General features: G+C 38.5%; 7 protein-coding genes and 1 long non-coding RNA gene across 14 annotated transcripts; 5 read left to right on the forward strand and 3 right to left on the reverse strand.

Annotated features, from left to right (window-relative positions):
* Positions 1–5954: 5954 nt before the first annotated feature.
* Positions 5955–14508, reverse strand: sdhaf3 (succinate dehydrogenase complex assembly factor 3). Its single transcript, XM_042434590.1, has 2 exons — positions 14151–14508; positions 5955–6386 (listed from the first exon to the last, which is right to left on the reverse strand). The coding sequence occupies exons 1-2, from the start codon at positions 14325–14327 to the stop codon at positions 6192–6194; spliced, it is 372 nt and encodes a 123-aa protein (XP_042290524.1). The 5' UTR covers positions 14328–14508; the 3' UTR covers positions 5955–6191.
* Positions 14509–15088: 580 nt separating this feature from the next.
* On the forward strand, positions 15089–26289 carry LOC121912477 (glycoprotein-N-acetylgalactosamine 3-beta-galactosyltransferase 1-like). The gene is made up of 4 exons (XM_042434589.1): positions 15089–15174; positions 15384–15550; positions 20437–21098; positions 25818–26289. The coding sequence occupies exons 2-4, from the start codon at positions 15397–15399 to the stop codon at positions 25980–25982; spliced, it is 981 nt and encodes a 326-aa protein (XP_042290523.1). The 5' UTR covers positions 15089–15174; positions 15384–15396; the 3' UTR covers positions 25983–26289.
* On the forward strand, positions 15098–35711 carry LOC121912476 (glycoprotein-N-acetylgalactosamine 3-beta-galactosyltransferase 1-like). Of its 3 annotated transcripts, none has more exons than XM_042434587.1 (4): positions 15098–15174; positions 29113–29279; positions 30708–31372; positions 34740–35711. In XM_042434587.1, the coding sequence occupies exons 2-4, from the start codon at positions 29126–29128 to the stop codon at positions 34902–34904; spliced, it is 984 nt and encodes a 327-aa protein (XP_042290521.1). In that variant the 5' UTR covers positions 15098–15174; positions 29113–29125; the 3' UTR covers positions 34905–35711. The 3 variants fall into 3 exon arrangements, with proteins under 3 accessions (XP_042290521.1, XP_042290520.1, XP_042290522.1); XM_042434586.1 differs by lacking the exon at positions 15098–15174 and adding an exon at positions 28821–28929; XM_042434588.1 differs by lacking the exon at positions 15098–15174 and adding an exon at positions 28826–28934.
* col28a1a (collagen, type XXVIII, alpha 1a) lies at positions 35590–71971 on the reverse strand. Its single transcript, XM_042434585.1, has 35 exons — positions 71885–71971; positions 70356–70507; positions 68866–69431; positions 67610–67630; positions 67459–67518; positions 65672–65725; positions 65530–65574; positions 64395–64421; positions 64053–64097; positions 63909–63953; positions 56616–56669; positions 56464–56532; positions 56267–56335; positions 55587–55655; positions 55309–55377; positions 55140–55208; positions 54976–55044; positions 53688–53756; positions 53509–53580; positions 52875–52943; positions 52289–52360; positions 48549–48617; positions 48275–48343; positions 47927–47995; positions 47783–47851; positions 46539–46607; positions 46366–46434; positions 46137–46205; positions 45945–46025; positions 44522–44557; positions 44401–44437; positions 43533–44087; positions 41136–41284; positions 39582–39855; positions 35590–39044 (listed from the first exon to the last, which is right to left on the reverse strand). Exons 2-35 carry the CDS (start codon positions 70480–70482, stop codon positions 38872–38874), a joined length of 3528 nt encoding a protein of 1175 aa, XP_042290519.1. The 5' UTR covers positions 70483–70507; positions 71885–71971; the 3' UTR covers positions 35590–38871.
* LOC121912480 lies at positions 69342–71985 on the forward strand. The gene is made up of 3 exons (XR_006100070.1): positions 69342–69510; positions 70438–70542; positions 71899–71985. It is a non-coding gene; the product is annotated as an uncharacterized LOC121912480 (long non-coding RNA).
* Positions 71986–84879: 12894 nt separating this feature from the next.
* On the reverse strand, positions 84880–86845 carry rpa3 (replication protein A3). The gene is made up of 4 exons (XM_042435995.1): positions 86690–86845; positions 86509–86583; positions 85202–85313; positions 84880–85108 (listed from the first exon to the last, which is right to left on the reverse strand). Exons 1-4 carry the CDS (start codon positions 86786–86788, stop codon positions 85026–85028), a joined length of 369 nt encoding a protein of 122 aa, XP_042291929.1. The 5' UTR covers positions 86789–86845; the 3' UTR covers positions 84880–85025.
* A 173-nt stretch (positions 86846–87018) lies between these two features.
* On the forward strand, positions 87019–105097 carry umad1 (UBAP1-MVB12-associated (UMA) domain containing 1). Of its 2 annotated transcripts, none has more exons than XM_042435998.1 (4): positions 87019–87119; positions 87763–87851; positions 93820–93905; positions 102120–105097. In XM_042435998.1, the coding sequence occupies exons 2-4, from the start codon at positions 87770–87772 to the stop codon at positions 102396–102398; spliced, it is 447 nt and encodes a 148-aa protein (XP_042291932.1). In that variant the 5' UTR covers positions 87019–87119; positions 87763–87769; the 3' UTR covers positions 102399–105097. The 2 variants fall into 2 exon arrangements, with proteins under 2 accessions (XP_042291932.1, XP_042291931.1); XM_042435997.1 differs by lacking the exon at positions 87019–87119 and adding an exon at positions 87126–87379.
* A 1454-nt stretch (positions 105098–106551) lies between these two features.
* glcci1a (glucocorticoid induced 1a) lies at positions 106552–138852 on the forward strand. Of its 4 annotated transcripts, none has more exons than XM_042435601.1 (8): positions 106552–107311; positions 121895–122046; positions 126448–126537; positions 130912–131067; positions 131584–131736; positions 131890–132100; positions 134109–134229; positions 134326–138852. In XM_042435601.1, exons 1-8 carry the CDS (start codon positions 106957–106959, stop codon positions 134639–134641), a joined length of 1554 nt encoding a protein of 517 aa, XP_042291535.1. In that variant the 5' UTR covers positions 106552–106956; the 3' UTR covers positions 134642–138852. The 4 variants fall into 4 exon arrangements, with proteins under 4 accessions (XP_042291535.1, XP_042291537.1, XP_042291536.1 ...); XM_042435603.1 differs by having other exon boundaries at positions 131587–131736; XM_042435602.1 differs by having other exon boundaries at positions 130915–131067.
* Positions 138853–144179: the final 5327 nt, after the last annotated feature.

Genomic DNA, 144179 nt, shown 5'->3' on the forward strand with positions numbered 1-144179 from the left:
CCTGTTCCCTCCACTTCTCAGCACTACCACTGTTTGTTTACTGCACTCAACAAGACCTCTGCATTACCAGATTGATTCCAATTGATTAGCAGGTTAACACTTTAGGGATTATTTCTCCAAGCGAATTCTGCTCACATAATTCTGCAAATGAAGCTTTTGTTAGGCTATTGATTTTCCCTCTCATGATTCGCACACTGACTGTTTTATGGTGAAGAAGTAGTAAGGGTAATTGACCAGCCCCCAGTACAGAACCCTCGCTTGTCCCTGTGGAAACACACTTTTTCTTCTCGCCTGTCAGACAGATACTCGGCCAGGTGATATCCTGTGTCTGTGGTGTATATCGACCCGCTTTGTGTGTTATTCAATCCCATTTAAGAGCAGTGCCCGTTTAAGGTGTGTGTTTTGTCTCGTGGGAGGTGGATGATCTCTGGCTGTGACAGCTGTCACCTCATACACATCAAGTACAGATGAGACCAGTGGGCAAGTCAGGTGTTTAGTGAAGGGAAATTCCAGTTTCATAAAGCCTGAGTTTTATTTTTGTAGTTTTGATTATCATTCCTCAGTAATAAAAAATATACTAAGGGAATTTATATGATCTGAGAACCAAGCAGCAATTTTCCAGTCCAATGAGGGATTATTTCCAACATTTTTGGTCTGCAAAATAAAATGTTTAAGATAATCTGGATAACCTGTTGGTTTGTTACAACCTGACCAATCATCCAACCGTTTGTGTTTCTTGACCTGGTGTACTTTCCTGTAGCAATGTTTCCCTGTTCCCAGATTTATCCAAGTTGTACTAAACCAGAATTATCTTTTAAGATAAACTTGTGCATTTGCACATAGTGGTGGATGATATAAATAATACAAGCACTGATTACAATAGAAATATTTCGTTGATAAGAGCATTTTAAACTTAGACAAATTTCCAATGAGTTACATTTCTTGACAAATGTACTGTCAACAATGCTAAAAACTAATCCCAGGTCAAATTGGCTTCACAGCCCGGCACAGTTCCTGGGGGCTTGTTCCTCATCGAATTGACATCAGATTGTTCATGCATGCCTGCAAACAGCCATCCATTTTGTGGTCTTTGTTGCTAAGGTTGTTCCTTGGGTTGTTTACATTGTCCACTCTCATATTTTGGATCAGATTTCGGCTCAAAAATGTATGGATGTATATGGGAACCCTAACCCAATCAGAACAGAGTGGGCTCATTGGGTGGGGGGCCTTAAAGAGACAGGAGCTAAAACATGTTTCAGACGGTGGCTGAACTGAGTGGCTGCATAAAGGGCCAAGATATTCCAGTAAAGCCCCAGAATAAAAATATAGACCTATATAGACCCGAAAATGTGAAGAATATGATCAAACTATAGAAAAATAATCTGTATGTTAAGCATAACATTACATTTTGACCTTGTAAATAGTATTTCAAAGTCCACTTAGTAGCTTTTTCTGGACCTTTCAACCTCATCTCACAATCTTCATCAGCAGATATGTTTGCTCTCAACAAACATTGTGTTTAAGATTGGATGGAAGGTGGATGAAATCAGCACAGCAGCCTGTGTTTCTGACTGAGTGCCTTCCAACAGTCTTTCAACAAGCCCTCGTGAACTCCTCCCCCAGGTGAAACCCAGCCGCCATTATAAGAGCCACGCCATTACTCAAGTGGACTTTTAGGAAATTGATTCTTCATGGGCCAAGGGAAGCAGGTTAACAACAATGAACACTCAACCATGACTTTCACTATTCAACAAACAGAGTAGTTAACTTTATTCTACATATACACCAGGTGAACCCATGAAATGATACCCAGAATGCAGTGATTTTTTTTAAAATTCCTCTTCAAAATGCCCAATAGAAGATCAAGTAACAGAAGTGTAAGTAAACAATAGGTTTTAGAGGTTTTAAATTTAGGATAGAAACCCATTTTCTATTTTACTCCTCACTATTTTAATGATGATTGAGGTCAAGTGTTTTCATTTTTACCCCTGCACCCCTCACTCTATAAGTAGCCACTTGGTGACATATGCTGCTGTGTATTACTAAGCGCCCTGGGGAAGTGATGACGGTCATGTTAAACAATTACTGTAAGCACCGCCTTGCTTATTATCCCCTAAATCAATTGCAGCCTGGTCATATAACAGCTGATATTAATCACTGATTTAATTAAGAGATTGGACTGGACATACTCTGATTGTTAAAGGGGAATAACCCTTTTTCACAGCAGACATTTTAACTTGCCCTCGTAAGAAAAGCACAGGTATTACTAATAACATTAACAAAGGCTCTGTTCAAGTGTCCGTGACAGTGAGCCGGCATGAACAACACCAGGACCCTGAAACTGAAGCAGCTAAATGGAATTCAGCCATTTTTAATTTTATTATTTACACCTGTGCTTTTCCTACTGTGACATGTCAAACTGTCTGGTGTGAAAAAGGCCTATTACATATTGTACTGTGAAATGTACCAGAAATACTAATTAAAGTCGTTCCATTTGTATATCAGAGCACTGAGGCACTTTTTTGGAGTTTTGGTGAACTTCAAGTATTGATGCACTTTGGTGAGACACCCTTTAAACATACACATTTGTGTCTTATGGGTAAGCACCATTGCTAGTTCAAACTGTATGAAGTTGATATGGTCTTCCTCTAACAGTCCAAGTGTCGTGTGATGTCCCTCTGTGCTCACCCTAATGGACCAACAGCCAACGTCTTACTGCTTTCTATACAGTGTTTCTGGGAGACATAAGACACCTGCTGCCCCTTCAGGCCTTTTCAGACAGACAGTAGAATAAATAACATTGATGACTTCATCTGTCTGATGGTTTTTTGTTATTCAGACACAGGTTACCTAAATGTTCGATATGGCTTTATTCAGACATGAATGAACTGTCACGGAAAAAGTCTCACTATGTGCGATATTTGGTACTTGGTGAACAAGAGAGAGTAGTAACATTGCTAGAGAACAATGATGAGTTGAAAAGTGACAATAAACTGTATATAATATATATCACAGGTTACATCAGTGATTGATTGTAAAACACTCATTTTGCATCTGAAGTATATTTTTTATGATGTGTGTATGTGTGTATACAGTATACAGTACAGTATACAGTACTGTGCAAGTTTTAGGCACTTGTTTAGATTCTTATACATAATTCAATTCCATCAGGAAGGCATTCGATCTGTCCCAAATTTATTCTGCAGCATGACAATGACCCCAAAAATCAAGTCATTAAGAACTATCTTCAGGAACAAGAAGAACAGGGGGTCCTGCAACAGATGGTTTGGCCCCCACGGAACCCTGATCTCAGCATCATGGAGTCAGTCTGGGATTAACATGAAGAGACAGAAGCAACTGAGACCCTTACATCCACAGAAGAACTGTGGCAACTTCTCCAAGATGCAGGAACAACCGGCCTGTCAAGTACTTGAAAAACTGTGTGCAGGTGTACCAAGGAGAACTGCTACTGTTTTAAAGGCAATGCATGCTCAGACCAAATGCTGCCTTTGAATCCTACTCTCACTTAAACAAAGAGCAGATACTGAGCGGCCTAGCCATATATCTACACTGTATCTTCTTGGCTAACCTATACTGGCTGGCCCCACTGGCTTGATAGGCAGTATCTAAATGCCATGGCCCTCTTACTAATCTAGTTGTCATCCCTGCTTATCAAGCTCCACTAGTCCTACAAATAGCAATAGTTATCAACTTCAGTGGCTGGCCCCACTGGCTTTATAGGTAACTTCATCTAAATGCCATGGCCCACTTGGTTGTCCAGTCACCATAACTGTTTAACTAATTTGCAGCCCTTCTGGTATAAAAAACGTTTACATGTGTGAATCACGTCATTTGACTTGTCTTACCAAAAAAAAAAAAAGAAAGAAAAGAAAAACATGCTTCAATATAAAGTTGTGTAAGTTGTGTGTCAGTGTAAGAGTGCAGACAAGTCAAACTCTTACCTTACCCTTTCTTCTTACCTACAGCCATGGGACAGGCTGCTGAGTGTGACCCAGACAGGCCTGTTTTACAACCTGACAGAATGTGCTTTACCTCAACAGAAAGGATATGTTGGGTCCATTTACTATCCATTTTCTAAGGTTTTAGGGTAGATGGAAGCACATCATAAGTTGCTCCTTGCCCAACACTTTTCTACGGCTAAGTTTCTTCTTTTCTACACTAATTCACCCACTGACCCTGCGCTGCCTCAGAGACTGCTCCTGCACATCTAGCAGCCTCTTCTTGTTTCTGAATCTCCCCTACAATGAGTTTCCTCTTGTCAAATCCCATGTAGGTTGTGCTATGCTGACTCCAAAGCCCCCCACACACTAAAGGCCAATTCATGCTTTCCAAGTTCAATTGAAGGTCTGTGGACACAGACGTGTTCCACATGTATGTACTAGTAACAAGGGTTGCAGCGTGATAATTTTCCAGAGTTGTAAAATCCAGTCTGGGAATAATAAAAAACCACTGTTCAGTGTTTTTTTCTGATCAGCCTTTAAACTAAATAATCTGTTACACCAACAGGACTTGCTGGATAGTATTTCATTGTCTCATCGGCACTTTTAACAATACACCCACACCAACACAGCCCCTTGTATTATTTTACACAGGGCTGTTTTCAGTCTGGATGCAGCTGAAGAGTTCCTGTTGCTGAACAACAAGAAAGTATAAACAGAAAAGCGACAGCTTAATGAGAAGAGAAATACAGTACATACATACAGTATATGAGACAGGCATTTCTGTTTGCTTTTGTAGCATATGCATAGTTGGCACACTTGCAATGCATACAGTCTACACGTTCACAAATTTAGGGATGTGTGCAGACATCTGTGTGGACCGCCGTGGACATGGGCAGATGACGAAATTGACGTCACACAGAACCAACGCGGGCCCTCGCGGCCATGCAGACCATGGGTGTATTAAGAGAACTGGAGAGCATCGGAGGCCAAGTACTGCCAGAGCCTATAAAACTGCCTCCCTTGGGTTGAGCATGTTTACACTGTACTCCGTACTGCTATATCCCTAGTCTCTAACAGTGTCATCTCCATCCTTGGTTATAGAGAGCTCCGAAATCTGTTTTCCATACAGGACAGCAGTGTGGAGCTCCCAGCCACCTTTTATTTTATCCAATTCAGACTTATGTCATGTTGAAAGTGTTATGGAAAGGTTACTAGGTCCACTGGGTGCATGCTTGAAAGGGGAGAACATAACACAATGATTAAACTTGTCTTGAGCTTGTCAGTTTAAATTAAGACAAAAAAAACAAGATTGCAACAGAGAGGCATCCCACCTCTATGGCTGTAAGAGAGCATTATATAAGAGGTGGACAAAAAAAAAAGAGGCTAAATTTGGATTTTAGTAAAAGATCAATACCAGCTGTCAGGCCCGTAAAGAATTGTAGACAAAAGGTATTATCCAGAAATTTCAAAGGACAACAAAAACAATGTCTATCAGAACAGAATCTGAGGAGTCAGTGGGAGGTAGGGGTTCAAAGTGGCATTTATTTTGAACAGATGCAGGACGAAGACTCTTGGTAGTGGTCTATACATTTGTATGGTGCATGACTGATTACTATCTATTTCTGGAGAAATTACTGTGATGTCTGAGCTTTGTGGGAAGCAATCAGTGCGTCAACAATCATGACTTGACTTTTATAACAGCTCTAACACCCCCATCTCTCCCCCTCACACACAGTTCATGGCTTTTGTTTTTGTGTGGATTGAATTGTTTTATACTTCCCCATGGATAATGAGTTTCATCCGAACAATGGCGACATCACCACTGAGGCTGAAAGGGGCATTACTGATGTGAGCTCTTGGCGCATCTGCCGAGGAGACACATCTCGGTGCCTTCCGTTCACAAACATGAGCTCAAAATTGTATTCATGTGAAAAAAGTTGACAAGGGAAACTAATTAGTGCCATCTTAATGCACCTTGTGACTGCAGAAAAGCATGAGGAACCTCCTTTTATTGTCACATACAGTAAAATAGACAAGAACAGGAATACAGATATTACACAGCACTTTAATACAATCTCATATTCTTAAAAGCCTCTACTCTGACTTTGAGTACCACTCTTCATCTGAGGCACTCAGAGATAATATATTAGTGGTCTGAATTAATGATAGCACCTTCCGTTTTCCGTTGTCAGAGTATATTTCTGTTTTGTGCACAAGTGACCTACTGGCTCACTTGGAGTCCTCCTGGATATTAAACTGTCTGTTAGGTTTGGTGGATTCGAGCATGAGTTCGTAGAGTTGGCCGATCTGGTCGTTCTGGAAGTCGCCGAGTTTCCCATCTGACAGGTTGGCCCCGAACTTGAATGAGCTGGATTGGTCCCCCACTGATTCCAGTACCTGAGTCTGTAAGGTGTTCTTGTAGTTCTGCAGGGGGTGTGGGGGGAGGGCGGAACAGAAACAGACCACTTTAAACACAGACAGGAATAGCAGCAGCATTTAGCACCTTGTCTTCCAACCCATCTGCATTTTCGGACCCATTAAACACATCACACAGTGTGTAGAACATATGGTTCAAGATGGATATGCATTACAAGTCAATGATTATTAAACAAATGTCAGCCTTAAAACAATTCTCTAGTTCTACTAACTTTCTGCCTTAAGAACAGAGCCACAACTAATTATTTTCATTGGTGCTTAATCTGCCAATTGTTGTCTTGATTAATTGTTCAGTCTACAGAGTATCAGAAAATACTGAAAATGTCCATCGCAATTTCCTCAAGTTCAAAGTTTTCAAATGGCTTGTTTTCAGTCCAAAACCCCAAAATATGAAACTCAGAAATGTATTTATTTTATTACATTTCCTTCCCTTTCCTATTTTAATAACATTTTTCTTATTTCATCTAATCTATTGATTTCATGTCCACTGTAATTTTCTTATTGTTAAAATCTTACTATATTATCTTATTTTGATCCTGTGAAGCACTTTGGCTGTTTTAAAAAATCCTATGCAGATAAAGCTATTATTATTTTTATTATTATTTTCTGTAACACACACACATGCACACCTTATGTTAGAGAGTGACCACAGCCTATACACCAACAAAGAGCAGTTTGTTAGTCATTGTCGTAACCGCTTGCACATATTTAATTGGCCGATGCAGCACCTTGCTGAATGGTGTTGCACTGCGTTGAAGCAAATGTTGAACCAGATTTAACTCTTTCGCTGTACTACCCTAGGTTTTTTGCCAGAGACTTCTATGTTGTCACCTCCCCCTCTCAGCTCTCTCATTGAAATGAATCAGGGGGCTGTGTTTTTTTTCAGGCAGTGCTGATGTCTCTCTGGGTTTAAAGGGTATGTATTATGCTCATTTCCAGATCTATATTTCTTTATTTTTGGACTCTACTGCAGTAGCTATGCATGAATCACAGTTCAAAAAACTTGGCCTTTTATACAGCCTCTCAGTTCAGCCTCCATCTCTTAACAGGCAGTCTTAGCTCCTGTCTTTTTAAAGCCCCCTCCTGATGAGCCCACTCCGTTCAGATTGGCCAGCTTTCCGGAAGCCTGCTGAGGGGCAGAACGTATCAGAGTTGTGTTAAGTTGCCGCTGATGCAAACCCAATATTTCCTGTTTTACTGCTTCAAATGAAAAGCTTTTAAATGACTAAATAATGAGAGACTTTTATAATGAAGAATTCAAAGGAAATTAAACGTATTCTTTACCTAATTGGCAGAGCTTCATCAGTGGCACTAAAAACCAGTCAACACAGCAAAGTTTGGAGATATTTGGAGCTCTTTGTTCAGCAGTGAACTCGCATGTTGCGCATGGAGCAGATGACCATGTAAAGAAATCCGTCACAAGCCGATGTCAGCTTGGGCTGAAATTAGAAAAAAAACTGTCGGAAACCGAGCATTCAGAGCAGTCTGAAGCCGGTGCTTGTTGCTCCCAAGTAATAAATCTACATACGTTTACCTCATTATCTGACACTTTGGCTATGTTTAATATGAACATCCGACATTATAACATTATATATATGACTGAAAATAAGGAAAAGCATAATAAGTCCCCTTTAAGGTTATATTCTTCAATTTTTGCAGCATGGATATCACTGAGGGCAGATCTGTGCACATAGATCTACTTTTCTGACAAAATGAACTGCCTAATTAACCTCAACCCATGTCTGATGAGTCAAAGCTGTCAGTGCTGTACATGAGTCATCCTGAGCAGGTCCATGGCCACCTCCATGTGTTTCAGTTCTGAAAAGCCATCCATCAGCGGAACAAAGAGCACACAGTGAACGTCTCATGTTGCCCATTCAGAAAGCATCTTGGGTTTTTTGAACGGTCTCACTGTAAGCAATAACAAACCATTTATCTGAGAGGCTTTTTCCTGCACATAATGTAATTATGTTGAACATTTGCCAAAGGGAAATATCCCCCCTGAGGCAGGAGGGTTACAGCCTGAAGGAATACTCTAACATTTTTGGTCACACTTGTACTTTTCAATTTTCTATTCAAGGACTGATTGGAATAACCGAGGTGACTAAACGTGTGCATTCTTCTCTCACGGTTGTTGTCTCCGCGGATGTGCAACATTAACGTCAGTCTGTCATTAAGCCATGTTAAGGCCTCTGGAAAGATCTTTGACCATCACTTTGGTTTAATGCAAAGAAAATCTGATCCTAAAGTTGTTATTCTTCTCTTTGGTCTGCACTATATTTTTACTTTAAGGGGAATCCCACCAAGTTTACACACCTTGAGTCAGTTTACTAGTCACAAGGTATAATGTAAGTTGTGAAAGGTCCTCTGGCTCTGGAGGAGTTTTGTCAAGTCTGAGAGAATAACCCTGATGAAGCTGAGAGAACTATAAATGATAAACCAATGAATGGTTGAGGTTATGCATGCATGGAGATATTGCACAGCAGGACAGAGAACTAAAAAGTTGAAATAAAAATGACATAGGAAGAGAGTGTTGGGGAATTCTAAGGATATGGATGAAACCAAGTCACAATGACATAAGTATCCGCGCCAGTAGTCATGCTTAGTCTTAGCTGAAGTCATGAAGGTTTTAACTTCTAATAGCAGAGTGAGCCAATTTGTCCTAGAATATGAATAAGTAAACCGCAGGAATCAGTTTCTCCCTTTCTGTTGAGTTTTTTTCTTTTTTTAAAAACTTTTTCTATATCCAAATCGAGAATTTAAGAGGGTGTTGCATGTTTTACAACGAACTTGATGATTAACAGCAAAAGCTTACAGCCATTAGCTTAACTTAAACACTTTTGAAGACAGATTTGCTAAAATGTTGGTTTCTTATCCATATAAGTAAATGCATTCCCTCATCATTTCCTTTGTTCCTTACAAGAACTTCTCTCTACATCTCTTTGGGGAGAGCTTGTTTGGCCCCACAGAGCCGATTTATTAGGAGCAGGGAATTCCCATGGGTGCCTCTGAAATAACTGGATTACACACCAAACACTCAGTGCTTGTAATCTCATTCGGCATCTCGCTCCTCGTCTGTTCCTACTCCTCTGTATTTTTGTGCGGAAGCTGAGATGGAGCGGAAATTCAACTCCTCTTGAAAAAATGGAAGACATTCAAGAGAGAGTTAGAGTTGTTTGGGCTCCACTATACTCATTTTGTAACCAGAGGGTTTGTTCCTAACAGCTGTCAAATACAGCGCTTGGCGCAAATGCCTGTGCTACAGGAGGAATGGCCCTAATTTTTAAATTGGTGGGCCTATAAAATGTAAGAAAACACTTGCCTTCAAATGTCTTCTTTTATCCGACCAACAGTGCAAAACCTTAAGATATTCAGTTTACAATGATACAAATACAGAAAGAAGCAGCAAATCCTCACAATTTGAGAAGCTGCAACGAGAAAATGTTTGATATTTTTGCTTGTAAAGTTGCCATCATTCCTGTTGGTAAAAATAACATTGTACTTACTAAAATATATACCTATGAAAATAAGACCCAAGTTGTAATAAACCAGGAACATCCTTTTAGTTTGGTGTGTAAACAAAGCTACCACATACATTACACTAATGTTCTCGGAGCACGATGAATATTAATGAAACCAAAGCTATTAAATGCAGTAAACAACATCAGTCTTGGTGGATTCTTGTGCATTCTGGAAGATAATTCAGACAATGGTTTCCAAGTCACCTGAAATTTACTCGTTCTGCATAACAAACATCTACCAAAGATGGAAATACAAAATAGATAAACCTGATTTTTTTAGGTCAATGCTGATTTTTAAATTAGAGTATTAAAAATGGGATAATTAACACTGCTACATACATACATACATACATACATACAACAACATATTTCAAACTTGAGTTATATTGATATATCTGTGATAATAGGTCTTTTTCACAGCAGACATTTCGACTTATGATAGGAAAGGTGTTAATGACATGAAAGATGGCTGTTTCTATTCATGTGTTCCAGTAAGCCATGACAGTGTGACAGTGAGTCAGCATCCGCAATAATAGGACATTTATTTTATTTAAACCTGTGCTTTTCCTACTGTGATATATCAAATGTCTTGTTACGTCAATATCAGCCAATTCATCACCTTTACACAGGTGTGTGGAATTAAACTACGTATTTGGTTTGAGTTCATTGGATATCAAGACACTCTGAGGAAAGCATGTGTGCAAATGTGTGTTGGTATATTTTTGATTCAAATGCATTATCCCATATTTATTAACTGGCATCTACATTTTTTCTCTTTAAAATTAATTCTGTTAGAATTCTATGTCATCTGCCAACAGGTCCGTTGGGGCACCCAAAGCCCACATGTAAAAAGCAATTACATGACCAACAACAGGTAACAATGCTATGTGGTGGTGAGACAAAAAGCAAACCAACTGAGAGTCAAAGCTCAATCTGGGTCTATTTTTGATTAGAAACCGGCCATACAGCCTGGAGGAACACACAAGTAACTGTTCCAGCTTTAATACACTTTGGCTTTTATTTTAGCTAAAGCACATTTCACCCAATCTAGTAAGTGTATCTTTTAATTCTTAATTTTTGATCCCCAATAGCTGTTAAGTTTACTCGTCCATGTGAAAAAGTTGGGTTTGAAAGCTTGGTGATGTAGTGACTACTCACAGGGCTAGTTGCAGTTGTAGCTAGCTAGCTAGCGAGCTAACTACTTACTCTGCCTGGTTGGGCTTGTGCTAGTTAGTTACTCTCTACTGTTTTGTTTACTTCCCCCTGGAATTTTGTTCACCATTGCAAACCATTTCATTCAATAAAAAAAGGAGAGAAGGTTAAATAAAAGTGAATGGCTCTCTGTCCCCTCAAAGGTCAGCTATGTCATGGCAGCTTGCTACTGGTCAACAGCACAAATTCGCAGATCAACTTACACCAAAGTTGAGCTTGACATGCAAAATCAGTGCAGATTTACTTATTTTACTTTTTTTTTTTTTTTTTTTTTTTTAAATCCTGGACCCTTTTCTTTTTTGACTTCAGAATCAAAACTAGAAATGCTTTCTCTTGGCCTGGGACCAGAATCCATTAACACAAAACCTTTTAAAGCTCTGGCCATGAGGGTGTCTGTTTGCATTGGGCCAGCAGTGAAATTCAGGTCCCCATTCATTAAGTATGAGTGTTTTTTTTTTTTACACCTAAATTTAATCGACAACCTTGGCTTTTTGTTGTTTTGGTTTGGCCGATGAGCCAGCAATTAGACAGAGACCATATTGTCATCTCTCTGTACACAGACATGAATGTTTCCCAGTGGTTTTTGTCAAACTAAGTTTCCCTAGAAATTATTCCATTTGAAAGACAGCCAAGGCAGTGTGTAAATATGACAAAAGCCTCTCGTCCTTGTTTGGGACCAATTTAAATGGACTGTTGGTTCTAAAACAATGCATATTGATACAGTGAGGCTTAATGAAACCGACTACCTTCTCCCCACTGACTTAACAGCTACCGCAATGACAAAGAGTCCTCTCAGGATTCCAGCTGCAATCACCATCTACTTCATTAGAGAAATTACCTGCAGATGGGTGATTTACCATCCCCCAGCAGTCCATAATTGTGCTGGAAAACATTGGCTCGCCCCCATAGTGACATAAAAAAGACCTGGCAGGCTCACATGGTTAAGATTATATTGATAACTGGAGGATAAGTTGCAAATGTACTGATTTCCATCAGCACATGAATCTAGATAGGGCCTCTGAGCCTTCAGTAAATTTGAGATTTTACAGTCATTGTGTTCTAACTCAGATTACAGAAAGCTAACTTTAGGCCTGGGTAGGCTTGTCATGACAACTACTTTTATTGGTCAATATACTGTCCCAGAAATAATTGTGATAAACGATATTATTGTCATTTTAAGACCATTTTACAGTTGCAGTTAACATGGTAACACCAGTTCAAATAAAGTACTGTTACAATAAAGTTAAATAAAGTACTGTTATAATAAAGTCAAATAATAATAATAATGATAATAATAATAATAATAATAATAATAATAATAATAATAATAATAAAGTTAAAGTATTGTGATAATGAAATGAATCAAAGCAGACCCACTGGTGCTTTTATTCTTAAGCATCTGGCTCATTTCGGGCAGACATGTTGGTGTAATTGCTGCGAACAGCTTGAAAAAGATTTCAGTCAAATTTTATTTGTTTATATATATATATATATATATATATATATATATATATATATATATATATATATATATATATATACATATATATATACGTACATACATACATACATACACACACACACACACCGGTAGCCCCAGGGCCTACAGCGATGTATGTTAAAGCGCTCCTGATCATCATGAATTAGTAATTTTTAAACTAAGGCCAATTATAAATTAAAATTAAGGATTAATAGCTGCGCCAGAGCAGGAGAATCTGACAGAAACAGCAGGCGACTGGATTCTCTCCTCTTTTCAAAGTGATATTTTCTGACAGACACCTGACCAGTGCAGAGACTTCTGATGCATCAGACTGTCCTGGCAATCACTTCCCAATACGTACCTGGACAGGTGGGGCTTACAGTCACAGGTTGTATTTACAGTTTAATTCCAGAGTTCTCATTCACTCTTTCACTGAGGGTGAGAACACTGGTTCACTTTCCTTGTTACAAAAGGTTCACAGTGATTGTGCAGGTAAGAGTGATAACCACAACTCTGATTCCAGTACACAAGCACTTCCAACAGTCCTCTGCTGCTATCTGGCTGTTTACTGAAGCTACTCTGCCATCATGTGGTGATCAACTGACACTAACAATGCACAGATAACCAATGCTGCAGACTATGCAGTGTTTTACTGCATATTGAAGCCTGTATTTAAGACAACTTCACTAACAGCATAAAAAGATAATACATATGTTACATTTAACATAAATAGCAAGCCTTTCACACAGACAAAGCCCTACATTTACAACATGGCTTTAGGGCTAATTAAACTGATAACGAGACAATGCTCATCAGAATCTGATTACTGATCCCCTCTGTTTTACAGTTTTCTATCATTTAGGGAAATAAAGTGGTAAGAGTTTATTTTAATTTTCTAATAAATCTGCTGTGTAGAATCCTGGAAAGAACTGTGGAGTCTAGTACTAAAATTAGGGGATATTAGAGACAAGTAGCTCAGTTATTGGGCAGTATTCAGAAAAAATTCCTTGAGAGAACCTCCCAGAATTTAAATAAAACTAAAAATGTCACCAAACAGCTAATTCAACAAATAAAATATGAGGAGTCTGTAAAATCCTGACACCTACTGACAGCTCTCTTGCACAGGGGGACTGTCATGCTGAACTCGCTTATAAAATCTCCAGATTTAAAGCATCCTTCCTAATCTGCAAACGTGGAAAACTCGTAGGTCACGACTTGATACAATCAAAGGATTTATAAGAGTGTTGTGGTTCATTCGGGATATTTAAATCCATTAAAAAACTCTTCAGTAAAAAACTCTGCCGCCCACCACATTTGTAGAATGAGATTTAGATAACAAGGCTAACCAGAAATGACTTTAATGACACGGTACATTACATTGTAGGAAATGGTGTTTTGTGATAAATTCATTGCAAAACTGAAAGAAAGAGCGACTCCGTGTGAGGTCGTCAGTAGTAGCAGGTGTGTAACAACAAAGTGCATCCAACATTCATGTGAACTTTAAAATGAGAGTTATTTGGTTGTGTTATGTTATGTTACCTCCCACTCTGTCATGAAGTTCGTCACCTCTGCGGCTGATGCATTTTTATGTCTTCTGAACTCGTCTTTCACATACTGGTCACCGAGGGCTCTTAAGTCTATCGGCAGGAACCGGTGCAGGACCAGAATCCTCTTGTACAGTGAGCGGACTCTGGAGACATGGGCCGGGGCCGCCATTCTCTAAGTCCGTTTCTAACAGCAGACGTTTAAGTTAAACTGTCCTGTGATTTAAAAGACTCTGACACACATTATGGCAGCTAGAGTTATCGACAGAAACTAACATTCACAAGGGCAGTTATTTAACACATGTCCTTGTTTATGCCGGAAATGAATCATATCTTCTTCTGCCTCGGTTTTATTGGCGGTAAGCAAAGCAGCTTATAAGCGCATCACCGCCACCTGCAGGACTGGAGCAATAGACAAGAAAAAGCTGCAACTACGCAACTATACAGTACTCTCTGCTAAACTAGTAAATTAAGTAACTTTTTATTTTATAAAACATTTCATTGAGTTCTGTCAAATTTTTAGACAGGTGATGATGGTTTGCTTCCACTGGTTAAGACTGTATAAAAATAGGCCTTTATATTACACAAAGGTCAAAAGTCACAGATGCTGTTACCACACTTTTTGCATAATGGAACTGTGTATTTACTGTTGGCATAGTGGTTTAGTTTTGGCAACTTAACAACTTTCTCACTAGATTTGGTGACTTTAAAGACCCCCCCCCCCCCTAAATGTGCCGGTACCCACATGAATTGTATGTCTTTTCCCTGACTGACTAACCTGGAATTAGTAAACAACAAGTCATAGATTAAATCTTGATGATTATTGCCTTCATGGCATAGTGTGATGACGTCAGGTCGTAGTTAACGTAAATCTGGAGCGGGTCTAATTATTAGTGGAAACACCTGTGTGTGAGAGCAGGGACTGACTGTGTGAACCTGTGTGTGCGCTGCTTCTGTTGTCTTCTGGAGGAAAAACAGAAAGAAAATTGCAGCTTTGTGCTCATTCCTGTCGGAGTAGAGTAATTGGACATTTGCTTTTTTATTCACTGGTACAACAAAATCATAAACTTTCAGCAGTTTATGATTTTATTGTAATGTTATCAGTTTAACTTCATCTTAACTTCTGGAATCTGTCCAAATGACCATTTAAAGCTTTGTTCTCATACTTTAGAGCAGATTGCTGAAGTACACCCGTATTCAAATGTCTAATTACTCATGTACCTGACAGATTAATCAAGAGGATGCGGAATATTAAGTCTAATATAATCTTCACCACTGGGCTGATAATGGGATTCCTCTCCCTTCGCTGTATGCTGGACTCGAACCTTTCCACAGGACTTTTTTTTAGGGACGCCAGACATGGAGGCAAACGCGGTTTACAGCATGCACACCCAGGTAGGGCTATTTAATGTTTTATTCATTTTTCAAATAGGTAGAAGTTTGTAGAAAAATAGATGTTTTTTTTTAAAGTAGTAATTTGTGTCGGCGCTGCCCGTTAAAAAAGAATTTCCAAAAAAAGGAACATGAAAACAGCTACATAGTAAGCTTAAATGTTGTATAAATTTCACATGTTAAATTGTCAAAGCAAAATCTAGGCTACATATTGCGTTGATATAGCCTAGTTTAAATGGGCGTATTTCATTTGGAGATGTCACAAGTGGACATACTCGATGGATCTCTAGCTATTAGTTGCGGTGAAATATTGCCGGTGTTACAGTTTAACTGGTGTTGAATTAACTGGTGATATCCACGTGCGTGAGGCTGTGGTTGCTATGGCGATCTCAGGACGCTGGAGGAGAGGACTAGGAATGACAAGTAGGTGACTGTGTGGATGCCTGCTCAAAACATGGCAAACGTCAATAAATCGTTCTTGTTATATGTCGTGATTAATCTGATGTCAAGTGGATTTGAGGACCGTTTAATACAATGTAAAAGTGAAACATAACGTTACGTGTATCTCATAGTCGGCTGGAACGCAGTAGGGAACGAGCTGGAGGTAGTGTAAAATACACCCAGATTAATTTGTGATTAATCTGCCATCGATCATATTTTGTATGAAAAGCTACAGACATTTATTTCTCCTACCACGATGTTCTACAATATTCAGATCATTCATCCAAATTAGACATCACTGTCAACTTCCATTTTGCAAGCAGGAACCGCAATTGGATAAAACTTATTGCATAAGTTTAAAAAGCCTACAATCACTACCGATCAGGGGTGTATTCCAGAAAGCGAATTTTGTGGAAACTGAGTTTCTTAACCCTGAGATGAGGGAAACTCTGGTTTTTTAGTTCCAGAAAGAGAGGTAACTTAAACTCGGGGTCAGTTACCATGGTAACTGTGACAAAGATGTAAAAATCATAAAGATGTTTTTACATGTTAAAAGACATTTTTATCATAACTTAAATTGTTGAACAATTTCCAAGGAAAATATCTATTCATGCAGATGCAAACCATGAATACAGTTTAAAACACTTCTCTTTGCTATTCTCCACGTGTCTTTAGTAGGAGACAAAGAAGTGAGGGAAACGTGCACACAAGTAAATTGGCATGTACCCAGGGTCAGTGTTGATTTATAGCTAAATAGAGAAAAAAAAAATACATGTATGAATCATCATTTAGTGCCATCACTGACAGGTGTCAGAGTTGCAGGAGTCTAATTTTAGCATCTAAGATGTGACGCATTGCACTGGAGATTGTTAATAATAATAATAGGCCTACAGTAGTCTATATTGTGTATAATGAAGAATTGAGATAGGTTTGCAGAGAAATTGGTGTAGTTGAGATAAAATATGACTAGGCTTTAAAATGCACACCATACATAAAGTAGTTAAATATTATTGATATGTGAAAATAGCGCTTTCACAGCACTCGCGTGCAGAATATCTCTGCTCACGTGAGCCATATTGTAGCCTGCGTGGAGAAAACATGCAGGCTATGAGAGAAAACCATGCTTGAGCGTGCGCAGAATCCATAGGAGCGCGATTTATGACCTATACTGCTGTCAGCCACCAGGGAGCGATCGAGATGTTTGGCTTCACTTTTGGGGAGCCGTCATAACATTTATGTTTATATACAGTTAATGATGGAAACCTGTTCTCCTCCCCTTGAATACAGTAAGGAAGTGTTCTGTCTTTTGCTATAAACATTAAGGAGATTTAAAGTCTACTAGGTCCATAAATTTTAAGGCATATGATTTCATAAATGTGTTGGTTGGGCCATTATAATCAGTCTTATTGAGAATTCTTATGGCTTTTCCACACAGTATGTAATTTATGGAATTATGAATGAGCAGTGTAGAGTAAATGGTTAGTTGTGATTCAAGATATCCTTAGTTTTGTGCAGTATTGCAATTGATTTAGATTATATGATTAATGTGAGGTTTCCATCAGAGTTTATGGTCTTCAGAAAGAAAAGGTCCAGAATGCTGAGAAGTTCAAACAAGTGTGCTTAAGGTGCTCTTTGGTAGAGAACACAAAAGTTCAAAAATGAAGAAAGGTCCAAGGCACTCTTCTGGTAAAAAGTTTAAAAGCCTTTATTCAGATGGCTATTTCATGGTGAAATTCATAAAAACATGGACAATGCTTGTGCATGTTAAAATAGAGCTGGGTTACAACCCAGGTGTAGTGGAACAAACAGCCGTCTTCAGGGTGTGGCCACACAATTTCCTCTTTTGTAGATACAAGATAATTGCAAACAACTGAACAGAAAACCAGTGAACTCACAGGTGACAAATACAAAGTATGACCATTAGATGGTTCCACAAAATGTGTAGAAGGAAGAAAAGGATAATAAGAGAACATGAGAAGAAAATAAAAGAAAATCAATAACAATATATGCCCATCTACAGCAGCATAGGCACCAGACCACAGGTACCAAAACAACTACAAAAAAGACTGAAATCAGTCCCTTCATTTAGTTCTGGGAATTCTGTAGCTTGCCTCTTGGTATATATAAAAAGTTTCTCTCTGCAATAATAATTTTAGTCGATCACCACCCCAAAGTTCTTTTTGATGGTTTCTAGGCCTTCAACCATAAGACTGTCTGGATTAGTGTTATGTACATTATAAAAGTGCTTAGCCATAGGGTAATCCAAATTAGATAAATGTTTTTATGTCATACACTGTAAAAGTGTTAAAATCACTGAATTGCTTACATTCCTTTATATAAGTAAAACTGTTGCAAAAGCCACATTTGTAAGTAACCCTCAATGGTCAATGAAGCCAAGTTTTTTTATTATTGACAGGGAGATGGCTTGACACTAACGTGTACATAATGTAAAGTTTATGGTCTATTGTCACTCCCAAGAATTTGTTTTCATTCACTCTGTCATGATTAATCATAAGAGTTACTTCAGAATTGATTTTTCGATTTACAAACACAATGAATTTTGTTTTACTTAGATTCGATGACAATTAGTATCAAACCACTTCTGTTTCCAGGTCCCCTTCAACTGTATCCAAAAGTTGCTTCAAGTTTTTCTTTGAACACAATATATTTGCGTCATCATCAAATATAACAAAATGTAACAATTTTGACACCACATATGTATATAGAATACAGAGAGCTTTGGACCCAGCACTGAGCCTTGCGGTACCCCACAGGTGACCTTCATAAGTTCTGAATCAAAATTATTTACTTGAACATACTTATATTTGTTTTTAAGGTAGCTTCTTAACCAGGAGTATATTATCCCTCCTCTAATACCACATCTTTCTAGCTTCTTCATAAGTAAACCATAATCAATGGTATTAAAGGCTTTTTTGAGATCTACAAATACTCCCACTGTGTGTTCTTTGTCTATTGCAGTTGAAATTTTTTCTATTAGTTCCCTTAGTGCTAGTGAGGTACACTTTATCCTATTCTGTATAGTTGTGATAATGCAGGCAATGACTTGTATTTTTTTCAGAATGAATAAGCAGACACTGAAAGTTGGTATACTTTTTTTTAACACTACTTTTATAACTTTCAGGGCCAAAGAATTACATCATGAACATGAACCAAACAGTTTTACCAAAATAAACAATGTAAAAATAACTACAAGATCTAAGTTAAAAAAAGGCAAAATACTAGTGTTATCAAATTAATGTCAATGATGGAAGAAACAAAAGACAGAGCTCAGACAAACACATTCAAGTACATTGCTCTGTGTAATTTAGTGTAATGTAGATTTTGCATATAGTCAAGTCAGTTTTATTGATATATAGAGACATATCACAACAGAAGTAATCTCAGGGACCTTTTCATATAGAACTGGTCTATGTGGTTTGATTAGATATTCCTCGTAAGTGCTGTGGAGGCACCCGCAAAAATAAAATGCGTGCACGGCTGTTTAAATTGCATGTGTGGCTCCTCTACATCTGTGCATGTTGATCTCATTTGTACTCATGGATTTTGGCAGAGATATGCTGTCATACCAATTCATGTTTTTGTTCTGTTCTGTAATTGTGGAAAGCTTCCACAAACATGTATAAAAAACAAAGCAGTTAATGCTTTAAACAAACAGTTACAATTTTGAGGTGTGTCTGAGAGAGAAATATATGTTATGTACAAATTATTATATTAATTGATAGGTGTGTTTCTGTCCTGTGTTTCTGATTGTAATTTCCTGCCCAAATAGGCCATAATACTGAATTTATTTAGGATTTCTACATAAGATATTGCTTAATGTAGTATATAAGCCATTCAGAATACCAAAGACAGTTCTTGCATATTAAGTTAAGGCAAAATTGAAAAATCAAATCATTGTCTGCAATATAAATGCACAATTATGAGTATCTTCATGAATGAAAGCATGAAAGCTTGTTCTGTTAGAGCTATAATAATCAAAATTCTACCAGAATCTTTGTTTGGTTTTTTTTGTTTTGTTTTTTTGGTTCATTGTAGACAGACAGTTGTCTTATGCTCATTACTTTGAATGAAAAACAGTATTGGTGTATTGGTAGAAAAATACAAGGATTATAAAGACAACATAAGTGTCTTTCACCATAGGTTCCAATTACAGCACGTTTAAAACTGGGCCCAGATGAGAAGGCTGTCATATGGTTCCATCCCAGAATGGCAAGTCATTGACACACCTCATCTTGTGTTTCTATCTTTGATTCAGACACCCAAATACAATGGTAGACAGTACATATAGTGCTCTATACTAGAGCTAGTGTAGTGAATAGTTATTTCAGACACAGTATAGGGCTTTCCTGATGTCTTGGGTGTTGCAGATTTAGGTCTAAAATATCCATGCAACATATTGTGATATTTTATGTTTGTGACACCTTCAGGTGAGAACAGCACTGGAGCTAGTTCCTCTAAGACGATTCGGATCTTGTGTTGGATCATGACGGCGCCCATGAACATGGAATCCCGCACCAAGCACATCAAGGAAACATGGGCCAAGCGCTGCAACGTAGTGCTGTACATGAGCTCAGTCAAGACTGACTTCCCCACTGTGGAGTTAAATGTGAGTGAGGGGAGGGACAACCTTTACTGGAAGACCATCCGAGCCTTTCAGTACATCTACCAGCACCACCTGGATGAAGCAGACTGGTTCCTAAAGGCAGACGATGACACGTTTGTGGTCATAGAGAATCTTCGCTACATCTTGTCCAAATATGATACAGAGAAGCCTTTGTACCTGGGCAGAAGGTTTGCCCCTTTTATCAGTCAAGGCTACATGAGTGGAGGAGCAGGTTATGTTCTCAGTAAGGAAGCACTAAGAAGATTTATCAAAGGGTTTGACACCGGAGAATGCACCCACTTCTCTGACATTGAGGACATGGCTCTGGGGAAATGTATGGAGACAATGAAAGTGGAACCAGCAGACTCCAGAGATGTTAAAGGGAGACAAACATTTCACCCTTTCCCTCCAAACCGTTACCTAGCCAGACAGTTCCCAAGGCCACGACCTTGGTTTCTGCTTTATGAGCACTACACTCCAGCAGAGGTAAGAACACAATACACAAATTCTTACTGAGAATCTGGATTTAACCCATGCCCAAAGAAATTCCATGAAATAGGCCCAGTGTCTCATGATGTCGGTAAGAAGCCTAGTGTCCCTTGGAATTCTGTTCATTGTGGACATTTCCACAAATGATGATTTAGCCTACCTCCAGTGCCAATGTAGTTCATACTGTGTCTTTTATGTAGAGATGGAAAGTAAAGATGTGGAGTTCAGGGCAGTGTATGGATCTGTAGCTTGTCCAGCTTTTCTTGCTGGAGACTTGAATATGCATTCTGACCACCATAGACCTGGAACAAATGTTTGCCTTATTTTATTTAGCCATGCTAGCAAGATGGCTCTAATAGATGGACTAACAATTTTGTACAGACATTCATGTTCCCCAGAATATGAATCCCACTGACATTATAAATTCCATGATTATTCCTCTAGTGCCACCACAAGGTTGACATTTGTAATTTTTAGTGAAATGTCTCAACTATTGCATGGGTTGTTGTGAAATCTCGTACACACATTCATGTCCTCCACAGCTTGAACTGACATATTTTCCATGATCTCCTGACTTTTCATTTCGCACCATCCTCAGGTCAAAATGTTTATTTGTCCACTTGATTTATGACCAAATACCCTCAAAATGGACATTCCTGATGAAATGATCAAATATTTCACCAAAAATCAAAGATTAGAGAACAGGTTTGTGTATCAGAACTTTGTTTTTTCTTTCCTCTCCCATTAATCATCTCACGACCCCTCAGATTTATCTGGAGACCCTTTGGAGGCGCCTGACCCCTAGGTTGGGAACCACTGTACTAAACTAGCTAACTATATATGAAGTAGTATAAATATATGAACAGTTAAATGTTGCTTACACATTGATGCATCAGTATTTATAATCTAATGATGTCTTACAGTATATAATAATATATCTGTCAGAGGGATGAAAAAGGTAGTTCTACTTTAATACTTTAAGTACATTTTGCTGCTAAAACTTGTTCTTTTACTCAAGTAGATTTTTTCATGCAGGACTTTTACTTGTAACAGAGTATATTTACACTGCTGTATTGGGACTTTTTACTTAAGTAAAGGATCTGAATACTACTTCCACCACTGGTGAACATGATAGTCTTCACAAACCAGTTGAAAGACTTTGCCCTTTATGACAATTTATTACATGGGACATAATGTCAATATTTACAGAACAGCCAGTGTTCCAGTCTGGCTATAAAACAGGAACTCTAACATATAGCAGGTACTCGGTTTTAGTGTCCAGAAACATGAGGCAACATTGATATCCAAGCATTGAGAGTGGCACCCTAATGATGAGTGGTGATCATCCCTTTAATTTAAAAAGGGAGCTCACCAGCACAGTATTAATTTGTTTTACTCATGATGACAGTTCTGTCTTATTAGAGAAGAACACACAATTACTTATTAGTTAACATGTTAAAATGGCAACCTTACATCAAGCATATAAAGATATTTTAGTATTTGATTATTGTATTTTATATTGCTATTAGACAAGCTTACCAACACAGTCACTCAATGATAAAGCATACTCTATTAATAAAGGCATTTGTTGAAACTTCACAGGTAAAAAATCATTTATTTTTTATAGATTAGTAATAAGCACTAAATAAGGACAGAATTTTTGTTGCGAGGTTGTGGGAAAATCCATTTGGTTGGGTGTGTTAAGGACAAGTCTGGCAATATTTTATTTCACTTCAGTCAGCAGATCTCATGACAAGACCAACTATGAATTGATCCCACAGATGTGGCCAAAAATATTGGTACCCTTCCACCTTTTTAAAAAAAAAAAAAAAAAAAACTATCTCTGTATTAAGTTGAAACTGACAGAAGTATATGGTATTTATCATTCTTTATATCACATTAAATATAACTAAAACTTTGCTTTTGTAGCACAGTCTTTGGAGGCAATAACTGCAATCAAGCACTTTCTGTAACTCTGAATACGGTTTCTAAACTTCTCCATTGGTAGTTCGGTCCACTCCTCTTGAGCAAACTGCTCGAGTTCTCTCAGGTTTGATGGATGCCATCTCCCAACTGCAAGTTTCAGCTCTTTCCACAGGTGTTCAATGGGATTCAAATCAGGACTCATAGCAGGCCACTTCAGAACAGTCCAACGTTTTCTTCTCATCCACTCTTTGGTGCTTTTTGATGTATGTTTGGGGTCATTATCCTGCTGGAAGACCCAGGACCTGTGACTAAGACACAGCTTTCTGACACTGGGCTGTATGTTTCACTCCAAAATGCCTTGATAGTCTTCTGATTTCATTGTGCCCTGCACAGATTCAAGGCCCTTAGTTACTGAGGCAGCAAAGCAACCCAAGAGATCACTGAGCTTCCTCCATGTTTCACAGGCATGGTGTTCTTTTCTTTGAAGGCTTCATTTTTTTCTTCTGTAAATATAGGGTTGGTGCGATTTACCAAAAAGCTCTAATTTTGTTTCATCTGTCCAAAGCACATTCTCCCAGAAGGACTGTGGCTTGTCAACATGCATTTTGGCAAAGTCCTGTTTGGCTTTTTTGTGTCTCCCTCTTAGAAGTGGGGTCTTCCTGAGCTACAGATGGTGCGACTTGAAACTATTGTACCTTGAACTTGAAGATCCGCTTGGATCTGTATTGAAGTTTTCCTTGGTTCTTTCACAACCATTCGAGCAATCCCTCTGTTCAATCTCAGGTCAATTTTCCTCTTGTGACCACATCCAGAGATGTTGGCTACAGTTTCATGAGCCTTAAACTTCTTAATAATATTGGCAACAGTGGTCACAGGAACATCAAGCTCTTTGGAGATGGTCTTGTAACTAGGGGTGGACGATACCCGCAAAATTCGGTTTTGATCCGATACCAATTATGGGGCCAGAATCACTGATACTTATGATTATTAAAAGCGGTTTATGTACTTTCATGTAGGGGAGAACAGTGTGTCATGATTTATGAGGTAACTGCATCATCAATAGGCTAAATCTGAATACATGTCATGACAACTAAATGATTTGCCAAAGGTGAGCAATCATTGCCACCTGTGAGACCAATGTTTTATTCCCAACTGAAGCATGTGGTATAGTTTTTTCAATTCCATTAAAATAATTAATTTAGATAACAAGTTTCAATGGGCTGAATATATTATTTGAATGTCTAAATATAGTCTATATTTAACCAATCTGCTAAAGTAACAACTAATGATGACCAATTAGTTTGAAAATGTAACATTAACCAACGCTGAGGATCCGATTTGACTAAAGTATTAATTTCAGTACTATGTACTCTATACCTGGATATTCCTTGCTCTCTGAAAAGAGTCGGGGGTCTGTCTGAGTCATTTCCCTCCTCCTCCCTTCTTTTCTGTTGCAGCTTGAGTTCTCTTTCTCATGGTTTGTCATGTGTTTGTATTCATTGACAGCTGTCATATAGCTCCACACGATGCTCCTCTTACATTCAGCCATCACTGCATTCATGTGTCAGATTGGTGCCATTAGTCAGGGTGCGCACCGCGTAGCTTCATTGTTTGAGTGCACACATGATATGACAATGGCAGTGGAGAAGCAAAGAGAGCATACACTAAGATATGTTCACAACAACAGAACGTTGCACTGACAGTTCTACTCTTTAATGAAATGGGTGCAACAAAGAAGAGAGAAAGTGAAACATCGATCCTATTGACACTAGAATCGATCTTCAAAAACAAAATGTTTCTGTAGTATCGATATTTTGGGTTTGATCTGCTCACCCCTACTTGTAACCTTTATGTTGACCATTCTAATGTCTTCAGACCACTCTCTAGTTTTCCTACTGTTTTCCATGTTCAATGTGATACACATAGTGGCACAAAACCGCAGAAAGAGTAATTTTCTCCTTTTAAACTGGCTGCATGAGTGATTATAAGATTGAAAATACCTGTGATACTAATTAAACGGCAATCTGCTTCAAGTATCACTATACATAAATTATTTCTTACAACTTCTAAAGGGTACCAATAATTTTGTCCAGGCTATTTTAGAATGTCTTTGTAGAATGAATTCAGTTATTTTCACAACTTTTTGTTTTGTTCCACTGCAAACCAAGCATAGAGATGCATTGATAATAAAATATATTTTAATTTCAACACTGTCCAGGGCAGATGGTGCATTATTTTAATAAAATGCAAGGGTACCAATAATTTCAGCCACATCTGTACTTACAGGAACTGTTGTAGATGGATAACGAGATAAACACTACTTTGATCACAAGGAAATTCAAATGTCATTGTAGCACAATACAGACCAATTCAGACCATTGGTCAGTAATAAAAATAAACTACAGAATAAGATTAAAGACAAATGGTCAAATGGAAAAGCTATACCTATATAACCTCTAAAGGGAAGGCTGCAAGACTTGAATGTGAAAGTTTTGGAGGAAATGTAGAGTTTAATTCATGGTAACTTCACATCATGCGGGTTGAAAAAAGCAAAGTGAAGAGCCTGACACGACTCATGCTGTACTGATGGAATGAATGCTGTGGAAATGGACATCATGCTGAATTTATACAGACAACAAGCCAACATGGAGGACATGTTGAGTTTATAAACTGGGGAACAGGGGATTAGAAATAAAGGCCTGCCTCTAATAAAAGCCTCTGAGGTAAATAAAGGCCCTGGCCACTGTTTGAGAATTTGCAGTAATGTGTTTTTTCTTTCTCTTTCTCCAGGGTCCAGACTGCTGCTCAGATTTTGTTGTGTCCTTTCACTACATATATGCTGTCCAGCTGTATGCTTTGGAGTACCTGACGTACCATCTGCGGCCATATGGATACAAATATAGATTTGATCCAGATGAAAAAATAGCATTTAATACCACAACTAAATCTATGTAAAGTGTTTGTGTCTGCACTACAACCTCTGCATTAATTGGAGGAGAGGTCGAGGGTATCCACAGGTTTCAAAGCCAAGCTTAACTTATTTACAATATTATATTTAATCTTTATATAAAAATCTTTGATGTAAGGCTTTTCAGGGGTAAAGACCTGGCAACACCCTCCGCCTGTTCAGGTATTCTTGCCAAGGTCTGATTTCAACTGTGAAAACTGTGTTCATGTTGTTTGGGGGTGTGAGTGTTTACTAATCTGTCTCATTGTGTGTAATAAGAAAAGAAACAAATTTTAAGATGGTGCAGACCCTCAATCTGGTTTCCTTATTTTTGTAATTTATGAAGATGCTACAAACTTTTATGGGTAAAACTGGAGAAAACTCCAGTGTATTTATATGAAAGGGTATCTTTAAGCGATTTACAGAACAGGCTAACTGATCCAACTGGCAAACAACATTAAAAAAAATAACGCAAGTTGTGTTGTGAAGAACAGACTTTATAAATGAAATGAATTTTAGGAATAAAAAAATATATGATGATACCTGCTTCACCTGCAGACAAAGAGACGGTTTCTCATATACAGGTCTCCCAAAGTAAATGACGGTCACATATTCGTGCATACAGTCACAGTACATAAAGGACCAGTGTGTAGGATTTAGCGGCAGCTAGCTGTGAGGCTGCAGATAGCAACCAACTGATAACCCATCCCTCCCCCCCTTCAAGTGTACAGGATAACTCATGGTGGCCACGAAACTCATGAAAAACATGAAAGGCCCTCTGTAGAGCCAGTGTTTGGTTTGTTCATTCTGGGCTACTGTAGGAACATGGTGGTGCAACATGGTGGGCTCTATGTAGATATAAAGGGCTCATTCTAAGGTTAATGAAAACACAATGATTCTTATTTTCATGGGATTATACACTAATTAAAACATGAATATATTCAATTTCTAACAAGTTTGTTCCACTAGATGCCACTAAATTCTGGACTTTAACAGACAGTACAGTACATAGCACATTAAACACTAATTGTAGTATTCAGGTAAGCATGTGGAAAGCAGCATAAAGCAAACTATCACACTATTTTAACAACTATCATATATTTAGAATATCCTCTGACCTAGTTATTGTGTGAATGACAAATTGAAAAAAGGCTGAGTCACTTTTGATCCACATTTAAAATACCTTTGCAGTTTGGGGCGTCCTGGTAGAACACTGGAGTCAAACCCCTAAATCCTACCCACCCACCTGTTGCTGTTTGCCATCCCTGCTCTTTCTATTTGTAAACGTCTACTGCCACTTAGAAACTGTTTACGCCTGCCATTAACATGTGATCTGTATAAACTGTCTGGATAACGAACATGAACACCTGTTAATATGATCAGACTGGCAAGACCACATCGTAAAAATCACATTGCGATCAGATCTCATCCAGGTGTAATTGCAAGCTGTACAGTGGGACAGTATTCTTTGAAAATGCAAATTGAATGATCACTTAACTCCTGCTAGCTTAAAGGATGGGTTCAACGTTTTCCAAATCTGTCTTAAAACAACAGTCAAGTGTCCATATGAACAGTGAAAGCGGTTTTCTTCACTGTAATCATTCCTCTTGTTCACACTAGCTATTGAAAGGTCCCCTTCAAATGTGCTTTCAATGTACAGAGTGTGGGAGAAAACCTTCAGCTAACTAGATGTCTTCAGGTCCTCACCACACTGCTCAATTTCTCATAAAAGCAAACACATCATTCTCAATGAGTTTGATGTAGAAATAGGTTTACTGTAAATCAGCTTACATGTAAACCGAGGCAGTCCATGGAGCAACTGAAAAAGTATCATTAAAGCACATTCATTAACTTCTATCGCTCCAGTTGTGGAGTCAAACATTAACCCACTCCCATCACTGCCTATCTATACTTCATGCAAATATAATTGTTCCCAACCTTGATCACACCACCATCCTGTTCTCCCTTATTCCATTCCCACACTCTGTACTTCTCCGTTTCATCCACAAACTAATGATGTTATGCATTCCTCAGTGGCCAATATGTTTATGGGAGAAGACATCAAATACATGCCTGTGTCATCCAGTTCCAAATGTCAGTGTATTCTGAAGCACATCTAACATTTGTCCATTCAGTAAGACTGAAAGACTGGAATAGAAGAATAATGATTTTACAAATTATATAAAATTACGGATTCATTGCCAAAGTAAATGATTATACAACTTGATCAGTGCTATACTGATAATGTCTGAACAGGTAAAAATGTCCCCACAGGAGCCCCTAAGGGGACATGGGCAAAAAGAAAAAAAAACATCAAATTTCAGTTGCGCACAGTTTTTAAAGAGGGATCAATCATGTAGTCCTGAGTGATCTGGTGCTTGTTTTATGAAACTTTTACGGTATGTTTGAGTTTTGTGTTGTCATGTGTGTATACGCATTGTTGAGTCTTGTGTAGTTTAATATGTACTTTACTGTTGAGTTTTATGTAGCTTTTAAAATACAATAAAATAAAATACATAAGTGCATCATGAAGGGATGTTCCAATGGTCAGTATGAACAGGAGGAATGATTACAGCAAAAAAAAAAAAAAAAACAATTTCAATGTTCATTTGGGCTCCTGACTGTAGTTTTAAGACAGACTTCAAAATTGTGAATCTGTCCTTTAGGTCCAGGGATATCATTTTACACACTCCCCATGTATGTTTTAAGGAACACCTCTTCCCTCCCTAACACAAGGGTTTGTTCTTCGCTTTATGCATGGTTTGATGACGTCAAGTTGATGACGTAGTTATCCTAGCTCCGCCTAACGTAAACCTAGAGCTGTCTAATCAGTGTTAAACTGGAAACACCTGTGTGTCAGGGACTGACTGTGTAAACCTGTGTGCGCGCTGCCTCTGTCGCCTTCTGGAGGGTGAACAGAAAGAAAACTGCAGCTTTGGGCTCATTCATGTCGGAGTAAAGTAACTGGACATTAGCTTATTTATTCATTGTTCTTCAGCAGTTCATGGTTTTATTGTGACGTTGTCAGTTCAACTTCCTCTTAACTTCTGGAATCTGTCCAAATGATCATTGTTCTCATACTGTAGAGCGGATTGCTGAGGTACAGCCGTATTCAACTGTAATTACTCATGTACTCAGATTAATCAAGAGGATGCGGAATATTACTTCTAATGTAATCTTCACCACTGGGCTGATAATGGGATTCCTCTCCCTTCGCTGTATGCTGGACTCGAACCTTTCCACAGGACCTTCTTTGAGAGACGCCAGACATGGAGGCAAACGCGGTTTACAGCATGCACACCCAGGTAGGGCTATTTAATGTTTAATGTTTTATTCATTTTTCAAATTAGGTAGAAGTTTGTAGAAGAAGATGACGGCTTTTTTCTTAAGTATTAATTTGTGTCGGCGCTGCCCGTTAAAAAAGAATTTCCAAAAAAACGAACATTAAAACAGCTAGCCTACATAGTAAGTTTAAATGTTGTATAAATTTCACGTTAAATTGTCAAAGCAAAATCAAGGCTACATATTCCGTTTATATAGCCTAGTTTAAATGGGCATATTTCATTTGGAGATGTCAAATGTGGACGTACTATATATTTATTGGATCTCAATGAGTTGCCGTGAAATATTGCCGTTTCGCCCCCCGGTGAATATAAGTAGTCTTTGACTAAGAGTTTCAAACTGTCTTTAATCCACTCAGTGCTGATATGTTAATGGAGCAAACAAAGGAGGTGTGTGTGTATGTGTGAGAGTGATTTTCAGGTTGCATGAAACTAAAATGGAATTTAATGGTGGGCCAAAACCTTTTTTATCAGCTGACAAAACTTGACAGCTGCTGGTGTGCAGTCAAACAATAATGTGGGTATCTCTTTATAAACTTGCCAAACACTAAACAGAAGAGAAGCAAATTTACTTTCACAGAGGTCAATTCACCTAAGGCCACAGGGATGCATTAAAATATTTCCAAACACAATGAAGAGGAAAATCAAAGTAGAATAAAATAAAATAAAAGACAAAAGATACACAATTAGCTATCATACAGTTTCAGTGCAGTAATAAACAGTCCATATTTTAACAAGGAAGGTGCAGTAGAGATAATTATACCAACACCATGCCCCCCCTTCTTTTTTAGACAAGATGAACTAGCTGAACTAGCTCATGACTGTGCCAGATCAAATGTTTTATCATCAACAGTAAGGCTGCACCAGCCCTGATGTTCTACCTATTTGCTTACACCTCTATCAGAGGAGTCTGGGTGCAGTGTGACTGTAAACCAGATTGAAGATGGTCCAAAATGCCATTTACAAAGAACAAAGTAGTTAAGTTGAATAAGTCCATATAATAGACACATAGTTTACTCTATAGTGAGCAAAAAAATCTGAAATGTATGAATCATTTTGTGTCAACACTGACAGGTGTGAGAGTTGCATGACTGCAATTTCAGCATCTATGAAAAGTGACACATGGCCCTGGGATTGTTATGAGCAAGTATTGTACACACCTTTTTCATTTCATTATGGGAAATTCGTGAGGGTACTATATAGAGCATTAATTTACACTCAGGATTCAGACACTCAAATAAAATGGTGGCTAGTACATGTAGTGCACTGTACAGCGTGATTTCAGACACAGCATAGGGCTTTTCTGATGTGTTAGGTGTGGGTGTTGCAGATTAAGGTCTTTAAATATCCATTCAACAAATTTCTGATATTTTGTGTTTGTGACACCTCCAGGTGAGAACAACAGCTCCTCAGCTAATTCCTCTGCGACAGTTCGGATCTTGTGTTGGATCATGACGGGGCCCAAGAACTTGGAATCCCGCACCAAGCACATCAAGGAAACATGGGCCAAGCGCTGCAATGTAGTGCTGTATATGAGCTCAGTCAAGACTGACTTCCCCACTGTGGAGTTGAACGTGAGTGAGGGAAGGGAAAACCTTTACTGGAAGACCATCCGAGCCTTTCAGTACATCTACCAGCACCACTTGGATGAAGCAGACTGGTTCCTAAAGGCAGATGATGACACGTTTGTGGTCATAGAGAATCTTCGCTACATCTTGTCCAAATATGATACAGAGAAGCCTTTGTACCTGGGCAGAAGGTATACCCCTTTTATCAGTCAAGGCTACATGAGTGGAGGAGCAGGTTATGTTCTCAGTAAGGAAGCACTAAGAAGATTTATCAAAGGGTTTGACACCGGAGAATGCACCCACTTCTCTGACATTGAGGACATGGCTCTGGGGAAATGTATGGAGACAATGAAAGTGGAACCAGCAGACTCCAGAGATGTTAAAGGGAGACAAACATTTCATCCTTACCCTCCAGATTATTACTTGGTCAGACAGTTCCCAAGACCACGACCTTGGTTTCTGCTTTACGAGCACTACACTCCAGTAGAGGTAAGAACACAATACACAAATTCCTACTGAGAATCTGGATTTAACCCATGCCCAATCAAATTCCATGAAATAAACTCAGTGTCTCAAGATGTCAGTAAGAAGCCTAGTGTCCCTTGGAATTCTGTTCATCTTGGACATTTCCGCAAATGATGATTTAGCCTACCTCCAGTGCCAATGCAGGACATGCTGTGTCTTTTATGTAGAGGTGGAAAGTAAAGATGAGTTCATGGTGGTATATGGATCTGTAGCTTGTCCAGCTTTTCTTGCTGGAGGCTTGACTTTGCATTCTGACCATCATAGACCTGGAACAAATGTTTGCCTTATTTTGTATAGACATTCATGTTCCCCAGAATATGAATCCTACTGACATTGGTGATTCCATGATTTTTCCTCTAGTGCCACCACAATTGACATTTGTAATTTTTAGTGAAATGTGTCAACTATTGGATGGATTGCTGTGAAATCTGGTACACACATTCATGTCCTCCACAGCTTGAACTGACATCTTTTCTGTGATCTCCTGACTTTTCATTTAGCACCATCCTCAGGTCAAAATGTTAATTTGTCCAACTGATTTATAACGAAATACCTTCAAAACGGACATTCCCATCAGCCCCAGCTGTACTTTGTGTTTGGTGCTGATTAGTACATTTTGGCATGTTAAACTAGAATGATGTAACCTGATGCGCCAGATGGTTTGTTACACAGAACTATCTGAGATGTTATCCATATAAACTGTTTGGAAAAGGGCAGGCACTTTCAAAATATACTTGTCAGGTGAGTGGATGAACCATCTCTCTGTCACCGTCTATCACCGTCTTACGTTGTGAGGCAGCTGGATTCAAAACGCTAATTGGTTCGGACACAAGTGCATAACTTGAAGCCTGACAAGATGGATTCTCACGTGATCTTGTGATGATGTGATCTCGCAAATGCAGCTGCCTTGCAATGTAAAGAATGATATACATGATAAACATAATGCCTGCTTATCAGCATGGTAGCATTGTCATTGTGCGCATGCTGACTTTAGCATTTAACTCAAAGCACAGCTGTGCCTATGTACAGCTTTACAGAGGTGCTAGCATGGCTGTGAGTCCTTGAGCTTTTTTATTTTCCATATTCACAATATTTCCCTTACCTCAACCTGAATTCATAGTCCATGCACACTGGACATCAATAAACACTGGTACTGAATGGTATTTGGAGTTTTGCAGAGTTCCTGCTTTATGCCAGGAACCAATTAGAAATCCATTTTTTTACTTTCATTAATTCACACAATGACACTTGATCTAAAAGAAAACAAGACAATTGTCCTGGGGAACCTGTTAAAACCACCAAGAGCATGTAGTTCAGAGCAGGCTTAGAGGGCAAGTTGGCCAACTTTGGGGTAAAAATGTAGAAGATACTAGCTGTTGTTCAAACTGTTTTGTTGCCATCATGACTGAAGACCAAACCAACAAGGAGTTGATTGTTAATGGCAAAAGCAGTCACAATTCCTACTGGAGCCCAGTATGGCCAACAATACTGCACTCACATCAATTACTCATCTGATTTAGTATTGCAGTCCTATAACCTCGTCAGACTCACAATGTACAGTTTTAAAAAAGAATCAATTGATGCAGCAGAATCAGATCCCTTTTTATTCCACATATTACTCTTCCTTGTCAAAACCTGGCACCTCCATTACTCATAATGCATCTCGACTGCCAAAAGTCCAGTCAGAGACTTGCGTGTGTTATGCTAGTAGCGGCTAATGTAGCCTGGAGCTGCTAGCCTCAGGCAGAGATGAGGAACTTCTTTTCAGATTTGTTTTTTTTTTTTAATTTTAAACTTGCCTTCAGCCACAACGCTGACTCAAGTGACATCCCATCACACCAAAACACTTGGTGAATGTGATGTCTTCATAAACTAGTTGAAAGACTTTGCCCTCCAAGACAATTTATTACTCCTCCCAGAATCATCACCTTATCATGGTGGAGGGGTTTGAGTGTCCCTGTGACTGTGGGAGTTGTGTTGTTGGGGGCAATAGCCCCTGGTAGGGTCTCCCAAGGCAAATTGGTTCCAGGTGAGGGTGTAGACCAAGAATGACCTCAGTGAAGCAACATCTCAGGCGTGTGGGAACCTTGCCCGGAAGAGGGAGATTGGGGCACCCTCCTGGAGTCAGGCCTGGGGGGGAGCTTGCTGGCGAGCATGAAGTGGCCGGGCTTTAACCTATGGGGCCTGGTCTGGCACAGCCTGAAGAAGTAACATAGGTTCACAGTTTTTCAGGTCTGTCTTAAAACAACAGTCATATGAACACTTAGTTTTTTCCTGGCTGTAATAATTCCTCTGTTCAAACTGGCTTCAAATGTGCTTTCAGCACATGGTACTGTACAGCAGCAGCATTGTGTGTCCAAGGCAAATTTTCCTCTGGAACAAAATTTTATCTTAGGAAATGGGGACCAAAGTCCACAGTGTGTCATTTGAAATGCATTTAAAAGTTGATGTGAAGCTTACACAAGGCTTAATCTACTTGATTTGACTCATTTGGATGCTGAAGCTTCATATTAGCTTCAGATAAACTTTGAAATGCATTTTTATGCAGAAGGAGGACTGTAGATTTTGTCCCCCATCACTTACATTGTAAGGGCATTATGAAGGGATCTTCTAATGGTCAGTATAAACAGGAGGAATGATTGCAGCAAAAAAAACATGCTTCAGTGTTTGGGCTCCTGAGTGTTGTTTTAAGACTTGGAAAAATTGTGAACCCGTCCTTTAACCTCTATTACCATCAATTCTCACATGAAAGCGAGTATTCAAATCATGGCAGAACAAGTAATACCTGTGCTAATAAAGACCATGGGGGAAAAAAAAAAAACATTGATGGGGTAATGCAGTAACAAAGTAGAACTATTGTAGTCTACTACACATGGGATAGATTGGATGAATACTTCTTTGATCACAAGGAAATTCAACTGTCATTGCAGCACAATACAGACCAATTCAGACTATTGGTCAATATTAAAAATAAACTACAAAGTAAGATAAAAGACACATAAAGGAAAAGCTGCAAGTCTTTAATGTGAAAGTTTTGGAGGAAATGTAGAGTTTAATTCATGGTAACTTCACATCATTCGAGTGGAAAAAGGCAAAGTGAAGAGCCTGACACGACTCATGCTGTACTGACGGAATGAATGCTGTGGAAATGGACATCATGCTGAATTTATACAGACAACAAGTCAACATGGAGGACATGTTGAGTTTATAAACTGGGGAACAGGGGATTAGAAATAAAGGCCTGTCTCTAATAAAAGCCTCTGAGGTAAATAAAGGCCCTGACCACTGTTTGAGAATTTACAGTAATGTGTTTTTCTTTCTTTTTCTCCAGGGTCCAGGCTGCTGCTCAGATTTTGTTGTGTCCTTTCACTACATACATGCTGTCCAGCAGTATGCTTTGGAGTACCTGACGTACCATCTGCGGCCATATGGATACAAATACAGATTTAATCCAGATGAAAAAATAGCATTTAATACCACAACTAAATCTATGTAAAGCGTTTGTGTCTGCACTACAACCTCTGCACTAATTGGAGGAGAGGTCGAGGATATCCACAGGTTTCAAAGCCAAGCTTAATTTATTTAACTCTGATTTCATCTGTGAAAACTGTGTTCATGTTGTTTGGGGGTGTGAGTGTTTACTAATCTGTAATCTAATTTAATTTAATCTATAATTTATGAAGATGCTACAAACTTTTATGGGTAAAACTGGAGAAAACTCCAGTGTAAATGGCAAACATTTAAAAAAAATGAATGATTTTATAAATGAAATGGATTTTAGGAATAAAAAATTATATTATGATACCTGCTTCACAAAGTAAATGTCAACACTGTCAACATTTTTGTGCATACAGTTATAGTTCTTAAAGGACCAGTGTTTAAGATTTAGTGGTGGCTAGCTGTGAGGCTGCAGATTGCAAGTAACTGATGATTGCCAAATATAATTTTGCAAAATAGTTTGGGTGATGGAGATGTCTACATATTGAGATCCTATCACAATGTGAATAGAATTAAGATAACAAAAGTGCTAATTAATACAGTATAAATGGAAAAGCTCATGGAACAGATATTATTGGATCAACAGGACTGATAACCACCAGCTTTATGTACTCAAAAAGTCAAATGTCATATGTGTTGCGCGTGAGTTGCACTTTTGAAAACAGTTATTGAAATGGGCAATCTTTAAGAAATTATATTTTATTTATTGAAAAAAGTTTGTTGTTGAACTACAATGTTCTGAATTTACTATTCCTTCTGATGCTTTTACAGTGTTAAACAATAAAACAATATATTTTACAGTCAAGTGTGTCTCTTTTCATACAACATTCATCATATTGGAGGTTAATATGTTAGCATGAACTACAGTAAAATACAGTAAGGCTTGAGAAAGGAACATCAAAGCAACTACAACATAAAGTGAAAATACCATAAACAGGTTAAGATTACAGTCTGTTTAGTTGGACAATTCTCACAGAAAAACTGACCCACAAAAACCGTATACAACAATACACAACTTAATCCCAGATTTTAATAAACTAAAGTGAAATATAACAAGATTCATATATTGTCAGGGTCCATAGACTACATATTTAACAACAGTATATACAGTGCAGTAGACTATATTCACAGTGCAGGTGTAAGTGCCGCAATTCAGATTTTTTTTGTTATGTGAGATGTTTTTCAGTAAGAGTGTACAAGGATTATTCTTTGAGGACACAAATCTGATACTTCATATGGCAAAATACAGTATAACTGTTCTCAGATAATGAATGTCAATTCTAAAACTGACAGTCATGCTTTGTTTGACAGGCATGCATGCACTGTTTTCAGTTCCTCCAGCACCAGGCTGCGTGGAATAGATGGAATTTGCTGATAGTGATGTAGCTTGCATCCACTGAGATGTGAAACCTCTATGTCCATTGATGCATTCTTTAGTTTCTTTTTTAGTTGGCCTTTCTCTGTTTGCTTGCTGCTCTTGTTGTAATGTGTTATGTAATCCTGCTCAGAGAGTGACAAACTAAATAAACACTCAGAGTGAGCTGCACTTTCAGAGATTTAATCCGCTTTAAACCATCTCCTAATACAATGTAAATGTGAGAAGAAAAGGCTGCCCTCTCATTTTGTCGTTTCACACACTTCCTTGTATTTTACACATGTGCACTTGTTACTGAGTTTTATCAGCTCAGGGAACATTTTGCAGTTTGTGGGACAGTGGAAGAAGTAGAACAGGTTTTGCTAATCCGATAGGACTGAATGATGGTGTTGGCATCTATCAGGAAAATAAACAATGGAGGAAAACAGGTGATTATGAGAAGTGTAGTGACATGTAAGATACTGTGTAGCTGATTGTTCTGTCTTGTCTCATTTGCTTATTTGTAACTGTTACACACACATACTAGTCTCTTCCTGACTGACACAGCTTTGGATTTGTTTACAATGAGAGTATGAGGGCCACTGTTAGTAACATTAAGAGATTCTGACATTAGGAGAATGAAGATGTAATATTTATATAATAAGGTTATACGAGACAATTTTCATAATTTTAGAATAATGTTGTAGTAACCAGTCAGCTGGTTATATTAGGAGAAAGACGCTGATGAAGATGGAGCTGCCAGGTGAGAGGAAAAGAGGAAGGACAAATAGGAGGTTTATGGATATAGTGAGGGAGACATGCAGGTTGTTGGTGTGACAGAGGAAGACACAGAGGACAGGAAGAGATAGAGATAGATGATCTGCTGTGGCGACCCCTAACGGGAACAGCCGAAAGAAGAAGAAGAGGAAGAAGTCAACTGTGAGAGCAGTCTGTCAGTTTACATATCAAATTTAAAGATGTGGAGGTTTTACAGAGAATCACTTTCTTATCATATTTTACAACACTGAAAATATAAATTATGACTTTTCCTCAAAATATTATGATGTCTATCTTGTAAAATTATTAATTTATTCTCAAAATATTAATTATTTTTCTTGGAAAACTATAACTTCCAATTGTTTCTGTAATATTACAGCTTTATTTACTAAATAGCACAGCTTTTTGTTTAAATTACAGTTACGTTCTCAAAATGTTATAACTTGATTCTGGAATTTCTTTTGTTCACTGAAAACTATGACTTTATTTGTAGAATTACAACTTTATTCTTGTAATATTTTGGCATATTGTTTCAAAATTATGACATTTTTCTTGTAATATTATGAATCCTTAAAATTAATAAAAATTTAAACTTTTTTTCGCAATATTTTGACTTTTTTTCTCAAAACCTGAGATTTATTTTGCCCAACAGTGGCCCTAATACTTATATGCCTATAATTAAATGAAATTACATTTCAATTTGGTAAGCTCAGTGGTGACAAGGTCAGACGGTCTTCACAGGGAACATGTTTGTCTTTTGCAGTCCTGAGTTTTGTTACAGAAATGAGGAGCAAATATATTATTACCCCTGGAGTATTAATGCTGTCCAAGTGGAGCTTAAATTAGTACTTTTCCATGCTGTTTCACTTACTAAGAATATTTCCTACCTTTAGTGGTATCTAGCTATACAGATGGTTTTGGTTTAACCAGGTTTTGAGATATCTGTCTCTGAGATTTCTGTCTCCACCCAAATACAATAAAAGTGGGTGGAATTTCATTTGCACTGAAGAATTACATTAGTAAAATTACATTATGTTTTACTAATTACACTAGTAAAATCTCTTTAAAGAAACAGTGTCCCGGTTATGATGGAAATTCTGATAAAACACAGACAAAAGCTTTCATACATTTCATACATTCAACACTGTTTCTTGGGTAGAAAGTAGTTCCAATGTAAACCTCTGACAGTGAGGTGTTTATCAGAGTAACAGGGACACTGTTTCAAGAAAGCTGATTTTTTGAAAGTAATTTTTCAATGCTGTGAGCACCACAAACCAGTATCAGGTTGGAGGCAGATATCTCAGAGGCAGATATTACAAAAGCTGGACTGAAAACAATCTGCCTGACTGGGCACCACTATAGGTAAAATGATATTTTTTGTTATTTGGGTGAACCAACCCTTGCACTGGTAATCTTTAATGTCACTTCAGTTATGTTTGTGAATAAATTTATGTGGTTAAAAAATATGGAATAGATCTTTCAGAAGAAAATATCCATTCAATATGTAAAGCAAAGCCTTTGCTGTGTGAACAGAGTAACTCAACTTATTTCTGGTACAGATATTACTAGTTATCCCAAATGACAGCTGATTCGTGTGTGCAGCAGTTCAGAATTGTGCACCTGCAGTGTGAATGTAGCCTGTGAGACAATGAGGAGCTCTCCATCGTCGCCTTCACCCACAGTAGAGCAGTCCAGAGAGTGTGACCACAGCAGCAGCTGCTAGCTGGAGCTCTGGTCAAACAGTAAAGCCTGCGTCATCAGTCCACTCTGTTCCTCTGTGACGCTGATGGAGCATGTTAGCTTTGCACACGCCCTTTTTTCCAAACACAGTCTGTTACGTGTAGACGCAAGAATTCTTGCAACTGGCTTCAGTCTCAAAGTTGTTTGCATTTCCCTGGCAGCCTCCGTACCAGAACTGGGCACAGGCGTTGGCCTCAGGGTCGTAATACCACTTAACGACATACTGCCGACAGGGACCTGGGTCCAGAGGCAGACCACAGCCCTCATCTGAAAGGTCAAAATGGGTGCAAAATGGGTGAGTGAACTGCTCATAAACATTGCCTTCATTTCAATGGCTGTTTGAACATGTTGCAGGTCACTTATTCAAGTTCAAACAGGGGACATCTGAAAAATAACCTGGTTTTAACATGTCTTTTCACCGGGGTATCAAAACTGTTTTTTTTCTTCACAATGTAAATCATTACTACTGAAGTATTGTACTTTGATAAGCCACATTTTGGATTAGGTCTAACTATCATTAGGTCCCTTTCTGACCAGGGCCTGTATTTCAAGCATCTGAGAATCATTAATAGGAATTGTGCTGGGAAATATTTAACAAAGGGAAGCAGCAAGATTTCTAACTAGAGCAAACACAGGATGTGATAAAAAACGCTTTGCACAACCTGAGAAAATTCCTGTCATCTTTGTGGCTGTTGTACTCAGCAAACTCCAAGTGCTAAAGCACCTTGTGATGTAACTGATACGTATGTGTGTGGCTCTGGAACTTATCAGTGGATTTCATTTGTTGCAGTTCTACTTGTTTACCTGAAACAGGCGAGTCTGTCAGCAGTGGAGGAGGAGGGCTGGCTGGAGACTCTGTGCTCTCTGCCTCATATAGCCAGTCAGTTGGAGTCTGGGGACCCACCACAGAGGTCACCCCGGGTCCCTGCGTCCGTCTACCAGGAGAGGCAAACATGATGTCTGGAAGTTCATTCCAGGGCTCCACCAAGAGTTTCCTGTCAACCAGGTTCTCGTCCACCCGTCTTGACTCGGGGGGCTGTGGAGTCAGCGCTGTTTCTGCCTCCACTGGAAGTTCAAGCTAGGAAGCAGAGGAGCAGCTCAGATCAGATATACCCTTATAGTTCAGGCACACTAAAGAGCAGTTAACATAACACTTTTTAATGCAGTCTAATGCAGTCTTTTAAAAGGCAGTCAGTGGAGAAACAAAGTCCCCTAATTTCAATGAATTAATTTCAATTGTTAATGTTTTAAAAAGACAAAATGCACCATTTTCAATAATTATTCCATCTGAATACATTACATTTTAACCATTTACTTTACTTCGAGGCTGAGCTGAACACAAACACAGATACAGTCAGTGCATCCATTGCTAGCTAGCTTACAGCTAATGTAATACTTGCAGTACAACAGTGACCATTGTAAATGACTTTAGTGTAAAGTCAAGAGGTTGTGTTATGTAGCACAACATGCTAGAGAAGCTCTGTAAACAGAACTACATACCCACACATGTGCAGTGACATCTGCCTTACACAGAGCGCAGACTAAAAAAGTGATTGCAGTTATGGACTCAACTAAACAAACTAAATTGACCAAACTCTTCATAACGAAGGAACATGTCTAATGTTTAATGTAATACATCAGGAATAAGATATATCAGGCTTTGGATGCACACAATATGTGTTAGTAGGATGAGTTTGTTGTTGGTTTGGTTCTGCAAGTGAGATTTGTTGACAATGAGAAAAAATTGGAAAATTGCCAGTCTTATCCTTTAAGGTGTTTTCAGACAAAAAAGGCAAATTTTTGAGGAAGCATGATTGAAAGTCAATGGAAAGATGCAATTAGAGGCCGATTCTACCAGAGCAGCATGAATTAACACAAAGAAATGTCCACACAAGTTGGAAATGTTTCAACTTGAGCAAAAGAATCTCTGAGCTTTATGAATCTGCTTCATAAACCTACAGACATGAGAGGAAATGGGATGTTTCTGGTGAGGTCAGAGTTCAGTCAGAGGCTACGGAACAGAAACACATGGACTGTTGCTAGCTAGCTTATAGCTAATGCACATTTTGAATATTGGCTGTTGTGGGAGAATAAACACAAAAGATCCAGCAGTCAAGGAATGACACAAGGAAAAAAATTGCATTCTGTCTGAGCACACAGTAAGAACTGCTCCCAGAAATAGTGCTAGCAAATAATAGAAAATAATGAGTATTCATGTAATTGTGTATTTAAAACTTGAGGTCAACAGCTTTCTTAAAAACGAATTGAATGGTGTTTTGTACAGTAATATTCACCACCTGAAGACTGAGGTTAACAGTATTTTCATGTAGTTTTCACAAGAGATGAAAGCGGCCTTACTGGTATGTTTTCCTCCTCTGGTAACTCTTGGGTGCGGCTGTCTTCTGGAGTCTCTGGCTGGATTTCCACAGGTGGAAAGACAGAGTTTGGTAGAAACACCATTGTGTCATCCTGCTCACAAATCTGACCGAGTATCTTGCTTTCCAGAGCTGTGCCAAAACAAAGATATAATACAATTAGAAAAGTAAATACATTTGATAAATAATGAATGTAATCTCACAATAGTATTGTGTTGACTCATTTTTAAAGACTGCCAGTGACACATTTGTGACTTGTTGGGCCACATGCCATAACACTGTTGATACGTTTGTTACAGGCTAAGATACAACATATTTAAGATCTTGAGGCTGTTAGAAGCTAGTTCACTGAACACATTGCAGACAAATGGACATGTGCCTAACGCTGACTGAGAATTTTCATCTTAGAGTTAAAAGTTTATAGTACTGTAATAATAAAATTTATTTTTTAAAATGTTGGATTGTTCCTTTAAGATCTCGCTATAAATAACCAGTGTGACAGTGATCAGTTCTTTAAAGGAACAGTTCAACATTTTCAGAAGTTAGATGTGAAAATTGCTATCAACCACGTGTGAAATAGTTCAACATTTTAGGAAATACATGTGTGGTGATGGGGTGTGGTTTAGACTCAGCTGCAGGGGAGGGATGGGTAGGAGTGGCTCATGGGAGCAGTGCCAGCGTTAGTCTAATTGGCACAGGTATTACCTGTTGTCTGATTATTCTCTGTCCTTTTTATGCAGTAGCATGCTGGACCTGAGAGACACACAGACACACTGGAGCCAAAGAATGATGGGCACGCCAGCCCTCTGTTATAATTGTATATTGATTCTGTGCTGTTTGAGAAACTGGACTGTGTGCCCTCTAGAAACATCAGGCAAGTGAGTGTAGGAATTAAGAGCGAGAAATGTGTTTATGTTTTAAAAGGGTGTGTGTGGAGTAAATAGGATGACCTAAAGTGGACAGAACTGCGACTGCGACGTATATTTAGTTCCGAGAGTGAGCTGCGAAGATCGATATCACGTGTCTGGGCATGAAGCAAGAGCCATGAGACGATTTGCAAATATACTAAAAGCAGAGGGGAAACAGCTAATCTGGCTCTGTCAAAAGTAAAAAATGCACCAACACTAACACCTCCACCACCTAAAGCTCACCAATTAACACATTGTGTCTCATTTGTTTAATTGGTTTCATGGGGAGTTACAACAGTGTATCTATCTGCCCAGCACTTCAGTACAGCATCACTGGCTCTACTTTGGGTTGCAGATTTTGGTTGGTGAGCAAAGGTTTTAGTACATATCTGTGTACAGGAATGATGGTATCAAAGCTAGCAACCTCACTGTGACAACAAGACTCCAGAAAATCCCTTTGACGATTGTCCTTCACCAAAAATAGTTACACCATGTAACTTCCCATAAACTACAAATTAGTTTTACATTTCTGTATGGATTAAACAAACAAGGTGTTAATTTGTGAGCTTTAGAGGTGATGAAGAAGAAAAAAACACTACTTCTCGTAAGGTCATAAGAATCTGAATAGATCGGTACATACGTATACTTTCACCATCTCTGGTAAAACAATGGATTCAAAAACACAAACATCAGATGATGCCATTAATGAAAGAGTAAGGTGCAATAGTTTAGTAAGTTGCAATATATAAAGCATTACTTCTCAATGGATTTAAGTCAGTTCCAATGAATTCCAGTGGAGAAAATGGAATACAATTGCTCAGGATCAGTGATAACAACGCAGCCACCTGGAATCATAGGTTATTGATATTAGGACTCTTCTACATCATATGCATGTACTGCACATTTCTGAGCACTTCTCATTACAGAATGAGCATATAGTAGTAAGTTGTAGTTGACAAAATTTGCCCAGTGGTAATTAATTAATTACCATGTTGACTGAAATGATCACTGGGGGGAGATTTTGCAAAGAGGGAAGGGGGGCATTGTTAGATAAGGTGAAAGGGAGGATGGGAGGGTAATGGGCTTTTGAATGGGGGAGAAAGTGATATTTTATAATAACATCTGTTGTCAAAGTGCAAAACTTGTTCAGAAAAGTAACACTATTTGTTATTGGTTGCAAACGGGTACATGTATATGCATGTACTGTATGTCTGCACTTGCACAGTATGCGTATGTATGTTCCTATCTGTATTTTTCTAATTTTATGTAACTGTGACACATAAAATGTTTCTATATCTGTCTAGCTGTCTAAAAGAAAGAAATTAAAACAAGTGCAGTATTGATCTTCTTATCTAACTCTTGAAAAGGAAGTGAAGTGTATTTCCTAAAATGCTCCTTCAGTAAATATCTCATCATGCCAAAAGTCAACATTGTGGTCCTTCTGAGAGGCTGAGACAACATTGTTTGCTTACTGGAAAGTGTCCTGAAGTCTTCTATGAGGTAGACGTGCTCTTCATCAGGATCAGAAGCGATAACATTCATCTCAGCCTGGAACTCTGCATACAGAGGATCGGTCTTGTTCACAACTCCTATAACAAACATCTCAATCCCCTCTGCGTGGGCCTCATTGGCTGTTTCTTCAAACTGCATGACGTCACGGGGGTCAGCCTGTCCATCCGTTAACACCACAGCCACCTTCCTGACACCGGGCCGTGAGGCCTGGAACAGCTGGTTGGCTCGGTGGATGGCGCTGCCTGTGAAGGTGCCTTCGCCCAGGTAGGGCATCTTCCTGACAGCGGCCTTGATGTCGTCCTGGCTGGACTGCTGCATCAGGCTGACCACCACCATGTCCACATGGCTGTAGAGCACCACACCAATCCGGCTGGCTTCCCGGCTCACTGACACCCGGTCGATAATAGCGTTCACAAAGTCCTTCACCACTTCAAAGTTTTCTGGTCCCACACTCTCAGAGCTGTCTATCACAAACACCAGCTCCAGAGGGCTCTCTCTGCACTTCAGACCACAGCCTGTGCAACAAATGTAAAGATGAATTACAGTTGTAAAAAAGAGCTACAGGGGTGGATACAATACATTAACAATTGTCTTAACCAGTGTTGCTAACCCAACCGCTCAATCTGGCAATGCTGGCCTTGACTCAACTCTGTGTTGTGGTCTTGACTTTTTTTGTGGGACTACATTATATCATAATATTTTTTAAAATATTTCATCTATTTAATTTTCATTTATCAGAAACATTAGCTCCCAACTAAGCAACACAAAAAATAATACTAATGACTGAAGAGTAAACTGCTGTAAAATGTACTAAAACTTGTACTTTACCACAGATTTCTCTTATTATCCTGATGACCTCTTCTCTCTGCACATGGAAAAAAGAAGACAAATACATTATGTCTTACATTTTAATGTTAAGATATACAGCTGTGTCTGTCACTTTACTCACTGTCAGTCCTGCTTCCCCCTTTTCTCCAGGTCTCCCCTGTAAAATGAAATTCAGATTAGTTTAGTTTTAGGCTAATCTCCTTTGGACAAGTACATGGTTGTGTATGGGATGGTCTCACTGATTAGGCACCAATTGGTATCATTCATTACAAACTGTTTGATCAATTTTTGTGTAATTTGCCAATCAGAAAAACTGATCAGCAACAAAATATTAGGCTGTTAGTTTCTATGAGCTAGCAGAGCTAAAGGACACCTTCAGGGTTATTTCAAAGCAAAAACAGGCTTTTCAGAGCTTCATATATCCACTGTGTAAAGCAGCAGTTCTCAACCTGTGGTCTGGGGATCCCCAAGGGGTCCTTGAGGAGAGTCTAGGAAGTCCCCAGAAAAATGCTGAATATTTCAATTTCACAATTATTTCATTAACTACAAGTAAGCCCAGTGAGAGAATGTATGAGAATCACTATTCTATTCATAGGTTTCAAACTCTTCACTGTTAATTTGCCAATCTACACTATAGACATGGATTAACTAAATCTTATCACATGAGGATCCCTGAGACTTCATCTTATCAAATACATGTCCTTGACCTGATGTGTATCAATATGGGGTTTCTCAACACTAAAAAGGTTGACAACCACTGGTAAACCACCACATCAAAATCAGATTCAAGGTACCCATTTCATGCCACACAGCTTCTCAGAAGGTTATGCTGCAGCAGCGTTTTGATGTTTTGAGAAAATTGTCCATATTGGAATCTATTGTAATTACATGAACTAGCAGCCACCTTACTCTGTGAAGAACTACAAACTTTTTACAGCCAATTTGCAAGTTAACATTAGTAAATGCTATAAAAGATAGATTTTGGGTGGAGCTAACCCTAGGCATCAGTGTGCATTTGCTTTTAAGACACTTCAGTACATTTAGTCAATCCGGGTAAGGTGGAATTTCAGAATAATATGGGATTCTCAGTCATCATTACCACAAGAATGTTGACTTGAACATTGGAAACTGGTATTGATGTCTTCAATATCATATTCAAGTTTTATCATTATTGTCTTTTTAACACTACCACTAGGAATCATCAAAGTCAGAAATGTTCAAATTCTACACATAGTCTTCAAGAGCAGAACCTAATTGGTCATAAATGTTAGACCAGTCACTCCTAATGATGTTAAATTAATGATTGTATCTGCCTGAAATGACTAAGTGGCTGTATTTAATACATTTTTCACACCCAAAATGCTACTAGAACCTTTGTTATAGATTACACCACTATTTCCATTTTACATGAAGGAAGAGAAGGCAGAGAACTGTGACCATCACAGAATCCTAAAGGATGATAATGATAACAACAACAACAACAACAACAACAACAACAATAATAATAATAATAATAGCATTTTAAGTATTTCCAAGAGTGTTACCATTGGTCCAGTAGATCCAGGCTCTCCATAGTCTCCCTTGTCACCTCTCTTTCCCCGGTCTCCAGGAATCCCTCTATCACCCTGTGTGTGTGTGTGTGAAGGCAATCTTTATCACAATGAATATGGAGTACTGGTAATCAGAGGTAATATGTGACAGGTCATTGGCACATGCAGGAGGTGTATTGTTTGTACCTTCTCCCCTGGAAGGCCGTCCCCTGATGCCCCTCGGGGGCCTATTGGCCCCTGAAACCCGGGCTCTCCCTGGGAATAAAGATCGATGGATTGGTAAGACGGAGTGGGGTATCACCAGCATATACACCAGAAGTTGACTGATTTGACTGTGCGGGCTAATAATGGCTCAAGAGGGGAAAATGAGCATCTTTGTCACTTGTAATAAAAATTCTTTACTCTAAATTATTACCTTTGGCCCCTGGATGCCCTCTCCTGGAGGCCCAGGCATACCTGGTGGACCGGGCTGCCCTGCAGAGCCCTGGGAATACAATAGATTACATCACTTGTCAAGTTCTAAGGCTAATTTCATTTTGATAAGTCAAGTGAGATTGTTCAGGTTTCTTCATACAAACACACACTGACCTTTGGTCCATAAAGTCCGATTCCAGGAGGACCTGATGGCCCCGGGACCCCTGGTAATCCTCTGTCACCCTGATACACAAAACAGACAGAGTAAAATTGAGCTAGAATTGCTTAATAAATTACTTAATGTACACCTTATGCAGCCCATCCATTTTTTCAGCTGTTCCATTTCCAATTTGTCTCAATGTGTAGTCAGTTCACATAGCCTGCTATAAATGTGCCTGACACTGCCACATATACTGCAGGTAAACAAAACAACAATTTATGGTTTTATCTCCAAGTAGCTTACTCTGTGTTGTTTGAACAATTCAAGAGCACTGATGGCTAACTTACCAGTGCCACTGTTCAGCAATGCATGCAGTTTATTGAGTTGTTAACATTATTTGCTTCATCAAAACTCCCTCTGAAATGACATGTTAATCTGTGCTCAGCTGTGTTTGGGGAAGTGTATTAAGCCCAAAAGATCTGTGTTGACTATTTTTAGTTTTTTATATTCAAATTCTGACTGAACTATGCTTCTTTTTGGTCACAATATTTCACTCACATAACTAAGACTCCAAAAGAATTGAAAAATGAATAAAACAAGACAGCTGATACTTGACTTTTGCTTTGTTGGTCTGGAAGCTGATTTCTAAACATATATTTTCAAGAGACAACTTTGCAGGGGCACCCTTGTTCCTGAGAAACATATGGAGGATCACATACACATTTAGACATTCTACTGTAACTTGGTTATACTCTCATTTTCTCCAAATTTGTAATGTCTTGTTCTCCATACATTACAGTCAACATTTATATACCTAATTACAAACTACAGAAGCAGATTAATCAGCAATCAGGAACCAAACAGTGCACTGTTGCTGAATCCAAAAATGAACTGATTCATATTGAAGAATTTATCCAATGAGGTCTCAGCTCAGGCTTTCAACCTCAGCCTGCCATCAGCCACATGGCAACAGAACCTTTTAAGCTCCTGTGCTGAATATTTCTTACTGTATTGGTTTTGTAGTTGACTAAACACAGTCTTATATTCTGACCTCTTTGTTCGATGATCTGATCTGTTTTCAGCACATCTGCTTATTGTTTAAACTGATGATTTAAGCAGCAGTAGGAGTGTCCTGCTCATTCACTCATCTTCCATCAGACACGCCCCTACAGTAACTATGCAAAAATGACCTGTTATATCAGGTAACTAGGCCCTTTCCCTCACTTCATGAATTCATGATGTAAGATTTGTGTATTACCTTAGGTCCAGGTTGACCTTTCCCTTCAGGCCCCATCTCTCCTTGCACTCCTGGTAAGCCAGGTAGCCCCTAAACATCAAGCAAAATATGTTTATTATTTTCTTTCTTTCTTTTTTCTGTCTTTCTGTGACAGTTCCCTCTCACCTGTGGTCCTGGGAAGCCATCTCCCTTTATCCCTGGTGGCCCAACAGGTCCAGTATTTCCTTTGTTACCCTGAAGGGGGATCAGCAGAACAGTCAGAACACTGACAAGGACAAACACAATAAGACAAGGCTGTAAGGTTGTAACTACAATAAACTATTAGGAAAAGTCATTTTCAGGTATTTTAATTGTAACATACACAGTGTACAGCATGTCAACATACAGTATGTCAAATGTTACAATTAACAAGTCACAGACATGGAGAAAATATATGACATCAGCTTGTACAACACAATGCACCTAATACTTGAAGCAGGTGTGACATGCTGGCATCTTATCTGTTTATGTTACCTTTGGTCCAATGATTCCAACTCCAGGTTCACCAACAGGTCCAGCTGGTCCTGCAGGCCCAGGATCTCCCTATTGTTTGGAGACAACAGACTCACTGTCAGTCATATCTGACTGACACTATTTAATTAGAACAAAATAATTGATGAGTAATCAATGAGTAATCATTTTAATACATCATTTCAGTTTGTCTTCCAAACAAGTCAAACCGGACAGATTGCATACAAATGTATGTGTGTGTGTGAATGTTGTGAACTGCTTTATTGGATGTCATCACCTTTGGTCCTGGTAAGCCACGGCCAGCACTTCCAGGTAGGCCCACCATTCCTGGGCTGCCAGGCTCTCCCTGAACAAGGGGTCAGTAAAATGTCAGACATTAAAGGACTCACAATTTTTCAAGTTTTCCATGTAATAATCATTCCTTCTGTTCATACTGACCATTAGAAGATCCCTTCATAATGCACTTACAATGTAAGTGATGGGGGACAAAATCCACAGTCCTCCTTCTGCGCAAAAATGTATTTAAAAGTTTATCTGAAGCTAATATGAAGCTTCAGCGTCCAAATGAGTTTCATACATTTTGATTTCTTAAAAAAAGTTAGTGAGTGAAAGCCTCTGAAACACTATGAATTCCACACCCTGCTTTATGCCCTTAAAGAGCAGAATTACCCATTAAGTTGTCTTCCATATTATTAATGTTGATAAAACATACATATGTCTTAAATGTCAGATCTCCTATCATATTGTCACAGTTCAGTTGAAAGACTCTTCCCACAGATGCCCACCTGACCTCCCCTGGAATGACCTCACCCGATGATGATATCAGCAGAACTTATTTAGTGAAGTAACCTAGACCACGTGTGCCAGCTTTTGCTCAGTAGCATCAAGTAGGCTAGAGATGTCACAGGCCTAGAGACCATTGGTTTGTTAGAATGAACATCAATACATGTATCAGCACCTAACACTCATATTACGTAAACAACTTCAGTTCTTTATTAGCTTTAAGATTTTACACTCTTTTAATTGGGAATAATTCCTTAATGGTGGTATGATTTTATTATACTAATAGTGGATCAAATGACTATATGTGATGTGAAAGGGGTCGCTTGTAGTAAGCAATTCCTCTCAGCTCTATGGAGCTAACTCATTGTTAACCCGCTACTTTACTGTTTTGGTTCAGTCTCAATGCTCTCATCAACCTGGTTTCCAGCAGCAGCAGGCAGCTGTTTTCACTGAAGCAGCTAGAGAACCAGATATTTTTCTCAGGAGCTGGTGGAGACCAAACCAGAGCCGAAAGGAGATTGAATACTGGCCAGAAAGACGACTCCAAATAAATGCTAATGTTGTTCTGTTTCTGCTGGCTGTGTGAAAAGACAACTGTTTGTTAGCCATAACAACTTAAGAAGGTGATAATATGTCAGATGTGTTTTCAGCTTGTTCTGGTGCCACCAAGTGGCAAAACAACTGTACACTGCATACAGGAAATGTACAACTTCTTGGATGCAGCTGGAAATTATGTTAATGGAAATGGAGTTTGCAGGTGGTAAAACAATAACAATGAGCTAAAATAGGCCAGAAAGCTAAAAAAAAAAAAAAAAAAGGAGCTTTAAAGCTGCACTAATCAATATTTTTTGTATTAACAATGGAATGGTATGTAAAATGTGAAAAGGTATGACGGCATATCTTTGCCAAAATCCGCGAGCAAAAATGAGATCCATATTATTTTTGTAAGTGCTTTCACAGCAGAATATCTCCGCTCGCGCAAGCAATATTGTGGTCTGCGAGAAGAAAACCATGCTTTGGGTGTGCACAGAATCCAAAGGAGCACATGACTGTTATCCCCGAGCCCACAACTACTATCATCACTCGCCTGCTCGCTAAACTTTCACCTGCTCTTGTGAGTGGTTTTTCTTTTTGGCAGTAAGTGGGTGGACCCAGTCACCATTGTATCCCTAAATATAATTGGTTGAGTGAGTCCACCATCTTGGACAGATATGTATGGCATCACCCATGGATGTATAGTGAGAACTAGATACAGGAACAGCACCAGGCTTTGAAGCCAATTTGCCATAGTGGCCAAACCATGTAATTACAACATCACGTGATGTTATTGGGCCCAAAAAGACTTTTTCCCTGAGATAACTTCTGTTGTGATTTGGTGCTATATAAATAAAACAGACTTGACTTTAATGTATGCAAACTCTTACACAGGGCGATGTACTTGAATGTGTTTTTCTGAGCTCTGTCTTTTGTTTCTTCCATCTTTGACATTAATTTGATAAAACACTGGTAATTTATTTTTTAACTTATATCCTGTAGTTATTTTTACATTGTTTATTTTGGTAAAAATTTCAGTGTAGGCAAAGATATTGAACACACTGAGATAAAACAGAAATAATATCTCAGGAAGCACAGGCTTACCTCATGGAACTTTTCATCTGTTTTTAGCATCCTAATTATATTGTATGACATTGTCACAGCATATGAGTTAATCATAAACATGTTTGGTTCATGTTCAAATTCTTTGGCAAAAGTAATCTACTTGAATGTGTTTTTCTGAGCTGTGTGTTTTGTTTCTTCCATCTTTGACATTAATTTGATAAAACATTGGGACTTTTTTCTCTTTACTTAGATCCTATAGTTGTTTTTATATTGTTTATTTTGGTAAAACTGTTTGGTTTATGTTCAAGATGTAATTCTTTGGCCCTGAAAGTTTTCATTCTTAAAAAATATAAGCTATTGCCTACATTACCACAACTATACAGAACAGCCGATAAACTCATTTTCCTAGCAGTTTGTAGCTTTGTCATTTTGTGGTGGTGTTACAAAGGATACTGACCACACCTCTATAACTGTTGTAATGACCTTTGTTCAACCATTGTGTTATCTCTCCCTGTTTATGGCCTATGAACCCAGTTTAAAGGCAAGTTTATGTATGTGTGTGTACTCTGTCTCACACACAGACACACGCACACACACACACACACACACACACGTACACTAACACACAGGTCTAAAACTCAAATCGGTCCTTTGTGTCTGTGTATGTGTGACTGTCAAACCTGTCAATAGGTTCATAGGCCACACACAGGGAGAGATGACACAATGGTTGAGCAAAGGTCATTACAACAGGTATAAAGGCATAGTCAGTATCATTTGAACAACATATTGAACCAAACATGTTTATGAGTGACTCATATGTTGTGACAATGTCATACAATATAATTAGGATGCTAAAAACAGATGAAAAGTTCCATGAGGTAAGCCTGTGCTTGTTGAGATAATATTTTATCTAATGTTTTATCTCAGTGTATTCAATATCTTTGTATACACTGACATTTTACCAAAATAAACAATATAAAAATAACTCCTCGCAGGCTACAATATTGTTCGCATGAGCGGAGATGTTCTGCACATGAGTGCTGTGAAAGCGCTCGCAAAAATAATATACATGCACGGCTGTTTGAGTTGCATGGGCGTCTCCTCTGCATCCGTGTGTGTGGATCTCATTTGTGCTTGCGGATTTTGGCAGAGATATGCTGTGATAAAAAGGGGTCAATGTAGGTACAAACCATCAGAGAATTATCACCAATTCTGCTTTTCACCTCAGGTCTATAGAGCATTTTAGCCTCTTTTAGCTCAGTGTTTTGGTTTTACAGCCCTGTTTTGGTTGACTCTCGCCGCTCTCATCTGCCTTGTTTCTTCCTCTTTCTTCTTGTATGTTCTTCATAGAAAACTGTGGACTTTAAAAGATGGATGGAAAAGATGTTTTCAACTGTTGTGTTATACCCTTCAATGTCAAACTCAAATTCTATTCAAACTATATAAAACAATATATAATATCTATGAAAATTAACCATCCAACAATAAAATATGACCTGATCTTAATCCTCTGTGTTGCTGTGAGAGCCATCTGAACCTGACCTTTGCTTAACACCTCCAGTGCTATATTCCCCACATAAAGCGAGCAGACATATGACCTTGACAGTACTTCTGGGTAACCTGTATTTAACAGACCTTAGCTCCAGCAGGTCCAACTGGGCCTGGAGACCCTGAAAGTCCCCTCGGCCCACGGTCGCCTCTATCTCCCTGTGGAAAAACATATACACATGATGTGATACATCTCAGCACTTCTGGTACTGCAAGACTAGGAAAGCACAGTATGTTGAATAAATGACGTCAATTGACACCTCTGCTGTGAAAGGTAAATACAACTCAATACAATAATTCAGTTAGCCCACTTTGCATGTAGAAGACTAAATCAATGAAACCACTGTCAATACAGGTATGTAAATATGTACAGTACCAGTCAAAGATATGAACACAAGGAAATAGGAAGTTGTGTCCAAACTTTTGACTGGTACTGTAGCTCCCTAATCCACTTCAAATACTAAGTAACTATTTACACACAGGATGTTGTTATTATACCCTGCATGTTCAGGGAAATCACATACAAGGCCGATTAACACAAAGCAACATTTGTTTATGTTGCTTCGTGTTAATCGGCTTCGTGTTGTTGTACATTGCATGATCGGGATATCCTCGAAGAGACTGTGAATATAAAACTGTAGCAGCAGCAGCACTACGGGTGATTAAAAATTACCTTTTCTCCAGGGATGCCTTTCCCTGGTGCTCCGCCTGGGCCTCGTTGACCTGGCAACCCCATCTCTCCCTAGATTAAACAACAGCTGAAAGTGTGTCAACAGCATTAAACAAACCAACATCTTCCAGTGAATCAAGCTTGTTTGTGACAATTTTCAGTGTCCTGAATAAAGTTCACTTCAGGTTAAATGTAATTCATAAACAGATAAACTGTGAGCTGATAAAGCAAGGAAAATGAAGGTTTATTTATATAATATATCATAGAGCTAGAGGAATCTTAGCCTAAATTTGGATCGTGTGCAGAGCAGAAAGCAACATCTAGATGGCAACTCAAGAAGGATTTTCCATCTGAGTGTGTGGTTACTCTTTACATTTACTGTGAATTTTCTGCTTTGCCTCCTTAATATGATGTCCCTCCTGTTGAAACAAGATGTTGAGGTGGAACATCATGCAAAAGGAATTATTTTGTATTCCTTTCTGTTATTGTGTAGTGAAGTCATAATAACCCATTTAAAAACAAGAAAGTACTTCACAGTTTAAGCAGGGTGCATGCTTAATATTTCAGTTTCACTTAAACCAGAATGAACATTTTAATTTCACAAAAAGTGACAATTGACTTCCAGGCACTGACTTACCTTAGGCCCAACAGCTCCATCCTCACCGGGAATTCCAGGTATCCCAGAAGCCCCATCAGGCCCTGGCTCACCCTGGAAATCCATTGATATATAAGCTCAAGATGTCTATTGTGACCCATTTGGAGTCATTGTCCATTCTGGTGAACATGCTTTAATCAAGAGGAGTTTGGTTGAGTTACCTTGGGCCCTGGCTCACCTACACCCCTCTCTCCCTGGGGTCCAGGCTCCCCGGGGAAACCCTGGTCACCCTGGGAAGCAACACAAATCATTAACTAACGACCGAAAAATGCAAAAAATGTTTATCAATTGTCCGTAGTTGGTGTCAGGTCGAGCTGCCCCCCTCATGTATGTTAATGGAGTGGTGACAATATAAGGAACACAATTCAATATAAGGCACTCCAGTACACCACCACCACCCACTACCACCTCAATAATAAACATAAAGTAGAATTATCCCCTCTCTGACAATGTCAACAAAAACTGAAAATATATAAGCTTCATAAAAGTAGAACTTATAGCAGAGCTGTTGTATTGGATTGCATTAGACTGCACAGGTGTTCCTAATGAAGTGGCTGGTGAGTGTATACACATTTGCTAGATGGATAAATTACCACTACTATTACAGCAGTCACTGATGGCACAAAATTATCAAAATTATAAGTATCTGAAATCTCAATTCACTGCTCACTATGGAGAAAACTTTTTAGTGTTTATTATATGTAGTAGGGAGTGTTAAATGAATCAATGAGGGCCTGAGCCTCCTCTATGGTCCATCCCCAGTACCTGTGAAGGCCAAGATTATTATTTCAATATTTTTAAAGCAAGTCTATGTAACTTTTGCTGAACAGCAGCCACTGTTGCCACAATTACAGGATAATGGCAAAGGGGGATTTTGAGCCTATATGATGTGTGCCCCCTCAAAAATGCAACTACACATCAGTGCTATGACTACTACAGAGACACCACATGGAGACCAAAAGAACAAGAACTGGTTTTCTCCTACGCGTCTCTTATGCCAGTCCATAGTGAGCACAACATGACAATGATTTATTTATTTCAATGTTAAAATGTCATGTAACAGTAGCTTGAGTATAGAAAAGTCATAAAGACAGCAAACTGACTAATCCCAATTATATCTTAAGTTTGCTAACCATAGCTAACACTAACCACCACAAGCTACTGGTCATACCAGATCTAGTAAGGCTGCAAGAGCAAAACATCTGAGAGTACTGAAGTGAACAAGAGTGTGTTTTATTGTTTCTTAATAAGACTTTTAATATGTGAGAGAAAGCATGTTATTTCTTGTTTTAAATGTTACATAATCGCATTTTGATGTATTATAAGTTGTCCGTATATTTCTTATGAATGTCAGATAAAGGTTACAGATTAATTAATACCTGTTTAAATTGTCACTCATTCCTATGAAAAGCCAGACAGTCAACTTTCTGCTGACACTCTGCTACCAACCTTTGGTCCAACTATACCCAGTCCAGTAGGTCCTCTGGGACCAGGAGGCCCAGATGGTCCTTGATCTCCCTAAAGCCAGAGAGGAAAACCAGAATTTAAAATGTGGTTACAAAAATAAAGGATATTTAGAAGAAGCAAATTCCTAACATTTTCATTAGCCTTGCCTTTTCTCCTTGGATGCCTGCCCCTGGAAAGCCCACCAAACCTGGCAGCCCGGGGGCTCCTGTGTTTCCCTGAGGGTCAGATAGGTGAGGGGCCAGAGAGGTCATTCTTTACAGCATCACAGGTTTTCACTGTCTGAATGTCGCAGGCACGTTTAACTCCTAACCATACCTTATCACCTTTGTACCCGATTCCTGGAGGTCCACGGCTGCCCTTGGGACCCTCATACCCCCTGTCGCCCTGGAAGAAACGCACTAGGAGTGAGGACAGAAAGCCAAACCATACAACCACAATCCTTATGATATTATCACTCTTTACTAAAAATCCAGTAATAATGAGTCACAGGTCACCAGCAGTTGCACCGGTGTATTTGTCTTTCTTCTTCTATTATTAGTACATTTAAAAAAAGATATGCTAATTATGGTGAACAATCTTGCCCTGGAACTTACCTTGGGCCCTGGGAGACCCTCACCTGGAAACCCTGGAGATCCTTGCATCCCTGGTGGCCCTGCTGGTCCCTAACATCAACACAGAAATAGTCAATGTGAAATACTGAGTTAACAGATATTACATTAGTCATCACTGTACTAAGAGTTTACTAATATGACTTTAATAAGGTGAATTGTTGAAACGCTCTATTGTTTAGTGCACACACAAATGCACTTCTCTATTCTGCAGTTTTATTGTGTGACATCGATTGAAGGGTCAAGTCATCCAAATTTATTTTAAAAAACATATTTTATCTTACCTGTTGTGGTATTAAGCCACATAGATTGCCACCCCAGTACAATGCAACAGAAGTGCATTTAAAAAATGCAGTACGTTTGTCTTTCAAAAAAACCAACAATATCCCATTTACACAGTTTGTGGGTCATCTGAACACTGTTTCTGATGACAGCAGTTTCGTTTTTCAATTTTTTTTTTATGCCTTTAACACCTCAAATTATTTTTTTCATTCACAATCGTACTGAATGGGTGACAAAACTGTCAGAGATGCAGATCTCAGCAGATCAAACTGAAACTATATCCATGACTCAATATCACTTTGGGCTAGTGACAAAATGTGTAATGTGATTCAAATGCCATGATTATATGTCAGTAGCTGTAGTTTCACATTTTGTGAACTCACCGGCGTCCCTGGTTCACCCAGACCCATTGACCCCGGCGGACCTGGTCTTCCTTGGTTCCCCTTGTCACCCTGAAAAATATAGTTTACAGATCACAGATAAACTGACGAACACACAGGACATACACTGGCCTCCAACAAATAGATATGCAGGAAAATGTCCCTTATTTTATCAAATACCAAACTAAATCTAAATTTACTTTGGGACCAGGGAACCCAACACCGTTATCTCCCGGAGGTCCTGGTGCACCCCTCGGTCCTCGGTCACCCTTTTGGGGGAAGTAAAAAGGAACTTACTTAACTTGTGAACATTTGCATGATGTATTTGAGACTTGATTGACAATGTTCTTACTTTAGATCCTGGTGGCCCCTCTGGACCCTGGTCTCCAGCTCCTCCTCTGGCTCCCTGAGACAGGTACAGAACAGGGACAAGCCAGCTATCCATTAAATTGCATGAATGACGCAAAAATTAATTAATTAAAAGACAAAGCTGTGTCAGTTTTAAACATTAATAAATGGTAGATATCCTTGGTGTCTTTAGGGCCCAAGATACATATATCATAAGCTATGTGTATGCATATCTTAATATCTTATTTACTCATCTTATTTGTCTTTATCTGAGAGTTAAAACAAAGGTAATGCAAGGCTTGTGCTGTTTCTTTTGTTGTGATGGAATGGAATGGAATTGTTTTTGATTGGAATGGTCAGATCCCCATATCCTACCATTTTTGTCAATTGTCTCCTCTGATACACAATGGTTTACTAGTCATTACCAGAGGGATCCCTCACTGGCTTCCCACTCTGACTAACACAACAGGAGGGATGGAAGCCGGTTCCCTGTGAAGGAAAATTTCCTACTGGACCACCCAAGTGCACATGGTCACATTTTCAGGATTTAATGGTTGGGGTTAAACCGACAATCCAACATTCACAACCACTTCTTGCAGTGATTGTCCAGGTGTGCAGAGGTGAGAAAGTAAGCAAGGTTTGAACTTCTCTCTCTAGCTGTCTTTGTTCATTCAACACACAAATATTTCTGTCACTTTTCAGACTTCAATTGAAACTTCACTTTAGACACTACCAATTTCTTTAACTGGTAAAATGAATGCAATTCAAATTATTTTCTGGCCCCAAATTATATACTTATTTTAAAATATTCCTCTGTAAAGCATTTTCCTAAATGATTTAAATCTATAATAATGCCAATTATAGGGAATTACAAAACCCATAAAATAGGAAGAAAACATGTTTACAAATCAAAGCTAACAGCGGTCTGTCCCTCCCAAACTTTATGCTTTATTACTGGGTCTTATCCATTCAGACATATTTATTTTGGTTAGACACTACTCTTCCACCACCTGACTGGCTAATAATGGAAAAAGAAGAGCGTCACGCGTACTGAAGACTTTACTTTGTATTTGGAAGCAAATTAAATCCCATTTCAATCTTAAAAATAAAAAATATTTTAATAAATAGCTTAAGCCCTTCCTATAGCCAATAACTATAATTTCATTCCACCTACAATTGATGAGACATTTAATACACAAAACAAGGCTGGTATACACAATGTGGAAGACATATACATATACACGGACCATACCTTTCCACTTTTGCACAATTTCAGAGAGCTATAGATTAAAAAGTGACGATGGGCTTAGTGTCTCCATTCCCCGTGGGAGGAAGGACATAACCAGACACTGTTTAATTCAATTCAAAATGCAACACAGACTCCATCATCTTAAAGTAAAACTACACGAAATCTATCATTGCATAAATCTCCCATATGTGGTAGATGCCAGTTCACTGAAGCAATAAGCCATAGTTTTTTATTAGTTTTAAAATGTAACCCTTTAGTCTAGCATTTTTTGGGGTGGGGGTATGGGGTTATTGCTGAATTGTCCCCACCAATATTTTTACCAATCTCAAACAATCTTGCCATTTTAACTCCACATAGTGTTAACAGTAAGATCTATCTGAAGTTGCCAGGTTTTTGTGATTTCTGTAAAAACGTAGGTTATTATGTTACAGAGTGAAAAAATGGGATATGGGGACCCTCAACTTGATGATCTGGCAACCCTCAACTTCAAACTGTCATTGTTGACTTGCTGCAGACTGGCATTAGTAGTAGAGTTGGTGATGAACAGTGGTGAATCCGTAGCGGTTAGTATCTATTTATAGTTACGTTTCAAATGTCACAGAATTGAAACCATTTTCATCGGACAAAACTAACATCATATTTAAATTTCAGGTGTTAGGTGTTTTTAGCTAATTTGTGATCATTGCTCAGATATGTCATTTAGTTAAACAACTTTATACTGCTGGTGAAAATTCCTCCCAAAAGCAAATTAAGACATCAGGTCCTTTTTAAAGAAGAACCACAGTGTCAGAAACAGCAGAGCTTGGTTAATAAAAATGTTCTGTTATCAATCCAAACATTCATCTTTGAAATAAGTGGGAGAAATATTTACTATTTAATGCCATCTTTCCCTTTTTCCACGAGTGGATCATTAAAACATTATTTATAAGCTAATTTAGTCACAGCTCGTCCAACTGATATTTTGGTGAATTTCAGACCATCATTTCATCCTGAAAATCCTGTCAGCAGCAGCCTGAGCAGCACAGAGACACACAGAGTGAGTGAGCTCAGATGTCACAGGTTGCTTTTCATTATGCTAACGTGTCTCCTCGCTTCCCTCACTTGCGTCTCTTCCTCGTGTCTCAGCTCCTCTCAGTTAGAATGAGAGAGAGATACAAGGAAGAGAATTCATCAGATTCGACGTCCTCACTCACTCCAGCGTCATTTTGAGGAGACGACAACTACGTACGATGCACATCACCTCAACTGTCAAATATGTAGAAGTCAGCTCTCAATACGTAGAACTTATTAAGTAACAGTTTAAACTTAAAATTCATTCATACAATTAATTAACACTTTACACTGTTACTTAATATTTTCTACATATTGATAGTTGTACGGAAAACACCTGATAATTGCTTTAATGTTTTATCATTTGATTATAGATCTATAGCAGCGTCTGTCTATCACAGAATAAGGCACAAATAGACAATTTAAACCCAATAAATACTGAAAGAACAGAACCAACGTAAAGGAGCAATAAAAACAGCTGCAGCCTTCAGAATGTGTTTAAATAAAATTTTGCTTATTTAGTTTGTGACAGTCTGACGTTCTTTTCAGGCTCAGGATGATTTTATAGGAGACACGCAGCTGAAGGAGCTGAGATGTACTGAAACATAAAAGAAAGGAGAAGCCTTTTGGCTCATGTAGAAAAATAATCAAGCCACAAGAGTGTTTTTTGTGATTGAATCATGATTCAGTAATTTTTATTTTATGAAAAAATTTGATCAGCTGCTGTTGGTGTTTTCATTCCTGTTCCACAGGCAGTTTTCCTGATCTGCTTTATTACAACAACAGCCTGCCTGTTTACTGTCCCGTCAGATCAGCTGACCAATCGGTAAACTAAGCTTAAACTTACTTCCAAAATGGTAATCTAAAAAGCAAATGCATTTCAATATCCTCATAATATAAAGCTGTGGTAGCAAACTAGTGTAAACTAATAAGTACATTTTAAAACTTTCATGTTGGATGTAGCACCTTGTAATTTCCTTTCGAAGATTTTGGGCTTTAATTACAGCGCCTCCATCTGGCCAACTGGGCTCATATTTCTTGGGAAGAACATGCACATCATTTTTAGTTATTGGGATAAGTTTTGCCCCTGTTATCTTTAAAGTAATTACCTCTAATCTAAAACCAAAACGACTATCCTTGGCTCATCTAAATGAACTGTGAACCTCCTCAGTTTTTTTTTTTTTTTGTTATTTCAATTACATTTTCTTACATACTAATTGCAAAATCGATACCAGAGTAACACACGCTTTGTAACTATTAAACTGAGCAATTACTGATTCATTGTTTTCTTTATATGTACCAAACTGCTCAATAACAATATGTTTGAACAAGCTGAAGCTCGGGCTGAGCATGTTTTCATTTAACTGTCGACCATACATGACAGACATCTTTGACATGTGGAACATTGGAGTGCAAGCGTGTGTGTATGCATGCATGTGTGTGTGTGTGTGTGTGTGTGTGTGTGTGGCACTGGCTGGTGAGCTGTGACTGCCCCCTGCTGGAATCTAAGAGGGGTGTGACCATAGTGTCATCACTGTCTGCTCCACATGAAACTCACAAGACACAAAATTCTATGCTTAGCTGTCAAGAATCCACACAAATTCAACTTTATATCATGAAAAAGCTGCCAAAAAATAAAGCAGTGCATTAATCATTTATGTAACTAACATCAAATTCCAAAGTCATCAAGTGAAATGACTGTCAAGATGACTGTTAGATCATTGACAGTCAATTATCTAAAACACAATTTCATAAAATTTTTACAATTCAATTTATAACATATTATCATACAATTCATTTGATATTTTAATTAATACAACTTTAAATACAACATATAAAATACTTTTGTTTAAGCTTATTTGTGAGTTTGAGTTATGTCAATATTTTGTATGTGTGTTTTCCTTTTTAGTGCTTACTTTTTGGCCACGTTATATCCATTACCACCTTAGAAGACATTTTTCATCTTCTTCTCACCATTTTTCTGATCTGTTTGACCTTTGTGAGACAGCCTTGAGTTGTAAAAGTTTAGAGTAAGTTAGGAAAGGAACAGGATGTGTAGTCTTATTTATTTAAAACTGAGTTGTTTTTTTTTCTTAATCACTTCAATTAATCTTGTGTATTTTACCACCATGCAGTGATTGGCTAATGGTCAATAGTATTTAATGCTTCATCTACTCAGTCATTCAGCTTGTACTGCTTATAGCTTGCTTGCATGCTTTTTTATTGAACTAATTAAGTATTCATTCCTGTAGTTGAGGTAGGACTATTGGTGTAACAGTAAATAAACAGGTTAATGTATAAAATGGTTTACATTACATTCATGTCCAGGTTTTCTTTGAGAGATGTAGAATGATCAAAATCAAAATAAATCAAACAAATGTTATTGTCTTACCAGCTATATAGAACCCAAATTAACTATCTCAAGATAAAGTGTACTTGCATCCAGTTGTATTAGCAGAGAGCTGTGGTTTGCATCTTGTGGTCAGGGTGTGTGTGAGGGTATGTCTCTTCAAACCTGCCCATTCTATTCGAAAATTGGGCCTGTATTTATCAAACTGCTAAAAGTGAAAATTTGGACTTAAGTTATAGAGAAAGTAAAAATGCTTCACTTTAGCATAAAAAGTCATTTATCATGTTTCTTTTGACTTAAAATGCTTTTAAATTTATGAGAACTCAGACGGTCTCTAAAGTTGATTAATAGTAGCCTGATGGTGGCAGAAGAGAAACAGAAGAGGGCGTGTACCCCCTGAGACATATTTTGAAATTACTGTTCAATATTACATTGGTCATGATGGATAATATGTAATCTGAGGCAAAATGTATAATTCTGAATTGGGTCATCTTAGCCTATTTGCAGCTGCTGCTTTCTTGTCAGCTGTTATCTCCAAATGCAAATCTGATAGAACGTTATACCACATTTTATCAGAGGTGCAGAGGTTAATTTGTCCTTATGCCTGATTGACTGTTCCTCTCTAAGTTTAGAAATGATTAATCACAGGATCACTTGAGAGTCACACTTTAATGAATATGATCCCTCTACTGCTTTTCATGGACAGGCCGGAACCAGATTGGGCTTTTGTACTGCAGCTCCAGGCAACAGCATGCTTCAGAAAATGGTCAGAAGGAATGTAAAATATGTGATTTGTAGTTAATGGGAGATAGAGATATAAATGACAGGGAAATAGTTTTAGGATACTAATATTTTGATGGTGAATACTTTGATATGACAGGTGTATGAATAAACGTTTGACAGTGTGTGTATACATTTCATGGGAACTGGAGACAGATCAGAAGGACGTGAAATCTAATCACACTCTGACGGTGGCTGCTGTTGTTCTACCGATGCTGAAGGGGGCAACAAGCATTTAAGGAGAGAGGGAATGGATAACATGTGCCCAAATGCTAATCCTCTGGGACAAGGTCTGCTCAAAGACTACAACCAAACATTGCAAGCTTGAATTCCCCGCTTTAGAAAGGCTACATTAGGAGGGGGATAAGACCTAATCCGCAGCTCACATTCCACAAGTGCAGAGCAGGAGATGGACTCAGAGTGTGTGGCTCTCAGCACAGCACTGATTGTTTCAGCACGGATGTGGATGGACACAGGAATCTTTCAATTTGACCACACACCCATTCAGGTATGAAGGCTCATACAGACATATCTTCGGTTATTGAATGGAAGAATTTGTTTCATAGATGTAGTGCAGATGGTGACAGTGAAGGTTGTCAGCTGAAAAATGCCACGCATCTACTGTTAAAATAGATCACATGAAATTCTTGTCCACTACTTTAAGAGATTATAAAACATGATTCATAGTTCACGCTCACAGTTCAACATAGTTAATACCCTTATTACTTAATACTCAAACAGAATGTAAAAATGCCAATATCTGGTCTCGTAAAAAGTTACTTGCTGGAACTATTTCTTTACTAACAACAGTTGATCCATTTGCCCAGCACTTCTGTGCAGTAGCTCTGGCTATAGCGTTGGTTGCCAGATACAGTCAGTGAATTCAGGTTTGGTTTTAGTCTCCGTACAGGCATGATGGAGCCAAACGTGACGAACTCAGCATGACCAGATTTTGGGAAGCTGTGCACTCCACCCAGCTGCTGTTCAGCAAGAAATTAGTTCCATCATGTAACTTTCCCCAAAATCACAATTTGATTTTATCTTCCTTCATTTCTGTTTGTGTGCAGATTTAAAAAATGAGATATGTGTTAATTAGTGAGCTTAAGACGTGTTGGTTGGTGTTATTTTGAAGTCTGCACAGAGTCAGGCTGGCTGTTTCCCCCTGCCTCCAGTCTAGACTAACCATGTCCTGACTCCAGCTCTGTACTTAACACACATGACATGAGATTAGATGTATCAGTATTTTCATGTGTTCTTACCAAAATGATGAAGTATTTCATCAATTACTTACTAGTTCATTTGTTACGTTTGTTTATACCTTTAGTTAGCTGTATTTATTATTTAGTTAGAGCATTGTCAAATGAAATGAAGAGTAACAAAAAACTTTGGTTACAGTTAAGCTCTGAGTTATAACTGCATTCCAACTGCTTATGTAGGCTTTCTTTCCATTGTTATGTCTCATTGTCTTCCATGTAAATGTTAGTTTAGCCACGTTACTGCAGTACCAGAATTATGACAGTTGTCTAAGATGAATTATAGAGATTTACAGTTTGTCAATGATAAACAATTTTAATCTGAGTTAAAGTTCCAATTCCAACATATTCTGTATGTTGCAAGATTTGTATAACATAATTCATGTTGATGAGATTGGATACCAAGATTACACCAGAAATGTGTCCTATGTGTCCCATGTAAGGGGATAAATAAAAACATAGACGCTTTCAGTTGTACTGTGAACATAGCCTAAACCACCATCAACTGAGGCTCTTTTTATAACGGAATATAAATGTACTGCCCAGCCATTCATATATGCACTATGTGCAAAGACAATTGGCTCAAGATATAAAAAGATGAGTTAAAAACTTCACCTGCTCTCCTCTGGGGCCTCTGGGGCCAGAAGGTCCATCTGTACCCTTAGGAAAGAAAATACAGTATCACTGATAATACACCATGTGGCCACAGCAAACAGTCTATAGAGCAATTTAAAAAATAAACACATTCATAAAACCTACCTGTTCTCCCTTTTTACCAGGTGGACCACATTCACCACCTTCTCCCTAGAAATACAAGCAGTGAGGACACAGGTAAGTTAGGCTTCAATCATACATCACTTTAATTGCTGTCTGACATGTAGGCTTTATTGCACTGAAATTAGGACTAACTAGCTACATTTGTATTCACAAGGTTGTATAGAATATGTCCTAATCACAGAGATCATTAAAATGTACAAAAATAGAGAAGAGATGCTTTATTTTATATGCTGAAGAATTTGCATATTTATTATATTTACATGGGTTTGGCAGTCATCATACATAAAAATTATAATTAAAAAGAATGATAGTAAAAATGCATACCTTTTCTCCTTTACTGCCAGGTCGACCCTATGAAAAGGGAATGGTTCAATATTTTAATAATATTTAAATATTTAATATTTTCCCAAACTTAAGTCAGACAGCTGACTGTCCACCAACACTTCATGCCTCAATCAACAAATATCAACACCAGACTTCTTAATACACGTAATGCACATGGCTGCACAAGAGATTTCAAAGTGTGATATATTGATAACTGTTTCATATTCTAGAAAATGTGTCATATTCATCAAAATTTCTACAGATGACTTCATTTTGTAAACAATAACAATGCTGAATGTTCCAAACCTTGTCAACATCTAGTTTGTAGCCATTGCTTTTAAAACTGACAAGCTAGCAGAGAAACAGCTGTTATAGCTAACCTTGTAGTCTGGAAATATGTTGAGATACTTTGGACAGTCACATTACAGTTTTATCTGAATGTGAAAAAGTAGTATAAAGTCTTTTGTGTCTCCAGAGGTAGCTGTGTGAAATCTGATAAATTGCTTCAAGTGAGTGAGTCAAGAGTCAGTGTTGGTTGGGGTTGAAGACTACAAGTTTGAAAATGAAAAAAATCTGAAAGAAGTGAGGTAACCAGACCTCTGTAGCCTGCTCTTCATCTCTGCTGATGGCTTGCATCTCCTGGCTATATTAGCCACTACTAGCATAACACACCTGAATCTCAGTTCATTTGCAATGTGGTAAATTGCTTTGACAAGGAAGAAAAATGTGTGGAATAACCTGACTCCAGCTCTGAATTTAACACAGAGATATGAGATTGATACTGATGTTTCATATCAAAAAATTATTTTTTCAAATGTGAAACAGACATGACCTGAAACCTGAAAAGGGTATATAATCATCCAGAATAACTAAAAAACAAGACCTGAAAGTTACTTTTGTCTGGTGAATTGGCCAGTATGACCACTTCCTACTATACTCCACTATTTACTCCTTTTAATGGCAGAACGTTTTGATGAAAGGGTCAATATAATACAGCTGAAGCTGCTTTCAGTATGCCATAGATAAATTCACATGGTAGCTTGAAAATTATAATTGCCGGGGGGTCATGGAAGTTTTGGGACCTGTAAAAGGGTTCGGGGAGAGAAATGGATGAGAGAAAATATTTGATTATTACCTCAAGGCCCTCCATTCCTGGACGTCCATTAATGCCTGGTTCCCCCTACAGTGACCGAGCCCAGACAAAACAGCACATCAAAAGACACTTCATGGATTCTTTCTGTTACCAGAGGTGGATTACAGAGACAATAGAGACTTACACGAGATCCTTTTGGACCTGGAGCTCCATCAGTCCCTGGCTCGCCTGGCTTCCCCTAGATGAAAGTAAAGGGAGAGATTGTGCAGAATGAGAATATTTGGGCCCCTTTTTAGTTTTGACTGTTTGTGTGTATAGTGAAAGGTGAGGTAGGGCATTTTCAGTGCGACCTGTCTGTAACCCCTGTACAACACAAACCTCCACCTCAGTGCAGCAGTTTCTCAGATCATCGCAGCCTGTCTGTTTGTTCATGTTTAATCTTCCATCCTTGACCTTTGCTTCTTTTCAGTGGCCTCTCTTCAGTACTGCTGCCAGTGAAAACAGCCCCTTCAGCTGGCCCTCTCGCCACCTGATACACTTGCATTGTGGGAAACATTTCCTGCTCTTTCACATCTTTTCCCTGTAGTGTTTTGGATGCAGGCCAGATGCACCTGCTGGTGGAGGCCAGCGGCCCGGGTGCTGAGGCTGGGAGAATGCCTGGCTAACCAGGGATAACAAAGCACTGTGTGGGGCTTACTGGGCTCTGTGTGGCTGAGGAAGTGCCTCTTAACCTGAAGCCAGCAGACACTAGCACAACTGGGCAGTATAGAAATATTGTTACTTTTTCCATAAAAGGCAGAGGAAAGTGCCATCATTACCCAAAAGTCTGCAGGATTTCAGGCCAAAATAGTACAGTAGCTTATTCTCACTACTTTGGTGAGAAGGTGTAGAAAAGTTGACTTTCTATGGGTGAATGTAGCGGCTAGTCAGCTATTAGCATGGTCTACGGATGGCAATATTGGTCTGGCTGCCTTTCTAACACTTTGGTCCAAAGCAAGATATCCAACAACTGATAGCAAAATCTGCAATGAAATCTAATACACATCTATATCCACATAGTTTATGATTGAAAGCTCTGAAAAAAAACAAAAACTTTGTCAAAGGTAATCAGATTTACCTTTTTATATATCAGTGATGTGATTCACTTTTTTATGTTGGCTCACTGCTGATTTTGTTTGACCAGTTTAATTACAGTAGGACCAATTAAACATACTAGGCTGTTGGCTGATTGGTTGGCCAAACAACTGGTTACATCTAATTGCTTATAGTAGCTATTGTCAGTTTATAGACATTTCTTGAAAATTGTCATTTGAGTAAATTAAGGTCTGCAAGAGATTCATAATGTTGATATATTTGGTATAATTGTTCATACTTAGATGATAGCTACTGTTTCTGCTGACCCTTGGAACTTGCTTCTAACACCATCATTGGATCAAAATGTCTTGATTACACACAATAAATCTCATAATCTGATAGGAAGATCTCCATGAAACTTTCTGGTCATATTCATAATTCAAGCCAGACAGGACCCCGTTGTTCTCTCTCTAGCACAAACCTCAAGAAAAACTTACTTATACATTGCATGGTGTGATGAGAAATTCCAGCCTCCCGTGGCCAGTAGAGGGGCTTCAGACTTAAGTCTTGTTAACCAGTAAAATGATGAGCACGAAATGTTTGGTTTGCTCATCATTCACTGTAAACAGACCATCTTGACCCAATGATACAATTTAAGTCAGTCATAGAAACACAATACATATACATACATATTTAATAGTAATGTGCATTATGGGAGTGGTGAGTGAAGTATGACTTGAATATGACTTTTGAATTGAGTAACATGTGGTCATTTCACAGTATATTTATATTTTTGGAAAATTGATTCTAACACAGAGTGTTAGATGTGTGTGTGATATCAGCAGAGAGACCGAAATAACAGAAAAGGATGATTCAAATGAACAATATATTACTCACTGGGCTTCCAGGGTGACCCCTCTCCCCCCTCTCACACATGCAGGTCTTTGGCTGTGGGCACTAAGTAAAGGCAAAATATGAACCAAAGTCAACAAAACAACAGATAAATAATCACAGGGATAATATTTTCAATCAATCTCATAATACTTACCCCAGTTAGAACAATTGTATGCTAAAGGGAAGAGAGAACAAAGGAAGAATTATCCATCAATTACCTCGATCAAGTTTTAAAACTTAAGAAGAATTCAATGTTTATATTCAGTGATTCATATTTTAAGATAATCTGTGGAGTTTTCACTGTAAACAAATAGTTTAAATAGGTCTTTTTCACAGCAGACAGTTTGATTTGTCATAATAGTGTTGTTAATAACATTAACGATGGCTCTGTTATATTCAGGTGTTCCAGTAAGTCATGACAGTGTGACAATGAGTCATTATGCACAATACCAGGGCCCTGAAACTGAAGCAGCTAAATGGAATTCAGCCATCATTCATTTTGTCACTTGTGTTTCTGCTTTTCCTTCTGTGACATGTCAAAATGTCCTGTGCAAAAAAGGCCTGTTACATTCATAACAAGTATTGCATCAAAGCACAATGAGGTTATCCTTAAAGAAGTAGGTATACATTTTAAGAAATACACTTACTCGCTTTCTGGCAGACAGTTCCATGAGTTCAATACCACTTTTACTGTCTGTCTGGCCACAACCAGCAGCCAGTTAGCCTAGCTTAGCACAAAGAATGGAAACAGGAGGAAATAGCTAGCCTGGCTCTGTCCAACGGAAACAAAAATCCAACTAAAGCTCACTAATCAACAAATTATATCTTGTTGTTGAATCCATTAAAAACACCTCATCGTGTCGTTTTTACACTACAGTTTAGGCTAACCAAGCTAACCAGCTGCTGGCTGTCTACTTATAATGAATGGACAAATGTGAGAGTGGATTCAATCTTCTCATCTAACTCTTGTGTATTTTCCAAAATGTTCCTTTAAGGCCCAAAAAACATGTATTTCCTAACTCAAAGAATATTAGCAATTTCTCTTTCTATGTTTACACTGTTTACTTTTGCTTTTTTTTGCTGCACCATCCTTCATTTTTTATTGGAACTCTTTGTGGTGTCGCTACCTGCTGCTCCAATATACCAACCTCACACTTACCAGTCGAGTATCCACACTCTCAGTATACGACATGTCCATATTATCATATATTTTAATTGTTTTCAGGAAGTATTTTCATTTCATCTGTTTAACCTGCTTATTCTACAATCTTTCTGATCATCTTTTTCTTAATTAATGTGGGTATTTTTGTGGCTGCAGCAGCATTATTTTCACACAGAATCAGTGAAACTTTAGTCCAAAGTCAACCCAATGAGCAGACTATTACACTGGTGCAACCTACAATCACTGACCAGTTCATTGTAGAGTTTGTCGTCCAGCTGGCTGTCTGTGAGGCTGAAGACGTGTTGCTGTGGGGGGGCACTGGCAATGGAGCGCAGCTTTGCACCCATGGGACCTTCCCTGGGTAGGCCTGACAGTCTTATAGTGAACACCTTGATGTTGTGCTGTTTAGCCTCAGCAGCGGCTGTCACAGTGCTGGGGCTGCGAGGGTGGTCCGTTCCATCCATCATCAACAGCGCCACCCTCAGGCTGCTGGAGGACGTCTCACGGCTGAACACCTGGGTGGCATTGGTGATGGCGTAGGCAGAGTAGGTGCCGTGGCCGATGAAGGTCATTGAGGCCACCCGGCTCTGGAAGACGTCTAGGTCCTGCCAGTCTCTGAAGTTGTGCTCTACAGATACGGTGCTACTGTACTGCAGAGCGGCCAGGCGGAGCCGCAGGCGCCAGCCGGCCGAGTGGAGCTGCATGAGCTTGGTACTGAAGCGCAGGACGAACGCCTTCTGTTGTTCAAACAGCAGAGCTTTGGCATTCTCTGAACTGTCCACTATGAACATGATCTCCACCGGGCAGATGAGAACTAGGCAGGAAGCAAAACACAGCAGGCATACCAACAGCAACCATTTAGAAGGAAGTCAAACAGTTGGCTCAGTGGCACAGTAGGTTGTATGTAAGATATCTGCATGGTTTTTGCCTCACCAAAGCCGGGATGGTAATGTCAGTTGGTCCATCCAACCAGAGCAAGATGTACATGTACATATTGTACTACTGACCAGTGTACATACTACGTTCTATGTACATACTACTGACCAGATAGCCACAAAATGTGAATGATTCCTAATGATTTTGGTAAACCTCTGACCTTTCATCCAACTCTACCATCAGGTGAAAATACTCTTTGATAAACATTTCCATCAAGGTATCTTGAAAACTAATGAATGGAGTTACATAACATTGGCTGTAAATATTGGTGGTGCCCAGAGGATTAACCCTAATGTTGAACCCAATGACTATACCTCTAGAGCCATTGCAAGAACAAATTTTCAAGTTGTATGCAAGAAATATCTAAATCTGATTGGCAGATTGACATGAAATTTAATGAACAAATTCATGCTGCCTGAAGGGTAAACATGAGGCAGAGCTATAGACTTCAAATCTTGGTAACAGCTTTACTGCATAGCCTCATTTTCATTTCACTTCATGACCAGTTTACAACCGAATTAACAAGAAAGACTGGCAAAACAACCTTCATATGAATACTGAACATTAAAAATTATAAAACATTTTTTGTAAATCAAATAGGCAGGATAGTACATTTATAGGGACATGAACCCCCAACTGATCTTAACACTTAAAACACAAGGCTTTCAGTTTAGATATGATGTTAGACTTTATCAAGTAGAGATTATGATGCTTTCTTCAGACTTTATCAATGATGCATGGAGAGCTGTGAAGCTGTGCAGGTGGATGTACAACACAAGCCCTGTGAAAGATAAGCTCTTACCTTTTGCCTCATTAACAGTGACCTGGTTATCATCTCTCTGTCCTTTCTTCCTTCTTCTTTGGCATGTGGTTGGACTTGACAGAGCCAGAATGAGGATCAAAACCTTCAGGAGCCACTGCACAGACATTGTTCAATCCAGCTGCTCAGCCTGTCTAAAGAAGAGAGGAAGAATATAGCAGCATTATGGGTAAAACATTCTTCCATGTGACTTCATCATGAACAGCATCTGTTGTTTGATACCTGACACACAGCAGCATTTAAATCCACACTCAGTCGAGTAACAGAGGCTTGCAAGGATTTGTATTAACACAAGAGGGAGACAGACTGCAACGACAGCTTAGACATGCAACAGCTGCATTCCATCAGCATGCAGTGCATGATGATGGTAATATAATGTTCAGTGTGCAGGCACAGAGGTAACACAAGTCTGTCCTCACTTTTATAATCACAACTGTGGATTGAGTGTTGGGAGATATGATGATATAAACTGTCTAGACTGTCTAGTCCTTTTAGTATCTCTGGTTGAGTTGGACCATTGTTGGCAATACTGCAAATCAGTGAGCAGGAACACTTTGTAGCAATAATGAATTTTTACATGATTTTGGTATAATGATGATGATTTGTCTGGTTTTTCATTTGCTGGATTAGCCTAAAACACATTCCTGTCTGGTTGTTTTATCCATTAACAATTTATCAATTGATTTCCTAGACAATGCATTATATCACAATATATATGACATTACATATACAGTAATAGAAGATTTTAACGCCTATTATCCAATTACTACCACTACTACTATTATTACTGCTGCTACTACTATTAGTACCAACTACTCCTGTTACTACCAATATGCTACCACTTTACTTTATGTCCCACAATTTAGCATTTATAAGCAGTATATGAACATTTAATAAATGGTCTATAAATCACTATAATATAGTTATATGCAGATATAAGGGCATTGGAAGTGTTTATTAATGTACTGCATTTGTCAACAATTTCTATTATATTATTACAATAGTGTTTTACTATATTATCATTCATTATCTGTTTATACAGCAACCTCCACTTATGAGTTATAGTTGTTGACTAATACATTAATAAACACTTACTTCTGCTTACAGCCACATTATAGTGTGTTATAAACCATGTATTAACTGATTATATATTGCTTACAAATGCTAAACATGGGGACTTACTTCCACTAAGGCGCTATTACCACAACACCACTACACTACTAGCAGTAATACTTTTGTTTTGAATTAAACCTATGTACTTAAAGGGCAATACACATAAAGCAGTTGCTGTTGCTACAATAACTACCACTCACTACTATTTTTATACACTGTAATAATAATAATAATAGTGTTACGAGACTGATCTTGCAAGCTGAATATTATCTTTATTAATTAGTTTGATAACTTTTTGGGTATTTCAACTACAGTATTTGAATTATTTGGAGGTTAATAAAAACATATACTAATATACTAATTGTCCTTCTTCAGAGTAAATATGAGTGAGCACTGACCTGTGTTGATGTAGTAAGAGAGTTCCAGGTTAATCCATCAGTGAGAAGAACAGGCGCTGCTGTGCAGGCAGAGAGAAGCAGCTGTGATGGTCAGAGCACACCGGTGACAAGTCAGCTCCATTACAACAAAAAGAACTTCCTGCCACTGCCTTCAGAATAAAACTCAAGAAAGCAACTTGTCATTTCTTCGCAGGCGGTGTATTTTACAGTTAGAGTTATACTCCATATGTAACATAACGATCTCATTACGTAACTAGGAGTATATTTCGAGACAGTATTTGTAGCTCTGTAGGCTAAGGGCCCCACAATTTTTCACGACTGACAGATTTTATGCTTTTATTTTGGAAGCAAATTGTTTCCTGGAATCACAACTGCGGTCAAAACACTTATTACTGCTGCTAATTGACAGGAGAGGGAAAACTACTGATTTTCTGCATGTATGCTTTCATGAATATTACATTCAAAGAAATGGACAGACAATCTATTAACTCTGTATAGATTAATCGTTTTCCTCCTTTTCCATTAAGAATATCTTTAATTTACTAGAAGTTTATACCGATTGCTATAATTTTTTTACATTTACAAAATTAAGACGTATTAGACGTAAAAGTGGGTATAGTGAGTGTAAGTGGGTTTACTCTTCCTGTTACCATGATTATGGGCAGAGAGACATAGTCAAAATGCAGTGGTGTAAGATGTACCAATGTACCAATACAAGAATATTACATTACTTTACAAGTTAAAGTTCTCTATTCAAATGTACAGATGTATTAATGTAGTATTAATATATAATAATAGAAATGTTAATAGCAAACTGTACAAAAAGTATAAAAAGTAGTAGCACTCATGCAGAATACAGATGAATGTGTCCACAGCATTTTGATGTTGTAGCTGCTAGTCGAAGGTAGAATTTATTCAAATTAAGCTACTTAATTTAATCTACAACAATACATCATACTCATATTTTATAAGATGATCATAAAGTATGTTCTGGATGAAAAATGTTATTTGAAAAAATAACTGATAAATATAGATCTAGTACAGTAAAAAGTACAATATTTCTTCTTGAAATGTGGTGAAGTAGAAGTAAAGCAGCATAAAAAAGCACAAGTACATCAAAATTGTATTTAAATGTGCATCAATTGTTTTTAACCACTTGGTGGCAGCAAAATGAGCCAAAAACCCAACACTGACATATTATCATATTTTAAAGTTGTTATGGCCAAAATGCTAGCAAATAGTTGTGTATTTACACATCCAGCAGACATGGAGCAACATTAACATTCATTTGGAGTCGTGTTTCTGGGCACCTGATTAATATCAGTGAGTCCAATAGTCACTTATACCTTACTTTTTTTTTTACCACCTTTTAGCTCTGTTTTTGTCCCCACCAACTTCTCTTTAGCTGCTAAATGCTCTGCTATGTTCAGCAGCTAGTTGCTAACTGTGTCTGTTTGTCTTTTGGTGTTCGGCAGGTAGTGTACAGTGGCTTATAAGAGCTACAAAACAAACTCTCTGCTGCTGGAAACCAGGTTGATGATTGTGGATAAACTGAACCAAAACAGAAAAGTTGCGGATTGTAAAACCAGACCTGAGGGAAACTAGAGTTAGTGATTATTCTCTATGGGTTCAACACTTTTTAGTTAGTAGAAATAAAAAAAAATATCGACTTGAGCAGCTTTAATTACTTGAGTAGGTTTTTGTCCACTGTTTTCAAAATAATATTTGCTTTATTAACCGTATTTTAACCTTGCTACAGTGCAACTTGGAAAAATGACAGAAAGTAGCCTATTACTGCAGAATGCTTTTCACCTCATACTGTAACACTGGGCGTATTGGTGTTGACCCATCATAAATGAATGCAAATATCTTCCAATGGGAAGAAGAAATGCAAGAAAAGTGTGAGTGAGTGTTCATGAACCACTGTGTCTAATACAAAACAAGACACATAAAACATGACTTATAGAAGGAAGATAGGCCATTGTCTGGGGTTAGACTGAAACATGGTTCACACAAGGTGGGAGAGAGAAAAAGGAACATTAAAGACGTTTTAAACCTAATCTTTACAGAGTCCTATGCAGAGTGGCAACCTGAGAATGTTGAGCGGGTATGAGAGACTGTACCTGGAGGATGTCTGTATGAGAAACTTCTATTAGCCGCTCCCATAATTCATACAGACAGGCTCAGATAAGGCCTCATCTCCAATTCCTTGCATAAATCATTGATATGTCTGAGACCTGCCACTTCTCCCTCTGCAAAATGTTACCAATCATTCAATAAATATTACCTGAAACCTTGGAGAAGACATTCCTTTAAAGAAGCTCTCCTTATATAACATACTAATGTGCCTGTGCTTTGAAAAAGATGTGCACTGTATTTGTGCAATTACGGCTGGTAATATATAAGGTGGATTCAAAACTTTCACAATAAAATCCACATGTTTTGGGTAAGAGATAAAAAATAAATCTGAAAGTAAAGAATGCATTTAGGCTCTTTTTTTGGTGAATTTCCTTCACACTGCACTCAAAAGATGATGATACAGCTACTGTATAGAGGGCTTCCTCTGCAAAAAAAAAAAAAGAAATATAATCACACTTAAAGCAGGTGACATGTAAAGACTTTTACTATCACATGTCTTCTTTACCACATGTTTCTTTGAAATGCACACATCGCAGCCCTATGTACTGTGCTGAAAAAATATTTTACTTGAAGAAGTAATACTTAAATTTTGGCCACTTGGGGGCAGTGGAATGAGCTGTAAAAACAATTTTGACTTACTATTGTCTTTTAAAGTTGTTATGGCAAATGTATTAGCATACAAGCAACATTAGCATGCATTTAGAGTCATGTTTGTGTCCACCTGATAAATATATGTCCAATACTCACTCTCCTTTTTGCTCTGGTTTGGTCTCCACCAACTTCTGAGAGAAATATCTTTGGTTGCTAAATCCTCCGCTATGTTCACCAGCTAGTTGCTGTCATTCTCTGTCTGCTGTTTGGTGCTGGGCATGTAGTGTGCAGTGGCTTTTTCATTGAAATGAGCTGCCGCATAGCGCTACAGAGTTGGTGATCATTCGTCACTATGACAACAACTTTCACATTACACTTATTGCATTACAGTAAAGCCTAAATGCTTCAATGATTTCATACCACTTACTGGTTTGTTCTGGAGCTTTCAACAGTATCACATTTTCATCAACAGATGAAGTTTTTTCAGTTGTTATGGAACTGTAGATGTTCAAACTTTTCATTGATGTTGGCTTAAAAGACATTTGATACTGTCAAGAGAAAGAGTCCAGAACGAGGTGGTAAACGAACCTCAGAGTGCAGATTTTTTTTTGTCAGCTCCTGTTTCCAAGGTCAAGTTTTTTGTCATACTTTGCAGTACACCACACCACATTCCTCTCACCACAGTTTTGGACTCCAGAAAGGCTCGGACTGGCCCTGAATGCACCACTGTGACAAATAAAAATGAATCCTGGTCATGCCTTTTTTCACTAATATACTTTAAACAAAATCTTCAGCATGTAGATATTACACAAGTATAACAATGTTTTAAAAAGCTTGCTAAATGTGTGCAACATGTAAAGCCCATATCATGCATATGCAGTGGCAGAAGACGGGATGCGTGCAGGAGAAAGCCTGCAGTCCTGGCTGCCTGATACTGCTGGCTGTATGGGAAGAGACCGGTGGTAATGCTGGCTGTGGCACTGTCTGCAGACAGCTCTGTGTTAAGACAACACAGCCGGGCAGCAACAACACCAATACCAGACTGGGAGTTTAGAGGGCGCTTCCTGCCGTAGTTCAACATATTATGATAAGACCAACGGGCTTTTTACAGCACACAGCTGCATGGCCAGACGCTCTCTGAACACAAGCATGGCCATGTGGAAATCTGTCATAGTCTCACAGCTCTGACATGTGCATGAATTATCCAGAAAAATTGAATAAATGAGGGAGTTCAAATAACATATGTAAGTGGACGCTGAGATTAAGGATGCGCAGAGAGCCCAGTATTTGTATTTGTATTTGTTGAGGCAGCAAAAGTCTTTGTATTTGAATAAAAGTGGGAATAGATGTAAAAAATCCTGTTTTTGTTTTTATTACACTTCTAATTTTAGGATATTAAAGTGTTAAATTAAGTGTACATCAATAACCTATTTAGTGAAGGAGGGTTCCCACACTGGGTCTCAAACTCAGGTCTCCCAGACCATGGACAACTGCACTGACTTCTTAGTTAAAGCTCCGCTGTGCTACACACACAGTCCTGCAGCTATTTATACATTCATAACACAGAGACAGACAGCACGGCAGATCAGAGGACAGAGATGGAGACAGCGATGTAACCGACCTGCAAGCTGTTATTTGACATGTTTTTTTTTCTTCCCGAAATCAAAGACTTCAAATATTTGTACAAAATAAATATTTGTAAAAACCCACTATTTATGCTTTTCCAAATACTGTATCTGGATATGGGTCCACTCTTAGCTGAGATTATTTTGTCCTTTTAAAAAAATATTCTGATATTTTGCACACCAGGTATATATGCACATAAATTTCACACAGTAACAAACACCAAATCTGATAAAATGGTACACTTGTTTTAGACACAAAATTCATTTGGTCAAATGCTTATTTCTTACATCACATCAGAACACAACTCCAAAAGTTTTTTCCATCAATGAACTCATGTCTTTTCTGTGAGAGAAGCAAAGGAAACACAAAGATTTCAGACAGACATTAGCGCTGTGTCAAAAAATGCAAAGTCATCCAGCAGCAAAGTTGATCCGGCCTCAACTTTTGCCTCAGTTCAATGCAACATCATCCAGCCTGCTGGAGCCAATCCACTACATGCAAACACACATTCCTGGGAGATGACTGTGTAATTGGAATGGCTGTACTGTTTACCAAGAAATCTGTAGTCTGATATGAGTTAAAGTTCATTGGGCATTACTCAAATTGCACTTTCTGTATCACATTTAATTACAGCTGTGAGGATGAGTTGATCGATATAAAATTAAGCTGCAACTTTTTTGATAATTCAAGCTAAAATGTTAACCATGCTCTGGTTGCAGCATCTCAAATGTGATGATTTACTGTGTTTCTTTGTCATTTATGACAGTAAATTGAATATCTATAGTTTTAGGTTGTTAGTCAAAACAAAACAAGCAGATTGAAGGCATCACAGTGGGCTCTGCGAAACTGTGAACGCAATTTCTTCACTGTTTTTTAACATTTCATTGAGTAAACGATTAATCGAGAAAATGATCAGCAGATTAATCAATAATAGAAGAATCAATTGTTGTAGCTACCAATTTTTTTTTCACTCATTTACCCATGGGAGGATATTGACGGTAAAAACTGTGCATTCAGTTAAAATATTGTTCCCATACAGTGCATGTTTAGCCTAGCTTAGCACAACGATTGCAAGCACAGGAGAAAATGCTAGTTTAGCTCTGCTAGTTACATTGGATTATAACATTGCAGCATAATCCACACTTCCAATATCCTCCTTAATGCTTCCATATAAGAATACATTGCTTCCTGACTAATGTCTGAGGATTATCTGTTGTTTTCTCCTATATTTATCCTACTGAACAAACATTACAGTACATTCCTAATTACTGTGATGTGGATGGCATTAGCAAGTGACTGATGTCAAGAAAGACAAACCAAACATAAGACAAACATAAGCACTTTGCAGGGAGAGAATCCATCATACTACCTGTTAGCAGAAACCTTTGTGTCATCATTAAATACTTAGTGATTGACTGACTCCTGTGTTGGTCACTGAAATGCCAAATCTCTCTACAACCCAATTCTGGAGTTTAGTTGATTCAGCAGAAAGTAGTTCAGGTAAAGTGTTAACAGTGAGGTTGGTGGATTATTCAATGTAAATGCAACATTGTCCCTGATAAGATCACAGTTGTTGAGTTTGTGATTTTTCAATTATTTAAGCACAAACAAAATTCCATTCACCTCCACTGTACCGGGGTAAAGCCAGAAATCTCAGCACATAAAACTTCTACTTGCATGGCAGTCATTTAGGTGAATTAATCCTCCAAGTGTATAAAAGTGAATCTTTTGGAAGTATTTCTATTTGTTGAGTAGATGAACAGTTCTCCACTCAACACAAGCCAACTCCAAATTCTGTTGTCTGAAATGAAACATTTACATGGAACTTTTGCTGAGCGTCTGTGTGCGTGAGCCAAATGCTAAACTCTAACAACCAATGCAAGAAGTTTTGTGACTTTGAGAGTGATTTTAGTCTCCCTGTTCAATCAGTATAGATTTCAAACTATTTGTTCAAGCAACTGTGCCTGAGGCACAAATTCAAACATACTGGTTGACCTGAACTAAAGGTTACACTTTTAAAAAAGAAGCATTGTATAAACATGACTTTAAAGTACCAAATACTGCTATATCTGTTGCAGTACCATGCTGTAGAGGCAGTCATAGAGCCTGTGAATACTTATATGAGCCACTCACAGGTATGAAGTTGTCTTGAACTTGCCATGCTCAGATCATTTGTTGAAGCTCCCTGTGGCACTTCTGACTTTGGCAGGTCTGACAGCTTCATATGGTCGGTCCAAAAGCCCCACTCAGGGGCCCTGATAGGCATGTGATAGATATGCAGAGGTTGTTTTAGACATGTTGGCTCACATTGCGTCATGAGGAGCTGCTGCATTCAAGGGCAACTTCAGTGTAAAGAAAAAAAAAATCAGTGTCCACCTTGGTATGTGGAATATGAACTAATGACCTCTGGACGTGAGCTTTACAAGACCCACAGCTCAGTCTTGCAGTTATTGTGGTCATTTCAAGGTTAACAAGCAGGACAGAATGGCATCATAAACAACTCGCCTTCCAACAGAAGAAAAAAGTCTCTGGAGGACTAACCATAAGGGGGGAATTTACATTATTATGACTGATGATGACATACACTATGTGACAAAGGCAAACAGAAACAGGCTTGGTCTGATATATGAGTCTAGTGATGAATTGGCTAGATTTAGATAATAGATAGTAGATAATTGCTTTTTAAGATAAACAGGATTTAACGGGTCAGTATGGACCCACCAACAGAGAGGACCATTTTATTTGACAGTTTCAGAGGTGTCAGTCTGTAAAACCTGCAATGAAACCTGCCTCATTCTGCCTATGGAGCTATTCACTCAAAGAATTTCACCTAATAGATTTTTAGAGCACCATTAAAGGCAGAATCAAAGGCTTCTTCAAAAAAATGGAGGGAGAAGCTTCCATTCTTGGACATTTTAATTTAAAGGTGTTAAAAATAAACGTAAAGCTGCACCAATCAGTGTTTTTATAGTATCAGTGGATTAAATGATCATGTGTAATACTAAAGATGTTGCTAAATGTTTTGGTTTTTACTGCCACTTACTCTGCTCTAATCACCCCACTTTTGGCAAAAAAAACCCAATGATAAACCCTCTGTACACTACCTGCCCAGCACCAAACAGCTGACAGGGTTAGCAACAAAGCTGGTGGATATAGTGGAGCATTTAGCAGCTAAAGAGACAGATATTTTTTCTCAGGAATTGGGAAAAAAAGAATAAATGAATGAATGAATGCAGCTTCAAAATATCAGCTTTTGACTCTATTCAAAAATATTGGTATTAGTTTTTGAATAATACACATCAGAAATCCTCCTTTCAGTCTGAAACAAAATTTTCATTGTGAATTAATCAGCTGAATAAAAAAAGTATTAATAGATTAATTGTTTAGGCTATAAAATGTCAGAAAATAGTGAAAAATTCCCATCAGTTTCCAGAGCCCAAGGTGATGTCTTCAAATTGTAGCCTGTATTCAAGAGCTTTAAAAAAAATCAACAACATAACAGGTGTTATTCATTTTTTCTTAATATGAATAACATAAATATTTTTGATGATGATCCTTGGTTATTAAAGAATTGTGGTCAAGATGTGTACTGAGTTAGACACCATACATTTTGTCTGAGCAACAATCCAAAAACCAAAGATAATTAATTTACAATTACATAAAATGCAAAAAAGCAATCAATCCTCATATTTGAGAGGTGGAACCCAAAAAGAAGTTTGGCTTTTTGTCTTGATAAATGACTTAAGTGAAGAATCAAATTATTATCTAATTGTTTTCACTTAACACTAGCTTGTTTTAAAGGTTAAACTATGAATAAGCCTTCATCTAAATCTAAAATGTCATCACAAGCTTTCAGGTTTTTTGAAAAGTAAAGCAAAAGAAAATGAATGAATGAATGAATGAATGTGTGTGCAGGACTTGACAGGGATAAGCAGAGAAAATGAAGACGTTTCCATGACAAACTGTGTGAGATGGATGTGATAGTGTTGGTGGATGGTAGCAGATGGAGCAGATGCTGCAACATTAAGAGCACTGTCTCGACTTGCCGGAACACGGCAGCTGCCTTCCTCCAGGCTACTCCTCTCCCACCCATCAACAGACTGATTATGGCAGGGATATACTTAGCTCTTTACAGCAGTTGACACCATCACCCTGCCTCTTTGGTAATGATATACACATCCATACATTGGTTTGCCATAAAGAAATATTTTACAGTGATCATTTCCTCCTTGATCACATGTTATGTCTCTATTTGGAAGTGGTTGGCATTTATCATTCTGTTAAAGGAAGAGACTTACAATTAAAATCCTGTCAGCATCTACTTAGCCCCAGGGCATTGGAAAAAATGGATCATGTTACATATACATGGATTACAAGATCTAAAGATATGGATCAAATAATTCTGGTCCTAGTATTATCTGCCCAATAACCTGTAAAGGCAGCAAAAACTGTGTTTTTTCAGTTATTTAGTTAATTACTGAAATTAATTCCCCCGAAAGAAAACTCAGAAACTGACCTTTAAATTTCAGAGTCAAATAAATGAATAAAGAACTAGTATTTACAAATGTAATAATAAACCTAACAGAAAACATTTTACGTGGGGCAAGTAACAAAATATTTCAATCTAAACAAATCCACCATTCTGATGTCAGTAGTAGAAAGTAACTAACTGTATTTACTTGTAATGTAAAATGTAATGTAATTGTAATGTAAAAAAAAAAGTAAAGTAAAGAAAATATAAAACAGATTACACAGGAGAATACAAATGACACTGTGCTTGCAGTGCAGGACGAGATGGGAATAAATATTCCCTAATTTGATTTAATTAAAAGGTAGCAGAAAACAAACATTTTCAGCCTTCATTTAGAAAAGACTAAGAGTTGCAGCAGATCTGCAGTTTTCTGGGAGTTTGTGGAGATATGTGGAGCATAAAAACTGAACGCTGCTTCTTCGTGTTTAGTTTTGACTCTGGGGACAGAAAGCAGACCTGTCCCAGACCACCTGAGAGGTCTGGATAGTTCAACACGTAGCAGCAGATCAGAAACATATTTTGCCTTTTTATAAAATGTATATAAATGTATATAACTGTATAATTATGGTAAGATATTTAGCTGTTTCTCACAATCTGAGCTAGTGGGAGCATGTAGATGTTGAACGTAAGAGGCCCGAGAATGGAGCCTGGGGGCACTCCTCATGTCATTTTGTACACTCAGATGTGTCATATACTGATCGACACACGGTAGTCTATTATTCAAATAGGATTCCAACAAGTTTAACACTGTGTCAATCTGACAGCACTTTTTCAACTTGACTACACTTCTAACACAAATATTGTACTATGTCCTCCACTACATTTGTCTGACAACAGTAGTTACTCTGCTTTCTGTTATACTGTATGTAATTGTACTTTACCAATGCCATGATGGAAGAAGTACTCAGATCAGTTACTTAAGTAAAAGTAGCAATACCACGATGTAAAATAATCCATTACAAGTAAACGTCCTGCATTTATAATTCTACTAAAGTAAAAGTGCAGAGGTATTATCAGCTAAATTTACTTAAAAGTAGTAAGTAAGTTAAGTTTAACAAAGTAAATAGTTAATACTGATGAATCATTGTGTAAATAGCATACTGTTGTAGCTGGTTGAGGTTGAGGTAGTTTGAACTATTTTGATCACCAGATAAATCTGAGGGGTCATGAGATGAAATTTCAGGTGTTGGAAAGAAGAAAACAACACAGTATCGCTACATAAATTTTGATTTAATTTCAGACTTTTCTCTAATCTTTGCTTTCTTGTGAAATATTGGAGTGTTTCACTTTGGTTATTTATTTGAAATCATCTAAGAAGTTTAGAGGGGAAATGTCTCTTTGGTGGAACTGCTAACAAATCATTGGCATCTGAAATGTGACAAGGAGCCACAACCACATGCTGATATTTTTTTGTAAGGAGTTACAAGCCAAAAAGTTTGGGGAGCACTGCTTTAAAAAGTGTAATCTAGAAACTTATCATGTGTTCTTTCATGTAAATTTTGAATTGTTGAAAAGTAACTGAAGCTGTCAAATAAATGTGGTGGAGTAAAATGTACGGTATTTCCTTCTGATTTGTAGTGGAGTATCAAGAAGGATAAAATGGAAATATTCTAGTAAAGTACATGTACACTTAAGTACAGTGCTTGAGTAAATGTGCTTAGTTACTTCCCCCCGCAGTACAAATGACACTTAAAGTACATATTGCTGATAATACTTCTGTAATTGTACTTCAGTTAAATTGTGAATGCAAGACTTCCAAGATTTGTAACTGAGTATTTTTATGGATTTGCTATTTCTAGTAAATAATTCTTCCACCACTTTGTTCTTACTACAGTGGAAATGTAAATGTAAGTGGAAATTATTCTACGATTTCAAATTACTATCTAATGCAGTGGTTTTTGGCTTGTAGACCATCAAAGCAATGCCCTTATTGAGATAAATATCCAGTCTTTCACAATAAAGAACAGAAAAGATAAGAGAAAAGTCATTTTAAAAAATGTAATTTGTGTAGCAGATACATTATTTTCTCATCTTTTTTTTTTTTTTTTTGGAATCTCATGACACCTCAGATTTATTTTGTGCCCCCTTGTGGGTTCCTGACCCATGAACCACTGCTCTAATGGATTTACATTATGAAGGGCACAGTAGATGATAGTATAGTTGACAAATATTTGTTGCATTATGGGAAATGTAGGAGCCAGGTGTTTGCTTGCCACATACAAGGGACTAAAAGTCAGGATAGCTCTTACTTTGCCAAAAAAAAAAGTGTGTCCATTTTTTCTCTCTTTTAAAAAAAAATATTATTATAAATTTTAATAATAATTTTGGGGCCATTTTACAACTTCATTTAATAGCAACAGTGGTAAGATGATAAAAAAATGGAGAATGATGTACAACAAAGGTCCCAGTCAGACATCAGCCAGCGTTGTTAACTCACTGGTGTGTCTTTTTAATGGCTGATTTTAAAGACCTCCAGAGGCTGCAGGTCCAGTTTGTTTAGATCATTTAAAACCAGCAGAGTGTGCTATAACCAAAGTGATGATGCTGTGATGCTGAGATCCTGCAGCTCATTCAGCTGGGCAGAGCATCATTAGTGAGGAGCTGCACACTGGGAAAACATAGATACTCTTTACAATAAAACATGCTCTCTAATGGTACAAATGACACATGTCTACCTGAAGACATGTGATCTGTTGGGTTGTCAGTAGATATTAACTATATCTGTAGAGACACAGTGCCAGGTCCGTTTATACTGTTATGTATTGATCAAAGAGAATTCTACAGTTTTTTCATTAAAATTAAAAATAAAAACTTGCATTAGTTTACTGTATTCAATATTAATACTTTTAGATTCACATTTAGAAAATGTAAGACTGTTTCAAGCTGTATGTTGTTAGTAGTATTGGTGCTTGCAATGACAACAGCTTTCCAGAGCAAATATTTGCAACAAACTGAGCAGCATTAGGACTTTTCATCTTAACTCTTATTACTATTTTTTATGTTGTGTGCTCTATGTTATTAATACTTTAGCATTTTAAGTTTCACTATGAATGAAAAGTGCAGTACAAATTATATGTATTATTTTATTATTGCTTCCCTAAAAACTGTGTAGTTTCTACTTTATATATATAACTGTGATCTTGTGTTTTTTTTTGAGATTGGACACCATCAGGTTGTGGGTTGATGCTCAATATGGAAACTAAGGTTTATTGAGTATGAATGATCCATGTAGGTTTTCTGGCTCAAGCGTGGCTTGTCGAGTCATACTGCCCCCTGCTGCCCATTATGCTTCATGTTCCATTAATGTCTGCTGCTTGTATGTTTTAGAATTGTCCAGCTTTCCACACTAATATAAACCATTCAGCTGTGGTACCTCTTAACACATGTGCATATGTATTCAGCATGGAGTGTTTTTCATTATGTACTGCTAATATAAAGCACACTATGCATATTTGGCAACATTACCAATATCTTTGCACACTATGTGCGTATGACTCATCACACAGAACCTCAACTGTAAACTTATGACCTGCAGTCCGTGTACACAATGAATAATGTCTAATTCTGATTAAAAAGACTCATAATATTTAACAGACAGCTAATGTTTACTAGCTACTGTATGACACAGCTAGTAAAATTACACCTGGAATTATCAATATTTACCACATTATAGTACTGAACAATGTAAACATGTAATTACATCATTAGTCAATATAACATAAAAGCCCATTATATCTGATGAATGGAGTAATATTTAATTAATGTAAAGCTGAGGGAGACAAAATAACTAACTTACAATATAATGAAGGTTTGACCTAATTCAACACTAATTGAGATGTTTAAGATTCACAAATGTAGCATTTATTAATCAAAATACTATGAGTAATTTGTAGTAAAGTTAATTCCTCACAAACTTTTTTGCAACTCAAAGCTGCACTTGAAGAGATGCAGTTAAAAGCCCTGATAAAGCTTGTAAATGAACCTTTATATTGAGATTATTTTGTCACAGACACTGAATTCAAGGTCAACAATGACCCTTAATGCTCAACTGAAAAGGCTGTTTTGAGTGAAAAGTGTTTTAGTTACAAAGAAAAATAAAGAAAAGAAATCATTTTATTAATTAATTTTATTGCCAAAACCTTCTTGATATTACAGATTTACTTTGTACAAAACTTTTACTCACAACAAAAACTGGGCACAGGAAGAAAAAAAAAAACCCACAATGGACTGAAAACGTCTTTACACAGTGAGCACTCATCCACTTGCAGCCACTTCAAAAGGGTAATACTGGGGGAAATCATGGATGACCTTCAGGGCTTCGTTATACAGCTCTAAATCTGTGGGACACATGGACACAACATACTGTGAGTCACCGTCGATCAGTGTTGCTGTATGGCAACCACATTATCTGTTAATACAAGAGGACCTACCAAAAGGAATGCCCTTGTCCTCTCGCAGCATGTTGTATGTGGTGGCCATTATTGCTCCTTTGTTGGACACCATACCAATGATCTCCACAATGCCGCTCAGCTCTTCCTCAAGCTGGAGGAAAAAAAAACCTCATTTTACCATCATTACCTGCTTGTTTGGTCTGTTAATACCTCTCTTCCAACAACAAAGAGAACACAGGTCTGGCTAATAGTGAAGTAGTAGCACTACCTTTTCCAATGATACAGATAATAAATTAATATTATTGATACAAGACCCTGTTTCCTGATTATTTGGACTAAGGCTGCAACTAACAATTATTTTCACTATCTATTAATCTGTCAATTATTTTCCTGATTTATCAATTAGTTGTTTGGTCCATTAAATGTCAGAAAGTGGTGAAAAATGTTCAACATTTCCCAAAGACCAAGCTGATGTCCTCAAATGTCTAATTTTGTCCCAACCAACAGTCCACAACCCAAAGATATTCAGTTTACTACCATAGAAGACTAAAGAAACTAAAGAAGCTGGAATCTGAGAATTTGGACTTTTTTCTTTAAAAAATGACTCCAGAGCACATTTTTCCCTACAGCATATATGAATCTGAATTTTAAAAACCACACCAGTGGGAAGTGGTATATGGCAGTGGAGGAGGACTGATATACTGTTTTCATGTTCCCTTTTCTCTGTCACAAAGCAGGGACATGCCACTAGTCAAAGTGGTGTGCCACTAAGAATCGCTGTATGACATTAAAACAAGAGAAGCATCACCGGTATGCCAGTGAAAAGTGGCATCTGCCAGTGAAATGAAAGTGATAGGCCGTTTATAAGTCTCACACAGCATCGGCATATTATAATACGCAGTGGCATATGTCAATAAGAGTCGGTATGCCACTGAGAAGTGGCACAAGACAGTGGAGCAAAAGCGCCACCAGCTGACAGAACGACAGCAGTAACTTGTACGATAAAGTATAGGTTATGTGGTTATGGTTGGTATTTTAAGTGGAACATTGTAACTGTTTAAGTCATTTATACCCCTTTCCCAGTAAAGGAGGTGAGGAGTTGCAATGTCACAAGTACCAAAGGTTCAAAACATTTTCAAACCCATATTACATTAATCCTAACAGGACAGTCCACAAGCTGTTCTACACCAAGCCTGCCCAGTCTGTAAACGCGCCGTTTTCACTGAATTGTAATTAAACATCACTGAAAAACTAGCGAAAGACAAACTGCTCTATTTCAGTTGAGTTGTTATTTAAGTTGCAGACTCAAGAAGCGTCAGGTCTGGACTGTCTCAATATGTACTCACAGGTTCATTAAGTTCAACCGTTGCTGTCTTTCCTTCTCCATCTGTGACGGTGAAGGTTTTCCCAGTTGGGTGTACCTGACATGACAGAAAAGAAACACTGCATGTTAATGGCATTCACTTCACGCAAGTTTACCACGTCTCCAACTGCTAAAGCAAACATTTAAATTCAAACCACACGGACCTTTTCAACACGCCCAACGAAGCACACCGGTCTGCTAATGTGCTGCGACAGCAGGGAGCAGTTTATTCTTGGTTTCGGGACATCCAGTATGCCTGACATCTTCGCGGTTTGCTGTAATGGCGTTACTGAACTCAGAACAAAGCAGTACAGCGCGGGAAATATTTAGTTGTATACTTTTGTTTTACACGGCAGCCCACGCGGGCGGAGTGTCTAAATTTACGTGCAAACCCGGCTGGTTTGCAATAACGGTAAATCCCGTGATTGCAATCGAACACCCCCAACCTTTTCAACGACATATCCGCTGTGCTCTAGTATTTTCTTCCCCGTAAACACCAGCGAACAGTTCCGCTACATGTTGCAGAAAGCATCATCTGCAGCAGAACTGTTGGGGGTAGTTAATAGTTTCTACACGAACACGGACGATATTGAGGTTAGTGACGTCAATATCTGATCATAACATAATAACACGGATGATATTGCACGGGGACAGTAATGACGGAAGATTAATTAGGTTATATCCTTTGTCTCACAATAGCGTAACGTTACAGGAACTAGAAACTAACACATTGGCGGAGTCATACTTATCTGAAACTAACGTCATGAAACAATATTAACCCAAACTAAACGCTTTTGGAGCCATTAAGTGAGTTTATGGCCGCATTCTGAACTTCACGACAAGACACAACGACAGTAAGAGTCATTTTCACTTTGCAGAGACAAAAACTTCTGACTTTGAAGCCATGAGTCAAGTTTTCTTTAAAATTTGGTTGTAGCCATCTTCCTACTATACTTTTATATCTGACATTATGTTTTATAAAGTCATAATAATTCTCATTCCCAGCTAACGACATGTAGCAGCTGAAGGACATGCAACTGCCTGTTCTGAGAATAAAGCTATTAATAAAGTCATATTTCAGCTAGAGAAGTAATTCTTTCTTCAAATAATTTTACTTTGAGTCTAATTAAGCTTTTTGTACAACTGTAATGGCACTTTAACCTGAATACTGAGATACTTTGGTATCTGATAGATTGTAATAACTGTCAGTCTAACTTTATTTATTTTGTTGACACAGGATAATCATGTTCAGTTTCCTCGGACTCCGTAAAGACTCAAAGAAGTCAACAGCTGAGAAGGAAGCTGATGGAGGCTTTGTTATCGTTGGTGAGAAACATAACCTCATATTAAAATGAAAGTGACATATTTGCATTTGTATGTTTAATTCTTGGAACACCCTGTTAGCTAGTAGAGTCCTGTAGCTGAGGAACCAACTATTTACAAGGATAGAAACTGAATATCAGGCCAAACTCCATATAAACATCTGGTAAGTTATTATTGCCTTTTTCACAGCAAAGACGAGTCATATTTCATGTGCTACAGTCAGTCAGGTAGTCAATAGAATATGACTGATAATGACCCACTGTTCAATTTAGCACACATATAAAGTACTGAGTTGAAATTAGTAAATAAGTAGAATGCACGACAGTGGTGGAAGAGAGTGATGTGAACCTTTTTTTTTATTGAAATGAGGTGTAGGGTGTTTTTTTAGTGTTTATTAAAGCAAAGCTTTAAAGGTCAGAAATGGTCTATAGACATAATATTTTCTATTTACCATTGTCTATAAATAGGGCATTGTTAAACTGACAGAATTTTGAATGGAGTTTGGTGTGAAGTTCCCTTCATTCTTGCTCATATAGCATGAATGAGGAACTGCTCACTAACATGGCAAAGTTACTGCAAAGAATAGTAATGATGATTTTCAAAGCTAATTTATTTCATTATTATTAATCTTTATACTGAAGGAAAGTGAGTGGTGATCAGATTAATGAAATATTTAATAAAAATGTCCATTGAATAAAAAATCAATAGCCATTCTTATTGGTGTGTTGTGTAACACAGATGAGGCTGGATTTACTACTGCTTGTCTTGTGATCGCCCATCACTTAGCGACAGAATTTGACTTAGATTTCACAACATCCTGAGTGTGTGACTTTGTTTCATAATACTGTGAATCCACATTTTTTGTGCGTTTCATATTTCTGTGATGTCTAAATCAACTAACTGATAATGCATCTTTAAACAAGGGCAGAGACAGGAAACATTTAACATAAAAACCCCCTGTAAGAAATTTGAATGGCAAATATATGCTGTGGAACACCGAAAAGAAATGTACATGGGGAGTTTTATTTCATGTTTGCCCATTAGTTCCTATCATTTGACATCACTTCAGGTCTCATGTTTCAGAAAGGTGCAGTATTATTTTGTATTTCCTTGTGTCTTTAACTTGAAGAGCTGGTGGAGCAGACACAGATGGTCAGGAGCTGCGTGTTTTTTTTTTTGGCAGAGGAGAGCAAGTGTCAGAGCCAGACTTTCTTTTTCAGACTGAGGCAACCAACTGAGCTCCCAGACGTTCACTGTAAACTCCCTGCTTACCATTTAGTCATGTTCTCTCATCAAAGATGGCTGTATAATAAGCACTGCGCTTGGTGAATGGTTCATATAAACCCAAAAATGTCAGTGATGACAAGGCATTCCAAATATGACCCAGTCCCCATCAGTTTTAAATAATTAAAACTGATGATCTTAACATTAACCTGTTGTATTGTTGAGTTATCAAGGAAATGTTACAGATATTGTTAAAAGAAAACCTGAACACAGTGACAGTGAGGAAAATACTTCCAGACAGCTCCTCTGGTCCACCTACCGGAATGATAACATTAAAATGAAATCAAAACAAGGATAATACAGCTTCTTTGCTCCCGAGTCCCAACTGGCAGAAAAAAACATGGTGCAGGCACGAAAAATATTCCGATTGCAATACATTAGTTTGAAAGTCGCACCGAGTGTCACGAAAAAATGGAAGATTTGCGTCCATGTGCACAAATCTATAGATTAAATTTCGTGATTATTTCACGACCTGCTGTAAGACTGGGTTGGCTTATCTGAGGTGTCAGAGGACAAAAAAATGATAAGGGTTTATTTTTCCTGAAATATAAAGTTTCCTTTTCCCTCACGTAGCCACTCACTGGTAGATTTCCACCTAATAGAACAAAGGTCCAAAGCTGAGCTGATGGTCCAGAGGTTAGAGGCCACGCTCGCAAAAGCTCTGTCCACTTTGGATTTGAGTATAGTTTGACAGATAAATAGAGGCTGATGACTGCAGAATCATGAAGGATATAGTTTTAAAAGTTTCACAATATATAGGCTAAAATCAAATTTAAAACAAGCCGGGAGCCAATTTAAAGAAGCTAAAAGCAGAACAATGTGATCTGGCAGTTTGTTGTTTGTCTGTCAGCAGAGTGAACAAGCTGGAGTTCATTAAGTTAGGACTGCAACTAATGATTATTTCATTATTTTATTTTCAGTAATCAATTAATCACTTGGTCTATAAAAAGTCAGAAAATAGTGAAAAAATGTTATAATTTCCCAGAGTCAAAGGTGATGTCTTGTTTTGTCCAACCAACAGTCCAAAACTCAAAGATGTTCAATGTAATATTTGTATGACAAAGAACAGCCTTAAATTATCACATTAGAGAAGCTGAAAACAATTTTGGGTATTTTTGCTGAAAAGATTGCTAAACAATTAATTGATTATCAAAATAATTGCCAATTAATTTTTTGCTGATAGACTTATCGATTAATCGACTAACTGTTGCAGTTCTAAATTAATTAAAGACTGAGATTAACCAACCTGGAAGTTACAAAGGTAAAACATCTCAAACCTCAAGGATTCAAAAGCAACCCAGCTGTCAGAGCTAATATGGGTGTTTTAATTTTGGTGAAATTAATATTTAGTTTTGAGTATTCATGCTTCACTGATTCCAGGTAATAACACAATAATGATGGTCTTTTCCAATACTTGGTAAAATGATGCCCCTGTCTTCAGTTTGAGTGTTTCTGGGTGTGAGGAGGAGTCAAAATTAAAATCTACAAAACTCAATGTAAGAGAGAAGGGTCCCATCTCATGTTACTGTTTTCTGGTCACATAAAGAACAAATCCTAAGCAATTATAATAATATTCACCGTACCAGCTGGCTAAGCTTGGATGCAATCATTTGGACTATTTGTTGCCAAATTGCCATGGCACCAGAAACCCTTTGTTTTCCAAAAAAGAACATTTCAAACTTGTTTCCTGGTTTGCATCATATTAGTTACAGTAATTCTATTTGATCTTTTCATTGGGTTTTAAGACTTTAAGTTGTTAAGACTTACTATTTAGGCCTCCATTGTGGACTTAAACCAACACTAGTGTTGTAGAAACTCTTAATGGAGTCGAATATACATGAAAAATTACCACAGTCGGCCAGACAGTGGCGCTGTAGTAGTCTCAGCTATCCTTTAAAATTCAAACTGCATGAGGAAAGTTTTGTGTTGGCCGTGATTGGATTTGAAATACAACAACAACAAGATTAAAGTGTTGAGTTTTTGCTTTTTTTTCTTAACATCCACATGAGCCTTTTTATTCATAAACCCAAAGTTAAAATAGATGAGTCTTTCACTGTTAACCGAATATAGATATAAACATCCCTGATCACCCTTACAGCTGGAAGACAGCACCTTAACCTCACAGTCATTGTTTCATGTTGTAAACATGGCAGACAAACGATGAGAAGTGATGATTGTAGATGATGATCTACACACACAAAGAGGGCCTCATGTGGTCCCTGAGGAAAGCACTTCCTCTTCCATTGGGAAGCTGCTGTGGAGACACATGTAGCTGAGATCAGAGACGATGACATCAGCATGCATGATTTCATTCTGTGGACAAAGTGAGTCTGGCCCTGGAGAGGAAGAGAAGGATAACAGCATTACCTTCTCACTTTCTCCTCCCATCACCGCCTCCACTTACTCAGTGTTTCAGCCACTTGACAATGGAGATCTAATTAATTGGCTCAGTGACAGCTGCCAGGCCCCAAGCAGAACCTTAAAATAGGTAAGGACATGGACTAAGAACAAATGACAGTCCCGAAGATTTTATTTCTATGCTCTGACACATCTGTAGCATATATTCATTACATTGGTATTAACACTCTATTGATCAGTAGCTTCAATGTGACTAGCAGTATCTCTTAATTGTAGTGGAAGAAAGAAGAATGGTGGCAATATACAACCGCTTATATACATAGACTTATTCAGAGGCGTAAACTTCAGCTTTGAATACTTAATACAGAGAAACTGTGTATGCTCATTCCCAGCTGTCCTAATGCTTTCTAATCTATTAATGTGATCAGAAAAGCATTTGTACAGCACAGATCATCCCAACTCCCTGACATGGTTTGTGTCAGGGAGTTTATTTGTACAGCACATTTCAACAAGGCAGTTCATAGTGCTTTACATAAAATATAAAAGGCATCAAGACAAGAAACACAATACATTATGAAAAGACACATTTAAATACAATTAAAAAGAGTTACAATAACGATAAGATAAAACGGGAGAATAGAGTGCAAGATATGAATCAGAAGCCTCAAATTTAATTTAATAAAAGGCAGCAACAAACAGCACAACATTTTAAACAAATACATAATGAGTTGTAGAAGATACATTGTTACATCGAGGCAGTGAAGTGTTTCTACCACTTCTGAATGGTCACATTCATAAGCAGGTTGATAAAGCTGCCAATATACTTCTTCAGAGCTGCTCGTGGGATGGTCCAATAGCTTCAGAAGCCTCCTACCCCCACATCTCTCCCAACGTCAGATTAGAGGGGTTGTGTAAGGTCATTTCTGTACATTTCTAGTGCTGCAACTAACAATTATTTTCATTATCTTATTATTAATCTGTTGGTTATTTTCTCAATGAATCGATTAATTGTTTGTTCTATAAAATGGTGAAAAATATAGATCACTGTTTCTCAAAGCCCAAGATGACGTCCTCAGATGTTTTGTTTTGTCCCGACTTACAATCCACAACTCAAAGATATTCAGTTTACTGTCATAGAGGACTGAAGAAACCAGGAAATATTCACATTTGAGAAGCTGGAATCTGAAGAATTTGGACTTTTTTTCCCTTAAATAATTGGTCCCAACAATTAATGGATTATCAAAATAGTTGGTGGTTAATTTAATAGTTGATAACTAATTTATTAATTGACTAGATGTTGTAAGTGCAACAGTAAGATTGCCTTCCAAGATGAGGCTGTCCTGAAAATGATGTTTAAACAATATCACGTCGAGACGTGATGAATCGTACAAACGGGGATAAACACGCACACTGTCAGACTCTCTCCTCGTATTTATGGTGTTATTTTTGGCTGTGCACATGGAAAGTTGTGAGAAGATGCAAGAAAAATTCAGACACTGCGTACTTTTACACCTCCTCACACCTGGCCAGTCATGGCAAAAAGTGATCATAAGTGACAGATGTCTGTTTTGGAAAGTTAAAAAAATTTGTCAGATGCACCTCTCCTCTGATTCTACAGTTGGAAAGGTGGTTTCAGATGCTGTTGAATAATCAGGCAAGCCCTGAGTTTGAAGCCTTAAAAGTCAAGAGGATAAAAAAGACAAGTGTCAGGAAGAAGCTGGAATTAGACATTAGATCTGCTGCTTCTCTCATCTCTTTGGTATAGACTGGCCTTGAACTCTGAAAACACTGTAGAGTCATCCTAGAGTTGCAACTAAGGTTTATTTTCATCATAGATTCCTCTGTTGATTATTTTCACATGAACCGATTAATTATTTGTTCAAAAAAAGCTCAGAAAATAATGCAAACTACCTTTCACAGTTTCCCAGAGAGTCACCTCTTCAAGGCAGCAAATCCTCATTTATGTGAAGCTGGATAGACTTAGTGTTTGACAAATAGGTGTAGATCACACTATTGTTTCTGCATGTTGTAGCTGTTACATCTTTCCCAAGCTTACTACAATGTTATTGATTTCTGGCAGCTTACAGACAGCGGCTGGTTTCCATGCATCTCAACACAGCAGGAAAAACAACCTGCAGAGACTTGAGGCTGTGAATATGCAAATATTTGGTTTACAAGATGCAAAAACATTTTTATTGTGTACAGTTCAATTTAGCTTACATGAAGAATGTGTAATAACTTGTTATTCATATTAAGATCATTTAAAACAGTCTTTCTCCTTTAATATTTTTTACTAATAAGCTACTAAACTCTGTCATTTTCTATGCAGGAGAAACTGTTGAGGAGCAGAGACGGAAGATGCAGTCCATGAACATCGCACAGCGTTCAACAAACGTCATTGTGCAACCGTCAAAGGTGAGCTCGTTGCACTTGAGATGAATTTCAGTTCATAATGTGAAGTTTATCTTGTGGAATTTGTAAATTGCAGCGTGGAACTGGATAATCAAAGCATCAACGGGGAAAGAACATGTTTTCATAACAGGAAGTTGCCTGGATGCCATGTTTTCCTTCATATTTCTGAGTGTTCCAGCTCTGAGAGCATCCCAGCTGGCCTTGTCCTGCATGGTTCATACACAACAATCAACACTGCTGTGATGTTGACAGGTGCTGGGGGCCCGGGCTGAACCAGTGTGCCAAAATGTGCCGCTGCCATTCACACACTCGGGACAGAAGAGCACCGCTGGCCTTCTGATCATTATTATTATTATTATTTGCTTCATGAGCCTTGATACTTAAGTGTTTATTACTTAGTTCCCATATAAGGAAGTTTTTGTGGACAGTGGTGTGTGTGTGCGTGTGTGCGCGTGTGTGTGTGTGTGTGTGTGTGTTCGGTCCATATGTCATCCTGGAGCGACCACATGTCACACAGTTAGAGAAAGGCTCAGTCGTCCACTTCAGATCACATGATGCAAGAAGAAAACCTCACTCCAAAGCTTACATGTGGACCACACACACAGGCACACACACATGTACGACAGTGCTATTCCTGGTGTCTATGGTGGTAACTAATAGTGTGGGGTTGGTGAGGGGGGGGATATAGATATAGATTTAACCCCATTTCTATAACCTACTAACCTAGTATTAGTCTTTTAATTCATTTAACCATTCTATAAAATGTCACAAAATGGTGAAGAATGCTTGAAATTTTCTAAAGCCCCAAGTGACATCTTCAAATGGTTTGTTTTCTGCAACCAGCAGTCCCAATAATAATAATAACCCAAATATTAAACTGAATATATACTAATACATAAAGGCTGGAACATGCTTCTCATGCATGGGAGTGGATCACAGAGGTGTGTATGGATTATAGGTTTAACATTTCAATCTGCCTCCTGACAGGAGTTTGATCAACCAATGAGCTTGCTTGAAACACAAGAGCCCACTTCACAACAGAAATTTGCGAACACTGCTTACATGCAGATCGCAAATTTGCAGATACATTTATGAGTATCGCAGTCCCCTTGCATGCTAATGCACGGCTTGCAAGGATGGAGTTTCTTTTGATTAGTTTAATTTGTCAAAATCAACTCAAGTAGAAATCATCTCATGTTGCAAGTTGCAGCTTGCTTGTTGCAGCCTTGGTGAAACAGGCCTCAGGTCTGCACATTATGTTGTTAATATTTGGAAGGTGTGTGCGTTGGCTCTTGTGCCAGCCTCTGTGACCTACTGTTAACCATCACAAACACTTTTCTTTGTGTAGGTCTGCATATTGAAGCATAATGTCAGTATAAGACAAAAAAAGGAGCAAATCCTCACCGTTGAGAAGCTGGAACCAGGTACACTGGGTAGCACCCAGCTGCTCTGAATCACCAACCTGTCTCTGTATTCATAGAGGATTCATAAAGGGTTTCAGACACAGTTCAGTGACACAACAAGAACTTTGTTTGAGGAATACTGACACTTTTAGTGCTCAAGCCTGACTTCTGTTCTGCCTGCCTTTACCTGTGTTTCTGACCATCTAACCACCTTGATCCTTTGAATGTGCTCTGATCTGACTAAGACTTGCTTTTACTCCACATGTTCTCCTGAGTTTGCTTTTGTTTCTGTGAGAGATTGTTGTAGCTGCCCTGTGCAGTCAGCAGAAATGTGCTGCTGCATGCACATGCTAGTAGAGTACTTGCTAGTAAAAACTTGACTAGTACTGCAAACTTAAGGGTTGCAACTTGACTTTTACTCAACTGTCTAGCAAAGTGCGCTATTTTATTTAAGTCAAGTCAATTTATTTATAGAGCACATCTAAAAATAACCAATGTTGACCAAAGTGCTTTGCAGAGAGATTAAAATTATGGGGTAATTTGACTGATAGTTACAATCAAAGAAAAACACAAGCTCAAAAATAACAGCACAAATCAGATAAAATTACAACATAAACAGCATTGCACAAACAACAGATAAATACAAACAAATGAAAGCCAGAGTGTGGTCAGGCATGACTTCATGAAGATAATTAAGAGGCCTAAGAGAAGAGATGGGTCTTTAGACGGGTTTTAAGGATATCAGTGGAGGGGGAAGATCTAATTGTCAGTGCAAAGTATTGCACAATTTAGGGCCAACAACTGAGCTTGATCACCTTTAGTTTTTAAGTATACATTTCACTAGTTGATTTTATGCCAGGATGTGATTGTCTTTGCAGTGTCCTTACTTCCACCACAGAAATCTTTCCTAGGTGTAGGATCTTTGTTTTGCGCTTTGCCTTGCAGAAAGTCTGTGTTGGAGAGCATAAAAGAAAACTGGACCTGAGACCTGGTTGTTCCACCCTCCCTGTCCCAGTGTCCCAAAGGAAACCTCTGCCTCTTAATTGCAGAGGAATAACCATTTCCTGTAACAACATCTTTTCTGCATTTAGTCTTACATTTGCCTTTAATTCTCAAGCAAAACATGCAATGTTACATTTCGTGAAATGCAAGTTTAAACCTCATCCACAGCTCATCAAGCAACATCCGTCTCAATAAAAAGCATCACGTAGGAGAAAAGTTATGTTTTCCCGCTAGCCAAAGAGCTTAACCAAGGTTGTTCAAACTAGTGCCATGCCCATTCAAAACATGCCTGTTTGGAGCGGGCAGATTGCTTGGTCTCTGGTATTGCTGCTGGAATGCATAGAAAAATGAATACACTGGATGTAAGGAGGTGAATGAGTATATACACCAACAACATGAAAGAAACTGACATTCTATTATACATAGTTGTTATAAATAAAGTACTCTAATAGCAAATAAATGTTAATTTTTCATTTCAAGTAAAATAAGGGCTGCATTTAAAATAAAACACATAACAGTTTTTGAAAAAGTGTGCATCTTAAAATAAAGTGGATCGATCATATTGGGCTCTTAGATCGTTTAATTCTGTGCCCACAGCTCGGATTTGAGTGGGTATGTTTGCTCAAAAGATTTGTGCTTTGTCTCGTAGTGGCGCTTCACAATGGCCATGGTCTCGGAACATATGACTCATACTGGTTTTGAACTGCCTGTGGGAAGAATGAACATGTAAGAGTCTGTCCATGCTCATTAAAAGCTCTGTTTTCACTGTCTATTTTTCTCCTTTTAGAGCACGCCATGTGAAATTACTTTTCTCTGACTTGCTTATTTCTCTGACTACAGTCTCTTGTTTCGTCTCTTCCCTGTGTGGGTGTATCTCACTCACAGGCTCGAGTCGCAATGCTTATCGGAATGCACAGATTTGATTGGCTGTGTAGCATCATGTGAGATGATTCACAACACATGCAATTGGTCTGTGAGTTTATTCAGCCACTAAACTAAAGGCTAGAAAATCTGCGCCGGTTAAAATAACAACACTCAAAATTTCATAAAATTTCAAAATTTTATATTTCTCAATAATTTGACACAACAATTTGTACTTCCTTGGCTCCTCAGCAATACACTCGCCAAGTGTGAAGCCGATTGGATGAACAGTTGTGGAGAAAATTGAAGGACATACATACATACATATATACATGAACAGACAGACAGACAAAGACACCTTCCATTTTAGTTACATTTAGCTCTACTTCTGGAGGTTTTCTTGCATACACACCTTCCTATTCAAGCATTGCATTACCTTAAAGTCACTGCTGCTGTGTGCTTCAAGGCATGTTGCGTGTCTGTGTTCAGCTTATGGTTAACCGTTGTGGAAGCACAGCCGTCAAGTAGAATAGTGGGGACTATGCCTTCGCAACTTCCTTCCTTAGGATGTTACAGAAGTGCAAGGCTTGTGTCTGCACTCTTAAGATACACCAATTTTGATTTTAATATCAGTACTAACTTAACTTCAGATACTACTCAAGCACATTGCTACAGCAAATAAGAAGACACACTAAGCAGTGTCATAGAATAACCTTTGTATTTAAACAAAGATAATATTATGAATAAATTAGAGCTTAATAAATGTCCACGGTGAGAACAACAGAATAAATGTGTCTTTTATGTTTGATATCAAAATCAACAAGAATGTATTTGCGTGATCACAGTAACTTGGACAACTTTGATTATGGTCGGTTGTCTAATTCTGTCCGCTCTGGAAATGAAACCATATTCTGTGTTTGACTTAAGTTTGTCAGCCACATTTTTGTGTCCAAGGAACTGCACTAATCTCAGGAAAACACTTACACAAAAATGTTCGGTGTACCATATGTGCTTGTTTGTGCGTTATGTGTCCAACAAAGTGCACACAAAGTGTTGGATCATCTATCAGCGTCCAAAATCTCCTTTCAGATGGTGATATCGGGAATGCTGCATGAAACCATTTTTATAACTTTCCAAAACATGTTAAACAGTCAAGACCACTCCATGCAGTGAGGTTGTAACTTCATACTCACACTGTCTTTATTTTGGTTTTCCAAAAACTACTTCCATAACTTTTTATTTGTACAACAGAACGCAACACCATGACTGTTTTTGTGGAGAGACTGTCTGAGAGTGTGCTTCATTATCCCCGTTGATACAGCTTGTCACATTGAGACTCCAAAGACACGCAAAAAAGATATAGAACTGTTGGAGAGAGATTGAAGAAGCAGCGGGGTGAACTAGTATAAAAACGTTTTTCCTTTAGACATGGCCAGATGTGTTGTAAGACCCAGTTTGTTTGAAGCAATGTGAATCCTTTAACGTACTTTGTGTATATGCAGCCCCATTACAACAGGAAGTGGTGCCGCAAAATTCATTAATGCATCACCTCTGTGACCATGTTGGCCGCACAGTGGCTATGATTCAACACGTTCTCATTATTAAATTACCACATAGGTTGGTTATACCTGCACTCCAGAACGAACCATAGGAGCGTAATATGCCACTTTCCAAAACTATTACAAATCACTGCTAACAAAATAATGACAACACTGTGGTTAAGGTCTGGTTAGGTTTAGGCACAAAAATCACTTGGTTAACTTTAGGGAAAGATCATGGTTTGGGTTAAAATGATCACTTTAAACGTGGTTCATACTTCCATAAAGTTATGCAACCTTCATTGTCATGGTAACACCATGACAATTGTTATCGTTTTTAAAAAACTGTCCCAACTAGCAGTTGGGAACATGACACTCACGGTTGGAAATGGGAAGCGAACAGTTGTCTCGTACAGCTAAGTTCACTTTTTGCTATCTACTGTAATTATCTAGCCATCCACCCAACGTCCCTCCAATTAATAAGGCAAATTGTCAAATTATTTTGACGTCATCTGAACTGCGTCACTTCCCCGGGTCATAATTACTACGGCTGCTAGATAGCATAAACGTAACTAGAGGTCATTTTTGCCGGCTGAATTTTAGAACCATACTGTTATTTTTCTTGTGAGGACATGCTGCTATGATTGGTTGTGACAAGATTAATTAGTGGCATACAAAAAGGAAGGCTCTATTGGCATCGGTGCTACAGTAATATGGTAACTCCCTCCCTTTTGGACTCTACAGTTCCTTTTATTCCCTCAAAGGTCAGCACTGTCAAACTGGTTTGTAGGTGGTGCAAGTTTGCATGTCAGCTCACCAAAGTTGAACACCATACAGACTAATGTCATCTCAAATCTCACATCCACTTATAGTAGCAGTTCCATTGAAATGAATTCACTTTGGGTCATTAGGTTCGTTTCCATCCACCCATTTTATGTGTATTTTCAATTTGTGCATTAAAAACAGAGAAAAATACCAGAAAATTTGAAGAAAATAATAATATCGCAAAAAAGTTTTTATGCTTGCAGAGTGTGAAAAGTTGGTCAGTACTTTAGCAAAGAAAATACACATCTCAGCTAATAAAAATGTATTTGACTCTTCCACATACACTAGAATGCCCATCAACTTCATAGACTCAATAGAGGAGTCAACAAAACTTCACATGCAGTGTGTAACCATGAGAAACCACTTCCATGCGCACCATTACAACAACAATAAATTGTGGTCTCTGTAATTCACCAACATGCTTTCAGTTGACAGCATTAAAGCTTTGTTTTTGGAAAACTACACTAATGAGAGACAGCATGTTGGAATGTACTGTGATGCACTGAGATGCATGTGCATGTCAGTGCATCACAGTAAAACACAAATCTAAAACGGTGACTTGGACAAGACTGAGTAAGTCTAAATATCACCATCCAGGAAACCTTGTGCAGTCAAAACTGGGTCGACAAGACTAAATATCTATAATATAGAAATATCTAAAAGCTGTCAACTCATATATGACAATGTCTGACAGAACAAAGGACATACTGACAATTTTGCTATTCTTAAAGTCTTATCACTAGTGGGGTTCAACTGTGAAGATGGCCTCAGGACGACACTATGGATTAGGTTAAGGAGTCATCAAGTTAAAGAGGTTTCTCTCTCTGGTGACTATGAATGTATATATTCAGCAAATGCCATGGCTCTCAGGCTATTGCCCTATGCAGTATGTATTGTGCAAATGGAAAATGTGTTGCAAGAGTGTTGCTAAGGCCATCATCTGGGAAACTGCAAGTATCCACAACAAATTTCATGGCAGTCTAAAACAAAGCTGATGAAAAATGACCAAATCATCAGCACATTTATCTTCATTGCCAACTTTATTGTTTAGACAATATGCCTAGTATACTTAAATCATTTTTGTGTACAAGTTGAAGTTTTGGCCTGATGGAGACTCTAGATGGGGATCACTGGGGTCACTGGGAACATGACACAATACACCTTACGCTAACCTCTAACCCTTTAGCGACAATTGTCGAGAATTCCGTACACTACCCCCAACCCTTTCAGTATGCATACTATATTTACTTAATTTTTGAATGTGCTTTTGATGTACACCATTGTTCCACAATTCAATGCCCAAAAGATACACATGTAATGCAGGTGCTACTCTTTGCTGCACAAAATGAAAACAAATCATGGATGGTGGCGCATCAGCTCCAGAAAGATCTTCAAAAATAGTGTTAAAGGTAGAGTCAGTCAGTTCTGGAGAAAGATAGTTGAATACACCCCTCCCTTCATGCTCCTTCAGTAGCTCCGCCCCCCAAATTCATGGACACGCATTGCCACGGCAACGACCAAAAGAGAAATCTGGCGGAATTCAGAGCGATGCGTCAGCTGTAGAGTCACTCATGTTCCTCTCACACATCATCACGAGTGGAAAACAACTTTCATGTGAGCACAACAGTCCAACCACACTCTCCGCCTCTCTGCAGCCTCCCCACTTCTCACTCCACCTGCGTTCAGCGTCTCTAATTATAATAAGATAATTTGCATGTCGGCTCCACGGGAAGAAATCGAAAATGTTTATATTTATTGATTTATTGATACAGTTCATTAGTTGAAAACACATATAGAGCAGGTTTTTTTGTGTGATTTAAACAACTGTCTGCTCAGATTACACTTCACCAAATGCAGCAGAAACAGACTCGGAGCATATCTGGGTGTGGATTGATACATGGAATAAAATGGAAGTGTATCTGTTCCGTGAGAACTCGTTCCGTGCTGGAAACAGGAGACTGTCATGTCCTCACACAGACAGCTGCTCCGATGACTTCACCCTGTCCTTTGCACGAGCACCAATGGCCCCTGCTGCTGATTGGCTGGAGTAGTGTTGTGTGGCTCGCTCCAAGCCACTGTGTTTTTTACATGCCCATTTACAGAGCCAGCGTTGTGTATTGACACCAGATTTTTACAGCACCAGATCACAGCGCACACACAGAACAGACAGCTAGCAGACCGTGAGGAGATATTAGCTGAATTTGACAAAAAGTGTATTAGATTAGAATTGCTGACTCTACCTTTAAATATTGACAAGTTTAAATGTCGGTGGCGTTCCAACGTTGCAGTTTAACATCTGTCAGCATCATTTTCTGTTAGTATAAAATGGTAAGGTACACTGGTAAATAGTACTTCTAGTACATAGTATATGATTGGGGAATAAGGTTTAGTTAATGGGGAGATATCTTACTCTGTGTGTGAATGAAAGTGTTGAATGATTGGACAGTTCACAGCAAGATGGTCAACCATAGGCCCCACCCCCACTGCTTGTGGGGTATAAAACTAAAATAACAGTGACTGAAAGGAGTATCCAAACGGACTCAGTTTCAGGACTGTAGTGACATAAATTCTGTGTCTCTTTTTCACAGTCATCCTGTCCAACTCCAGCTCAACCCATGGACACAAATCTCCCTACAGCTTCACCTACCACAGCATTGATAGCTGGGCCCAGCTCAGCAGTGGAGGCTGCTTCCACTCTCCCAGACCTCCTTGGGGATGTCCCCTTCACTTTGGCACCTCATGTCCAGGCTATGCAGGCAGGGTTCCCCCTCATCCCTGATGTGCTGCTGTCCCGGGACATGAACTACAACCTGGCCAATTTTCAGTATGACTTCACTTTAGAGAACTCTGTGCTCCATAACGCATAGTCTGTTTAGAGTCTAATATCAGGACTGTCATCATGAGTTCACTCTGTGGGGAACTTGGCTGATAGATTGCTCTATTGGAACCTATTCTTGGGTTATGTCAGAGGTTCCAGCCTTACAACATACTGAGCAGGCACATCTGATTTTGTAGTTACTGTAAGAATAAATAAACAAATTAAAATGACATAAAACTTAAGATATGTTTTAAGAAAATGCAGAACCATTAAATTTCTGTAGATAACTCCTTGTTCATTTTCTAATTTCAAATTAGAGCTATTGAAAACAAATGAAATTACGTTGGAAAGCATGAAAATCTCATTGGACATACAACTGATGACCATGAGAAGTTCCAACTTTATAGTGTAATAGAAACTGAATAGACTTCTTTGTTACAATGCTCTCAATGTGTACACAGTCAGGGCACCTGCTGTTCACTTTCATTACAGAGCCTGTTTATGATTGGTTAAGACATCATGACTGTCAAGTCCTTAGGCACATTAGAAATACAGTACAGTTATAATGATGTTGAACAGTCAACAGTTAAAAGACTAATTTTGGTTTATTACTGTTCATATCAGTAAAACTCCCTAATTTTACCCCTCTCTTTTGTTGCCTCTTCCAAATAAGTTTGACTGATTTAAGTATTTGTTAACAACCTGTCTGATCACATGACCACTAGAGTTTTGCCACCTGACTGGAAGTCAATGGGCCCCGACAAAGAATCAGGTTTCAAATTTGAGCAAAGCCTCAAACGTGGGTCGGGTTTGGTTTTGGCTGTTTTCCAGTGTAATTTCTAAGAAATTTCTCTTTCTGACTGTGCCAATTGTCTGAGTCCATGCACGTCATGATTTGCTAAAAGATAAACAATATCCACTGAGAAGAGGGTAAAAGGAAACATAGCCTCAGGTCTCAGGTTGGGTCTGGGCCTCAAAATGGCAGTAGCTGTCTGGTTCAGACATGTTGGGTCTTAAAGACACGGGTACACGCCAGGTTCAGGTCTCAGTTTTGGGTCTGTGCAGAACTCTGCTGACTGCTCGTCAGATCACAGCAACTAACTTGGAGAGTACAATTCTATTATTAAAGATACAAATGACAGCCGAAACCACAAAAGTGAGACCCAAGTTGTAATAAACTGTAATCATCCTTTAAGTGAAGATTGATATATTATTGCTTAGGCTTCCATAGTCCCTGTGTGAACTATCTACTGTTTAGAATAGGGTGTCATTTCAAATGGTACCAAAGACTTTTTCAGGTCATTTGAGGATGTGACACATAGATGATAAAGCAATAACTTCAAGTTTAGAACTTGGACAATAAAATGCCTACCTCCCAGTGAGTTAAACCCAAGTCTTCAATAGAATCATTGAATGGAAAGTACTAATTCATGTCTGGTCTGGTATGAACTGCAATAGTGAAAATGTACATTAAGGGCTACAGCTCTTATGAATTTAATATGATGCCATTTGTATATTTAACTTTATCTGTAGCAAAAACACTTTTTGTTGCAATTAATATTTCGTCTATTTTATAACTGTTATTCCCTACTAATCATCACCATGTTTAAATTTTACTCCCTGAATGTGGCCTTCCTTTTGATCCAGCATCAGCACATTTTTCTGCCAGCATCAGTTTATTTTTGTTATTTAGTCTCTCCATTAGTCTTTGCTTTCTTGTGTTAATGTCATACATTTTCAATAGAGTCCTTGTTTTCTTGCTTGGTATGGTTTGTGCACTTTTTACCTCTATAGAAATTATTTTAAAGCATGACAGCATGTATTGCACACAATGTATACCTAAGAGGTTAAGCTGTATGGTTACTTTTTATGTTTAACATTACTGTAAAAGAGATAGAACAAGAGTCCTATCTCTTTTCACTGGTTGAAGAGTGATGCAGTATTCCACATAATGTGAAGTCGCTTCCCAAGTGTTTGGGATTCACCTTACACAAACTGCACAGCATTAACTTCATCAGTACAACAACAGAATAATGTAATACTACTCCAAATCTCTCTTCTATAACAGAAATACAGTTTTAATTTACTACTTATTTCCAGTTGCTTTTACTTTGCCATTTTTGCAATCGTTGTCAATGAAAATCAACACTTCCTGCACAGGTATTTCACATTTAAAGTCTTCCAGTCTTCTCTCTTCTGGTAGGCTTTAAATTTGGACAAATATTCAGGAAGTGTTGTGTCATTGACTGTAGCTTAGCTTATTTGGAAGCTATTGGAAATAATTACTGAATCAAACGAGTATCTCTGTTGGAAAGAGAAACAGAAAGCAGCAGAGTGGTGAGTATGATATGACTGTTGTTGTACCGATGGATTTAGTGCTGTGGGATAATTATGCTGAATTTACTGCTATTATAGTACAGGTACACCTCCACTATGTTATTTTACCTTGCTATTATTTGAGACATGGTCATTACATGAATACTGGCTTTTATATGAAAATTTACAGTAGTTACATTAACCAAGTTACAATCTCTTGTATTTTATCGCTGTAAAATATACAGGGGATTTCACTATTCATTCATCTGTAGGTCTTGTTTTAAGTGGTTTTCTTACAATGACGTGCTTATCCTGGTTTGAAGTATATTCTCAACAGTTGGCTGGATTTGTCTTTCACCTTCAACAAGGGTGTTTTCTTTTGAGGTTCTTTGTAAGAATGATCTTTTTAATAAACATAGAAATTTTGCTGAAGAGAGGAAATTAATTTGTCATGAATTTACCCAATAATTTACCAAATACTTCATTTGTACTGTATTTGTTTGTACATGATCAAAGTCGGTCTCCTCTTAACCTGTTGTGCCTTCAATATACAGTCAATATATCTTTCTTTGTTATTGTACTTTAGGGACAAACACTTATCCATCTTTTCACTCTCACTAAAATCTTTTTCCTGAACCGTCCTATTCCCTGAATTAAAGTGTCTGTTGATGCTGCGATGTGGTCCGTCTTGGTTGTGTTGTGGACAACAACTATACTTAACAAATAAATTTGAAGAGTTTTGATTAATTTGTGAATGTCTCTGTATATGACAGAGATATTGAATACAAATTTTTAAAACCATTCATTGGTTTTGCAAATTTAAATTTGGTGAAGGGCGCAAAATGCCTTGTTAAGAACTCAGAGTTTAGGACTTGGACTTGGTACTTGTCAGAGTGAGACTTGACGTAGGACTTGTTAGCCTTGACGTGGGGATTGTTGTTGATGTGGGACCAGACGTGGGACTTACTGTCTTGACCTGGGACATGTTATCCTTAATGGTTCTTCCATAAGACTTTGTTCTTGACTTGGGACTTGGCTTTCTTGACTTGAGACTTGACTTTAGACTTGTTAGCCTTGACTTATGACTTGTTAGTCTTGACTTGGAACTTATTGGTCTTGACTTGGGACATTAGCCTTGACTAAGAATTTGTTGGTCTTGACTGAGGATTCGTTAGCCTTGACTTGGGACTTGTTGGTCTTGACTTGGGACTTCATAGTTAAACCTTGAAACTTATTCATGACTTGTAAAACAGTGACTTTATCCCACCTCTGGAACATGACCTTCTATGTACGTTTCAACAAGGATGTATGTGTGTTTATTCTTTTTTCTTATTTTTTAGAATGAATCAGAAACAGAAAAGTATTTCCAGTAATGTTATAGGATTATGTTCAGAGTTACAGTTGTCATTTGTAACACACCACTGTCTCACACACTTTGACTTTGGTTCTTTGAGATGTTTAGTTAATTGTGTATAACTAACAATTTAAAAATACAAATATAAATCTTGAAAATATAAATATTCAAGATATGTTGAGTAACAAAAAGGGAATTCTAGAAAGTTTTGTCTGTTCTTTTCTATAAATTTAGAAAAAACGATCACTCACTTCACTTGATATGTTGCCTTTAAATATGATAGACATGTTACTGTAGTTATAATGTTATATCCTGTTTATATGCATAATACAAATACTTACGGCCCATGCAGTGGTCACTAACCAATAGCACGCCCTGACATCCCTTCTGATTAACCTGCCGCCCATTTATATTGGGTAAAGGTTACATACAACCAATGAGCACCACATTGACAGAACCAGGAAGTAGTCCAACACCAATCAGAAAGTAGTCGTATTGATTTGGTCCAACCTCTTGTCAGTAGTTGCTTCAACTGACAACTGCGGTACGGTCTTGAGAACTGTGGTAGAGGAGTTCAGACTTGTAAGAAACAAGGACCAATTCAACTAAGTAATAAGGATTTTTAAACTAAATGTTAGTCAACAGTAGGTCTACATGTGTGCTGTTACTGTTTTTGTTTATCAGACACGGAATCCAAGTGCTAACTTTATAGTTTTCGTCGATAACATCGCAGAAATGTAACTGTTTCGGAAGCTGGACGTTGTGAATGAACTTCTGAAACTTTGACAGCTGGCAAAGTTTGTTAAATGGAAGGCGTATATATCGTATGCTGAAAAACAAACCCGTAAAGTTAGGTTGTCAGTTGGTCAACAGGACTTTGTACTTTTACCACTCACATTGTTACATAAACAACTTTTATCAACTGAAGTAGCAGATTATGTCAGCATCAACAGCAGCCGCCAGCTCATCCCAGCAGCGGGTTAAACACAGCGGCTCCCCGACAGCCTCCTGCTCTTCCTGCAGCAACAACAACACCTCGGTCCGGTTGCAGCCTATCCGCGCCACGGTGCCGTACCAGCTTTTGCGTGGAAATCAGCACAGCCCAACCCGCTCCGCTTCCTCCTCCTTCTCAGTAGCCGGGAGCAACACAGGACCGACGACGTCCCGTTGCTCCAGTCCCACCAACCCGGGTGGAAGCGGCTCGGACAGCAGGCTGGTCCCTAGGCAGACACTTTCACCTCCGGATAGCAGGAGCTCACCAGAACGCTCTCCATATTCTCCTGTTTCCAAAGGTAATATCATCATTTAAACTAGATGAAGTTGATGTTTAATGCACCCATCATCGTTCAGATAGCTTGGTGCTATGCTAAGTGTCGTTCTGTCTCGTATGGAGCGACCGTCACGCCAAACTAGCTTAGAAATTCTGACAATTGAAGGGTTCAGTGATGAATGAACATGATACGTTTATTTAAAAGGGATAATTAATCAACATTGGGATAATAACAAGGTGCTCTTATATTCGGCGTATGTATAGTCCACCATTCAACACTAAACTTCAATAAAATCTCAACTTTGACAATTGTTCCCACCGTTCGCCATCAGGCGCCACGTTGTGTTTTGGAGAGAAAAGCTAATGGAAATAAAAGACGAAGTAGCTTAAAGATGACATTTTTATTTAAATGGGCTTAGTTTTGTGAGTTTGATACATGCCGAATTGCAAAGAGGACTGTAATTATTTAGACTAAGGTCAAGGAGAAATTCTAACGCGTCTATACCTTCACCATTAAGCCAGACCACCTAAAATTGCCAAGTTTTCCTTAGATAGCTTCAATTTAGCGAACCGTTCTCTCTTTAGCTGCGATGGAACTACCCATATCGGGGCGAGCTGCTAGGCTAGTTGGCTAGCTATCTAATTGGGTCATAATAACTTACATTAGGGAACTGATGCTTCACGCAAAAACACCGAGAAAACACATATAATCTGTATATTTCCACAATAGGTGCGACAGACACTTTACAATGCCTATTATAATATTGATAATATTTTAGCACACCACAGCTTAAGCTATTTTGGTGTGTTATTCTAGTGTGTTACAATGAAGATTTAAAGAGAATAATTAGACATTAGGTAATGCAGTTGTTATTGCATTACGCTGATATTATCCGTGCTATAAGGTAAATATGTCAGGATATGGATGTCTGTGTAGTGATGATGCAGCTACTCTGTCGAAGATAAACAGGGTTTACTGATTATGATACATAATACGGATGATTAGCCAGATTTTCGAAATTGACGGTGAATACTGAAAGCTTACTATTAATTCGTGTCATTGTGGTTGTTTACCATCATTGAAACGGAAAAAAAATACGTCGTCAGCTGGTAGGTCTATGGCTCCTATGGCAACATTGGGGCCTAGCAGTCTCTGAGACATAAACAGAGCCCTCTGGGCAAGCAGGCCAGCCTCTGCAACTACATGCATACATATAAAATACAATTTTGTGTACCTGTATAAACGGGAATAATCTCTTAATGAAAAAGAACGCTTTGTCCTTGCAAATGCACCCAATTATCTGTGGTGTTTTCCCCCAAACCAGCCATCATACAGCATGTGTTGTGGTTACTACATAGTTACTACATAATATTACAATTTCAAGAGCTGTCAGCTCTGTTCTATTATTATATACACTTTGCATTTTTTCACTCTTAGACATTGCTGCTTTTAGCTGCGGTGTATTCAGGGCATTTTGATCGTGATGGCCAAGGTGGGGCATGCATGAAGCCAGGGTGGCACTGAGCATGGCATTGTAGAATCCTGCCAACAACCAATAAACACATAGAGAGAGAGATAGCTAACTTTCATTTTGATGACCTTTGCTAAACAATGACAGTGGAGACGTGACCCAGCTGAGCCGATAGACAGCTAGTGCCAACAATTTTTTTTTTACAGTCATCACTGTCTGCCATAATAGATAGATATATAGATATATAGATAGATAGATAGATAGATAGATAGGTGTACTCACATTAACATTTTAAGGACATTTTCGTCTATTTCGATTTTACACAAATAACTAAAGGCATTTTAGTCCTATTTAGTGACCACTACACTATATTTAAACATTTTAGTCTAACATGATTTCATTACTTTCAGCCAAGCCACAAGCTACAGTCCTCCCATAAACACTTGTTAGATGTTATCACTTATTTTGATGAGTGAAAGTTCAGACTAAAGAAGACTGGTCATTTAAAATTGTATACAATTTTTCATTCCAACCAAAGATCATAGCAGGCGATTGTGATTTCACTAATTAGCAGCACTTAGCTAGAAGGGAGCTAATCAGTAAAGCTACCTGTCGTAGTGTGTGGATGGAGTAATGACTTGCATTCATTTGGATCTTTTTGGCACATGGTTAGTGATGTAAACCTGTATATTATTCAGATATAAAGATATAATAAACACTGAACAGATGCCAGCAGCATCTGAACTTTTTATTTTTCACTAAGTTGACCTGTCACCACTCACTTCTTTTCAGAGTAGTAACTCAATTTACAACACACATCATTCACACAGTGTATTGAAGTTCTAAAAAAAAAAAAAGTGCTCCTAACTACTCCAGACTTTTTCTTTCTTCATAATCATCATTAGAGCTGCAATGATTAGTCAATTCATCGATTACTTGATTGACAGGGTTATAAATTTCATCATTTTTTTTAAGCAAAATGCTAAAAATATGCTGGTTGTAGCTTCTCAAATGTGAGGATTTGAAGCTTTTCTGTGTCATACATGATAGTAAACTGAATGTTTTCAGATTTTGGACTGCTGATCAGACATTTAAAGACATCATCATGAGCTCTAAGAAATTACAACAGGCATTTTTCACTGTTTTCTGACATTTTATAGAAAATAATCAACAGATTCATCGATAATGAAAAGAGTCGCCCTAATCATCATCAGGGTACAAAATTAACACCAGCCACCAGACAAATGCTGGGAAAATATGCAAGTGGCAGGTAGACTTGCTTCACTCATCAGCCAAAAAAACAATGGTAATCTATTGTGAGGCTGGTAAAACATTCACTAGCCAAAAAGTGAATTTTGCACTCTGATCATCATGTTGAGATTTTTTCTTCTTCAGTCAAAAGCAGTAGTGAATGCTGTCTGTACATCCATGGTTACAGTGCAAACAGGAACTGATAGCTGCTAATTCTGCTTGACTTGTCACAGTGCAGATTTGCCAAACAAAAAATAATAGAGGCGCTCCTCTGAGGTTAATCCTCAGTAACATTTGAATAAGATCATCAGTAGTCACCAGATCTGTTATGCAGTACAGGATGAAGCTGGCACAGGTGATCTGATATTGAAGCATGGAATTTGAAATAATCTTGCATGACATGACAATAGACAATGAGTTGAAGTTAGGGACCTTCTTGTACATGCAAAATGGCCTGAAGAGCTTTAGAGATTACTTTTTTTTCGTGGACATTTTAAACCAACTTTATTTACAACTGGACCTCCTCCAATTTAATGCATCAACTTCCTATTTATCTGTTACTATTATTTATTTTGCAGATAACCTAGTATGACACTTAAGACCAACTTTATTTTCATCTGGACTTCCTCACATGACCCCGGCATGATGATTTCCAACAGCCACCTACCACCTACACCCATGTAAATCTGAATACACATATCATACTTCCTGAAATCATGGCCGGAGCCTTTATTTATCTCAACTGCAGAGAGAACCAGGCCTTTATTGGAAGCAGGCTTATATTAGAGAGATGGCTTTATTTATAATTCCTTCTATTTGATAAGTTTATTTGCTCATATTTTAGTATGAAGATCTGGTTTCCCTGGTTATCCATGCTCATGTATTGCCGCTGCCATCATCATTATTAAAATATGCGCTGTTATCACTGTGTTTAAAAGATATCGCGTCTCCTCTGTCCCCCTCCCCTCTCTGTGACGGTCAGCTAGAGGGCTACACATAGACTCATAGAACAAGAGTTACATCCAGCTAACTATTATTTATGCTTAACTGGCATGCACATTATATAACAAGGCACCACGAGTTTATCCCATGGATGTATTAAGAGAACTGGATGCAGTGTTGGAGGCGGGGCACCGGTCATTCCTATGAAAGTTGATCAGTGGTGCATGAAGCCAAAAAAGTTTGACTTCTGGGTATAAAACTACCCGGATCCTCTGCAAACTCACTAGCGTTCCTTTAACTCTGCCTCCCAACTACATGCACATCAGAGACTCCCGCTGGCTGACTAACTTCTGGTTTAGCCCTCCACTAACTTGAATGGGATGAAACAGAAAGTCCTCTAGACTTTCCAAATGTTATTGGACCCAATGGATTAAATTCTGATAGTGAAACGAGTCATTTCGTGGAGGTAAACAAGTCATTTTGTGGGGGCTCCTTTTCCCATGACTGTGTGTGGGAAAAAATGCTTTTGGGCCAGTGTGCATCAAGTGATGGACCTGGAAATTGTAATTACTCCTTTTGGCCTTTATGTCAAATTGGCTTCAAAGCCCAGCGCTGTTCCTGGGGTCTTGGTTTATTGACTCTTGCTTTTTCCCCCGCCTATTTTTGGCGCCAGCTTATACTTGTTTATGTCGACCACACCCCCAGCCATTATCAGAGACCTGGCTTTGAATTGACTATCATCTTTTATTTGAGGAAACATAAAGCAACAGATACAGATTGTAGCTTTGCATTACACACCAAAGAAATAGACACAATGGCCTCCTATTTTGCTCCAATTTAAACTAATGCAGCCAACTAGCATGCCGCAAAAGTTGAGGCTTTTAATTGTTACCCAACTTTGGCAGTTTGGCAGTTATGTAGCGCTGTTCACACCAGAAAGTGGAACAGAGAAGTTTATTCAGGCCACCTTGCAAAGGTGGTGATAGAAGCTTGGTGACATAGTGACTACTTGCATGGCTAGTTGGTGAGCTACGGTAGCTGTGGAGCTAACAGTTGGAAACATGCTAGCGCTAGTCAATCACAACAGCTGTCCCAGATAGCAAGCGTGCTAGCTGTCAGTCGGTAGTTTGTCAGAGTTTAACTGGACACAAAACAGTCATGCAAATTTAATGATTCCATTGAAATGAACTGATTTATTTGCATAATCTTGCTGTGTATCTCATCTTAGCTAATGCTAACGTGGTCTACTGTTATGAGATTGTGGACCTTATATCCACAACAACATTACCTGTTAGGAGGTGGATAAAAGAGAAGACAGGGATTTTTTTTTTGTGCATAATGTAAATGTATGCTTCAGTGTAACTCAACCTACCTTATTATAAACCTTTCACAGTCATTGTTTAGAGGTGAGAAAGCAAGAGAGTAACTGTGTAAGATATATGACATACAATGACAAGTCCTGTACATAGAAATGAGGTGGAAAACGTGTGAAGTGGTCTTTAAATAGCACCTTCTGAATTATGTATGAGACCGTGGTGGGAGTGTTTCTCCTGCGGTTTGAGATGGTCATATGAGTGAAAGTCACGCTGGATGACCTTGTTATCCCACGAAAGCTTTCAGCATCAACCAAATGTCTTGTTTTATAGTTTGCATTGTCTGTGCACTACTGTCCTGTCTTATAGTCTGTATTGTTTTTGCGCCACCTCTTGCACTATTATGTTATGCACAGATTTGTTCAGTTTATGTCCTCATGTTTTATGTTGTGTATTTTATGTCTTGCACCTGTTTAACTGTTGCATCATAGGTTCCTAGGAAACGATATTTCATCCCAAATATATACATGTATATGGATGGGTTGATAATAAAGAGAGTCTGAGTCTGAAGCATGAACTCTTAACACCCAGACAGACTTGGAGTAACTGTAACTAAAACAGCAACACTTCCACACTGAGGCCGGTGGCTGTATGGATTGACTGGATATACTGTAGTATCGTTCATGAAATCTGGTCAACACTGACAGTATCTGCACACAACGATACACTCTGTTCTAACATAAGTCATCTGAAAACAGATGATGTACTCTACATGTCATTATAGTCCATACATATCCCCAGGCTTATATATATTTTTGAAAGTTTCTATCAGTAAAATATGATTGATGATTTTAATTTCAAACTAAAGCTGCCATTTGCTATGATGCAGCAGCAACAGGTTTTAAGCAACTAAATGGTAAAAAAACTACAAGTCACAAACAACCTTCATCTGAGTAAAGACATCATCTGCAGAGAACACATTAACAGAACAGAGAAACTTTTCATTTTAGCTGTTAGCTGCCGATTCTGGTTCTGATTATATAGAATTAATGTTAATTTGCAACAACTGATTTAATCTGCTGCTGGTGATTTCTGTCATTTCAACCAGCAACAGTCGGCTAAAAATAAGAAGCTGCTAACAATATGTTTTCCATTGCTCTTTGATAATAAAAAGAATGAGGAGAGATGTGGAGCTGCAACGATTAGTCAGTTAATCGATTAGTTGCCAACTGTTACATTAATCATCAACTATTTTGATAATTGGTTAATCCTTTTGAGTCATCTTTAAGAAAAAAAAAATCCATATTCTCTTATTCCAGCTTCTCAAATGTGAATATTCCCAGGTTTCTTTAGTCCTCTATGACAGTAAACTGAATATATTTGGGTTGTGGACAAAAGAAGACTTTTGGGAAACAGTGATCTACATGTCTCACCATTTTCTGACATTTTATAGACCAAACAACAAATCGATGAATCAATAATGAAAATAATTGCTAGTTGCAGCCATAGAGAGATAAAAGCTTTGATAAAAGATGAGACTTGTACATGTGTCATGCACATTTAAGCAAACACTGATGTTTCCTCTGGAGATGTTCGTTCTGCAGCAGATGTCTTATACCATAGTTTCCTGTTTTTACCCGTGAGCGTGATGTCGATACTTTTTGTGTAAACTGCTCGACTGAAACTGTGGTGGTCCTCCACGGCTGCAGACTGATGATGAAAAGTGCCATTATACTCAATAAGCTACTCTGTTATTAAGGTGGGATTGGTGGACTATGCCACACAGGTGGTAGGCTTTACTGTACATTTTCACCAAAAAAAAATAACCCAATTTAGTGAGCCTCAAATTAGTGAAAAGGGTAGTTTTTGAAGATTTCTTGGTTGTGCTTTGTTAATATTATAGACACGCGGTGCTGCCCTTTGTTGCTTATTGCAGAACTCAGCAACGTAGCCGCTGAGCTTCACCGTTTCATTATGATGCTTGACCACAGTGATTACAAGATGCAAGACAAAGGCAGTGTTTTAGATGGATACACAGTACATATGATAGCTACTCCCACAGAAGAACTTGTTTTTGTCCAACTAAGTTTATCTGTGGTTTGGTCGAAGTGCTTCAGGATGTGTGTGAGGGCAGGGCTAGCCATGGATTTCTACTTTAACCATTGTTAAAGGTCAGGAGTTTGTCCTTCTGCTTTTTTAGTTGTGACCCCAGTATGACCTGTGATCACAGATGTATTGTAACCATGACCACATGTCTGAATGTTAGATTTCACAACTAAACATGGCAACTAACTATGTTTTTCTTTATACTGTACATCAGTGTTTTCTACCTCACTGTATGGCATATTGCCCCAAGACCAGTATTTTGAAAAAGTGACAGGCACAAAAATTCAGTCACTGTCATTATTTGTGCTTTTTTATTAAACAAAAAGTTAAGGTTTGACATTAGGAAAATATCTTTTTGTGAATTTGTGACCCAACACTATTTTTCCACTTAAAATACAACTATTTTCTTGAAATAAAGGCCTGTATTTGTGGTGTATGTTTTAAACAAGATAGGTTTGTTTCAGGCAAAAATCACAAATTTGCCTTGTTTTTACATGACATCAGATAAGGTACTATAGAAAAACTGACCTGCAGTTTTGAACTTATTAGATGAGAATTTATATATAGTGTATATATAGCATGAACTTATACCACGTACCACGGCATTTATAGCCTAAGCTAATTTGTAATGATCATCACTACATGGGCTTTTAAAATACTCAATACTCAGTTATATTCAAATGTAATCATGACATTCAAAAGTGGTGTTTTATTTACTGATGATAGCTGTTGGCCAGTTATAGTCTATCACTGCCCCAACGTTTGAGTTCATACAGTATGTGAACAACCTGTTGACTCGACAGCTGCCAAGCGACCTGCAAGCTAACTGTTGAAATTGACGTGAGGCAATCAGTGAGATGACTAGCTAGAGCAAGAGCCCGCAAGCGTGGTGTTTCTTTTTCGATGAGTTGTTTTAGTTTCTTATTTGTCATTTAACCAACTCAGTAAATTTGCTGGCGACAGTTGTAGCTACAGTGGGTGAAATCAGTAGTCATTGACCTGCAGCTTGTTTAGACATGGTCCATTATATAACGTTAGCTTGAAAATTTCAATTTCAAAATAAAATTCATTAATTGCATTTCTAGGAGAGGTGTCTAATTAGATTTTTATCACATACTTTTAAGTTACAACTGTCAAATAGTGCAAGTGTCCACAGCCTTTACAGAGAATGAAAATAATTAGGATTATATTTGGGATGGTACCCAACATGACGTGTTATTTCCTCCATTGTTCACACAGTTGTTTTTGATGCAAAATCTCATTTCAATTCCTGATCAAATATCTTGCAGAGGATAATACCTCAAAGCTGGAGTGTCTGTTTTCCTTCAGCGGTGTGATGATAGCTGCATACTGTAGCTGTCACTGCACACTGGGGTCATGTAAGCACACATCAAATGACAGGAAGTAGTGGGCCTGTTTCGGTTTTATCTCTTTATCTGAACCAGCAGGGTCATAATTGTTCATGAAATCTTAAACAATTTGATCTGTAACGCAATACAGTATATTAGATGTCCATATTTGGTATGCGCTATAAACCCTATTCAACCAACAAAATGCAGACACATACTGCACAGCCAGTAGTAGTGGATTTGTATTAACAAACTATTACTTTTGGAGTTAAGCTGCATAAAGTGAATATTTTAACTACCATGTGAAGTCCACATTAAGCCACCACCTCAGGCATTGTTCATACACCCTTTTTGTCAGTCACTACAACTGCTTGCCCTCATTCTTGAGCTTAAAAATGAATGGGAGAGTACTGTATGCTCAGTTTAACCAGTCACATACCAGAAGAACACAAGTGAGGTTAGAATGTAAAAATGTGCACTTCAGATGTTGTGGTCTCCATCATGGCTCTATGTATTTGTAGTCTTGTATTGTAGTCTTCATGCAGTCTTTGCTCAATATATCAGAGACCTCTGCTCATTTGCATGTGTAAGGAGCAGTATTAAACATGCAGAGCTGCACAGTATTTAAGGCAATACTGTGTAACACATTGTTCACTCACACTACCACACATGACATACTGTGTGGAAGTATGGGGGGAAACAGATATAAAACAAATCTAAATAAAGACTAAAACTAACCCACTAAAATCTCTAAATTTCAGAGACTTGGAAGATTTTTAAACAGCACAAATCATGAAGCCTATAAGGTCAAAAACAAATTGCCTAAAAAGTATCCAAAAGTTGTTTAAAATGAGAGAAAGTCAATATGTGAGAGGAGTATGCAAGAAACAATGGGTAAGGATTCTCAGGACTGACGTAAAAAATAGTTGTACTGTATTTCTGTTATGCAGTGGAGTGGAGGTTCCTCCTTTACAAATGATCTTTGGCTTAGCGTAGACAGTGGCTTGTAGTGAGCATTTTGACTAGACAACAGTTTCATTTTAGCCTGCCATCAAGTTACTCTGTAAATTAATGTTATTTAGCAATAGCTGATGTTAGCATTGAAGCAAATCCGTATATTTGGCCATAATTTGGCAATTACCTGTCCTCACTTACAAAACCTTGTGGAAAGTACATTTGGGCTTTTGGAGAGTCAAAAAATAATTTCACTGCCTCTTTCCTTTGTAGAATCTGTCATGAAATGTGTCAAGATATGTGCAAGAGTTTTCACTATCAGTTCATTTTTTATCAGCTCTGCAGACCTGGCCTCATCAACTTCTTTCTCAGGCCTGTAAGCCAGATAGAGGTTTACAGTAAACGCATGAACTAATGCTTAAATTCTGGTAAGTCTGTGGTTGACATCTGTATATCCTCTTTTAATGTACTCGCTGCTCATTGCAGTACTACATGTAATATTTTTAACCTTACATTTACAGCTGGCAACATTTCAACATAAAGCTGTCCTGCTTACGAAAAATCTCAGAGACCACAGTGAACTCTATGCTGTGGGCCTTTCTAGAGAAAACTCATATGTTACATCCACAGCAGCAGGTGTTTAGACTGTGTCATAACAGCAGTAGTGCTTGTAATGCCCTGGACAATCATGAGTACTGTGCTGCACATTGTTTAGACCTTTATGACTTATCAAAAGACATTATTGTTAATCATGAAAATGTATTGAAATATTACCCTCTGTAGTAAAGATTAACATTAATTTAATTACATTTATTACAAAGAACCAAAGCTGAGGTTGTTTCCAGTGATACCAAATCACATGCTTTTGAATTTAGTGATGGTGTCCCACAGGGGTCTATTTTGGGTCCTCTTTTGATCACAGGACTGCCTGACTTTGCACCTTAAAATCATTAATTAGAAACATATTCTCTTGTACTCTGGTCTCTAATGAAAAAGAGATCCTGATCTCGGTGAGCTGTGAAAATAACCGATTAAGTAGCTAACGAATGTCTTAACCAACATGCCACCGTGGCCTGACCACAAATGTGTGTCCGTAAAGTCTGTGTAATCAGGGATGATTTACACCTCGGTTTCAAGGTGAAAGGAATCAACTGCCTACCAGCAGCCTGTCAGCGGTGACATGAAGCTTCACTGTGCTGATTGAGCCTGGATAAGTATTCATATAAATAAAAACTTTTATTAAACTGACTCAAGTCATAAAAAAGTCAACTCATTATTGTTTACCCTGTAAGATAAGATAAGATAAGATATATTATTTCTAGCCTTAGATACTTGGCCTGTTCTTTATGACATGCTGAGTTATTTAAGAAAGTATCATGTCTCTGGAGGTTCTCAGTAGCTTTAGTAAAGTCATTTAAGTTCTCGCGTGGAAAAGTCCCGTAAAGAAAAGCTAACAGGAAAGACTGCGTGAGGAAGAGAGAGATTCGTCCTGTGATACAACTCTCTGTTACCTTGTTGAGCTACTTAACATAGTTGGAAGATCACAGCCAAGGCTAAATTAGTCCCTTGAGTGTACCTGTAATCCTGTGGACTTATAGCAAGTGACCCTGCCCTCTACCTTGTTTAAAAGGATTCTCTATTGTTGGACCAGAAGCCAAGACACCAGATTACAACAGGAGAACTGGCCAGATGAGGCGTCATGTAATCAACACACAAGGAAGGTTGATGTGGTTGTTGCTCTTTTGCCCTCTGAACACAGCTGTTATAAAACATGTTTACTATGGAGCATGCTGTCTATCACTGGCACTGCGCTCATATTTACTCTGGGCCATTTTCAGGAGCTTAATGAATCTGTGTATTTTACTGAGTGTCAGAACTCAACTCACACCCAAAAAACCTTTTCACATTCGTACACTAATTTTCACTCATGTGTGAGCGAAATGCTTGCACCATAGTGGCCTTAAAGGAATTATGAGACTCTATGGTGGTTTTTAAAAATAGGTCCCGAGTACATCCTGTTTCTAAATTCTTTTTTAATCTCTTAGTTGAGTCAGTCCCCTGTATCTGCGTTCTTTATGTTTAATGTGAAAAAAACAATGCTGTTATTGGTTGCCCCTGAATTCCTAAGTTAGGGTCATAAGTGCTGTTGAAAAAAAATGGAAGTATGAGGGTTAACTAAGTTTAGACCCAACAGCAGGACTCAAACACACAGCTTGCATCAGTTCAAATGGAGTTTTATTTAGAAGTTGTAGAGATAGAGGTTTGGAGAGCTGAGCCAGAATAACGGTGGAGCGGGGCAGGCAGATAGAACTGAGCTGACAGCTGAAAGCAGGCTGGCAAGACGCTGGGTGAGACAGACAGAGACCTCAGATGGATATGAACCTGAGGCACAGGAAAACACAGGGTCAACAGCGTTCAGGCAAACACAAGAAATATACTGACTAGAACTTAAACTTGGCTGTAATGTTAGTACCACATTAGCAAACTGAACAATCTGGCAAAGACTGGAGTATAGAGCTGAAGTGTGTATATATATATATATATATATACTGCAGGAGCTTGATGAGTAGATGGGTTGCAGGTGTGCATGTTGATTGGCAGCAGGAGGGAAACAGAGCGCCACGCCCAGACAGACACACAGACAGAGAGAGAGAGAGAGAGAACAAACAGGGAACCAACAAGAAACACAGAGGAGAGGTAAACAGTAGAAACAGTAGGAATGAGGGCACTAAGCTTATAGCGCTGATTCGCTTTTTTTTATTTTTATTTTGCACTATCGATTAAGGATGCACGGATTTGACTTGTTTTTCCTGATGCCATTTAATACCCAAACGAGTACCAATGCGATACCAGTGCTCTCTTTTTCCAAAATATAAAATCTTTTTGGTAGAATTCATAAAGATTCGTGTAAGCTAGCGTGAGACCATATCTAGAACGGAGATGTTTACACCAACAGGCTTTTTAGGTTTTGTAAAACAGAGCTGCTGTGATCAGACTCCATGCTACACTCACCATGTATCCATACAGAAATGACTTCCATTAGAGTAATTAAATAAAATAATAATAACAATAATACATTTAATTTGTACCACACTTTTTTATCCATAGTGAAACTATGTGTCTAAGTGTTTACTACAGTATTAATTACATACTTCTACATCTCTTCATCAACCCACTTCACCTGTACGTCTTATCTCTGCGACCAAATCCGACCTGCTTAACATCGTAGCTCCTCCAGTTGTGTTTTTAACTCTAGCTGCTAAAGGTTTGTTGTTAATGAAATGTATTCTTATCTTGGCAAAAAAATGCAGAAAATATCTAAATCTAGTGGTAGGAAAAACTATATGGGGTAGATTTTTGGTGACATTAGCTAACGACTAACACTTTTGGTTTCACCGTAAATGGCTCCCACTAAAATGCATTTGTTGTGAAACGCATGCAGGAAGTATCAGTGTTAGCTTTACACACTATAGCTTACTGCTGTAAATGCAGTAAAAGCAGAACAGAACACTGTATTAGTGTTATTGTGGTCCATACTGGATCCACTTAATAAGGCCAGTATCCAGGTAGATACCAGGTCAACCTGTGCATCTCTGATTACTCTCTGAATACTCCTCTCAACACTCACTTCTATCAATTCATGTATAGATATTGTACAAATGTACGCACAAAAATCTCTATTTCAAATTGTGTAAAACTTTCTTTTCATAAAAACCATCCTAGAACATTCATAGTATCACTGACGGATCAGTTGATGTCATTTCGGAGTAGCTCAGCTTATCCTAACATATGTCTTCCAGTCTCTGTAACAACAGCTAATAAATGTGCATTTTTCTGAAGTAATGAAAATTTCTCATAAATGGAAATGGTAAATGGACTGTACTTGTATAGTATTCCAGCCACTCAAAGCGCTTTTACACTACGAATCACATTCACACACGTTCATATGCTGGATGGGTACAGGGGCTACCATGCAAGGTCCCAACCTGCCCATCAGAGGGAATCTAATCATTCACACAATTAGGGGTTAAATATCTTGCACAAGGACACATCAACATGGGGAACGGAGGAGCCGATCTTCCGATTAGTGGACGAACCGCTCTACCTCCTGAGCCACAGCCATCCCATACTAAAGGATACAGAAACACTATTTCCTATACTCTGTTTTAGGGCTGCAACTAACATTTATTTTCATTATCGATTAATCTGCTGCTTATTTTCTCGGTTAATCATTTGGTCTATAAAGTGTCAGAAAATGATGTTATAATTTCCAGATGGAAAATGTCAAAGGTGACGTCTTCATCTGTTTTGTCCTTTCAGCAGTCTTAACCCCCAAAATATTGAATTTTCTACCATATAAGACCAAGAAAAGCATTAAATTATCACACTTGAGAAGTAGAAACCAGCAAATTTTTGACTAAAATCGATTATCAAAATAGTTACAGATTAATTTTCTGTTGATGAACTAATCTAATCTGTTAATCAAATAGCTTAATCATTGCAGCTCCACATTGTTTAGAATATCAAGACTTGAAAGAACCTTTTCTATGATAAAACTCAACTGTGAGTGTATGAAGGGGTTTTTTTTCTTCTTTGGCAGTTACAAACGGTAAACTGAAATGACAGCGTTGACTGTCTCATATCTGACTGTATGATTCAGAAATGCGGTTTTTACAGACCTGTCCTGTTGGGTCAGCTTTGCAGCAGCCTGTATGCCTTTCAGGTTTCTGCTTTTCATTTTCAGTCCTGAAGTGTACTCTTAACAGTTGACACAGATATGAGCCCATAAAGATGAACCTAGGCTTTGTAAGGCTGAAGGGCAAGAAGGGTGTAAATATTACTGCTGGTGGTGAAACACGCACATACTGTACAGAAAGAAGCATTGTGGAAACACAAGCTTTGCTCCAGTTCCTGAGGTCTGCGTGGGGTTAGTTTGTTGGTGAGATATTTTTATCAGGTTCAGGGCCAACGACAGCCACCGCAGCGGGGTGTGGAAGCTGAAGGAGTCGGTTTGCTGTTTGGTGCTGGACAGGTAGAGTACAGTTGGTTTATCAGAGCCTTTATTGATGAAAGTCACTGTTGGCTGATGGGAAATGAAGTTACCAAACAATGAGCTAAAAGAAGCAAAACACTCTGTAGAGCTGCGGCTCTAGGTGATAATTCTCTGTCGCTACGTTACATTGAACTGGTGTTGCTCTGTCTCTCGTTATCTCCGCAGCTGAACGGATAAAATCACAGCAGGTGCGGAGCTCGGGGGCCATTCGGCGGACTTCCTCCCTTGGCACTATCACAGGGCCCTACCTCACTGGGCAGTGGCCTCGGGAACCCCATGTGCACTATCCATCTTGTATGAAAGATAAATCCACACAGGTAAGCACATCCCCCAGAAACACAATAATAACAATGGCGGACGTCCTCTTTTACTGTCTACTTTGCTAGCTTGTTTAGAGTTAAACGTAACTATCTACCACCTCTCTCTTCGTCAGACAGACTTTGGAATGTATTTGCACACAGTACAAGGGCCGTGGAGTTTGTCCCCCATCTCTTACAGTGTAGTGGTGCTATGAAGGAATCTCTTCACAGCCAGTATAAGCAGGAGGGATTATTACAATGACTGATGTCTCTCTCAACTCTCTCTCTCTCTTAAAACATGACTTAATGTACATGCCCATATGTTCATTCACACACTTCTTCTTGCTCGCTGTAATCATCCCTCCTGTTCATGCTGACTATTAAAGATCCCATCCTAACACGCTTCCAGTGTAGGTGATGAAGGACTAAACACTAACTTCATTTCATTAACAAGAGGTTCCAACCACAGTTCAGAGCTGCAGTTCTTGGAAAGCAACAGTGCAAAATTCACATTAACAATTAATAAACAATGAAGAGAAAACACTGATAACTCACATATCAACTCTTCTGCTAAAATCTGCTCCTGCACAACCTCGTCAGTGTTCATTATATAATCTCAGTACAGCTGTACTTGTACATGCAAACATCTCTTCATTTACTGCGTGGAGCCCAGAGAACTGCCACCGACGCATTATACGCTCAGCTATCGAGATAATTACTAGTATGGTTTTATTCTACCTTCCTTTTTTTAGTAACTTAAAGCATCATTAATGAGTAATCGCTTTTTTTTTTTACTTACATAAGACCGTTCTACAGGCTAAGAGTGAAGAGCTGCACCCCAGGGGTGTGCCATAAGTGGATGATCTTCGTCATCATCCTCAGTTTCACCATCTGCAGCCTGAGTCTGACTAAGGACTGTATGAGTCACCACTATCAGCTTTTATACATCATCATGTATCTACCAGCAGCGGACTAGCAAAGCATTTAGTGGCTCTTCTATCTGTCTGAGTGGGGCTGCATTTTGGATTCGGTATCCACTTCATATCCACCTCTTGTGTTATCTCTGACTCTAAAATATTGTTATGGTTTTATTTCTAACATCATAGTAGCAACGCTGTGTGTCAGCCTTGACCTTAATTCGTGCCCACTCCTTCCTGCCCTCTGATCCTGTCACGCTGTTCGACCTCAGATGTCCCCCCCACACACACACACACACACACACACGCTCGGCTCTTTACATCCTGTTTCTTCCAGGTTATGTGACATTTCCCACCTACGCATCTGTGGAACATCAAAAGCCAGGTGACCTCTTTGCTCTTAGCTTACAGTTTATTATTAAGCGTTGAAGCCGCACAAAGGCCTGACAGTGAGAGTCTGTGCTCCTGTTTGACACATGTTTGAATATGCAGGGAAGTCTTTCCCCTTCTTGCTCTTGCTTAGTTTTACACTAAACCGCCCCCCCTCACCCCCCCCTCACCACAACCAGCAGTAATCTGTTATGCGCCGTGTTAACAGAGTCGGTGATGTCATTCTTTTCTCAGGCTATTGTGATTAATGTCACCACATGAACACAAATCAAATGTTCATTTCTCATCGATTGATCGGTGTGATGCTCTCGTATAAAAATGGTGATGTCTTGATGTTAATACTTCAGAGGAAGTAGCCGTTTTATCACACTCACGCCCCGGGTCGACGCATGAAACCACTTTGACTCGCTCTTCTGTCTGTATGGTGCATCAGGTGTCATCAGATGATGCAATGCTCTGAGATGCAGTCAGTGTGTCTTAAGTGAATATATTATTCAGTTACAGACATGTTACAAGACAAGTGTCCAACGTAGTATTTTTCTCTAGATCAGAGTTTTTCTGGCCTCTTGTATATTTTCACTGACCTGGCAGCCAAGAAATGAAAATAACTTTTGGTGATTCATTCATTTTATACATAATATGTACGACAGTGAAGCTAATGTTGATATATTATACAAATATGCAAAATATAAAAGAATGAATGGTGTATAAATATAGGTTTCTCCATATTCCTGGTAAATCCAGACAGTATTGAATACATAAGGAGAAGAGAACAGAATTGTATGGATGACCTTGAGACAATGCTGAGAGATGTGCAGAAATGTACTTGTTAAGATAGAAGAGTGAGAGAAATAACATAATGGTATTTGTTTGTGTGTGTGTGTGTGTTCACTCCAGACTCCTTCTGTCTGCAGTAAATCATCTGTTGAGTGTTTTATGCTTTATTTGTGCTTTAGAACGTAACCGCTGTGAAACAATCAGAAAATAAGCTTTTATTCCTCTCATTCACTGCTTTGTTCTCACTACTGCCAATCCCTCTCCTCGCTCGACCACCGCTGCTCTCTCTCTCTCTCTCTCTCTCTTTTTCTCTCGTCTTTTTTAAAAATGAGTCAGGAAGCTGACAGCAAAACCTAACTTTACTTTAAACGTTATCAAAGGAAGAGAGGAGTCCTCCCCTCGGTCTAAACTGTACACCCATGATTCAACTTGCAACCACCTTGCCCTGCATAAACTGGGGCCAGCAGTTATGTCACACCCTTTCAAATATATACAAATACCCAACTGAAAAATAATTTGTCTGTATCTACTCCCTCTCCCTCATTGGAAAATGTAGAATCTATGATTATGTAAATATTGTTCATATTAAAAGTTTTAACTGCTACAAAGCGTCAAGTTTTCACACCACACATATGTGAGTTACATGACTCGTGATGTCACAAATCATTCTCGTAGGTCCATGTGTTAAACCGAGATTAAAGGTGAGAACAGAGAAACTTTCCCCCCGCAGCAGACGAGTGTGAAAACAAACTCTGCACAGTGAAGAGAACAACATCCAAGTCAAGCAAGAAAGAAGAAAAAACATGTTTTTAATGGAGGGAGACTTTAAATGATGATGTTAGAATCGACGTAGAACAGAGTCAGCAGCAGAAAATGTCTCAAGCTACAAGAAATGTGACATTTGTAGTGTTTGATCACACTCCGCCTGACACACATGACTGAGATGTTTTCTTCAATGTATTAAGATTTCAGCTCTAACTTTCAGTTTGAACTAACAGGTGACAGTTTGTCTTTAACTCCTGGTTCCTTGCTCGTATCATTTTCCATCCCTACATTTCAGTTAAGTCTTTGTAATCAGAGATAATGGGTTCTATGGTAGCGTTTAATCCTGTTATACTTCTTTAGTTTGGCAACCACTGCTGTTGTTTATGATAATATTACACTCACCAACTTTACTGATGATTTTGTAGATGAACTGATTCATTTTTCGGCCCCTAAAATGTAAAAACTGTGCATCACAGTTTACCAAAGCCCAAGGTGACATGTTCACATTGCTTGTTTTGACCAACAGTCCAAAACCCAATAATTCACTGTTGATCAACTAAGAGATGAATTGAATACTTCTTTCAGCTCTAATTGGCTGATAACATTACTAGATACAACTTCCAACAGTTGTAACAGCTACAGTTATTACCAAAATGCATCAGTTATATGAACATTCATATCATTAAACGTTGACCTGTCATCCTTGCACAAGGGTAAGTTTATAATGCAGTGGATGATTAAAATGTGCATTTCACGTGTGTTTAACTTTCAAATACAAGGGTTTAGATCATTTGTTTACAACCTGTGTGATCATGTGACAGCTTACATGGTTTGACCTACTGGACGTTGTTAAGCGTGTTTAGCAATGACGCCGCGTCTCTCCAGATCTCAGCAAGTAAATATGTGAGTAAAGAGTTATCATACCTGATAGGAATGATGACCAAAACCAAATAAAACAAAACTGATACAAAGACAAAAAAAAGTTAGTTGTGCGATTGATGATTGATCATGAGATGTGGTAATAACACATCTAGTAAAATGTTGTATCTGCTGACTGAGTGAGGAGGACTCGCCACTAACTTACTGGCTGCTGAAAATAAAAAAAATAGGTCTTTGAGTTGGACCTATTAAGATGAGCAAGGAAGAAATTCAGTTTCCTCTGGCTTTTGGGGATGATGTGTGTGTGTGTGTGTGTGTGTGTGTGTGTGTGTGTGTGTGTGTGTGTGTGTGTGTGTGTGTGTGTGTGAAGTGTCTGAGAGTCAACTGTGTTGCTCTCCCTCTGGGTTGCAGATTCCAGCTCATCTTTCACTGAGGGGTGTGTGTGTACATGTGTGAGTCTGCCCAATCTGCCTCCATGAATTTGTCACATTGATAATCTATTGCTGGAATAGTCAAAGGCTGATAATGACTTTAACAGACTTTTGGTGAGTTCTGTGTAATCATAACTGATAGAAATGAAACCCAAAACTACTAAAGTAAAATCCAAGCTGGAATAATCTTTTAATAGTAATAGTGGGAACATTGTTCAACATGTTTGGATAGTAATGTGTAGCTGTGATGTTCTTTTCAGACTCCCGGATGTTGGAGTGACGAAACAGGAGAGAAGAGGAGCACCCACCAGCGCTCTGCGTCCTGGGGCAGCGCCGATCAGCTCAAAGAGGCATGACACTAATACATCGACATCAAATGAAAATATCAGTCAGCTTCTGTTTAACGCACATGAAAAAAAAGCTGAGATTAAAAGTTCTTTCTTGACCTTGGAAACAGTAGTTACTGAAGGACGAGATCAAAATCAGTGCAGCAGAACAACACATATCGTCTTTTTTTTTTATTCCATGCATTCTTCTTCCTTGTCAAAACCTGGCACCTACATTACCCAGAATGCAACTCCACCACTGACAGTTTGGTCAGAGATTCAGGTGTGTCTAACGTAGCCTGGAGCTGCTAACCTCACTTCTTTAACTTTGCTAACCCCACACCCCCAGATTTTAGTCATTTTCAAACTTGTAGTCTTCAGCCTCAACCAACACTGACTCAAGTGACATCACTTGAGGCAATTTATCAGATTTCACACAGCTCCCTCCGGAGACACAGAAGACTTTATACTACTTTTTACACACATGTAGCAGAGCTCCCCAACATCTGGAAACACACTCTGATGTGTAAAATCAGTGGAGCTCCCCTATAAGAACCGTTATGAAGTGTATAGCAGAGGTGTTGAAACAATCACGCACCATTGCTGCTGTATTTCTGACATAATGTTGAGGCTGTATAACCTGTGTGAACTCATAGGCATAGTATATGTGGCTTTCTGGTGCTGATGGTGTATGGCAGTCTCACATCCTCTGAAGCCTGCACTCGGCATATAGCACTATCAGACCCTCTCAGCTCCACCCGGCTGATACTCAGCGGCAGCAGCAGGGAGGTGGCAGATAACGCTATCTCACTTTTAACTACCCACTTCCCCTCTTTGCAATGGCCATAACCCACTGCAATTTATGGTCAGCCAAGCCCCAGCTGGCTCCTCTCTGCCTCCTGCAGCAAAGGGAACAATAAGGGCCAGCCTGATGACAGCTCAGCCCTCACTAATGTGTGCACAGGCACATTACTGAGTTACAGGGCTGCAGAGGAGGAGCAGAGCTGACACACATTCCACACATGTCAACGGAGCAGCTACAAGGAGGAAGAGGAGAAGGGACAGAGCTGAGCAGTGCAGCTGCTTTGAAGAACATGAGAGATGTTATTAGAGTGTATAACAAGACTCTTCTGCCTGTCTGTCTGAGTGACAAACTAGCAGGTCTGCATGACAGAGTAGGTGTGTTGTCATTTTTAGCTGACAAAAAAGTCTGGACGAAGTCTTGTCTCAGTCTAAGACAATGTTTTATATTTGACTCTAGTTGGCAGCTAGTACAAATGTGGAGAAGGTCTGAGAGTAGGTGTGTTGCAGTTTTAGTATGTAGTACCAGCATGCATCATTAAATACATATGTATCGTGAATTTAGAGCTGCAGTGATTAGTCGATTAATCGATTAGTTGCCAACTATTAAACTAATCATCAAATATTTTGAGTCATTTTTTTAAGAAAAAAAAGTACAAATTCTTTGGTTCCAGCTTCTCAAATGTGAATATTTTTTGGTTTCTTTAGTCCTCTATGACAGTAAACTGAATATATTTGGTTGTGGTTGTGAACTGTTTGGTTGAGGACGTCACCTTGGGCTTTGAGAAAGAGTGAGCGACATTTTTCACCATTTCTGACATTTTATGGACCAAACAACAAATTTATTAATAGATAAAATAATTGATAATGAAAATAATCGTTAGTTGCAGCCATAATTGTATTATCAAAGCCAAAGTATGCTAGCACAACCTGAAACTACCTGTTGCCCATACCTAAAACAGATTTTTGGTTTGTGCTCCATCAGTTTGATGTACATTTTGAAAATGTAATTAAAGCTTTTCATCTTTGACATTTTCATCATATATAAATCCAATTTTTAGTCATGCTAGCAGTATGGCTCTAGGGATTGCTATGTGGGTTGGTCCACCACTTTGGTCTAGACCGAAATATCCAGGCAACTATTTGATGGATTGCTGTGAAATTTTGTACAGATACTCATGGTCCTCAGAGGATGAACCCTACTGACTTTGGTGATCTTCTGACTTCTATTCTAGCGCCACCATAAGGTTGACGTTTGTCATTCAGAGTGAAATATCCTGACAACTATTGGATGGATTGCCATGAAATTTAGACATTCTGACATCCAGAGTCCCTAGAGGACCGTCTGACTTCAGAAGAAAAGTTAATTTCAATAAAAGTCTTTATTGAAATATCTTGATCTCTATTGGATGGCTTGCTGTGAAATTTGATACACACATTCATATTCCCCAGAGGATGAATTATAATAACTTTGATCTTCTCTATTTTCATCTAGTGCCATCATGGTCAGAATTTCATTTTGTCCAATACTTTGGTTTATGAGCAAATACCTTCAAAACTAATGGCAGTCCTATCAGCCTCAGCTGTACTCTGTGTTTAGTGCTAACTAGCAAGTGCTGTGAATGCTAACATGCTAGGCCAACTCGATGAACATGGTAAACATTATACCTACTAAACCTCATAATGTTAGCATTGCCATTGTGAGGATGTTAGCATGCTGATGTTGTACAGCCTTACAGAGCTGCTAGCATGGCTGTAGACTCTTACTCCTGTTAGAGTTTGAATGCCTTTGCATGTGTTTGATTAATGACAGCACTGGTATGAAAGGAAGTATATTCAGCTGACACTAACTGGACACGCTGTCGCTAGCTCCCTGCAGTCTAATGTCACAGCCCTAACAGTCAAAGACTGGTTTGGCTGTTCAGGCAGAAAACCTGAGAAGTGCATGGCCTAAGTGAAGGCCCAGGGAAGGCTGAGAAGGAAACAAAAACTTGCAGGACTGCACTGTGTAACTGATTCAGTGGCCCAAATATTGGGATCATATAACAGCTGTTGGACACAGAGCCTGCATTGATAAGTCCTGCATGTGTGTTGTCTTTCTTCAGTAAAGAGGGGCCAGTGTCAGGACTGTGTGAGGGGAACATGTACGGACATGTTCTCATGTACTGGTGTATAGTTAGTGGAGGACTGGGAATTCCAGTATCTCTCTGTCTCTCCATCTCTGTGTGTGTATGTGTGTGTATGTGTGTCTCTCTCTCTCTCTCACACACACACACACACACACACACACACAGTTACAGAAATGAACAGCTCAGCTACAACAGTAACTAGGTCTAACAGAGGTTTTATCCATACATTCAACATATATACTCACCTCACTTAGTCTTTCTCTTTCATTTGATTTCAGCTTGCACATTAACACAGCATTGTCTGTAACTTCTATAAGTGAAAAATGCTAAATGAAATGGTCCCTGTGTGAAATGACTTGATGACTTCCTCAGACGTACTAGATAACTCCACAACAGTTTGGGTGATGTCTTGGTCATTTCTGCCAGCTGTACTGGAAACACTGACATCTGGTGGCTTTGTAGTGGACCAATAATACGTCTCCATGTTGTATGTTTATTATCCATTCTGTTTTTGTTGCATACATGATAAGACATAACTATACTAATGTACATATATAAAGGATAATTCCAGTTTATTACAACTTATTTTTATAGTGTTGGCCATAATTTCCATCAGTAATGTAGTGCTCATTTTATTTTTGTTCTGTATCCGTCAAAGAAAACCTTGACTAGACCAAGTATGAGCAAGTAAACTGCTTCCAGGTTAGAATTTAGTCTGAAAGAACTTCTACTGAATTGGCCACAAAATGACAGGTTGTGTGATTAGAAATGCTGCTTTTTTAAAAATGCAGAGAGTACCTGATCTTAAGTCAAAGGATCAAAGTAAAACACTGATAACGTGTTGATTCATAATGGATGCAGCTAGCTCCAGGCTTTAACACTTGACGTTTTGCTTTTCAAATTCCACTTCACTCTTTTTTTGTATTATATGAAGTCTTAGTCAGGTTTTTTTTTCATTACAGATTCAGATCAACATCTAATCTTCATCATGGAGAAAAAAATATTGTTTATGAGTATATATTCCACCAGTTTTTGTTAATTAAATGAACATTGTAGTTCTTCTCACCAAAATAATTGCTGAGATCTGGGAGAACAGTGACATTTCTAATCTGATGAGTCAAGAAACATGAGCAGTCAGATGGTCAGAGCAGTTGTAAATAAGACAATAGTTTATCCAGATAATTTGCAGGAAAAACTGTATGTAAGCGCACCTGAAATGTCACTAATAATCCTTCATTGCACAGGAAAACTATGTCTGTGATGGATGTCAACAACAGACAATTTGGGTACTAAATTCACCATTCACCTCCATCTTCTATTCCAAATACATTTAGCTAACATGGTGGTTTGTTTTTAACCTTTCTATCATCTGACAGATATTATCCTACATAGTAGAACAGGATTATAATACCTTCCTGCTCCGCTTACCTGCTTTATGTTGATATGGTCCTTTCCTGTTCCACTCCAGCAGATTGCAAAGCTCCGGCAGCAGCTCCAGCGCAGCAAACAAGGAGGACGCCACAATAAAGAGAAGGAGCGACTCTCCCCGCTCCAGTACACCATCACCTACACCTCCCACACCAGCACTACCAACAACACCTCCATCACAGCCAGCCACGTCCAGGTACTTCACTTTTTTTAGACGTTCTCAAGGGTGAATGGGCATCATGACACTCCATAGTGACTGTAAATAAGGCAGGTTAGAGCATGAGATGAGGTCATTGATAATATATTTAGAGTTTTGGGTTAACTGTTCAGTTGTGGACCAGTGCACTCACTGACCTTGTTTGTTCAGGGGGATCTGAATCCACTGAGAGCTGTAGGTTTGAGGACAGATTTCCGCTGCTGCACACTGGACGCTTGCCTAGACTTAGAAAGACTTGATTATTCTCAAAGTTCCGTTAGACAAGTGAAGTCACTGTCACTAAAGAAGACACAAAAATAAACAAATTCATACATATATATGTATATCTATCTTGAGTTAAGAATACTCATCCCAGAAACTTGTTTTTATTTCATTTCTTAATTGATATCAGTGTGTATGTGGAATATATTAATGCTGTTATGAAGCTTGAGCAAGATGGAAAGGAAAAGACATATTTTCTTCATCAAACTTTCTGTGTGTGTGTGTGTTTTACAGCAGTTTTCCATGTCGAAGTCGGCCCAGATGCCGCTGTCCAACATCACAGTGCCAAAGCCCTCCATCTCCAGGGTGCCCAGCAGCATGGAGGGCATCAACCATGAGCTGGAGAAGGTCTTCATCAAAGACAATGGAGAGAAGGAGGAGCTGAAGGTGGGGCTCTGTTTATTCCTGAATTCATACTGAGATGGACTTAACATTATTACCAACCCATTGTATCTGTCTAAGTCTTGTATTGTCTCGCTTTGTCTCAGCTCTGATTAGTTTCGTGTTCCTTGTCTCTGCCTCCTCTCACACACACTGTAGTCGCTGGAGGTTCCTGACGGCCGGCGGGCACCCTTCCCTCCCCAGCAGCGCAGCAGCAGCACCCGCAGCGTGGACACCCAGACTCCCTCAGCCCCCGGCCGCTCCAGCAGCTGCTCCAGCCTGTCGCCCTGCCCCTCGCCTGCCCACCCACCAGGATCACACGACGGCAGTCCCTACTCCACAGAGGATCTACTCTACGACCGTGATAAAGGTAAAACAATCACTCTAGTTGAAGCATTGATATAAAGGGCAAATGAACCGGCCAGAAGGGTCACTGGGTTCATGTTAGACCAGTCCAGTCTTGACCACATCTTTCTGGCAGAACCTCGAAACATCTTGGTTATTCAAAATCTAAAAACATCTCTTAGTGTCTGCAGTTTTAGAAAGGAATGCATTGAACTAAATCTCAGATAGACTGAACTGGTATGTAAATATCTGCAATTTTTTCCATTTTATATCCAACAGCAATGTCCACTACTTAATTTAGTTATTTTTACTTTATATCCTACATTCTATAAGTATGCATTGTTATCTACATTTCAACCTTGAAGATTGTGTGCTTCCTACCACAACTAACTAGCATGCTTATTTTTATGAGAGGCAAAGTGGCACCAAACATTGAGGTTTGGGTCGATGCACTTTAAACCTGCAGTGTGGAATTTTTACATAGAAATGAATGTCCATTACATTTGTTACATTTGCCAAAAAAGTTCACAAAATGCTGATTAAGTCTATCACCACCGATGACTCTCTCTGTATTTCACAATATTCACAGAGTTTTTAAATCTCATGTCGGGGGCGACGTTCCCACGCTGGCTATTTGGCCGTTGATCACGCTGCTCTTCTAGACTTTCCAAATGTTATCAAACTGGATGGTTCAGATTTTTGATAGTGAAATGAGTCATTTTGCAAGGGTTGTGTGATGCTCAAAACAATTTATCCACCATTTTACAGCAGAAACAGTAGATTACAGCCAGTACTGGCCATTGGACATACTGGGACAAATCCCTGTGGGCAGGTGGGCAGGTGGGCTGTCAAAAAATACATTTTTGGGAGGACATATCCGTTCTGACTGGCCCTTTTATGTGCCTGTCATTGGTGCACATGAGAGCCTGCTGCATGCTGATGTCAGACAATCACAACTGAGCACCCCCCTTTACTCTCACTGCCAGAAGGGGGAGACAAAAGTCCTGCACTCCAGCTTTAAGGTTCTGGATTCTAATTGAAATCAAGTGCACACACTGTGATGACACTTGAAAATTCATTTGCTTAACTTTGAGGTAATTTTGGAGACTGTACTTAGAGCTGTCCACTTGTGATCAGTTCAGCCGAGACGCATGTTAATGCCAGGTGTAAACAGGGCCTAAGTTGTGCTGCTGATTAATCCATGAGGATCAGCATGACTGTTTCAGTTTTTTTTCACATGAATAAGTGAGTTATATTATTAACTCTCACTCAGAAATGCCCTGCTCTTTGTTTTTAGCCATGCTAGCAGCATGGCTCTAGGGATAACAATGTCAGTTGGTCGCTCCAACACTTTAGTCCAGACTGAAATATCTCAACAACTGTTGGATAGATGTGTGCTGTGAAATTTGGTTTATATATTACACAGATTTTTATCTAGCACCATCATCTGGTCAAAGTTTCCAGTGCTTTGGTTTATGACCAAATACCTGCCGAACTAATGACATTCCCATGAGCCTCAGCTGTACTTTGTGTTTAGGGATAATTAACAAATATTAGCATGCTAACATGTTAAACCAACATTGTGAACATGGTAAGCATTATACGTGCTAAACCTCGACATGCTAGCATTGTTATTGTGAGCATGTTAGCATGCTGTTTTTAGCATTTAGCACAAGTACAGCCTCACAGAGCTGCTAGCATGGCTGTAGACTCTAAGTAGACTCTTACAGAGCACACTTAGATTACAGTAGGTCTACATTAAAAATAATATAGCATTTAGATATGTTCAACAGCTGGACCTACTGGCGACTGAGTGAATGTTGAGTTATCTGCTTCCGGTTTGGCTGTTCTTGCTAAAGCCATTTTATGAGCTATAGCACATTATATATTAGCTCACATGCACAGAAAATTATATTTATATTTTGCCCCTCATATATCCCTCAAAAGGGACTTTTGAGGTATTAAATGTATTATTAAAGTACTGAGAACTTGTGCAGATAGTCTTTATAAACCCTGTGTCTCTGTGTTGACAGACAGTGGAAGCAGCTCACCACTGCCCAAGTTTGCCTCCTCGCCGAAACCCAACAACAGCTACATGTTCAAGCGAGAGCCCCCAGAGGGCTGTGAGAAGATTAAAGCCTTTGAGGAGATGAGGTAAAGACTGCGTGATACTCTACTGTTGAATCTGAACACTTCTCGTCATCCTCTCATGATCCTCCCTGACATCGCATATGTCTCTGTGCTTTGCAGCTCCAGGCAGTCGGCATCGGCATCAGTCCCCCTCTTCTCCTGCCCCGACAAAAACAAGGTCAACTTCATCCCAACCGGCTCGGCGTTCTGCCCCGTCAAACTCCCAGGCTCCCTGCACCTCACCCCGGCCTCGGAGCCCGAGGAGGACGAGGACAGCGCGGAGGCGGGCGCCAGCTCTGAGCCCCAGGGGGTCACGTCGTTCTACGGCGCCCCCACTCAGGTCTCCACGAGCACCAGCACAGACGACCCACCGGAGGAGCCCGGCTCGCCCTCAGAGACTGCAGACCCCCAGACAGACAGCCCGGCCATCAGCTAGACCTGAGCAGAGCTGGCCTCTGGCTCCGGGATTCACGCTAGCAACCACCGACCATCACCACTGACTGTCCCACCAACACCTCCCTCTGCTCTGCCAGGGGAGCCTCCGTCTCTCTGTGCTGACCCCCTCCACCCCCCCTTCTATCTCTGCATGACGTAGCAACAATGTCCCGAATAACCACCACCGCCACCACAAAGACTCGCCACTTAATGTTCTGTCCTGCATAATGTCTGAGCTGTTGCTGGCAGGAGAGGACCTGGTTAAAGGTTATCATATGCAGGCATCGGAGGGAAGAATGGAGCACTATGGATGGGGGAGGGGCATGCATTTTAAACTGGTAGTATATTTCTGATTAAGTTATGTGTTGTGTTCTGTTTCAACATTCACAGTATGAATAAGCTCTCTAAACATATATATACACATATATCTCTATGAAAAGAAAGAAAAATGCTTGTTTTAAAAAAAAAAAAAATCCAAAACTGTGTATTGCTGTGTTATGTACCGAACAGGAGAAACAGCTGTACTCTTCAGGATTATGTTTACACTATCCAGGTTACATTGTTAAACCCTGTTGAAAAAAACGAAGGAGAGTTAAAAAAAATGAGAAAATAATTTGGGCAAAGAAAAAAAGACAAAATGGCCACAATTGGTTGCACAGTGTCTGCATCTGGCCTCGCTTCAGGTATTTCAATCAGAGTCTATACTCAGGTAATTTGGAATGTATGTCCATACAAATATCTGTAGCTTGACAAAGCAGAACAGATTCACTGTCATTTTCTCATTCCCAGACAAATCATTCCTTTCTGTTCCAGAGTCTAGTCTGAGACTAGACCTGTGATAGCGAGCTGCAGAGGGAAAAGAGTTGAAGTGGTGGGCATCCCTGGGATGCCTTTGTTGACCGGTGGTGGGATTTCTGTACGGACCACACACACTGTGACCGATGGCATTTGTGGCTGTGTGTGTACTGATGGAAGCATGCTGGAGAGAGACTTGGACGACGTCTGTTATTTAAGCCTGACGACAATGTGTGATTGGCTTTCCTGAGCCGTTTACAGTGGACCACGAGTGGACGAGTCTGCAGCACCGTCACATTAAGATACAATCAAACTGAAGCATTTGGTTCTTTACAGGTGCAGATTGGAGGTGGAGTTGTACAAACATTTTTCTGAGGTAGAAATAATTTTATTTATTAAGTTAAACCTCAGTTTGCATAGCCAAAGAAACTTAGCCATCTGGCAAACCTGACTTAATCAAGATGAGAGCATGACTGATACTGGATTTCTGTGGCCCATATTGATATTTAAGAGGGTTTTGTTTTTTTTAAGTCCGATATTCATTTTTCAACACAGTCAACCTAAAAAAAATGTTTTTGATGAAAATCACTTGAATTTGGTTGTTAATGAATAATGACCAATATACAGTATGTTACAAACAGGACATTTTACAGTGTAAAAACAAACTTGTTAGTGCTCTCTGGTGGACAAACTATGTAATGGAAACACTTTCTAAATTACCTAAACTACCACCTAATCTCCGCCGATACGGTATAGCCGTGATAAGCTAACGTTAGTATTTTTTAAATTTACAAGCAGTCCAGTCATTAAGACTTAAAAACATCAGACCTTATGAGATATCCTGTTGCAGGTTAAAGGACAATGTGTCCTTGGATTTAATAAGTTAAATGTTGAAACATAGTGTAACAGTAGCACAAGCTAAACGTTAGCCACCATAAGCTACTGGTCATTCAGGCTGTTTTTAAAAAAGTTGTACTTTTACTTAAAACAACCAAGTTTGAATTAACGAGGATGAATACATTATTCATTGGAATGAATCTGAGCACAACGCACAAAACCTAATCATGACGTGTTTATTGTTTTCTGTTTATTCGTGGTGCCTCTGCTGCCTGACTTGAGTTAAGCTAACGTGACTTGAGATTTGTTGTTGATGTGTGTTGTTTTAGAAAGTCAGCAAACAGCCTCACCTTCATCCACATTTTTTCCATCTATGGCATTGATTCTAAAATCTTTCCACACATTACTTATCACATGAATTGGTGTCATGACTATCCGTTCAGTACGGCTCATTAGCGCATAGCCAGTTAACTGAGGGCAACAGAGCGTACAACAGATCAGTGCATTATAAAAAATACCCCTCGCTTGGCCTGCAGCACTTATACACTGAATTTGTCATTTTCGCTCGGTCCAGATTGAATATTACAGTTTTCCTGTGTTCTAAACAGTAATTTTGATGTATCAGTCACGGCTCTAATGACGAGAATTCTGGTAAAAACATTAACAAAATATACATGGGAGTGTCATTTTTTTCCAACCAAAATGTGTGACTCAAGTGTTAAGAGTAGGGCTGGGTACTGTTTAATATTTTTGATACTAGTGTTGATATGATATCTGAGTTTCACTACCACAACCAAAACTTTACTTTTTTCCATATTCAATACTTTGAGGAATATAAATGTGATTTTCTTCAGATTCCTTTTTTCCATTTAACAAAAGAAGCCAAAGTTCACAAATGTTAAACTTCTCCAAACACAAGACATATACAACAACACAGTAGTCCAAAATTGGCAAAATTATGTTTAAAGCTGCACTAAACTATATTTTTATATTAACTATGGTTCAAATGACTAGTGTATTGTGAAAGGAGTTGCTTATAGTAACAAACCCACACAGAATTATCACCAACTCTGCAGTTCTCTCTCTTTTAGCTCATTGTTTTGGTTTTACACACAAAAAGGTTTGATAAACCGACTGTACACTACCAGCTAAGCTTACAAATGGCTAACAGACAAAGTTAGTAGCTAGCTGGTGGAGAAACTTGAGCATCGAGCTTAAACAATAGATATTTGTAGTTAAGTTTGTGGAGACCAAAACAGAGCTAAAAGGAGAGTTAATATTGGACTTACATTCATCAGGTGGACACAAACACAACTCCAAATCAATGCTAATTATGCTCTGTGCCTGCTGGATGTATCAATTGGCACCTGTTTGCTTACCTCTTAGCCTTAACAACTTCATAAGGTCATAGTTTTGGCCAAAAAAAAATTATTGTTGCAGCTTTAAATTAGAAACTGGCTGAAGAAAGAACAAGTTAATCAGATTACAAATCTGACCGGACAGTTTTGGATAATCAGTGCCACAGACACATTTTGGTTGGTACTAAAAAAGTATACTGTTTCTATACTCGGCCCAAGGCAACAGTTTGCTACGAGCTCAGATTGCAGTGAAGCCATAGAAGATGAATGTTTGTACAACTTTGGACAATCTCCAATCTGCATTCAGGTGATATCCAAACTTAGACTGTTCTGATAATCCAGATAATTGCTATTCCATTAAATGCATTCCATGAGATTTTAGCATCCAAGACATAAATAGACTCGTGATGATTCATTCCTAAAATATCTCTCAGCCTTTTGATTTGATCGCTGTAAGAGACTAGCTACAGTACTGAGAGATGTTTGGTTGCAGATACAGGAGCGCCTTCATCTGTTTGATGCACAGATAAAAGGATAAAACTGGCCTGCCTCCCTCTCACTGTCTGTCTGTTATTGCTGAGTGTTGTAGGCACCCTGATGCTACCACCAAGCAGGAAAACCTTCTTAACATTGCATATATTCTGTGAAAAACACTATCCTCTAGTCTCGGCTGCACAGCGCTGTCAAATGAACATCGCCATGCCCAAGTGTAAATGATCCGCAACTTTCATTTTCAAACGTCAAGAGTGAAACATAACCAACATTTATTTTGATATCTCGTGTGCTTGTGGAATCCCTGCATTGACGCTCCATTCATATTTTGTATATATGTGGCTTTTAAAGAGGCTCAATGCAATGTTGTGGTTTCTTAAGACATTTCAGCACCTTACCAAGAGCTATAGCTTTCCCAATGTCCCACATATACTCGGCATTGGTAAACTAGATGTGTGCAATAATAGGGAAAAAAAAAAGGTGTTGTCCTCCCGGATGTTGTCCGTTCTTTGACATGAGCGTCTCATCTTGCATTCCTTTGGTTTTGAGCATGGGGGCTGGATCAGCAAGTAGTTTGTTGCTAAAGCCATCAATCAATACAAAACCAGCACTGAGAGTGACCAGAGCACATCACTGGCAGGTCAGAGTGTTCATCAACTCCTACATGATACTCCTTGTGTAACCTGCAGTGTCAAAGTTCATGCACAATGGCAATAAAAAAACTATTGGTTGTTTTGTCCACTTTTTTGTACATCAGTGAAGGGACAGTCTGTGAGCGTCACTGCTACTGATAAAGGTCACTTTCCATGTTGACCATTAAACATCCCTTTTCATCTATTTATGTTTAAAGCTCTTAAAAACGTGATGTTTAATTATTTCTTTACAACTTTTAAAGTTAGAGTTGGAAGCAAAACCTACAGTGGCCCTGAGAGCTCTGCAACTTAGAAAGCACATGCAAATAGAAAACAAACAAAAGAAAGTTAAGGAAAAATCTTCATCAATTTGACAACACAATTGCAACAAAGTGATAAAACCAAATATAGAAACTGCAAATACAGAAAACACAACCAAATACAGAATGCTCTTGTGGGTTGAATCAGGAGTTGGAGGCTATTAGCCTAGTTTAGAATAAAGACTGGAAACGGGGAAACAGCCTGGCTTTATTTGGCTTTATCCAAAGTAAAAAAATATGCTTACTAACTCCTCTAAAATTCACTAATTAACATGTTTTATCTTGTTTGTTTAGTCCCTACATAAACAGAAATGTAAAACTGAGACTTTGTGGTTGTGCTGGAACTATCGGGTGCAGTGACCGTGTGCAGAGTCTTGTCATCATGGTGAGGTTGCCAGGTTTGGTGCCGTCATGTCTATACATGTGTACATATGACCACTGACCATATCTGGCAGCGTACAGTAGAGTCTGAGACGCTGCACAGAAATGCTCTTAGTGTTTGTCGCCAAGCTATGTAGCTTGAAATTAAATTTCTGTAATGCAGTCTAGACTGGTGGGGCAATTCACAAGAAACAATGGACGGACAAATCAAGATGCTTGATTGACAGTACAACCAACTACCAATCAATGAAATACAGTACAAAGTTAAAAGAAAAGTGCAGTGCAGCAACTCCTAATTGTGTTCAGTTGTGTATTCAAGAAATACCTGGAATTAAAGTTGTACAGGAACAAAACGTTTTTTGAATGCTGGGAAGATGGATAAACTGTGTGCGGATGAAATGAAGAGATACAACATGGTAACTCTAGTGAGCTGTAGAGTTGACCTTTTTTCACTCTGGACAGAGTTAGGCTAGCTGTTTCCCCCCACTTCTAGTCTTTATGCTAAGCTAGGCTAACCATGTCCTGACCCCACCTCCAGATATCAGTCTTATGTAACTCTCGGAGAGAAAGCAGATCAGTGTACTTCCCAAAATGTTGAACTACTCCTTTTCATTTGTAGGAGGAAGATTTTGTCAACATTACATATTCTCACTTTAAACTGTACAGCCAAGATGTAATATTCAAACATGACATTTCCTGATCTACTTCTGCACAGACCTATGTTGATACATGTCACACATAAACTAATTAATATATCATGTAGAGTCTTCAATCAGTATGAGTGAAATCACTTCCACACTTTTTGTTTTGAATGTCTGTGCAAGCAAAATACCGTTGAAGTGCGTCCAGCTGTGTCACATCATGATAAATGATAACTGAACGTAGAGGTTGTGACTGAGAAATGCTTCAGGCTGCTGTTGACAGATCCAGGTAGGTCTGTATATTCAATTATATTTTAATGCACTGAGCTGACAGAAGGCTGAAGATTCTGACATCCGAATCATTATTTTGTCTAGTTGAGTGGAGTGCGCCTACTGTTGGTCACAGTCTGAAATGGCTTTACTGTTAATATCACTCGAACTCAACAATAATGTTTTATTGGTGTACAACCTCACTGACACAGAACTTATTCAAAGTATTTTTTATTGGAGAATTTTCTTTAATGACCAAAGCATGATTTAACCATTTAATATCAATATCAATGTGTGTGTGTGTGTGTGTGTGTGTGTGTTTGTGTGTGTGTGTGTGAGGAGAGGCAAAACGATAGAGCTTCAGGCCTCAGATTTCTTTTATCTTAATTGATTTTATTTGATTATGCTTTTGTTATTTATTTGTAGATTCTTCTATTACTAATCTTAATAATTTTATGTTTCCTCATGTCTTATTATTGTGTATTGTTCTGCGGTAAATCACACACGCACACACGCACACACACAACCAACACATTTATTTGAACGTATATTTATTTCAAGTATAAAAAGGAAATTGTGAAATCTGTTGCAGTACAAAACACAAACACTTCAATTTTCTGGAGTGATAATACATTAAGACACACACACACACACACACACACACACACACATATATCAGATAGACCTACCCATTGCTTTAGCAATACAGTAGGCCTATCTGATTATGGTTGAGTATTTGTGAGGGCACTAAATTGTTAATAACTTTCACACTCAGCATTCAGACAGATAAATAAAATGGTGCACAGTAGATTTTGCTCACTATGTAGTAAACAGGGAGTGACAGCAGACATGACATGTCATAGCAGGAGAAGAACAGGTGTAATTAATGATGGCTCAGTTACAGAGCCAGGACCCTTTAACTGAAGTAAATGGACATTGGAGTGAATGGTCATTAATAAGGTTTTAATGTGACCAAGCAATACTCAAATACATCACCCATCTAGTAACCAGAGACTGCTACACCAAAAAATAAAGATTTTATTCAGAATAAATTCAAATGGAAAAGATTATTCTCTTTTGATGAAATAGTTTTAAGAAGCCTCTATGGAAGGCTTGAACAGTGTTACAGTCTCCACTGTATAAGGACAAAATAACTGCAATGAATCATCAAAAGAATGATAAGAGGATGGTGAAAGTCAGGGTAAGACATGACGTATTTTTGATTGCTTATACATTTTTTGTGATCTACTGATGCTCTCCATATGAGTTAAATGCTTTAACTCTGTTGTCTATGAAACTAATTAAAACTTCAATAAGGGAGTTGAATGATGAAACTCTTAGAAACAAGCAAACCCTTATCATTCATTTGCAAAAGCAGTGAAGGTGTTGCATGTGAAAGTTCATTCTTGATCTCAGAAGTAGTTTGACAAAATAATAACTCAAGGTACTGCTTTTTCCAGAGCTTTCAACTGCATCTCATGGGCTTTTTTTTAAAGAATGGAGTTTGCTCATTTGTCATCTTCGGTGTATAGAACTTGATGTGAAAACAAGTGGTCATTTATGGTGTTTGCAGGACCTTAAATATTTAGATATGACATTTCACTAATTACATTTTGTGCGTTTAAATTGAAAGCATGAAACAGTAAAAATGTGTTAGTTACTGAAGATTTTCTTCATCCTGCAGTGACACACATGTCCACTGTGTTTTTTACTGAACAACCTTAGTGGTACAATCTGCAACATTTTATGTGACTTTTCTCTTCACTGCACATTTATAGTTCACCAGCTTCCATTTTTACCAGCTCTGTTTTGAGACACATTTTTTTATTTCATGCAGCGGTGAAGGTATGGAACAGTGCACCATCTGACATGTAGGAGTGTGTCTTTCCAGCAGATGGCAGTGTGTAACCACAATCCAGCTGAAGCTGAAGCAGAATTCCCTCTGATAGAACTAAAACACAGCTTTCACAGTTTTCAGTGAAATGTGTAAATGGGTGAAATAACCTCCCTGGTCTCTCATTAAGACCTCTACCTGTCTACACTGAGTGCTACAGTAAAGACATGTTATAGCTGCAGTGCATTATGGCGGGACACAATACCGTATCATTCACATTTTGCCGTGAAAATGGAACAGGAAACATAAATATTTCTTTGCTTGACAGAACAATTTTTTACTTTAAAATGCAGATTCTCTAACAAGAAAACCATTGTTGGCCCTGTTTCAACTGCTAATCGGCTTTGTCACAAACTCGATTCTCTGTGCTAATCTCAAGCTCCCAGCACATCCTAACTGGGCACATAGAACAAAGGTAAGACTCTTTTAAAATCAAATTACGGAGCAAAAAGCCTCTTGTAATCCTCTGTTTCCTAGCCTTCTTAGCAATGCTGCCGTTTCTCCATTCAGACGCAGCTCTGTGCAAAATGCTAATCCCTGTTTATCAAAGAAAAAAGATAATGGAACACATAGAATCAGCATGCGGCTGCTGAAACACACACACACACACACACACACACATGTGTGACATGTGGCTGTATGAAGACATTCAAAGTTCACCTGTGCTGTCACACAGGTTCTTTTGCCCTTCACTCTGAATTCACACCTCGACCAATCAAGCTTTTTAAATTAGCAGCCACTTAGTGAGAGTTGTCCTAAATCAAAGCCTCCTCATCCAGCCAATCAGTCCTGCTGATATCCAGGCAGAGCTGCGAGGTTAGACACACACTTCCACAGCGCTCCTCCCACTGGATCTGGATAGGAGGGTTATGTTGTTGTTGCAGGCTGCTTTTATTCAGCCTCTAATGAAAACATAGATTGGAGGCTGAGATGTAGTAACTTTCTTAAAGGTGGGAGCCACAGTTCTTACAGAACAGGGCACATGTAAAGCTGAGGACACATTAGAATGTCTGATGTATTCCCATAGCCCTGTCAGAGGGGCCCAAGCACTCAGTATGTCAATAGATGGGACGATCTTAAAATCTTGGAATTATTTAACAGTGTTTCACCATGAAAACACAGTGGCTGCACATGTGAAGCCATACAAATTGCTGCAAATGTGTTTTCAAATAGTGAATCTATCCTTTAACACTTTGTGTGTTCTGTCTTCTTTAATACATTTTGTATTTTTTCAATTTAAGGACTAAATTAAAAGACATGGGAATGATCACATCCAGCTACAATAGTTCTTTTTTCAATCCAGTAGCTCACTAAGTATTACTTTGAATACATTTTAAATGTGCTATTATCAATTTTCATGTTTCACACCAATTTAATCTATAAGCTACTACTACCTGTCTGTAAGTAAATGATCAGTGAGTAAATGACCAGCCCACAGCAGAAAGGATAACGATATACTGTATATCTAAAAATTTAATTTAAAAAAATGATAAAAACATATAAATCATAAGAGAGAAAAAAAACAAAAAAAGAACGAGCAGTTAGCAGCACGGTGCATTAAAGTGCATTTAGAGAGAAAAGTACATGTCTCATGCCGATGTAGACAGTTCTTGCATGTCAACGGCTGACCAGCACTGATGGGGGAGTCATATACTGTCTAGAGAACATTAGGCAACATGATTGTTGGAACTGCTGGTTTATGTGGGTTAACAGTTAGCCTATCTCTGGAGATATCACTGAATTTGACAAAATGTGTATTGGATTAGAATCACTGACTCTACTTTTAATGCACCGTGCTGCTAACTGCTCTTTTTCTGGTTTTTTTTTCTCTCTCAGGATTTATATGTTTTTTAACCATTTTTAATGGAATTTTTTAGATATATATCTTTTTCCTCTCTGTTGTTGTTGCACTGCTGTGG

This window comes from Thunnus maccoyii, chromosome 15 (genome assembly GCF_910596095.1).
Source record: "Thunnus maccoyii chromosome 15, fThuMac1.1, whole genome shotgun sequence".
NCBI lineage: Eukaryota > Metazoa > Chordata > Actinopteri > Scombriformes > Scombridae > Thunnus > Thunnus maccoyii.

Excerpts from the sequence above, each read along its gene's own strand:
- col28a1a (XM_042434585.1), bottom strand. The coding sequence starts at position 70,482 with ATGTCTGTGCAGTGGCTCCTGAAGGTTTTGATCCTCATTCTGGCTCTG. Across the intron at positions 56,670-63,908 it reads GAGGCCCCAGAGGAGAGCAG|GGAGCCAGAGGAGGAGCTGG; the intron begins GTGAAGTTTTTA and ends TACCTGTCTCAG. Across the intron at positions 56,336-56,463 it reads TTGGGTTCCCTGGTCCCAAA|GGTGACAAGGGGAACCAAGG; the intron begins GTAAATTTAGAT and ends TATATTTTTCAG.
- rpa3 (XM_042435995.1), bottom strand. The coding sequence starts at position 86,788 with ATGTCAGGCATACTGGATGTCCCGAAACCAAGAATAAACTGCTCCCTG. Across the intron at positions 86,584-86,689 it reads TCGTTGGGCGTGTTGAAAAG|GTACACCCAACTGGGAAAAC; the intron begins GTCCGTGTGGTT and ends CTGTCATGTCAG. Across the intron at positions 85,109-85,201 it reads GGACAAGGGCATTCCTTTTG|ATTTAGAGCTGTATAACGAA; the intron begins GTAGGTCCTCTT and ends TGTGTCCCACAG.
- sdhaf3 (XM_042434590.1), bottom strand. The coding sequence starts at position 14,327 with ATGGCGGCCCCGGCCCATGTCTCCAGAGTCCGCTCACTGTACAAGAGG. Across the intron at positions 6,387-14,150 it reads ACTTCATGACAGAGTGGGAG|AACTACAAGAACACCTTACA; the intron begins GTAACATAACAT and ends CACCCCCTGCAG.
- umad1 (XM_042435998.1), top strand. The coding sequence starts at position 87,770 with ATGTTCAGTTTCCTCGGACTCCGTAAAGACTCAAAGAAGTCAACAGCT. Across the intron at positions 87,852-93,819 it reads TGGAGGCTTTGTTATCGTTG|GAGAAACTGTTGAGGAGCAG; the intron begins GTGAGAAACATA and ends TTTTCTATGCAG. Across the intron at positions 93,906-102,119 it reads TCATTGTGCAACCGTCAAAG|TCATCCTGTCCAACTCCAGC; the intron begins GTGAGCTCGTTG and ends TCTTTTTCACAG.
- LOC121912477 (XM_042434589.1), top strand. The coding sequence starts at position 15,397 with ATGCGGAATATTAAGTCTAATATAATCTTCACCACTGGGCTGATAATG. Across the intron at positions 15,551-20,436 it reads TTTACAGCATGCACACCCAG|GTGAGAACAGCACTGGAGCT; the intron begins GTAGGGCTATTT and ends TGACACCTTCAG. Across the intron at positions 21,099-25,817 it reads AGCACTACACTCCAGCAGAG|GGTCCAGACTGCTGCTCAGA; the intron begins GTAAGAACACAA and ends CTCTTTCTCCAG.
- glcci1a (XM_042435601.1), top strand. The coding sequence starts at position 106,957 with ATGTCAGCATCAACAGCAGCCGCCAGCTCATCCCAGCAGCGGGTTAAA. Across the intron at positions 107,312-121,894 it reads ATATTCTCCTGTTTCCAAAG|CTGAACGGATAAAATCACAG; the intron begins GTAATATCATCA and ends TTATCTCCGCAG. Across the intron at positions 134,230-134,325 it reads AAAGCCTTTGAGGAGATGAG|CTCCAGGCAGTCGGCATCGG; the intron begins GTAAAGACTGCG and ends TGTGCTTTGCAG.
- LOC121912476 (XM_042434586.1), top strand. Across the intron at positions 29,280-30,707 it reads TTTACAGCATGCACACCCAG|GTGAGAACAACAGCTCCTCA; the intron begins GTAGGGCTATTT and ends TGACACCTCCAG. Across the intron at positions 31,373-34,739 it reads AGCACTACACTCCAGTAGAG|GGTCCAGGCTGCTGCTCAGA; the intron begins GTAAGAACACAA and ends CTTTTTCTCCAG.